A 130,636-nucleotide genomic window follows, 5' to 3' on the forward strand; every position below is an offset into this window, starting at 1 on the left:
GTAAGTGCCAAGCACTGTGCTAAAGACTGGGGACAGAAATACAAAAGCAAAGACGATCTGAGCCGTCATGAGCTTGCGCTTGTGTTCTAACAGAGGGAGGCAAGCCCCAATGAGAGCGGTGGACAAGGAGGGGAATTTTGGTTCTGAAAGTTACAGGGATGGGTTGGTGTATTGTAAAATACAAAAACCTTAGCCTGGCTTCTGATCCACCTTTCCGGCTTTATTTCATAATATTCCCTTTGCCCTCTCCAGGAGCATTACTTATCCTTTCATCTATCCCTTTCCACCCTGAACAGTGGTCTGTCCTCAGCTTGGCCTGGTGACGCCTTCTTCCCAAAAGGTCCAGCTCAAGGGCCGCTTTCTCCAGGAAGCCTTCCCCAGTCCTAACCCAGCTGAAAGTTTCAGGCCTGCCCAACCAAAGAAGCATTTTGTCTGTTGACCTGAAAGTTTGGTTAAAAGAGGCAAATAGGCTAGGCAGTATGTAAATTCATATTGTTCATCCCCTTAAAGGTAGCTAATACATGTATGAGCCAGAACTTAAATTCTGGCTGACAAAAGAATGAGAAGTCTTTTATTCATTTTAGAACAATCCCAATTCACGATGTCTACATCACTCAAATTTATGATCTCCATATATGTTTAACCACAGCATGAGAAAAGGACTTTTCTTAATTGAATAGGTTGTAAATACAATAAGATAAGAGAGTTGATAAGGTTCAATTGAAATTACAACCCAGGATATCTGTGTTTCCTTTACCATTTACATGCTATAACATAGTATATGTCCATGGAATAGAAAGTTAAGAAAAGTTTCATTATTCAAGATAGTGCCTTGGGTTAAGGCACCTCATCCTTAATGGCCATTAACAGAGGAATGCTCTTTGCTTCTTCTGGTCCTATAGTTGCAGACAGGCTTTGCACATAGTAAGCACTTCGTAAATGTTTGTTAAGGAGAGTAGTACTGAGCAGTTATTAGAGGTTCCTAGTTTTCAGAAGTCGTCCTGGCCAATCTCCATATTTTACAGATGGGGAAATTGAGGCTCAGAGAAGGGAAGAAGACTTGGTCAAGGTCACACAGGTAGAGGTCATCGGAGGACCACGGATCTAGAGTTGGAGGAGATCTCAGAGGCCAACCCTTTCACTTTGCAGATGGGGGAACCGAGGCCTGGAAAGGCCTACAAGGTGTAAACAGTAAAGCTGGTCCTTGGACTCCAGACTTATCCATGTCCTTGTCACAGAATCCCTTCTTTTCTAAGCCTCCCATCTAGGGCGTCATTCTGGGCTGGGGAGGGGTGGGGAATGTTTTGTGGATCCTCTAAGGAGGATGTTCCTGAAGCCAGGGCGTAGCTACTGACCCCAGGGCTCATAGCTGGGGATAGAGCCAGGTGGGGAGGAGAGGAGGGCTTATGGTGGGGGCGGGGTTCTGTGCTTGCTCTGGGGATACCTAGGTGGGTCTAAAAAGTGTTGGGGGAGGGAAGCTCCCCCATTGCCTCTACGGGGAAGTTGGTCCTTCAGGTTTATCAGGTCACAGTGGGGACGTTGGGGCTCCATTCCTTGGGTATCTGTGCGGGGGGAGGGGGACGTCGAGGACTCGGTCCCTTGAGTATTTGTGCAGAGATGGGGCGTCGGGGGCTCTGTCCCTTAGGCACGTTTGCAGAGAGGAGACATCGGGGGCTCCATCCCTTGGGGCGGGAGGAGGCCGTCGGGGGCTCAGTCGCTTGGGTATCTGTGCGGGGAGGGGGGGTGACGTAGGGGGCTCTGTCCTTTGGGTATCTGTGCAGGGGAGAGACTTAGGGGACTCCCTCCCTTAGGCATGTGTGCGAGGCGGGGAGACATGGGGGGGCTCCATTCCTTGGGGCGGGGGGAGGACGTAGGGGGCTCCTCTGTGGGGCATCTCTCTGCAGTGGGGTGGCCCAGGGTGGGAGAGCCCAGGCGATGTCTATCTCTGTGGCCCCGGGGGAATCCCTCGGGCACGCGCGCCTCGGGGGTTCGGGGGGGGGTTCCCCGGAAAGGTGGAGGGGGACCCCATTGGGCGTCCGCGGGGCTGGAAGGAGGGGTGGGAGGGTCTGCGGTCCCCTTGCAGTGGGGGAGGTGGGCCCGGGGGCAAGCCCCCCTGCCCCGCCCCGCCTAATGAGCCCAGCCTGGCTGGGCAGCTGGGTGAGTAAGCGCCGTGCGGGGCCGGGCCGGGCGGGTCCGGGCGGGGCGGGGCGGGGCCGGACAGGTCTGAGCAGGGCCGGGGGGGAGGGGCAGGAGGAGGAGGAGGAGGAGGGGGAGGAGGAGGAGGAGGAGGAGGAAGGGGAGGAGGAGCCCGAGCCCGAGCGGAGCCGAGCTGAGCCGGAGCGAGCCCAGCCCAAGCCTGGAGCCGGAGCGGCCAGAGTCGGGCTCCCCGCGGGTTCCAGGCGGAGGCGGAGGCGGAGGCGGCTGCCGTGCCATGGCCGGTCCCCGGGCCGCGCTCCTGGCCTGGTGCCGCCAGCAGTGCCGCGGCTACCCCGGCGTGGAGATCCGGGACCTGAGCGGCTCCTTCCGGGACGGCCTGGCCTTCTGCGCGCTGCTGCACCGGCACCGGCCCGAGCTGCTGTGAGTGCGGGGGCTGGGGGGAGTGGAGGGGGGGGAGGGGAGCCGGACAGCCCCCCCCCCCTCCCCCCGCCCCGGCCCGAGCTGCTGTGAGTGCGGGCCGGGAGGGGAGGGGGGACAGAGGAGGGAGGGGGACCCGGACAGCCTCCCCCAGCCGAGCCAGAGACAGGAAGGGGGGGACCCTGCCTGTCGCGGGGAGGGGGGGGGGGCTCCGGAGCTTGGGCTGGGGGAAGAAATCCGTCAGTTTCACTTCTTCTGGAGATCTTGGGGTCAGAGGGCACGGAACCCGCGTGTCGTCCCCCCCATCTGGACCTGGCTCCTGGCTGTAGGGGCAGTGACCAGGGAGCTGGGCAGTGGGCAGCGCCCTCCGATGTCCCGTCTGGGAAATGGGACCCCTCCTCCTGCCTTTGGGAGGGCATGTGAGAGAGAGAGAGAGAGAGAGAGAGAGGTGTGTGTGTGTGTGTGTGTGTGTGTGTATGTGGTGGGTGTGTGTGTGTGTGGCATGGTATGTGTGTAGTATGTGAGTATGAGTGTGTGTGACTCACACTGTGTATAGTGTATGAGTGAGTGTGAATAGGTAGTGTATGTTTGAGTGTGAGTTTGTGGGTGTAGTGTGTGAGTTGCGTGTCAGTGTGAGACTGTAGTGAGTGTATGTGTGTGTGTGAGAATGTGTGTAATGTGAGTGTAGTGTGTGAGTATGTTTGTGTGTGATGAGTGTGTGTAGTGTGGATGTGTGTGAGACAGACACACAGACACCTGAGCACACATCCAGATTCCTGTACGTGCTGCTCCCAGTCCCTGGGCGGTCACCTCCATGTCGGCTCTGCTCTTGCTCACTCTCCCTAGGCAGGTCAGCAGATGGGATCCGATCCAGAGACACAAACAGTCTGAGCTCGAATCGGGGCTTCAGAAGTCTGGTCCAAGCCCTGTATTTACAGATGGGAGACCTGGGCCCCACGGCAGAGGCCACTGGGATCAAACTCCATCAGAATCCCTTTAAAAATCTAATGCTATCTATGATTTATTGTAATTTTTTTTGTTAAATATTTCCCCAATTAGATTTTAATCTGGCTTGGCTGCGCTCTGGAATGTTTTAGGTAGTGTGTTTGGCACCTCTGATGTAGAAGACAGAGTTTAAGATTTGGATTCATTGGCTGGAGGGGCCTCAGAGGCCCCCAGCCCATCCCCTGCATTTGATGGAGGAGGAAACAGGCCTGATGAGTCTGAATGGGTCTCTGAGGGTCCTCTGAGTGTCCAGAAATAGCTTTTGAACCCAGGTACTCTGAGGGAGTTGGGCTGCATGGCCTCAGGGCCTTGCTGGCTGGTACCTGGATGGGTGTGATTACCTGTTTCCTTAACTGTAAAACTTCCAGGGTTGGGTTAGATGGCCTAGGAGGGCCTCTGAGCCTAAGTCTGTGTCCAAAGTTATACCCCCAGTTAGGGGGCAAGCTGAGACTAGAGCCTGGTGCCCTGAACTAGCCCTTAGTTCTTTTCACTAGGGACCAGTCAGTCTGGTACAGAGAAAGAACTCTGATGGGGGGTCAGGAACTCAGGGCCCTGCTATTAGCTTGCTGAGTGACCTTGGGCAAGTCACTGCCCTTTCTGGCCTGGACCATCTCTAAGATTCTGAGATCAGTGGCAGACTTGGGCCAGAGAGGCTGGCTCTTTGGTCATCCTCATTTGCTTGGACAAGGGCGAGGATCTGTGAGTGAGGATAAAAAACCTAGAATTCTGCGAGAGTAGGCAAGTTGTTTCATCTGGGCCTTCGTTTCTCCATATGTAAAACAAGAGAGTTGGTCTCTGAGGTCCTTTCCAGCTTGATGTCTACATCCTGCAAAGCCCAGGTTGCTGCTTATGAGATCTCAGCTCCCGATCTAGACACCAGCGACGAGAAGTACCCAAGGGACCAGAGCACTGGAGTTAGGACTTGAACTCAGGACTTTCTCCCCACTGGCCTCCTCTTGTCTGAGATCCCAGGAAGCATCAGAGCCAGGATGGTGCCTGGGATCTCCTGGTGCTGTGCCAGGCCACACCAGGCTGTGTGTCAGAGGTGCCAATGTTGATGGTCCCTGATGGTCTTCTGGCTGTCTGATTCTCTCATGACTTCCTTTCCCCCAGCGGCCACGTGTGTGTGTGTGTGTGTGTGTGTGTGTGTGTGTGTGTGTGTGTGAGAGAGAGAGAGAGAGAGAGAGAAGAAATCATTGGTTTCACGACATCTACTTAATTCTGTGATTCTGTGACATCACAGGGCACAGAGCCCAGGTGTTCATCCAGATATCTCTTCTCCCTCCCTGACCAGCCCTGGCATCCTCACCCCTGAACAATGGGACCGTTCAGGAAAGGAGAGGTTCCTCTGGGGTCTAGGCCTTTCCTTGTCATAGGCTGGGTCTGGGAGAGCATTGAGTGAGGCTTGGGAGGACATTGAGGGCCCTCTTCCTGGCCCCTGTGGGCGAGGAGGAAACTGTTAGGCCAATATTGTCTTGGAGAGAATAGTGAGGTGCAGTTTTATAGGAGAGATGCTCCAGGTCTGGAAAGGGGATGGATGAGAGTGGTCTGTGGACAGGGGGCTTGCTCTGGTCACAGACTGGTGTGTGGGGGTCATTGCTGGACAGCGCCTTGGGGATGTAGCTGATGGGGAGGAGTCTGTGCAGCCAGGCCTTCTACGGTGCCTGGCACATACGTGTTTGTAGACTGGCTCAATTTCAGAGTGGGGCTGGCAGCCGGGGCCTCCTGCATCCAAATCCCCAGTGTACCTCTCACTACCCCATACTGGGTTTTTTTTTTAACCTGGGTGTACATTTTGGGGACAAGCACCTTGCACAGTGACCTTGGCATCAGAAAGGACTGGGTTCAAGTGCCACCCCTGATACATATTGGCTGTGGGAGGATGAGAAAATGTCTCACTGCCCCCAGGAATTTAGAGTCAAAGACAATATTTGCAATTGTTGCTGTTGGGTCATGTCCGACTCTTGGTGACCACATTTGGGGTCTTCTTGGCAAAGATGCTAAAGAGGTTTGCCTTTCCCTGCTCATTTTACAAATGACGAAAATGAGGCAAACAGGGTTCAGCGACTTGCCCAGGGTCGCACAGCTAGTAAGTGTCTGAGGCCAGATTTGAATTCAGGAAGAGGAGTCTTTCTGACTCTGGGCACCTGTCCTCTATCTGCTGTGCCAGTCTGTATCAGTGGAGGGAGATTCCATACTGGGATGAGTTCCCTATATTGATGAAGTTACAGATGGGAAACAAAACAAAAAACAAACAAGCCCGAATCTCACCAGTTTAGGAAAGGAAGCCAGCCCCGCTGGTGATGGATGGAGCTGCCCAGGGGCTTGGCGCGGCGCCCATCTGTGTGCAGCCTGGTCAGGCTCCCAGGCCCCCCACACCAGGCCCTTACAAGGGCATTGCCCGAAGTGGGGAGGCAGGGCTGCCTGGCCCCACATCCAGAGAAGGGGGGAGGGGGAGCTGGGCCGGGGGAAGGAGGGGACTCTAGGGGAATGAGACTCCTGGTCTCAGCTGGAAAAACAGGCTTGGAAGAGGAGGTGTTTATGGCCCCTCCCAAGGCTGGCAGAAACATTCTCGGAATTCTGGATCTGTTCACTTGGAAGGGACCTGAGGGGGCTTTGGGTGCCAGATGCTCCCTGTACATGTGGGGAAACTGAGGCTCCTTGAGCTGAAGCGAGTGGCCCCAAGGCCACAGGAGGTGGTAGAGGAGGACAAACAGGCTGGGCAACCAGCTGCATTTGGGAGCAGGGGTGGCTGCTGGGTGGGTGGCACTTTAGACATATTGGCTGGGAGGAGGGGAAGTCCTAGAAGGCCTCTTTGGGCCTCAGTGTCTCCACCTGTAAAATGTGGTTGGAAAGGATTCTCTCTAAGCTCCCTCCCAAGTCTGACATCCCCTGTTCTCAGGCCCCTCCCAGCTCTGACATACCCTTTTCTGAGGCCCCTTCCACCCCTGACATTCCCTGTTCTCAGGCCCCTCCCAGCCCTGACATCCCCTGTTCTCAGGCCCCTCCCAGCCCTGACATCCCCTGTTCTCAGGCCCCTCCCAGCCCTGACATCCCCTGTTCTCAGGCCCCTCCCAGCCCTGACATCCACTGTTCTGAGGTCCCTCCCAGCTCTGACATCCCCTGTTCTCTGGCCCCTCCCAGCCCTGACATCCCCTGTTCTCAGGCCCCTCCCAGCCCTGACATCCCCTGTTCTCAGGCCCCCCCCAGCCCTGACATCCCCTGTTCTGAGGTCCCTCCCAGCTCTGACATCCCCTGTTCTCAGGCCCCTCCCAGCCCTGACATCCCCTGTTCTGAGGTCCCTCCCAGCTCTGACATCCCCTGTTCTCAGGCCCCTCCCAGCCCTGACATCCCCTGTTCTGAGGTCCCTCCCAGCTCTGACATCCCCTGTTCTCAGGCCCCTCCCAGCCCTGACATCCCCTGTTCTGAGGCCCCTTCCACCCCTGACATTCCCTGTTCTCAGGCCCCTCCCAGCCCTGACATCCCCTGTTCTGAGGTCCCTCCCAGCTCTGACATCCCCTGTTCTCAGGCCCCTCCCAGCTCTGACATACCCTTTTCTGAGGCCCCTTCCACCCCTGACATTCCCTGTTCTCAGGCCCCTCCCAGCCCTGACATCCCCTGTTCTCAGGCCCCTCCCAGCCCTGACATCCCCTGTTCTCAGGCCCCTCCCAGCTCTGACATCCCCTGTTCTCAGGCCCCTCCCAGCCCTGACATTCCCTGTTCTGAGGTCCCTCCCAGCTCTGACATCCCCTGTTCTCTGGCCCCTCCCAGCTCTGACATCCCCTGTTCTCTGGCCCCTCCCAGCCCTGACATCCCCTGTTCTCAGGCCCCGCCCCAGCCCTGACATCCCCTGTTCTGAGGTCCCTCCCAGCTCTGACATCCCCTGTTCTCAGGCCCCTCCCAGCCCTGACATCCCCTGTTCTGAGGTCCCTCCCAGCTCTGACATCCCCTGTTCTCAGGCCCCTCCCAGCCCTGACATCCCCTGTTCTGAGGTCCCTCCCAGCTCTGACATCCCCTGTTCTCAGGCCCCTCCCAGCCCTGACATCCCCTGTTCTGAGGCCCCTCCCAGCTCTGACATCCCCTGTTCTCAGGCCCCTCCCAGCCCTGACATTCCCTGTTCTGAGGTCCCTCCCAGCTCTGACATCCCCTGTTCTCTGGCCCCTCCCAGCTCTGACATCCCCTGTTCTCTGGCCCCTCCCAGCCCTGACATCCCCTGTTCTCAGGCCCCGCCCCAGCCCTGACATCCCCTGTTCTGAGGTCCCTCCCAGCTCTGACATCCCCTGTTCTCAGGCCCCCCCCAGCCCTGACATCCCCTGTTCTCAGGCCCCCCCCAGCCCTGACATCCCCTGTTCTGAGGTCCCTCCCAGCTCTGACATCCCCTGTTGTCAGGCCCCTCCCAGCCCTGACATCCCCTGTTCTGAGGCCCCTCCCAGCTCTGACATCCCCTGTTCTCAGGCCCCTCCCAGCCCTGACATCCCCTGTTCTGAGGCCCCTCCCAGCTCTGACATCTCCTGTTCTCTGGCCCCTTCCAGCTCTGACATGCCCTGTTCTCAGGCCCCTCCTTCCTAGCCCTTATATCCAACTGTACTAAGGGTCCCATAGTGCAGTGTTTAGGGTACTAGACTTGGACTTCAGAAGACTTGGGTTCAAATCTCCCCTTAGACACTAATTGTGTGACCATGGCCAAATCACTTAACCTCTATGTGCCTCGATTTCCTTCATCTGTAAAATGAAAAGGTCTCTAAAGGTCCCTACCGCCTCTAGACCTAGGACCCTAGGTTTTTAGCGGCACCCTGCAGGGTCTTGATTCCTGAGTTCTTGGGGGCCAGGCTGGCAGGAGTCTGGGATCTCACAGTACCACCTGGGCCCAGGAGTGTTCTCCTGGGGGGCCTCTCTGACTGGGTAAGAGCTAGGGGTGGCCACATTGGTGTTTCCTGTCATCACTGATGCCAGGGGAGTACTTGGTCATCTTTTGAGTGAGGTTTCTCTGATATTAATGACTTTTAATGGCTGGAAGGAAAGCCAGGAGCCACAGACAATCTCCCATCCGCTCAGCCCAGCCAACGCTCCGTGGCTGTCTGGCCCTGAAAATGCCCTATGAGCCTTCGGTGTTGGCCAGGAGAGTCAGGACCAGGCGTCCCACCCCAGGAAAACGGCGGCTCCTCTGCCCCGCCCTTATCCTTTACCCCCTTAATCTTGCTCATGCCTGCTCGGGGAGGGCCTGGTGATCGGAGGTAGCCTTCGCCTCCAGACCCATACGCCCCAGCAGCAAAGCGCCGACGCAGCCCCCTGCCCGCCAGACCAACTCACAGTCTGGAGAGGGAGGATGAGACACACACAATTAAGTCAGAAAATGATGCAGTACATAGGAAGGCCAGACTGAGGGGCCTGAGCATTCAAGTTCAGGCGGCTGCTGGGGCGGCAGGGGATTACTGGCGCAGGAGCCTGGGCTGGCAGCCTGCCTGGGGGGGCCAGCCCAAGGCACTGATGCCTCAGTTTCTCCCGTGTAAGATCAGGTGCCTTGGCCTAGATGTCCGGCCCTTGGGATGCCTTCCAGCCCTAGGTCTCGGGTCAGAAGTCACCTTGGCTCCCTGAGCCTCAGAGTAAATGGTGCCCACAGCCCCTTCTCAGCCCTGCCCGTCCCATGATGGTGGAACTGCGGCAAGTAACCCATCTAACTGCTCTCAGTTTAGTGATAGTGGAAGAAAGAAACCACTCCCTTTGTTTCCCGCCCAAGCTAGCAGGGCCGTGGCTGAACCAGGTCTGTGATTGTCTGACCCTCTGACTAAGTGAGGTCTGTTCTGGCTCCAAGTCCTGTGAAAACCAGCTTTCTTCAAGGCTTGGCTTAGCTTCCCCTTCTTCCTTGAAGCCTTCCTGGATTACCCCCCCCCACCCCCACCCCCCACCCCCAGCTAAAAGGGGCCTGCCCCTCCTCCTGAATCCGGAACCAACTTAGTGCGGTAGCCCCCTAGACGGAGCTCCTAGAGACCATCAGGTCCAAGCAGAACCACACTTACAGGGTTAGGGAGCAAGGCGGGAAGAGAATAAGCATTTATTAAGCACCTGCTGGGTGACAGCCGCTTCTGAATGTTTTACAAGGGTCACATTTGGTCCTTGTTTTTGTTTCCTCTTTATAGATGAGGAAACTGAGGCAAACAGGGCTAAGTGACTTGCCCAGGGTCACGAAGCTAGGAAGTGTCTGAGGCTGGATTTGAACTCAGGGCTTTCTGACTCTAGGCCCAGCACTCTTTCCTAGGATCATAGATGAACCTAGGGTTGGAAGGGGCCTTAGAGGCCATTGAGGCCCAGGAAGGGGGAGAAATGACTTGTCCAGGGTCACGAAATTTGAATTCAGTTTTTCTGAATCTCTATATCAAGCTCCTTAAGAGAAGGGGCCGGCCCTTGTTTATCTCAGGATCTCCCACGCCCAAGCCAGTGCCATGCAGCCTTAGGTGCCCAACCAAGGTTCTCCCAGGAGAACCCACCTTCTTGTGGTAAAGAGCCGCAGCCTTGCCCTGACTGCAGGGTCGGGGTGGGGGGATGACTAATCTGGAAAAGGTGTGTAGGGAAGGTCGAGGGCCCCCCCACAGCCGCCAAAGGGAGACAGGAGAGCAAGTGGTGGTGTTGGGCAGAGCAGGAGCCAGGACACCGGGTTTGTGTCCCGGGCTACTCTGGACTCAGGGTCAGAGCGTAGATGCGCTGACTCCCCATTCGCACATCCCTCTGGGGTGGAATGAGATCATGGATGTCTCCAGAGTGCTAGAATGATTGTCCATGTTCATGGAAGCCCTGACATCCCCTGTTCTCAGGCCCCTCCCAGCCCTGACATCCCCTGTTCTCAGGCCCCTCCCAGCCGTGACCTCTTCTGCCCTAAGCTCCCACCCAGCCCTGACATCCCCTGTTCTCAGGCCCCTCCCAGCCCTGACATCCCCTGTTCTCAGGCCCCTCCCAGCCCTGACATCCCCTGTTCTCAGGCCCCTCCCAGCCCTGACATCCCCTGTTCTAATGCCCCTCCCAGCCCTGACATCCCCTGTTCTAATGCCCCTCCCAGCCCTGACATCCCCTGTTCTCAGGCCCCCCCAGCCCTGACATCCCCTGTTCTCAGGCCCCTCCCAGCCCTGACATCCCCTGTTCTCAGGTCCCACCCAGCCCTGACATCCCCTGTTCTGAGGTCCCTCCCAGCCCTGACATCCCCTGTTCTCAGGCCCCTCCCAGCTCTGACATCCCCTGTTCTCAGGCCCCTCCCAGCCCTGACATCCCCTGTTCTCAGGCCCCTCCCAGCCCTGACATCCCCTGTTCTCAGGTCCCACCCAGCCCTGACATCCCCTGTTCTCAGGTCCCTCCCAGCCCTGACATCCCCTGTTCTCAGGCCCCTCCCAGCCCTGACATCCCCTGTTCTCAGGCCCCTCCCAGCCCTGACATCCCCTGTTCTCAGGCCCCTCCCAGCCCTGACATCCCCTATTCTCAGGCCCCTCCCAGCCCTGACCTCCTCTGCCCTAAGCTCCCACCCAGCCCTGACATCCCCTGTTCTCAGGCCCCTCCCAGCCCTGACATCCCCTATTCTCAGGCCCCTCCCAGCCCTGACCTCCTCTGCCCTAAGCTCCCACCCAGCCCTGACATCCCCTGTTCTCAGGCCCCTCCCAGCCCTGACATCCCTTGTTCTCAGGCCCCTCCTAGCTTTGACCTTTTGTGTTCTAAGGTCTTCTGTGGTCTAATATTCTATGTTCTAAGGACTCTTCTAACCCTAAAGTTCCATGTTTAGAATACTCAAGGTTTCTTCCCCTAGGCATTGTAGAAATGGGAAGGGGTCAGGTCAGGAAGTGCCAGGTGCACCACACTGCAGCTGGCAGGTCCCTGACCCCCCTCCCCCACTAAACCTGCCGAGCCCTGTCTGGCCTATCCCTTACTTTCTTGCCTTTGTCTGTTCCAGAGATTTCGACTCTCTCTCCAAGGACAATGTCTATGAAAATAACCGCCTGGTGAGTCCCAGACAGATGGGGCCTAGAACAAAAGTGGGAAAGAAGGCGGGTGCCTGGGAGCCTTGTGGGATCGGGAAGACAATGGGGCAGGCCATCCCTGCCTCCGTGATGGTCCAGCGTGCCCTTCAGCCTGGCTCTGGGGCTCTGGATGTCGGTGGAGAGCCGAAGGGGTTCCCTGGCCCTACTCCCCACTGCTCTTCCTTTCTCCCCTCACCCCCTCTTGGCCTGTTGCTATCCGGTGTCCAGGAAGCCAGGCTGTCCTGTCCCTCCCAGAAGCCATGCTCCCCATCCCCTCACTGCTGGGGCAGGGATCAGCACCAGGGTGGGGGGCCCATCTTCACTCCCCACCAGGCCCGAGGGCCTGCTGCCCTGTGCCCAGGACACCGATGTTTCAGACCGTCTCCTGTCTCCCTCCAGGCCTTTGAGGTGGCGGAGCGGGAGCTGGGTATCCCGGCCCTGCTGGATCCCAACGATATGGTCTCCATGAGTGTTCCTGACTGCCTTAGCATCATGACCTATGTGTCTCAGTATTACAACCATTTTACCAACTCCGGCCAAAGTGAGTCCCCAGACTGCTCCTGGGCCCCCTCCTCCTGGGCTGGAGCCTGCTCTGACCGGGGTCCCTCACTACCCATCTGTCCTCAGCGTGGGCCCCCTCCTGCCCATTTCCTGCTTACAGATGCTTCCCTTGATCCCCCATCCCCCCTTTGGAATGTGGAAGTGCGGGGGTGCGGTGGAGGTGGGAGAGGATTTCCTGGGGCAGTATCCAGGTGGAGGATCTGATCTGGGAGCTGGGAGTCTTGTCAGTCAGAAGGCCCTTATTAAGGACCCACTATGTGCCAGGCTCTGTGCTAATCACTTGGGGGAGAAAGAAAGGCCAGAAAGGCACCAAGGCCATGGTGGGGGGGGAGGGTTGATTCTTTGCTGAGTTGAGGGCAGAGCCTTCGTCGTCACCATCCCTCCCCCCAAATCAAGACAGCGTGGCAGCCCACTGGGGTCGTCAGAGGTTGTCTTGTCCAGTCCCCTGTCTGAAGCATGAATCCCCCTACCCACATCCAGACAAAATGTCCATCACTTGAAGTTCTTTGTTCATTTTGGGTTTTGTCTCCTTTTCCCACCTCGGGAAGTATCATGGGAAGAACGCTGTCTCTGTTGTCGTGGGGCCTGGGTTCAGATCTCATCTCTGGTGCTCACTCCCAGTGTGACTCTGGCCCAGTCACTTGGCCTCCCTAGGCCTGTTTCCTCATCTGTAAAGAGCAGCCTTAAAGGGCCTCTGAAGTCCCTTCTATCTGTGTGGCTTCACCCTGTTCTCTTCAATGCACCCCCTCCCTGGGGACCCCCCTCCCCAGGCGTGAGAGGCCCCTGGCCTTCATTGCTGTGCTTCCCTGAGGGTGGAGGGAGAGGGAGGGAGAGGAGGGGGTGCATCTGGACTTCCAGACTTGGGGCCCCTGGCCCCCCACCATGAGCAGGAGTCTGAGGTCCCTGCCAGCAGCTGGTTCCCTCTCTCCGTCTTTCCCCAGCCAGTGCCTCTCCACCCAGGAAATACCCAGCAGCTCCTCCCTCTCCCTCCCCTGAAGCAGCTCCCAAGACCGACGCTGAAGGTAGCAGGGTCCAGGTGGGTCATGGGTGCCCTCTCCTCGGGGCCATCTAGGGGCTTGGGAGGGAGGGAATCTTGAAGGAGGCTCCCTGGGGATGGGGGGAGATCATTGAGGGTGAGGGAGGCCATCCGCCTCACTTCCCCTATTCCAAATGGGCCAGGGAGCTCAGTACATGACATTCACAGGGGAATCCCACTTCTTGGGCAAAAGCAGGCTTGGCAAAGGGCACAGTCAGTCAGGGCCAGGAGCGCCCGCCCACAACCAGCACTTCTGTGTCCTGGACCCAGTGGCAGGCTGGCCAAGCCCTGGGCCCTTCTCAGGGCAGTGTTTTTAAATACACAGATGGGAATCGGAAAGGCAGCGATCCCCCTGAAATCCAGCTAGGACAGTTCCGATGAGTTCCCAGACCCGCAGGCTGAGCTTTTGCTGGGGGGAGCCGTTGCGGGGGCTTACTTTGCTCCCATCCCTTCTTGGGGGGGCCTCCCGCTGCCACGTTAGCGCCACGTCCCTCCAGTTCAGGGGTCCCCTGCCAGCTGCAGACCCATCCCATCTGTTCCTCCCAGCCTCGTTCTCACGGGAGGCCCTATGTGGTGCAGCCACCTTAGAGGCAGGAAGAGCCGCCTCTGGCATAGGCTGGCTTTGGGATGCCGCTTCCTTTGTCTGGGCCTCAGTTTCCTCATCTGTAAAGTGAGAGGGCTGGACTTTCCAGCTGTGGACATAGCATTCTCACTTCACTCCTTGGTGCCCTAGGCAGTTCCCTGGGTCTGCAGCGGTAGTGGGGCCCTGCCCCTCCGCAAGCACGGGCCCAGGGGCCCTTACTTCCCCACCCAGAGATGCCCGTAGCACCGTGTGAGTTATCTGGTGGTGTCTCATCCCCTCACCAGACTGCACCCTAGGAGGACAGACACTGTCTGTACACCTCCCTGTCTGCCCCCAGGAGGAGGGCCATGCATGTTTGTTGAATGACTGAACTTTGAATGTGAGGGGGCATGACCCCAAAAGGGCTGGAGGTGGGTGAAGGGGCTCTGACATGAGCCCTGCGGGGCTGGAGGCAGGCGAGGGGGCTCTGACCTGAGCCTTGGGGGGCTGGGGGTGGGTGAGGGAGCTCTGACCTGGGCGGGGCTGGCTCTTTCCCCCAGGAGGAGCAGGGGGCAGCCCCAGAAAGCCTGGCAGAGCAGGGCTCCCGTGGCATCCCCAGCAGCTCCTGTACGGCCTGTCAACAGCATGTCCACCTGGTGCAGCGGTACCTGGTGGAGGGCAAGCTTTATCATCGCCAGTGCTTCAGGTGAGTGGGGTGGGGGGGAGCAGTGGGCTGGACAGCACACATGCTTGGGTGGTCTCCTGGCTGTCTGTCCTGGAACCACCCCAGAGGTTCTAGGCTACATGTGACTTGTCTAAGGGTGGAGGCTTTGGCACAAGGCCTGACTCTGCCCCAGACTAGCTGTGTGATATCAGTCAAGTCACTTCACTTCCCTGTGCCTTGGTTTCCCTGTCTATAAAATGAGGGGGTTGGGCCTCATCTCTGAGGCTCCTCCTAGCTCTAAGCTTGTATCTCCCTGTGCCTCAGTTTCCATATCTGTAAAATGAGGGGGTTGGGCCCAATCTCCTCTGAGGCTCCCTCCAGCTCTGGGTCTGAGATCCCAGGCTCTACTAAATGAAGACCTCCATGACCTTGGAAGCCCCTTCAAACTTTGGATTGCTGATCCTGATCGGGGCCCTTGCTCCTCAGCTCCTGGGGCAGGGACACTCCCCTGGCTCACTGGGGTCTCTCTCCCACAGATGTAAGGAGTGCTCCAGCACCCTGCTTCCTGGAGCCTACAAGAATGGGCCGGAGGCAGGCACGTTTGTGTGCACCCAGCACCGGGGCAGATTGGGTCCCCTGGGGCGGACAGAGAGCAGGCCCAGAGCAGCCCCGCATTACCCAAAGGTGGCAGACGGGCCAGAGGCCGCTGGCGTGGATGAAGATGGAGATCCTGCTGTCTCCAGGAGGGACCCAGGGGATCTGAAGCCTAGCTCTGAGTCCTTGCCTCAGTCCAAACCCCCGCTCCCCAGCAAGCCGCAGGAGCTGGCTTCTCCGCCGGCGGGCCGGCCAACCCCCGCCCCGAGGAAAGCCTCGGAGACATCGGCCTCATCTGCCAGCCCCCAGCCTGTCCCTCGGCCCCGCTCCAGTGTGCAGGGGGAAAGCCCTGGAGAGCAGGGCGGCTACCTGGTAAACGGTGAGTGGATGCCATCTGGGCATGTGCCCAGTGACCTTTATGCAAAGCATCTTACAGACCTCTGTCTAGCCTCTGGTCTCTACAGCAGTGTGAGGACAGGAGGGTCCACTCCACTGACTGAGAAACCGAGGAAGGGGTTTGTCCAGAGCCATGGGGTCAGATTGTGTGCCTCGTGGCACTGGGCTCTTCAGAGTGCTGGTTGGTTGGTTAGGGTTCTGGGCCGTGGGAGTCTCCTCAGGATCTAGGTGTCACATGGGGGGTTGGAGGGCAGGGGGACGGGCCAAGACCCTCGGGCTCATTGACGAGGGCAGCAGCTCAGCTCCAGCCTGGGGTCCCGGACGGTTGTGCGAAGGCCAGACAGGGAGCCAATGGGGCCTCAGGTCGGTCTGATGCGGGCTGGCTCTCCTCCCTTCCCCTCCCCTCTCTCTCCACTGCTCCTCCCCCATTCCCTCTCTCCTTCCTCCCTGCCCCCATCTCTCTCTTCCTTTCTTTTCCTCTTCCCTTGTCTCTCGTTTTGCCTTTCTCTTCCCCTCTTCTCTCCTCTGTCTCTCCTCCTTCCTTCTTTCTCTCTCCTCCATCTCCCCTCCTTTCTGGCCTCCAGTCTCCTCTGGGGAGAAACACCATATGCGCATGGTCAGCCCTGCCTGCCATGGCCCTGCCGCCATGGGCGGCTTTGGCACCCCCTGGTGGACTCTTGGGTGATGGCTGGTCTATGGCCGGATGGCCCTGTCTGTTTCCAAGTTGGAGGTCAAAGCCAGTGGCCACCTGAGTGGGCCCAGGTCTAGGGCTGGAAGAAACCTCCGATGCCTTCTAGGCCCCCTTCTTTATGAGGCTGGGGAGGTTCCGTGACATAGAGAGAGGGCCAGAAGGGGCCTCAGGCTCCATAGTCCAGCCCTGAGGCAGACAGGCCCTGGGTCATAGCTAGTGAGTGTCAGAGACAGGATTTGAACTCGGGTCTTCCAGAAGCCAGGCCCAGATGCCTTCAGTTAACCCTTCCCCTGAATTATTCTGTATCACTTTGCACACAGCCTGTATTTACTTGTGTGTACACTGGCTGTATCTCCCTGGAGAATGTTATGCTCTGTTTCCCTGGGTCTCGGTATTCCCAGTGGGCTGCTCAGAGTAGCTCCTAAATAAATAAAGGTTTGTTGAATGAATGAGCCAATCCCCTCCACCCCCATCTTACAGATAGGGAAACTGAGGCACAGGGAGATTAAAAGCTTAGAGCTAGAAGGAGCCTCAGAGACTAGGCCCAACCCCCTCATTTTGTAGATAGGGAAACCAAGGTGCAGGGAAATGAAACGCAAGTCCAAGAGCTGTGATTTGCCCCAGGTCGCCCAGGGAGGCTCACAGGCTCATAGATTTCGGACTGGAAAGGCCACCTCATCCAGCCCCTTCCTCTGCCACGAGGACCCTGAGAGTGGGCGGTGGCGGGGTGGCTCCTGGCCCCCAGCTCACTCCCCCTCGACCATCTTTGTGGACAGGCCAGCACAGACCCCCTCTCCCTGCTCTTCTCCAGCCCTCCCCCTGGGCCAGGACTAGGAGTGACGGCCAAGAGCCAGGGGCTTGACAAGCTCAGAAAGCCTGGGCATCCACCCTCTTCTGTGTTTTTAGCAGCTGGCCTCCGATCCCGTCGCTCCCCGGCCATGATTCCGATAACGCCTTTTCTTTGGGGTTGCTGGGAGCTAACACCCTGCCCCTGGCTGGTCTTTTTCTTTTTCTTGGAGGCCTTTGATTTCATTGATGTTGGGAGATCACAGCTGCCCTCGGGCACCTGCCCTGTGATGGGTAGACACAGGAGGGTGCTGGGGAGACTGAGATGTTAATTAACATGTCTAGGGCCCCTGAGTCAGTGTGACAAGAGACAGGACTTGAACCCAGGGCTCTGGCCTTGGTCCACTGGGTCATAGCGTCGGCAGATGTGGTGGTGGAAAGAGCCGGACTTGTCCTGAAGTGCCTGAGTTCTCATGCTGGCTCCATGTGACCTGGGGTCGCTTGCCTCTCTTCCATCTCCAGAGTAAGGGGGTTGCACCGGATGTTCAGTCTCGGAGCCTGGGCTCGTTCCCCTGGGCACGGTACTTCCTCTGACCTCCCTGCCCCCTAGCAGTTGCAGGCCTTCTGCCTTAGCGGTGTTATGGGATCTTGGCTGATGGAGCTCTTTCCCATGTCCTTCCCACTGATGCAGGCCAGCCAGTCCGCTCTGGTGGCCAGAGTGGGGGAGCATCGTAGCTGGTACCCTCCTCTTCCGAGGCAGGGGAGCTGGAGTGCAGCACACTCAGTCGGCCTCCCTCCCTCCTCTGGGAGCTGAACTGGGACACCAAATCCCCAGTGCTTCTGTTTAGACCTGGGAGGGGAGAGGGTGGGCTAAAAGCGGATGCCTCTGGGTGCCTGGGACCTAGATTTCATTTCTCATGTGCAGTGTAGATGAGGTTTGCAGGTATCCCCAGTCTCTGGGTGACATATCTTCATTTCAGCTTCCAGTGGAAAGGTGGCTTATCCAGTCATGCTGTAACTTGGGCGGGGGGTGGGGCTTCCATCCTTATCAGACTGGGAAGTTGCTATAGGGATAGAAGCCTGTGACCTCACAGGGGAGAGAGTCCCTCACTCCAGGAAATACAGGCTTCTTGGCCACTGGGGTGGGGGGCCACTCACTACTACCAATGAACACCTGTCTTTTTCTTACTTTCCACCTAGGAAGGGTGCATGAATCCGGCCCCCCGGTCCCCAAACCAAGAGGGACACCCAAGGCCTCAGAGCGGTATGTTCTCCAGCCCACCCCCCCCAAGCGATTGACCGATGAGGGGGACCAGTCCCTTAGCGGGCTGCCCTGAGCCCTTCACCCCTTCAGAACTGGGGGACTGGAAGAGATAGAGCATGGCTACCAAGGAACATCTTACATCTTTAAGAGAGTCAAGAAAGGAGAAAGGAGCCTGGGAGCATTTCCTTCTCATGTCTCTTCAAGAGACAGGCTTATTGGGGAAGAAACCAGGCTGGGAAGGGCCTCCTTTGCTGCACCCCGGTGCCCTGCTGCTGGGCCTGACTGGTGACCCCTGCTCCAGCATCCAGGTACAAGCTCTAGCCAGCAGATTTTAGGAGACCAGAAGGGCTCGGGGTAGGGGCACAGTGGTGGACCCTGCTGGCCGAGGACCAGTGGGACTCGACCTGAATGAGGCTCATCCCTGGAAGGTTGGCCCCCAGCACCACCTGAAAATATGGAGGGGTTTCAGGCTGTGTCAGCAGGGAGGGGTGGGTGTGCCCATGCTGATGAAACAAGAGGGTTATTGACTGGCCAGGGTCAGAGATGTGAAAAGGGAGGAAGGACCAGCTGGTGACGGGGCCTCCTTGAAAGGCTTCCCCAGTGGGACAGGGTCCAGCGGAGGCTGGCCTGGGGTGGAGCTGGGCACTATGGTCCAAGGGACTGGTGGGGCTTAGACTCAGGAAGGACTTGGGACAGCTGCCTTTGAGCATGTGAAGGGACGTCCTGAGGAGGTGGCATTCCACTGGTTCTGCGAGGCCCAGAGGAGGGAGCCAGGGCAATGGGTGGAAGGTACAAAGGGCCCGATTTCCATTTTGGTTAGGAAAAGCTTCCTGCCAGTGAGAAGTCCACGCATCCCCAGACCAAGGCTGGCCAGCTGTTTGTCAGGGAGAACTCCTCCTTTGGTCCTGGTTGGGCCAGCTGCCCCCGGAGGCCTCTGGGAGGCTGCTAGGAGAGCCTCCTCCCTTCCTTCTTCCTCCCCTTAGTTGCCTCATTGTTCCTGTACTTCTGCCTCCCTGCCTCTGTTTGGCCCCGTCTGGCTTGCCGTCCTCCCTGGACATTGCTCCTCTTCAGGCCAGGCTGGCCTCCTCAGTCTTCCTCACTCATACGCTTATCTCCCACTGCCCATGCCTTTGCCAAGTCTGGCCCCCAGGCTCTCCTTCCTCCCTCTACCTCATATTCCTTGGTTTCCTTCGAGACGCAGATCCACAGCTTTCCTGATCCCCTCATCATCACCCAGGCTACTAATTAGCACCCATCCTTTCAAAACCAGCCTGTATTCATTTTGTGTCTGTTCTAGATGGGGTAAGGGCTGGGTCTGTGTTGCCTTTGGTATCCCAGGTGAGAAGCTCCATTGTGTCAAAGCAAGTCGGTGCCTTCTTATGATGTAATAGTCTTAGAGAGTTGTCTAGAGTGAGGAGTTAAGTGACTTGCCCAGGGTCACACAGCCTGTGTATGGCAGAGGTGGAACTTGTACCCAGGTCTTTGTGGATCAACCCCGTGATGCCACTTGTAGACTCTGTGTGTATTTATTGACGTGTCTCCAAACAGAATGTAAGCTCCTGAGGGGCAGAGACCATATCTCTTGTTTTGGTCTTTGTAGTTCTAGTGGCTGGCACATAGTAGGTCTTTTGTTGGTTGATGGATGGATGGATTTCTGCTTCCCACCAGAGCTGCCACCCCCAAGAAGAAGGACCCGCCATGGATCACCCTGGTGCAGACGGAGCCCAAGAAGAAGCCAGCCCCGCTCCCACCTGGCAGCCGCCCAGAGACGCCCTCACGGTCTGCCGAGGAAGATGAGAGCCGAGCAGAGTCAAGCTCAGCTGTGGAGCCGGAGAGCCGGCCAGCCACGCGAGAGCCCAAGTCCTACAACCCTTTTGAGGATGAGGAGGAGGACGAAGAAGCGGCAGCCCCGCCTGCCCCAGCCTCCGTGGAGCAGACCCCCAAGACTCTGCATCCCTGGTATGGCATCACCCCCACCAGTAGCCCCCGCACCAAGAAGCGGCCGGCTCCAAGAGCACCCAGCTCCTCCCCCCTCGGTGAGTCCCTCCCCTTCTCTCTGCCCTGGGCCCTCCTGCTTTCCGTTGGTTGTGGCCTTCTGGGCTCTGTCTCCTGAGCTGGCTGGAAGTGAGAGCTTGAGCCTTGGCAGGTCCTGGGGTTTGTGAGCCAGGCCCTGTTCCCTTCCCTTGTCTGGGGCTCTGTCCTCGTGGTCCCCTGGCTTGGCTGGTCTGGAACTCCTTCCTTGTGGCTGCCCGGTGTGGCTGATCTGGGGCTCCATCCCTGTGGCCACTCGGCATGGCTGGTCTGGGGCTCTGTCCCTGTGGTCACCTGGCTTGGCTGGTCTGGGGCTCTGTCCCCTTGGTTGCTCAGAGTAGCTGGTCTGGGGCTCCTTCCTTGTGGCTTCCTGTCATGGCCAATTTGGGGCTCTGTTCCCCCTGGCTGCCCAGTGTGGCCAGTCTATGACTCAGTCCCTGTGGTCACCTGCTGTGGCCAGTCCAGGGCTCCATCTCCATGGTTCCCTGGTGTAGTCAGTCCAGGGCTCCATCCCCCTGGATGCCCAGTGTGGCCAGTCTGGGGCTCCATCGCCATGGCCCCTCAGTGTGGCCAGTCCACGGCTCCATTCTGTGGCTGCCCGTTGTGACCAGTGTGCTTCTGAGTAGTCTGGGGAGATCCTTCCCCCAGGGGAGTCCTCAGCAGCTTCTCCTTGCTGCCTTAGGTGACACTTATCTAATAGAGCATGGTCCAGTCATTCACACCTCCCCTCCTGTCCATCCTGGTGAGAGAAAGCAGCTGGGTAGCGTGCGTCATCTCCAAGCCCAGCTCCTTCAAAGCTCATTTGGTTTGGGAACGGTTCATTTCTTCCTACAGCAGAGTCACTAAAAGACAAAGGGCTTAGTCCAGAGGGCCAGACTGGGGGCAGTGAGGGAAAGCTGCATGAGGGCAGGCTCGAAGTCAATGGAAGGGGAAGAAATCCTTGTAACCGGAGCTGTGAGAGTGCAGGGCACTGTTCTGGGAAAGGTATTGAGGTTCCCCATCACTAGGTGCCTCCAAGCAGAGACTGAGTGGTCCATGGCAGAAGGAATTCAATACATTCTGCCCCGTACATTGGCCTTGAGGCCCTGTGAGGCCTTGTCGAGAATGCCCCTCCCCGGGCCCCCATCTCTTAGTGTTGTTATGTAGATGTTTTCATATACTTCCCTCCCTTCCTCCTGTCTCTATCTCCGTTTCTGTGGATTTCCCTCTTATCCACCTGAGTTCAAATCCGGCCTCAGACACTTACTAGCTGTGTGACCCTGGGCAAGTCACTTAGCCCTGTTTGCCTCAGTTTCCTCATCTGTAAAATGAGCTGGAGAAGGAAATGGCAAAAACCACTCCAGTATCTTTACCAAGAAAATTCCCAAATGGGGTCATGAAGAGTCAGACACGACTGAACAAGGACTGACCAGCAAAACATCTCTTTCCCTTCGTCCTCCACCCCCCGCCCCCGTCTCTGTCTCTGTCTTGTCTCTGTCTCTCTGTCTTGTCTCTCTCTCTCTCTCTCTCTCTCTCTCTCTCACACACACACACACACACACACACACACACACACACACCCCACACCCCTCCCTGGAGTTGACCTGGCCCTTTCCTCCCCACAGTGATGGCTCTGTCCATTTTCCACATGAGGAGGCTCAGTCTCTGGGCTCTGACACACTTTGCCCTCGGTCCCACAGCTAGGCAGAGTCAGAGCCGTTTCCCCCACTGGCCCCTCCCTGTCCTTTCCCAACAAAGACATGGGCCTTGTATTTCCTTGGTGTCTGCTCACACCGTGGAGAAAGGTTGCCTCTGCCCAGAGGATCAAAGCTCGCCAGGGCAGGGATGATTTTATTTTTCTGTCTCTGTACCCTCAGGGTCTAGCCCAGCGCTTGGCACATAGTGAGCCCTTAATAAATGCTTACTTATTAGTCACTGATTGGTAGAACTGAATCTAAAAGTCAGTCCATAGCACTGAGTACCAGGCACTGGGCTATACACTGAAGGTACAGAGACAGAAGTGAAACTGCCCCTGCCCTCAGGGAGCTGCCATTCTGTTCTAGTCCAAGCTCTTCCTACACCACCACTCTCTTTGCCAAAGCTTGTACCAGTGGAGGGGAGGGGGAGGGAGACACAGTTTGTTGTGGTGGGGGGATGGAAGAATTTTTAAAGCCGAGGTTTTTAAAAAATTATATCCAGTAACAGATGAAATGTTGACAAACCTGGAGCAAGACGTGGGCAGTCTGGTGAGGCTTCCTGCCTCTGTCCTGGAGGGTTAAGGCCCCCAGGCCCAGCCCTCCCTTAGTCTTCTGGGGCCTTCCAGAGATGAGGCCGTCTGCCGGCAGGCTGGACCTTCTGCACCCGTCTTTGTATAGAGCCTAGAGCTGGAAGGGACCTCAGAGGCCAGGGAGGACACCCCCCCCCACTTTATGGATGAGGAAACTGAGGCACAAGGAAGTGATTGCCCAAGGTTGCATGAGGAGAGGTAGGATTTGAACCCAGGTCCTCTGGCCCCTGATCCAGGACTCTTGGCACTCTGTTAGGCTGCCTTCCAAAGGTTGTGGGCCTTACTTGCCCCCAAACCCAAACTTCTCACCCTCTTCATGCCCCTCTCCTTGTCTCCACAGCTCTGCACCCTGCTGGCCTCCCTGGGCCTCGACTCTCGCACTCAGAGCCGCCCTCTTCGACCCCGTCGCCGGCCCTCAGCGTGGAGAGCCTTTCCTCAGAGGGCTCTGTTCCGGCCCCTGGGGAGCTGGAGCCCCCCTCAGTGCCCAAGAGCTCCTCCGAGCCCACCGTCCACGCCCCCGGGGCCCCCCCCAGCCTCTCGGCCACCTCTTCCCTCTCCTTCTCTGGAGAGATAACCCAGCCCTGCCTGGACCAAGCCCCGCCCAGCCCCTGCACCAGCCGTACCAAGGGCGTGCCAGGCCCACAGCCTGCCAAGCCCTGCATCGGGGCCGCCCCCACCCCGCTCCTGTTGGTCGGAGAGAGAAGCCCCCCATCCCCGCAGCTGCAGGTGAAGGTGAGTCTGGCTCTGGTCCCCTCCCACCCCCGGGCAGCTGCTGGCCTGAAGGCAGCCAGGACTCTGGACCAGGCTCTGACCAAGGAGCCTCATGGTGAAGACCTGGCCCTGCCACTTACTGTGTGACCATGAGAAAATCACCCCCACCCCCCATGCCTCAGTTTTCTCATCTACGAAATGAAGATGGTGATAGCTCCCACCTCTCCTGCTTGTGGGGGCCAGTGAGACCCTGCAAAGCACTTTGTCAGCCCTCAAGTATTGTAAGCTTAGACATTGTGGGCCTTGGCTCTGCTGGCTGGGGGCCCCTAAGGAAGCTGGTGCTGAGACCGAGCACAGGGAACGTGATTCCCGTTCTGTGAGGAGGGAGCAGAGGCTCTGAGGTCCTCTGAACACGTGCATGGCAAGGCTGCACCAGCACCCCCGAGTCTGACCAAGGTGGGGCCAGGGGTCAGAAAGCTGGGCTCAGTGTCTAGTCCTGCTGGCACCAAACTGGCTGTCAGACCCTGGGCCAGTCACTTTACCTCCCAGTGCCCCCGGCAAATCTCAGACACTAGCCATTACTGAAGAGCTGCTATCTGCATCAGTGGAGGGAGCTTCCCTATACTAGAGATGGGGTCGGGTGTTCACAGCTTGGGATCTGGGGCCTTAGGGCCCTGGAGGGTGGTCAGTCAGCGCTGCATTTTACAGATGAGGAGACCGAAGCCCACGCTGCTTATATGATTTAGTGCTCAGTTCAGGACCCAGCTTTCCATCAACTACACCATTTATTCTCTCCCCTCTGTCTCTGTCTCTCTGATTCTCTGTCTCTTCCTTCCTCTTTTTCTCCCTACCCCTTCTTCTCTCCCCTCCCCCTCCCCATCTCCCTATCTCCCCTTCCCTTCCCTAGCCTGGAGGGAACATGGAACAAGGCCTGATCCTTAGTCCTGGTTGAACGGCCTTGGAAAGGGCTCAGACAGTATTGACACAGCCAGCGTCGACTCTGTCCCTAGACAGCCGCCAGGGGACTGGGTGGGGCAGGAGGTGACCCTGGCCCCGGCGGGGCCTTTCTCCTTCCCCAGGGGTCAGACTCACTGCTTGGCGGCTGGACGGGGCCTTGCGGGCCAGAGTCCACCCCCCTTATACTGCGGAGGAGGCCGAGTGACCCCAAGAGAGCGGCCACCCTGGCAGTAATGACGGGAGTATAGAGAGAGTGGCCTGCAGGGTAGGGGAGAGATAAGATTTGAACCCAGGGCCTCTGACCCAAGTCCCTTGTTCCACAGGCCAGGCCTGGGTTTCTATAGTCCTGTGTGTGGAACCTTCTCCAGTATGGGTTAGGTTGTTTACCCACAGTTTTGGCTTTAGGAAGGAGGGAAGAGAAGGAGGGAGGGAGGGAAGGAAGAGAAGGAGGGGAGGGAAGGAAGGAAGGAGGGAAGGAAGGAAGGAGGGAGGGAAGGAAGGAAGGAGGGAGGGAAAGAAGGAGAGGAGGGAGGGAAGGAAGGAGGAAGGGAAGGAGGAGGAGGGAGGGAAGGAAGGAAGGAGGGAAGGAAGGAAGGAGAGGAGGGAGGGAAGGAGGTAGAGGAGGGAGGGAAGGAAGGAGGGAGAGAAGGAAGGAGAGGAGGGAAGGAAGGAAGGAGGAAGGGAAGGAGGAGGAGGGAGGGAAGGAAGGAAGGAGGGAAGAAAGGAAGGAGAGGAGGGAGGGAAGGAAGGAGGGAGAGAAGGAAGGAGAGGAGGGAAGGAAGGAAGGAAGAAGGGAAGGAGGAGGAGGGAGGGAAGGAAGGAAGGAGGGAAGGAAGGGAAAGAAGGAAAGATTAATTTAAACACCTACTATGTGCTAGGCCCTATACTGAGAGCTCTACACACACTGTCTAATTTGATCCTCCAAACACCCCTGGAAGGCAGGTCCTGGTATTACATCATTTCACAGTTGAGGAAACTGAGTGAGGAATGGGTTAAAGGGCTTTTCCTGGGGCCCAGAGCAGCTAGTTGTTGAGTCCCAGAGGCCTGCATCAGCCACAGAGCCCCTCCTCCCAGCCAGGCCAGGCACCCTCCCAGAAAAGGGGTGTGTCGGGAGAGGTCCCCGAGAGCGCTCACTTTGAAGCCTCGGCCTGGAAAACCTCAGACAGCCCAGGTCAGCGGTAAACGAGGCCAGGCGTGTCTCCAGGTGGGAGAATTATAGTTTGGGACAAGGTGCTGCCGGAGGGGAGGGGAGAAGGGGGTTCTAGGCTGGAGTCAGGGGACCAGCAGGAGGGCCTTAGTAGCCCTGGGTGCCCAGAACAGCTGAGGTACAGAAAGGGGTGGGGTGAGGCAGAGCAGGGAGCAGGGATGCCTAGAAACTGCTGAGGTATGTGTGTGGGGGGGTCTTCTTGGGGGTACCTAGAAACTGCTGGTCAGAGCAGGGCAGGGGCCCAGGGGCTCCCAGAGAGTGACCAAAGACCAGATTCGAATTCTGCCTTTCCTACTTTCTCCTCCTCCTCCTTCTCCTTCAGCTCTCCTACCTGTGTGACCTTGAGCAGTCGCTCTGTGCATTTATTAATTGCCTCCTGTGTGCCAAGTTCTGTGTTAGGTGCTGGAGATACAAAGACCACATCAAACAGTCGCTGCCCGTTCTCTTTAAATAGATGAATGAAAGTTACCTTTGGGGGGAAGGTGCTGGCAGCTTGGGGGGAGTCAGTGGACACTGAGCTGAGCTTAGGAGGTGAGGTGAGGGCGGTCAGCCCGGGCAGAGGCAGAGGTGGGAGACAGGGTCCTGGGTGAGTCACAGCAGAAGGGCAGGATGGCTGGCCTGGGCTGGGGGGACAGGGCTGGGTCTGGTAGTGAAGGGCAGACTGCCATTGGCCTTGAGGTGATAGGGAGCCGCTGCAGCTTCTGGAGCTGGGGAGTGACCTGGTCAGAAAAACACCAGCAGCTCTGTCCAGAAATCAAAGTCTGAATTAGCTGGTCGGTCGTCCACGCCTGTCTCCCCTTCACTCCAAGCCACTCTTCTCTCTCTGGTTGCTTTCAGTCCTCCTGTAAAGAGAACCCCTTTAATCGGAAGGCGTCCCCCATGTCCTCCCCAACCACGAGGAAGACCCAGAAGGGAAGCAAGCCTGTGCGACCGCCTGCCCCTGGACACGGCTTCCCCCTCATCAAACGAAAGGTACCAGGTGGGCTCCCCACAGGCCTTCGGCTCTTCCCCAGCCCCCCATCTTAGCAGGGTCTTCTGTGAATGTGCATTGTAGCCACAGGCCTGGAGTTTGGCCTTAGGGTGCGTCCAGCCAAGCCTTGCCTGATATAAGGATGGATGAATGAAAGAGCACTTATGAAACACCTACTGTGTGCCTGACACCATGCTGTGATTTGTGAGGGAGACAACAACCCCGTAGCTGGCTGATACACGGGTACACGGGTCTCATGGCAGCCAGCTATGAAATGTGCTGGAAACTAGATTCGAACTCTGGTCTTCCTGACTCAGAGGCCAGCTCTCTCTCCGTTGGCCCATGCCACCTCTCACTTAGTCTCCTCTCTTCTTCCTCCTTTCATTAAAGATGCTTTTGTTCCAGAGTGTTCTAGAGCAGGCTGGTCACAGGTGCTAGGCTTGCCCTGCCCTTGTCAAGTTTTCTCAGGCCTGTGGCTGGCTCCCAGGGCTCAGGGACCAGAGAGATGGTGGGCTGACCAGAGAAGAGGGCATTTCCCTTCCCCTTCCCCCTCCCCTTCCCCCACCGGAGGCAGACAGGCCCCTGCTGGGGTCCTCACCCAGGGGCCTTTTGGGCAGGTCCAAGCTGACCAGTACATTCCAGAGGAGGATCTCTATGGGGAGATGGATGTCATTGAGCGGCAGCTGGACCAGCTAGAGCATCGTGGGGTGGCCCTGGAGGAGAAACTCCGCAGTGGGCAGAACGGTATGTGGGGCTTAAAGGAGGAAGGGGGGCTGGGCAGTGGGCTGTGATGGAGGGGAAGCCAGAGCCCATCCCTGGGAGCTCCATCCAGCACCAGGGAAGGAGGCTCGCCTGCAGCATAGAATTCCCTTTCCTTAGCTCCTGCCCAGCCCATTGGGGTGGGGTTATCTCCTGAAACTAGCCAGGCCTGTTAGGGCTGCTTCCAGAGGCTCCCCACCCCTTCAGAATCCATAGGCCTCTCAAGGCTAGCCCATCAACACCTGCGCAGATCCCTGGCCCGGGAGCTGCTTTCCAGCGTCAGCCTCCGTGAGAGGGTCCCTCCCCAACGGGCAGCGTCCCTGAGCCTTTGAGGCTGGATCCTGGGCTCAGGCCGAGTGTTTCCCTTTGCAGAGGGCCATGAGGATGACCTTCTGGTGGACTGGTTCAAGCTTATTCATGAGAAGCACATGCTGGTCCGGCGGGAGTCGGAGCTCATCTACGTGTGAGTTCACCAATGGTGGCAGCTGCTTCCCGCTCCCTTGGGTCGTCCCCTGAGCTCCAGGTCCAGGAGGGAGCAGGATGGGGGGGCTTCCAGGCCAGAAACACCTTGAGACCCAGAGGGAGACAGAGGTAGCGAGCACAGAGATCTCTCTATCTCTGTATTTGTGCTGCAGCCGTACACGTGGAGAGCAGCCCTTGGTCATTTTTCTTTGCCTGCTGTTACATCCTCTTCACTTGCTTCCCGGAGAGCCAGACCCCCTATAGGGATGGGGCCTGGATTATGCTGTTTTTGGTCTAGGGAACTCCCGGGGAGGACTACTCTGCAACGTCTAGCCTTAGACTGCCTAGAGCACTGACGAGCCAGAGGCAGAATTCAAACCCAGAACTTCCTGGCTTGCCTCTCATTCCTTGTAACAAAGAATAAGAAGAAAGGTGGGACAAACTGTGTCAACAGGGGTAGCCAGGGTGTGGCCCCAGCCTGATAGTGTGTGTGTGCAGCCCCCCATCCTTGTCAGGAAGGACAGCTGCTAGATTCTTGTCCTGGTCAGGTCTTGCTGCCAGGAGTGCCCTCCAGCTCTCGGCCTCTTCTCTCTCTTCCCGGCAGCTTCAAGCAGCAGAATCTGGAGCAGCGCCAGGCCGATGTGGAGTATGAGCTTCGGTGCCTTCTCAACAAGCCAGGTACGCTGAGCCCCTGGCCTGGCGCCAATCTCCTGCTGGACAGAGACCAGACTGTGGCCGGGCAGGCAGGGGCTGGGCTGGAAAGGGCACTTGGGCAGATAAAGGATGGACGGAAGTAAAGAAGGCATTGGGCTCGGTAGCCAGGAAAACCTGGGTGCAAATTTTGCCTCAGATCCTTATTCGTGGTGTGACCCTAACCTCTTGGCTCAGCATCCTCACTAGTGAAATGAGGGGGTTGGGATCCGAGGAGATGTAGTTTGTCAGTCAGGCAGTTTTGTCCAGTCGCACAGCCTACAAGTGGCCAGAGCTAGGGCCCAGGCATGGCCTCCCAGCCTCCCCCAAGTCCCATGCCCATGGTATTTGCCCCTAAGGACACACTGCTTAGGGAGATAGTGAGCTCTCCCTTGCTAGAAGTGTCCAAGGGCAGGCCCAGAGAGACTGCCTGTGGGAGGTGTTGCTGGAGGGATCCCTGTTTCCCTCCAGTGTGGGTTAGGTGGATGGTCTTGGAGACGTCTCTTCCTGGTTTGAGCTTCTGTGGTTCTCTCCTCCCTCTGTGGGCAGATAAAGACTGGACAGAGGAAGATCGAGGAAGGGAGAAGGTGCTCATGCAGGAGCTGGTGACCCTCATCGAGCAGCGTAACGCCATAGTGAACTGCTTGGACGAAGACCGGCAGAGGTGTGGCGGCTGGGGAGGGAGAGCAGACCTTGGCTTCCATTCCCAGTGATTTTTGGCGGGGAGGTTAGCCCCTCTCCCCGCAGATACTTGCACCTGCAGGTTGGGTCCCCCTGGGGATGGCTACTCCATGCTAAAGAAATTCTCTGGGTCCACAGTCCTGAGCCCCCACCAGTGTATACCTTGCCTCTAGTTAGTCAGAGGTGACAAAAGGCTCGGTGCAAAGGCATTTACTGAAAGGCATAGACAGACCCTAATGACAAAACATCTTCTTGTTTCCCTCCTGGTCCCAGGGAACCAGGGTGATTGGCGCCTGGAATCTTTTGACCTTTTGCTCATATATTCTGGCCACGGTTTCTTGAGGAATGTAGTCGATGGTGCAAACAGAGAGGGAAAACATCCTTCCTCTCATTGCTCACAGGGAGTAAAGGGCTGAGTGACAGAGACCAGTAAGGCATCACTGCTCCTGATTCCCAGGAGCCTCCTGGAATTTTCTCAAAGGCCCCCAACTCACCGGCAAGGGCACTTCCGGGTAGTCTTGAGACGCTAGGACCAGCCAACGCCACCACAGGCTCTTCATACTGGGCACTGTTCCTCAGCTTCCTGATCTGTGAAATAAAGGGGTCGTACTCATATATGACCTCGAACGTTCATGTTGAGTTCTAAATCCTGGGATTTAATAGCTTAAAATTGCCCTCAGACTTTTGGGCCAGTTTGTATTTGTTGAAAGGCCGCTAGATGGCACCGTAGTGCACAGAGCGCTAGACCCGAAAGTCCGTAAGACTCCTCACCCTGAATTCAAATGTGCCCTCAGACGCTTCCCAGCCGCATGACCCTGGGCTGGTCACTTACCCCCTTTTGCCTGTTTCCTCATCTGTACAGTGAGCTGGAGAAGGAGATGGCAAACTGCGCCAAGTGGGGTCACGAAGAATCAGACACGACTGAAAACAGCTAAACTACAAAAAATATATTTTGAATGAGTAACCATGTGACCTTGGGCAAGCCATAGATCACCTTCATAGGACTCAGTTCCTTGCTCTGTAAAACGAGGGGGTTGGACCAGATCAGGGGCTCCTCATCTTTGGAGCGTCCCAGGCTCCTCTGGCAAACAGGCCACGTACGTCCCCCTTCTGAGTCAGGCTTTCAAATTCATTCCATGGGACTACAAGGGAAAGCGATCATACTGAAAGTTCTCTGTCTCTTCCTGTCTCTCTCTTTGTCTCTGTCTCTGTATCCATCCATCCTTAAAAAGGTCATGGGCCCCAGGTTAAAGGTCCCTGTCAGGGCCCTCTTGGCTCCAACACTGTGCTCCACTTTCTAGCTGGGCAGCTGGCCCTGAGCCTGCTTCCCCCTCCCTAAGTCATCGGCATGGCCCCTGCTTGCTCCCTCAGCCAGTGCTGCTGAGGAGGCGCAGCCGAGACTTTGTCTCTAAAGGCCCTTTGCGTGTGGAAGAGGCCCCGGCAGGTTTTATTCTACCTCCTTTTCTCCCTCGCTGACTTCCTCTCACCCCGTCTTGTTCTTATTGATCTCAGGGAAGAAGAGGAAGACAAAATGTTGGAAGCCATGATCAGGAAGAAAGGTGAGTGGGTCTTGGGGGCTCCCATCGTCCGGTCAGGACCCCTGGGGTCCTCGCTCCCCATCCTCGGTGGGGAAGCTGGTGCCTGGCCTCCCACTGGCCCTTGAGTAGTCAAGGGCCCTGGGTTTGGTGGCCGTGCGTGTGTGTGTCTGCGTCTGTACACCCACATATGTACATACATCTATCGTGAATGCATGGGGACAACTGAGTGAGAACACTGCATCTGGAATCAGGAAGACCGGAGTTCAAATCTGGCTTCAGGCACTTACCTGGGCAAAGCATTTAACCTCTGTCTCCCTCAGGCTCCTTATCTACAAGATGGAGGTTGTAACAGTACCCACCCTGCAGGGTTGCACTAGCACAGTGCCTGGCATGGTGCATAGTAGGTGCTGTCTTGGTGCCTTCCCCCCTACCCCTCATATCTAGGCACATGAGTCTATACAGAATGAGCACAGATAGAATCACCTAATTATGGGGATGGGGTCTGTGGTGCCCTCTGGGCCCACTGAGCTGGCAGAGAAGCTGTGTGCGTCCACACCACTGGTAGCAGCTGCCCCCTCTTTACCCTCCCTCCCACAGAGTTTCACAAGGAGGCAGAAACTGGGATGAAGAAGAAAGGCAAATTTAAGACCATGAAGGTGCTGAAGCTGTTGGGAAACAAGCACGATTCCAAGAGCAAGTCCCCCAAGGACAAGAGCTAAGAGCAGCATGGAGACGTATGCGCAGCTGCCTGCTGCCCGCCTCCCCGCGCCAGGCCGGGTTCAGGCCCAGAGCTGCCCTCCCTCCGATGATGGCGGAAGCTGCGGCTCTTCCTTTCCCCGGGGAGCTTCCAAGACCAGTGAGAGGACTTGGGAAGGGGGTCCCCAAGCAACGCCTTCTCCTTTGTCTCCATCCTCAGGCTGAGTTGGGCCAGAGAGCTCCCCCCTTTCCCATGGCTGTGAGTGTCCGGGAGCACAGCAGCGGGAAAGCAGACTCTATTTATTCAGTGGTGTTTTTATGGTTGTTGTTAACTGTTATTATTTGTTATTGACTAACTGAGCAGTCAGAGATCTGGGGGATGCACCCCGTTCCCCTTCTTTACTCTGCCCCACCCCTGCCTCCCTACTTCTAGAAAGGGTCAGTACTTCCCAAGCTTCTCATGACCGAGGCAGTCGGTAGCAGTGGCTCAGCGCCTCCATGGTGGCAGAAGTGTCCGTGTCCCTCCCCCACGCAATACAACACACATGCACGCACCTCCCCCCCCACCTCCTCCCCTGCAGGAGCCATTTATTCAATGATCAGATGGGTTGAAGTTCAGTCCTGACCTGCAGATGGGGACTGCCTCATTGGTCTCACAGCAGAGGGAGGGATAGGAGGGACTATCAGGAGATTCCTTCCCACTATCTTGGCAGACAACAGGAAATGGTTCTTCACAGTCAGTACCAGAAGCTCTCTTCCCTCTCCCTTCTCTTGATGCCTTTTCACGTGTTCCTGTCCCACAGAGAGTTCCTGGCCGGAGCCCGGCTCTCACCAGTCCCTGTCAGTTGGGTCCTAATTAAGGACCTGTCTCCATGTGTCACAGGTGTAGCAGTGTTCATTCCACTTTGTTATAGGGAGGGGAGCTCCCTAGAACCGGTCCTTTGCGGAAGGGGAAGGGTCTCCTATACTCTCAAGTTCTCATCTTGTCCTGCTCAGCTCCTCCAGAGCCACCGTCTTCACTCAACAGCTGGGCTGGCCCAGTGACCTCTAGGGCCCTGCTGGCGCGGCCATAGAGCTCAGTGAAAGGTCACGCTGTATTATCTTGGGGATGTCTTTTCCCCAAAATAAATGGAACCCAATTAAATTTGCCACCCAGTTGAATCCCCCTGGTGATCTGTCCATCAGGCTGCTTTGACCTCTGGCCTCCACTCCCCATCACACCATTGGGCAGCTGTGGTTGAGGGAGCTCAGTGGTGCTCAGTCCCCTCCCCCCCATCCCGAGCTGAGATGGCTGTACTGACTGTGCCACCCTTCCAAGTGCCTGGCATGCCCCAATGCCACATCAACTAGACGTGCATTCCTGTTGGCTACCATTTCCTCTTTTTACCTGAGGCCAACCCTTGTTGGCCAGAGGCTCAGACTGGCACGATTTGGAGGAAACTGGAGTCAGGGGCGAGGAGGTACCCCTGAGATCGTTCAAACACAAGATTTTAGGATATCAGAATTGGAAGGGAATTTGGAGGCTGTCTGATCCTATCCAAACCTGATGGAGAATCCCTGACGCGTGCTGCTCCAGCCTCCGCTGGCAGACCTCGGCAGGAGGAAGGGCTTCCTGACATCCAGCTTAAACCTACCCCTTGCACCACTGTCTGGTGTCTGACCCCTTCAGATGCCAGTCTCTTAGTCCTGGAAGATGGCATTCATACCCCACTGCCACTCTGCCCCCATCTTCCCATTTCCTTCAGCCAGTTGAGAGGAAAAGCTGATGCTCCGTAGAACATGACTTGCTCCAGGTTCATATGCCCCCAGGACGTGAACCGAGGTCTGCAGATGCCACCTCCAGAGCCTGTCCTGCCATGCCCACCTGGTCTGGACGGACAGCTGTGCCTTCTCTGTGGCATCCTGCTGGAGGTGTGCCAGCAGGACGCTCTTTGGACTGCCACAGCTAGGAATCCCTGGCTGGTGTCCTAGCTCCCTGCTCAGCTGTGTGCAGTGGCTATCAAAAGAGCCATGGTAATCTTGGGCTGCTTGAGAAAGGCCAGGCTTCTTGGGAAGAGGGGCTGAGCCCTGGGTAGGCCACCTTGAGAGCACGGGGGTGCTCTGGTTGGAGCGTGTCCTGAGGAGGCAGCTTCGAGGGGGAAGAGCCCAGAGTCTGAGGCAGAGGCAAATCCCTTGAGGAAGCTGGTTAGGCTGATTACTCAGGGCAAGGGCTGCCTTATGGAGGTACAGTGAGACCCATCTTGTTTGGCCCCAGAGGACAGAGCCAGGAGCTCCGGGTGCTGTGCTGTTGGCTGGCTTTGGGAAGCTGCCCCAAAGTGTAAGCAGCTGCTTTGGGGTGGTCTTCAAGCTGACTAAATGACTCTGCTTCTGTGATCATGGGGTAGGGAAGATGTTTGCAAACCTTTAAAGCTCTGACAAAGGTCAGCTATTAGTTCCTAGCTCCCAGGCAGCTGGGGTTCTAAAATTCTAACCCACTAACATGAGGCTTGCCCCCTTCAGAAACCAAGCTGCTGTTTCCCCAAGACTCAGACCAAGACAGTTTTATTGGTCTTCCACTCTTGTGGCTACAGTGACCCCAGCCCACAGCTTGTAGATGTCAGATGTAGGGCCTGAAGTAGGGGAGACAAAGGAGTTGGTTCCCAAGCTTCCGGCAGGAAGAATGGGCCTACTAAGCTTCTCTATAGCATAGGGCCAATGGGATGAGACCTCCCTGCCACCACGGTCTCCTCCCCCACAGGCAGTGGTGGGTTTGGGCTGGGCAATGTCTTGGGCTCTGGCCAGCCATTGGGGAGTGGGGCCTCTCCAACAAGAGGGGATCTCTGCCCTCACCAGTTGCATGTTTGGAGGACGCAGCAGGCAAGGTGACCAACGCAGAACCTCAGCTTCAAAGGGGCAAGTTGATGATGACTGGCATCTGGGCTGCCGTTACTGCCCTGGGGATGGGGTCAGTTCCTTAAGGAGAGGCTTTGGGCAGCGCCTTCTGAAGCTCCTCGTTTCTCTTTTGGTCGATATCCTCCATCTCCCGAAGTTTCTGTGGAGGGCAGGACACAAAGGAGAGTCAGGGGAGAGGAGCTGGAGCAGCTGCCTTCGCCCCTAGGCTTTGGGATCCCTAGTGGGCCCTACCTGTGAGATCTCAGTAAGGATGATTCCTCGGTACTGCTTGCCTTGTCCGAGGGCCTGCATCTCCGCCAGGAACTCTTGCCTCTCACGGACTTCCTTCACCACTGAAGGGAAGGGAAGACTCATTCACACACAGGAAGATGGGGCTGGAGTCCTGTCCACCTCTTGGGGGTCTGTAAGGCCCTGCCCTGGATTGATTGGAGGGAGAGGAATAACCCTCCTGGGAGAGGAAAGGCTGCGTTCTCTGGAGCCTTTGGACTTCCCAGGCCCAAGAGTCCCTCAAAGGTGAGTGAGGATCTGGGCTGTGACACTGCAGTAGGCCAAAGGTGCATGAGGCTCAGAGCAGGAAGGGACCTCAGAAGCCACTTGTGTGAGAGATGGGCTGTGCCTTGCTGGAGGTGGCCCAGGAGGAAGGTGGGGATCCCCTCATGGGCCCTGGGCACACTCGTAGTGCCTTACATTCTTCAAATCTATCTGGCTCTGGATCCGAGGGCAGAGGCTCGGCCTGCCGAACAGACTGCTTTCTTTTCTTCTTCTCAGTGCCTTCCTTCCCGTTGGCAAATATGTCTTGGAGCCGCTCTTTCTCCTTCTCTATGTCTCCTGCAGGATCCCGAGAAGAACCCAAGTGTGGGGGAGGGATGGGAGGACAGTACACATCCTTGGGCTAAGTGGGCACACCTGTGCCCAGGCTCCCTTGGGGCTTTTCACTCTCAAGGGCATCTTTCTCTCTGGGAAGGAGAGAGAGGGAAATGGAAGGGCTCTGTGACCTGGGCACAGATAGGGCAGCGAGCAGTGCCAAATTGCTGGGTGATGCTTTGGTGATGGAGACAGGAGGAGGTCATTTTGTGGACAGAGCAGAACTTGGAATGGGAGGCCCACTCTCAGGAGCAGGCTCAGGGAGGGAGGGGGGAAGGACGATGGGCACCCTCTGTCCCTGCTGAGGCAGGGTGGGGAGAGAGGAGAGCTTCGGAGCCCTGGCACTGCCCTCAGGCCCTGCTCAGTTCACCACTGTCTCTCCCAATAAATCTCCTTCAGACACGTGAGTTTTGTGGATTTTGTGTTTTCCCCTTTCCCCTCCTGCTTTGCTGCCCACGTTGGGTTGGGTAGGAAACCTTGCCCGGGTCTCTGGTTCATTTTCTAAGGAGAATTTTGCAAGTTCAAGGAAATGCCCTGCGTTGGTATCTGTCCTCACTCGTGCCCTGTGGCTGGGGCAGAGGCTGGCGGCGCCTCAGCTCCTCATTCTGGGCCCACTTCCCCCAGGCCCACAGCTTCGTCACTTACGACAAGGCCTTGGCTTGAACTGCTCTCGAGCGTAGGCCTCGCTGGCCTGGCAGACTTCAGCAGGACGGAGGTGGGGTCTTGGGGCCAAGATAGGCGGGAGACAAAAGCTGTTGACTCGCTTGGGTGTTGGCTTCTGGCTGGATGCTGGGTTGCAGTGAGAGGGTAGGGCATCGCCTCCTGGGGAGAGACCGGAATGGAAAGAAGGCCGATGCCCAGGTACCAGGAGCCCTACCTTTGGCAGGCTACTTCCTAGCCTCTGCCCTGAGCCTCAGTTTCCCTGTCTGTCCAACAGGGATGATTGACCTCCAGTGGCAGATCTCCACGAGTGCAGAGTACTGTGCAGGTCAGCAGAGGGGTATGTGAAGGAAGGTCTAGGGAGCGCAAGGAATGACATCTACTAAGGGCTTAGGAAGGGAGAATATCCACCCAAATGGGAAGAAATGCCGGAATGCCTCCCTGCCCCTGGGCCTTTGCTGTATCCCAGAGCCTCCAGAGAGGGGAGCTCCAAGATATGCCTAACAAAGTCACCGGTGCTTCCATGGAGTTCCTGGAAGTAACACCCTCTCGCTTTGCAGTATTCACCAAACTATGCAACTCCGTAATGCACTTAACCTGATGTCTGTCCTGTTTAATTGTGGCCCTCTACTAGATTGGAAGCTCCCAGAGAGCAGGGCTATGTAGACATCTTTGTGTCTTGCTTCTAGCACTTAGGTCAGGGTGTTGCATCTAGCAGGGCCTCTGTAAATGTGGGCTGGAAGAATGAGTGACTCAGTGTCCCTGAGTTCGAGTGGAGGGAAGGAGCAGATCCACAGATACCAAAGATGGACATCTCTCATGACAAGACCATGAAGGAGGCTGTCATATGAGGGCTAAGAAGGAAGAAAGGATGCTGGGAGTAGCAGCTTTGGAGACAGGCCTCTGGCTCAGATCCTGGTTTCTTACTGGGAAGGGGTTGGAATGAATGATCCCAGAGCTCTATATCTGTAACCCCAAGAGTGGTGGGTAGAGAGCTAGCCTCTAACATCCTGGCTGGATGACTCCATGATTTCAGCAGCTCTCTAAGGCTGCGGAGAAGATAGTGGGAGTGTCCTCACGTGGGAAATTTATCAAAGAAATTACAGGTCCAGCCCCTGTACCTAGCCTTAGGAATGGCCCACAGGTGTTTGAAGGGGGAGAAGAGAGACCAAGGCTATGGCCTAGGCTGGAAATACTTTACTGAAAAGGTGGGATATGTATGGAGTCTTAGAAGATGGGCAAGATTTGGATAAGGGGAGTGGGACAAAGGCTTGGGGGTGAAGAGGAATGTCCATGGAATGTAAGGACAGCCTATGGAGGAGGATTCCCCAGAGGATGGCAGTGAGAAAAGGGTCTGGAGAGCCAGGTTTGGGCCAGATTCTGGAGAACTGCCTTGGAATGGAATATTTCCCACAGAATTCCAGAGTTGGACAGCTTCTCTGGTCCAGGTCTCGCTTTACTTCTCACTCTTTTCAAGTTAAGGCTCCAGCCCAATCCTGCAACATTCAACAGATGAACCATCTCCCACTTTACTGAGAAAGTTAAGGCCAACGGAAGTGAGCTCCCTTGATTCCTCTCCCAAATGTTCCCGTCAAACTAGGCCAGTGATTTCTCTGGAAGGAAGTTGAAGTCTGCGCCGCCCTCCCCAAAAGACTAAGACTAGTTTATAGCTAGAGGAAATGAGCCATATACAGATGACACATTATATAATGGTGCCAAACAACCCATCCCAAAGGAATCTCTAGGCAGTAAAGGAGAAGTGCCCAGTCAGCCAATGCTGTGCCATTATAGTGAAGGGGTGGGGAGGGTGGTGAAAGGGCAGGAGGAGGATCAGGGCTTCAAATTACTTTTCACTGAATCCATGAGCTGCCGCTGCTGGAAGTTGGTGAGTCTGGATTCCTCCATCATCACTGCAAAACAGACAGGTGAAATGAGAGTAGCTGGGCTTCCGGCCCTGTTCTCATCAGCCCTTCCTTCAGTGCTGACCCCCCACTGACCTTTCAGCAGCTGACAGGTTTCTGGGGTGTAGCTGGGTTGGGGTGAGTGCCAGAAGCCGGTACCTTTGGCCACAGCTCCTGATTTCCCCTTTGCTGCCATGGCAAAACCCTAGGGGTGGGAAAGAAAGGTTTTCAGGACTAGCCTTCCCAGAATGTTAGGAGCTAGGGGAGATCTAGGAAGCAGGCCTGGGGGGCGGGGCACGCAACATTTCAGGTCTGGTGATGGTTGGAGGTCTTGGGAGAGGGAAATGCCAGCTGTCCTTAGGGTCATTCTACTGATGGGTGTCTGGCTCTGTTCAGCCCCAAAGGGCAGTCTGACCACTAGGAGTTATGGGTGCAGATTTATGCTTGATGTCAGGACATACCCCCTAATGATTAGAGGTATTCCGAAATGGAAGAGGTTCCCTCTAACTGGAAATTGGAGGCTGGATGATCACTTATCACGGAATCGGGTTGGAGGAGATCATAATGTCATAGATCTAGAATGGGAAGAAATCTCCCCAACGTTTGGAACAAGCAGTCATTCAGACTTTCTGAAGACCTCCAGTAACAGGGGGCTCACCACTTCCTAGGGCAGCCCTTACATCAAGCAGAGATCAGCCTGAGCTGGATGTAGGGGTGGGAGATTCCTAGTCGGGGGTGGCCTGAGGTCCCTTGCAGCTCTGGGCTTCTGACCCCTAGCAGTCCAGCTTCAGCTCTTCCCAAGCCAGGCCTGATAGGAAGCATCTCCTGCTCTTCAGAGATGCCCGGAGCTCGGGGCACAGGCTGCACTTGCTGCGACAAGGACCACAGCAGACCAGGCGCGACACAAAGGACGGAACTTCCTGCTTATGATGTCAGAACTATCGCGACAGGCCGACCTTGTCGGGGCGGTGCCACAGGACAAGCTCCCCACGGCCACCCGCCCGGGGCTTCCCCTTTCCCCCAGGGACCGGCTCCTGACAGCTCCAGTCCTCCCACCCGGTCCATGGGGCTCAGACCAGCAGGCGCCTCCAGCTACCATGGCAACGGCTGCTTGAGGCCCCGCCCACACTGCCATGGCAACTGCCCAGGCTCTAGGCTCCCTTCCCGAGCACTCGACTCCGCCTCCGGTACCATGGCGACGGCGGAGTCAGGCCCCGCCCCTTCACCAACATTCTGGGCCCCGCCTTTGGCATCTCCTTAGCTGCCCACCATCCAGACCCCTCCCTTAAGCCCCTCCCCTTCCACCAGCGCTTCCGTATCCGCCTCCGACCCCGTGCCACCAGGTGCCATGGCAACGCCCGCCCCTCCCCTCCAGGTCCTCTCCTCCGGTTCTCCCTCCCCTTCGTAACTCCTGGCTCCGCCTCCGCTGCAAAGGCTGCGCACCGGGCTCTGCCACTGCACCGGATCGGTTTCAGCCCCCTCTTCCCAAGCGCTCCAGGCTCTGCTTCCGCCTCCGCCTCCGGCTGCCGAGGACACCGCCGCGCGCCCCGCTCAGAGCTATCCGGCTCCTCTTTGCTAAGACAACAGCATCCCCACGCCCCCTCTGGGCACCAGGCTCCACCCCCCCCCCCCCCCGGCCTCTCTCCGCCCTTCCTCTCCCCGTGAGCTAGAGGTTCCGCCCCCTAGCCTCTTACCGGAAATGGCGTAACGCTAGGGTCACTGCGCAAGCGCGGGGAGTTTTGGGAGGGCCGGCCCAGAGGTGGGCGCCGGAAGTCGCGAGTTTGGTCGCAGCGGCGCGAGCCCGAGCTGTGCGTGAGGCCAGGCACGGGGCTGTGGCTCGTCGGAATCAGTGAAGAAGACTCCGCTCGGAGACAGCTCTTCCTGGCCGAAGCGGCCATTGGGCCCGAGCCCGAGGGTCCGCAGGCATGTCTGACAACGAGGACAAGTGAGTGCGGGGAAGGGGCAAAGGAGGGGGGGAGGGGCTGGAGGATGGAGGGAAGGGGGGGTTAAAGGGGAGGGGGGCTGAAGGGGAGCGTCGGGGGCCTCGGCGTTAGGACGTCCGGTGAGCAGTGGTACAGTCAGAGAGGCATTGTGGTGTAGGGTCGGAAAAGCCCGGGTTCAGATCTTGTCCCTGATACTGACACCCTGGACAAGTCTTTGGCCTCACTTGCGTCCTGTGTAAAATGAGGGGGCGGGACTCGGACCTTGCAGCTGTCTGTGCACGAGTCTCCTCTTGTAGAGCGGAAGGTCCCAGAGGTCAGGGGCTGTTTGGTCTCGGTGTCTGGCATGTAGTAGGTGCTCAATAAATGCTGTGGACTTGGGCTGTGAGCCTAGCACCTTGAGGATCCTGAGCACTGGGGCCAGAGATGTCAGAGAAAGTCGGGCCTGGGGCTCACTCCATCCAGCTTCCTCCAGCTACTGAGTGACCGGGCTAGGGTTCGAGCCCAGCTTCTCCAGCTCCAAACGCAGCCCTCTTTTCCGTCGCTCCATCGGCTCCAGGCTGCAATTGGGGGAGGTGGGTGAGGGCGTTCAGGCCCCTCTGAGCACCAGGTTCACAGGCGCTTTCTTCCTGTACAGTTATGACGGCGATGACTTCGATGATGTGGAGGAAGATGAGGGTCTAGATGACTTGGAGAACCCCGAGGAGGTCTGTACTTCTCCCATGGGCTAAGGCTAGGGCTGGGTGCCAGTCACCCCAGTGCACAGCGTGGTATCGCTCTGGTTCATGGCTCTTCTCCCGGAACCATAGAGAAGGCCACTGAACATTGAGTGGAACAGCCACTCCTGTGAATCAGCCAAAATGGGTCTGGCAGCCAAAATCTTTTAAACTTTTCTTCCTTCAGACTAACTCTGCCAGACACTTGTCACCTTGGTGGCTGTTTACTCCACTTGGAAAATGGGAAGCACGTACCTAGCTCTCTGTTGGGAGGATTTGTAGTCTTACTTTTCCACGATCTCTGGTTGAAGTTGCCAGGAGCCTCTAGGTTTGAGCCGTTGACTTTTTGCATCCACAAGAAAACTTCCCACTCTCCTTTCCCTCTCTTTCTAGGAGGGCCAGGAGAATGTGGAGATCCTTCCCTCTGGGGAGCGGCAGCAGGCAAACCAGAAGAGGATCACGACCCCCTACATGACCAAGTATGAGCGAGCCCGGGTCCTGGGCACCCGGGCCCTGCAGATCGCGTAAGTGGGAATCCCCCTCTTCTTTACTCATTCACCTCCACCTCTGTCCCATCTACATCTCAATTAAATAGGCATTTATTAAGTGCTCTCTCTTATCTGACATAGGAAGTAAAATGATGAGTTTGAGAGTTAGGATGACTTGGGCTTGAATGCCATCCTCGTGACTCTTATCCAGCCCTGTCGCTTCTAGCTGTCTTATCGTCTCGATGACAATTGCCTAAGACCTCATCCACTGAGTTGTTAATGGGTTGCAATCTGCCTTTGTGAAAGGATTTCCTACACTAAGGAAATCTTAGGAAATTGATACAGAGTTGAAGTCAAAGGTTTTGTTGTGGTTCAGTTGTTTCAGTCATGAGGAAACTGAAGCAGAGTGAAGTGACTTGCCCGTGGTCACACAGCTAGTAAGTGTCTAAGGCTGGATTTGAACTCAGGTCCTCCTGCCTCCAGGCCCTGGGCTCTAGCTACTGCTCCACGAGTCACTAGAGTCACCTAGAAGTTGAAGGCCCAGGGCTCAGATTGACTTGAGGTAAGTCATCTCATTTCATCTGTAAAATGGGACTGGATTAGATGGCTTCAAAGGTCCCTCCCAGCTTGGAGTCTCTGATCCAGGGCCGTTTGCGCTTCATGTCTCTGGTGCCCCTCACAGTGCTTTCTATCTACCAGGTGTTTAACAAGTGGTTATTGAGTGATGAATTAAGGAATAAAAAAAGCTTGTGGTCTGAGTAGAGCAAGTTTACCAAGAACTGGTATAAAGCATATTAGCACATAGTGGAGATGCAGGGAAAAGCCAGGAGGATAAAGAGATCACTGGGAAACGCCTGGAGGGTTTGATTGAGGCCTGGAAGGAAAGGACTTCCCAAGGCAGGGGCCGAGACGAGAATGGTCTGTCTTTGCCAGCTCCTAAGTGGTAGGAATGAATGAATGAATGAATGAATGAGGCATTTATTAAGCTTTTGCTTTGTACCAATCACTGCTGAACCCGGGGGACACATAGAAAAATCAGCCCTGCCCTCAAGGAGCTCACATTGTCATGGGGTTCCAGCTGCCCATCACATGGATGTTTCCTATGGTTCTTAGGGGGCAGTGGCAGAGCAGATGTCGGGCCTCTTTCGTGTCATGGGCTCTGACAGAATCATCAGTTGTAGACGTAGAATGGTTTGACAGCCCCAAGACTTGCATTTCTGTGCCTCCTGGACGTTCCTGGGAGTCTGCTCAGCCTTTCTGTCAGCGGTTTGGATGAAGGTGCGATTGTCAGAGTGTAGGTGACATGGATCTGGGAGGGATGACAGACATGTAGGCTGAGTCTGACGAGACGAGATTGAGAGAAATGAATGTTAACCCGTGCGCCTAGGTTCAGAATGTCAGCCCAAGGCCTTCAGACCAAGGAGGGTGTGGCTAGACCACGTCCTTAGAAAAGATTGGGGGCAGCGGGTTAGTCATTTCATGTGTGCTGATGTCATTAGCGTTATCAGTGTGTTGATGCAACAGCCAGAAGAGCCCAGAGGATTCGAAGCTTCATCAAGGGGGCGTAGCAGCCAGCCCAGGAGAGCAGAGAGTCAGCCCTTACAGCCTCTGCCCAGGGCCGGCCACATCTGTAGTGTTGACTTCCTTCTGAGGCTTTGTCTTAGGAAGGATTTGACATACTAGGGCTGACCAAGTGGTCAGCCAGTGCAGGACGGCCTGGTTGAAGGAACAGGAGCAAGGAAAACTTGGCATAGAGGGAGGTATGTGATACCTGTCCTCCCAATATCTGAAGAATGGCATGGGCAGGAGGGACCAGCTGTGCTTTGCTGGCCTCAGAGGGCAGAAGGAAGAGAAAAATGAGGTAGAGACGCAGATTTTGGTTTGACGGTATATGGTGGGAGGAGCGCTGGGGAGGGAGGCGTGGGGCTGGAGAGCACCTATCCCAGCTCACCCTTGTCCTCGATGGGGCTCTGAGCTGGTCCTGCCACCTCGGGGGCTCTTTGCACATCTGTCAGATCAAGGGTTGGACAAGGGTCAGACTCCAAGGAACTTCAGGGGCTGGTTGCTCTGAGGAGGAAGCCAGCTGGATTAGGTAGGTTAGGCAGGATTCATACCCAAGTCCTCTGACTCATGAGCCCATAAAGTCAGCCTTGGCACTCACGAGGTCTCCATCATTGAGGTCCTCAGAGGCCGGAGGAGAACCCACTCAGGTTGGGCTGGAGGACTTGCGTTTCCTTCCATCTCTGAGATTGTCTGAAATGCATGCTGGGAAGGCAGGGCAGGCTTTAAGGCATTCCTGTCATTCAGTGCTCTTCATTTCTGGGCTGCTTGAAGCCCGGACTTGTGTTTTAGACGTCTCTGTGTCCTGTCAAGCGTCCAGCGTGGGCCTTCCTCAGAGGGATAGTTCGTATCAATCGATGGGTTGATCAATTCTTGTCCGTGGGCTGAGCACGCGCAGCTTAAACCGACGTTTAACTTTGGAATCAAAGTAGAAATGGAAGAATTATCCGTGGGTTTGCACCTTAGCCCTTCTTGAGGTTAACAGCTGCCTTGGAGGGGGTGGGCCAGGTCTGCGCCGTCTCCAGCCTCACCACCTGGCAGTCACTGCCATGTAGGACAAGTGGCCTACTTCTCTAGCCGTGTGGTGCGCCACCTTCTGGTCACCGCCCCATACTGCAGGCGCTGCCCCTGGTCCTTTTAGGCCTCAGAGCTGGAAGAAAGTGAGCTTAGACTTCATTTCAGTGTACATACAACATTGCAGAGTATGTACGTTCTCAAGTACGAGGGATATTTTTAAAATAAACAGAAATTCACAGATGGTAGATGTTATCCTATGGGCCCCGGAGTGCCTCTGAATGAATTTTTATTTCATGAATCCCCAGGTTCAAGGCCTTTTTAAACAGTCTCCAGAGCATACCGTGTGCTCGTTTGTTAGACTAAATCATCTGCTGAGAGGTGGCTGGCGCTGATTTTTAGGAATCTGATTCTGGTTGAAATGCTGGCTTCAACTCTAGATCTGAGACTGAAAGGACAGAAACAGTTTGGGGTTTTTTTCCTGTTAAACACCACTCATAGAAAAGCATCATCATAAACCTCATTAGCCACACTTCATTTTGTTGGATCTTAACAAAGCCCAGAGTGAGAGGGGTGGGTACGAATATGAAGATGTGAGCCCCCTCCCCCCCAGTCTAGGAACCCTAGATCTTGCCCAATCACCTGCTGTCATGGGGAAACCAAGGCCTGTGGAGGTGTCATGATTTGCCTGAGGTGTCTGAGGCAGAGTCTTACAGAATAGGGTGTCAGAGCTAGCAGAGACCTTGGTGTCTGGCTCAACCCCCCATTTCACAGAAGAGGAGACTGAGGCCCATGGGGAAATGGCATTTCAAAGGTCACAAAGTTCATTAGTAACAATCAGGATTGGAGGTGAGATCATCTGAGATGAAATGAAAAAACATTTTGTAAAGTGCTTCCCTAATCATCACTTGCTGGATTAAGTGTCAGGCATTATCATCCTTCTTGCTGAGATTGCTCCTGGGCCAGGCTGCTTCATGCTGTAACCTGCTTAGGCCAGAAAGGCTCAGCCCCTGCCCTGCTGGGCAGTCTGGCCAGTAGAGACAGCGAGGAGCATCTTCTTTCTCAGCTGAGCCTGAGTCTTTCATCAGTCTCTCTCGGGGGTCCAGAGGCCCCTGCAGAGTTGGGTTGCCTCCTCTTTTCTCCTTCCATCATCAGCTCTACTGAGTTAATTGCACTGTCCGACAGAGGGAGTCATTTTCCTCTTGCTCCCTTAGGTTCTGAAGGTTGGTGGTCCCTCCAGCCACAGAGTACAAGGATATAGTCCAGTCAGAGCCGCTCTCAGAGATGCCTCCTAGCTTATCAGCCCTGGAAGGAACCCTGCAGAGCATTTAGCCAAATCCCCCTGTATTACTCAGGAGAAGTAGGGCCCAGACCTGGGGAGTGCTTACCTCGGGCCACACGGCCTCCTGGGCTTGCTCTCCGGCGTCCCCTGCTGTCTCCTGGGGTTCCTTCCAGCTGAGGTTTCCTCTGATCTTGTGAAATGAGAGAAGAGGTGAGGATGTCCACAGCCCACCCCTCCCCTGGGGCCAAGTGAAGGAGCTCTGGAAGCAACGGGCCGCTTGGACAAGGGCTGATTGTGGCATCGAGGCAACCAGACTCCCCGGGTGACCACAGGCAGGTGACTTCCTCCCTCCGGCCCAGGCTTCCTCTCTGGTAAATGAAGAGGCCGGGACTAGATGATTCCGATGGCTCCTCCAGCTCCGTGGCCTCTCATGTTGGTGGCGTGAGTCTTCTTTGTTCAGCTCAAGATTGTGCCTCAGCACCCAGCAAGGGAGGTAGCCCAAGTGCCATTCCCCCATTTTATAGATGACAAAACTGACGCTCAGGGTGGGATTCCTGCAGAGCCCTCTCCCAGCACCAAGAATAGCCCTTCTCCCATGAGGCCGTATTGCTTCTCTTCTGAGTTGCTAATGGTATGAGCTTTAACATTCAGGTTGAATGTCCATTTTGAATTTGTTGTGGAATAGGATATAAGGTGTGGGTCTGAGGCTCGTTTTTCACATTGGGATTCAGGGGGAAAGAGAAGATTGTTGGGAAGATAAGACATGCCTCAGTCCAAAACACAAGTGGGGCCTTGTGGTGACTCCTGAGAAGGGCAATGAGATGCATGTGGGCAGCAGCAGCCCTTGGGAAGACTTCCTGGAGGAGGTGGGCTGTCTAGGTGTGGGAAGGGTGGTGGGACTAGGAGAGACCTAAGTGCGGCTTTTTAGGCAGGAGAAAGAGCAGGAACAAAAGCCCTGGAGGGGCTGCGCAGGTCCCACCTCACTGGTAGTCTTGAGGCAGTGGCCAGATGGCCATTTCTGACAGCTCAGTCACTCAGTGAACGAGCATTTGTTAATCGTGTGCTGATATGTGTTGGGCGCTGTGCTTGGTGCTGGGAATCAGCTAGGCCCTGGGCATTTCTCCTGGGCAGGGTGTCACCCCCTCATTGTGCAGGGGGAGAAACAGGCCTATTGAGGCGTGGAGACTGGAGGCAGCTGTGACCCTGGGAAAATCCCTCTCCCTGGTTGGGGCTCAGCCTCCTCCTGTGTGAAATGGACACGATCAGGCTTGTGTTCCTCATCTCAGAGTGGGAACCCTGTGGAAGAGGTGCTGTGGAAGCGTGAGTTGTTATTGTCCCGTGCCCAGATCGTCCTTCCCAAATCCTGTCTTTCCTGTGACGTCTTCCTCATCTGCAGTTACAGGATGTCAAAGCTGGGAGAGAGAACACAGGGTACCGGGGCTAGGAAGGACCTTAGAAATGACACTTAGTACAGAGAACAGAGTCTCTGGGCTGGGAGGGTTAACCCAGACCCTCAGAATTAGAATTCAGACCTGAGAGTGGGGAAGGACCTTAGAACATCCAAGGGCCTGGCTGGGAGAGGCTCGAGTGCTGGTTTGCTCCTCGTTCCCCAACCAGCCAGTGGCACCAGCTCAGAGCTCTGTCCAGGGCCGTTTCTGCACGCTTCCTCTTGAAATCTCTCCTTCCAGACCCATGCCGTTCTTCTTTCCCCCATCTCTTTCCTCCCTCTACGGGAGTGTGCCCATGCTGTCCCTTTGTCCCCTTCAGAATGTGCGCCCCTGTGATGGTGGAGCTGGAAGGGGAGACTGACCCACTGCTCATCGCCATGAAAGAACTCAAGTGAGTTTTCTGAGAGCCCCGAAATTCCCCTCCCTGCTCTTGCCTCTTGCCCTCGTCCCCCTCTGGGCCTCCTGTCTCCCTCTGGGCCTCCTGTCTCCCTCTGGGCCTCCTCGGCTCTTCGGCAGTCCTACGTACATGCCCCGTACAGGGTGAGACTGGCTCAAAAGAAGGAGTTTTCTAGCTCCTTCTCCCCTGGAGCCTCGTAGGCCTTTGGCCTCCCCCTCTTCACTTTGGCATTCTGTGCCCCTTCTGCTCCTGCCTTTGCCCAGGGATCTGGGGGAGCTTACTGTCTCTCAAGCCTCTCCTTCCGCCCACAGGGCTCGGAAAATCCCCATCATCATCCGCCGCTACCTGCCCGATGGGAGCTATGAAGACTGGGGAGTGGACGAGCTCATCATCACGGACTGAGCCCCGGCCCCGGCCCTGGCCCAGCCCGGCCCCTGTCTCCCAGCAGTTTTTGTGTTCTGTTTGTTTTTCTATATGGATAATAAAGCCTATTCACCGTCTCCTGCTCTTCTTCCTCCAGCTGTCTCTCCCCTTGGGTGCCACTGCCCGGCTCCTGGGAGCTGGTGCCAGGCTCTGTGTTAGCCCCCAGCCCACTGGTCCTGTCACCCATCAGCTCTTTCAGAACCTCTCCGGCCCCCTGCATGCACCGCCCCCCCCCCCCCCCCAGCTCCTTCTCCCCCAGCCGCACTCACAGGAGACACTTCAGCTGCCTCCCCAGCAGACAGACCAGCCTTTGTGCCCAGGGAGCTGGTTTCCATGGAAACCTCCAATTTCCTCCGATGGGGACTGACTTCGGGGGCTTCTCAGGAGTATCACAGAGCAGGTCTCATCAAGCCACCCATTGTTTCCTGAGGACCTGCCCCAAGCCCCTTATCACCCATCGGGATCCCCTTTCAGGAGCAATGTCCCAGCAGGAAGCACAGGACTGGAGTCGGCCTTTCCCCCCTCCTCCCCTGGCCCCTTACCTGGCCCTCTTGGGAACCCTCTGGACAAATCAGCTGACCAACAGAGGGTCTGACACCCACTTTCCCCCTTGGTACACCCCTCTGGGCCCTGGCCCTCCCCTTTTCCTTTGGACCTTCTCAGGGCAGGCAGCAAGTAGAAGCCAGGTTCTGGCTTTGCTCCTGACTCAGAAGGGAGCCTGCCTCTCTCTAATGTGTGATGGGGCTTCCCCTCTCCACCCCCTAGAGCCAGGTACATGTTCTGCTCCCCCCCAGAGGTAAGATGGGGTGACTGAGCCCACTTTCTCCCTGCCTCAGAGGAGTAGGAAGGTTCCCTGGGATCCCTTGGACCTTTCTGTTGTCCTATGCACTTTGCCTTGCCCCAAGAATTGGAAGGACCCCAGCCTGCTTTGGCCAGCATGGGGAGGGAAGGGATGAGCCGTCTTGAGTTATTGGCAGCCCTGTTTGGGGTAAGGGTGCTGAGCCCCAGGGCGGAGGGGGCAGCTGATGGCTGTCCAGGTGGGAGAGGGTTAATCTGTGGAGCTGAGCTGTGGCCTTTCTGGCCCTTCCCCTCCATCACCCACCCTCCACCCCCGCCCCGAGCTCATGGAATCCTTTAATCACATCGGGCGCTGAAATTTCAGTCCTGAAATGCCGCCTTTGTGCAGGCATCCCGGGCCGCCGCCCCGGAGTGCGGGGGTCACTTTCTCGGCCCCATTTCTGTAAATGGCCTCTTTGTTCCCTGTTGGGCTGCTCAGTATCAGATGTGATTAAAGGGAGGTGGGGTTGGGGTGGCAGGGGGGTGGTATGGTTGGAGAAGATGGGGGGGGGAGGTTAACCCTCAGGGGGCCAGCAGAGAGTTGGGACTGGTCTCTGCTGCCCTCCCTCCACAACTTTCTGGGGGGAGCCTTGTTTCTCTGATGGCCTGGCTTGGGTTTTGTCCCTTCCCGGGTGTCATTCAGAAATAAGGGATCTCGTGCTACCATCAACATGCCTCGTTCCACATCCTCTGTGGTTTGGCCCACGGTCCCATCACCCTCTCACCTGAAATTCACCCAGCTCTTCTCTCTTGTGTGAAACTAGCTGGAGCTCCTTCTCCATCCCCACCCTCCACCCTCCTCATCCCTGGGGACACTTGTCTTTACATGGTGCCTGACTTCTTGGCTTCATTCTTGTCCCCTCTCTTCTACCCATTTCCCCCTCCTTCAACTGGTGTCTTCAGCCACCTCCAATCTCTTCCAGGTCAGCTAACTGAGACGTCATCCTTGGGCTGCTGGCTACCTCATCCCACTCACCTCACTGGATGAGAAACAATTTAATTTAGATGAGATCCAAGAATCTTTGTCAGCAATTTTTTTCTTTTAACAGATTTTAAACAAAATGTTTAAATTGCTACATTTTGTTTTGTTGTTTAAATTTGCTACATCATGGGGTACTTCCCAACAAACACCCAACTTCCTTTAATAAATGCTTGTTTACTTAACTTGTTGATTTATAAAGTGCTCTCCCTGAAAACTTAAGCAAGATGGCATAATGCCATGTTCAAGACTGAAAATACAATTGTCAATAATTAAGAAATCACGGAGCCCGAGAGAGATGCCAAAACACTCAGGATGGATAGCTGTTCTAATTTTTGAGAAGGGGAAAAAAATGAATTGCAGGAAGTACAGACCACCAAGCTTAATACTGATCACTCAGGAAGCTTCTAGTTTATATTCATGAACTGATGGTTTCTGGACACTTAGAAAAGAAAGCAGTGATTATGAGGAGCCAGCATGGATTCACTATGAACATAGCATGCTTAGTGGAGTCCCCTTTCCTGTTCTGTTAGGCCGGCAGATCATCAGAATGCTGGTGCCATAGCGTATCTTAGGTTCATCACGATTTCCATGTGGATAAATGTGGGTTAGGTGATAGTACATTTAGCTGGTGCCCCAGTGCAGCCCAACAGGTGTGAGACTTAAGGGAAGGTTGCACCAAAGAATCAGAAAGGTCAGTAATTAGTAAAGTGATAATCCTTTCGTGTGGCAGAGTTTAATCCACTCAAGGGAAAAGCCAGTGTCTAAAATTAATGAATCTTGTAGGAGGCAGGAGCATGGGGAAGTGGGCTCAGTGGAAGGTCAGGGCAGAGGAGACATCGGGCTCTCAGTTGCCAGAAGGGGAGGTCGAGGCCTCAGCAGGAAGAAGGTGGGGATGGTCGGTGAGAATGCTTGGGAGAAGCTGCCCTCCAACATGGCGGGCCTACATGCTCTCACCTCCCTGATCAATTTGTGCATCACCCGAGTCCTTCATCTTTTGCCAGGGCAGCTTGCTCTGGTGCTGAAAGCCAGGGGTTCACTCTGAAATGGGGGAAGGTTCTCTGCCATCGCGCCTTTATGTGTATTAGCTCCTCATGAAAACACTGAGACCAGCACTATTATTATCCCAATTTTATAGTTGAGAAAGTTTGAAGTAAAGTGACTCGCCCAGGGTCCCACAGCCAGTAAGCATCTGAGGTTGGGTTTGAGTTCAGGTCTTCCTGACTGCAAACTTGAGGCTCTGGCTACCACACCACCAACTCCTTCCGTTTTCTGTAGTTTGCTGCGGGCCCCAGTGTCAGAACTGGATCAAACTTAGAGTAGGGGGTGAGGACGTTAGACCTCAGGAGGCAGCGTGGAACAGGGTGTGTGGGGGGGAGGAACACCCTGGGCCTCGATCCAGCCTTCCTTGGTTTGAGTGGCAGGTGGGCAGACAGGCTCACTGAGCCTCCCCTGCAAGGTGGCGATAGCAATATTTGGAGTTCTCATCTCAGGGGTTCTTGTGAGCAGAGATTCTGTAAACTACAAAGCGTTAGGCAAGTGGGAGCCGTTATTGCTACGAGGAGCAATTGGGATGGTTTATCCCAAAGAAGAGACGAGTTGGGAGTGAGTGCAATGGCATCGCCATCTTCATGGCTTTGAAGGGCCCTCCTGTGGAAGAGGGAGCCGATTTAACGTCCTTTGCCCTGCATAGACTACCTGCCTATCCAATGGATATTTTCTTGGTTTTGAAGCGACGGACCCTTCCCAACCTGCACCCAAACCAACCTGTTTGCAAAATAAATTCCAGGAGAAAGTAGTTCTATTGGTTGTTAAGAAGCAAGGCATGAATGGTTCAGTGGATAGAGGACTGGCCCTGGAGTCAGGAGGACTTGGGTTCAAATCGGGCCTCAGACATTTACTAACTGTGTGACCCTGGGCAAGTCACTTAACCCCATGGCCTCCAGAAAAGAAAGAAAGAAAATGGAAAGAAGGATGTGTCCTTTAATTTGGAGTTCTGAATGAACGCTGACTATTGAATTCAGACTTTCCCTGTCTTTCAACATCAGTGTCCTTGTCAAATGGTTCAGAAACTGGCATGATTTTTATCGGTGACGAGGACACGAAAGAAGAGGACTGACTGTTTGTTCTGCCACTACCCCTTAAAGACTGTGAGTTGAGTATGTCAGACTTGGGGCTGAAACCTTCCCTCTGCTGTCTCCTCTATTAGAATGGAAGCTCCTTGAGGGCAGGGACTGACTTGTCTATTTGTGCATAGTGCTCTGCACCTAGTAAGCACTTAATAAATGCTTCATTCATTCATTCATTCATTCATTTCTATCCTTACCTAAGCTGTTTTTTAAAAATTTCCCAATCTTCCCTTTGCATGGGTTCATACAAGTCTTCCAGCCTTGTCCAGGGTCCCATAGCTATGTATCTGAGACTAGAGTTCTTCATGGTCATCATTCCTCATGGCAGACTAATATTCCATTACCTTTGTGGGCTATAATGCCCCTCCCCAATCCATAGATACATTTTATTTTTGTTATCACAAATAATGCTGCTGTGAACATCTTTATACCCGTGGGTCTTTACTTGCAGTCAGCAATCTCCTGGCATACAGTCCCAGTGGTGGGGTGGAAGAGCATGACTGATTTAGTCACTGGTCTTGCGTAATTCCAAATTGTTTTCCAGAGCAGCTGTACCAAATTCCCACATACTTACTAAATACTCTAATGACCCAAGACTGGAAAGGCAAGGAGGGAGGGGGCTAGCTGATAGATTAAATTACAGCCCCAGGATCCCAAAAGGCTTTGACTGGCATTTAATAAATGTCCATTGATTTGACTTGGAAAGATGTGTTTGCTTCTGCCCAATGGCGATTTAACAGGCATAAATGTCAACTCTTACAATTAGGTCCAAAAAGTCAGCAACTAGAAGGAGACGGGGTTATATGGTCTAGATGTGGTTTGTGTGAACAATGAGATTTGGGGGGTTTTAGTTGACAGCAGGCTTGACTGTAGTAATAATGGTGTTAGTTGCCATTTACTTCATGGTGCCTTCCTCGCAGCAACCGTGTACGGTGGGTAGTATGGGTAATCATTACCCCCATTTTATAAATCAGGAAAATAGACCTCAGAGAAGTGACTTATGAAGCCTTTCCTGATTCCCCTCCCCCGCCATCTTCTAGGGCCTCCAGATCGCCTCTTACTTAGTAAATATTTGTTTTTACTTCCATGTGTTACCGCTGTTTCCGCCAGTAGAATACAAGCCCATTGAGGGCAGGGCCTATTATGTTGGTCATACAGCTAGCGAGTGGCATGGCCGGGACTTGAACCCAGGACTTCCTGAGCCCAAATCCGTGACACTGCCCACCACACCATACTGTCATCTGTCATCGGCTCACCGGCTTTGTATTTATTTTACTTCTGGCCTGACTGGCAAACTTTTCAGGCCCTTTTGACCCAAGGGATTCTTTTCTGTGCTTTTCCATAAATTCACTGTTTACCCCACAAGCTGGAGGCCTTCCTCTGGTTCTTGGTTTTGTGTGCACCGGAGCTAAATTCTGGGCTGTCCTGCTTTCCTGCTCCCTACAATGTGGCTGACCACCATCTTGAGACATTGAGCTTGGAGACCTTGGGGGCCACGACCATTGCCTTCAAGTCATGGAAGGAATGTCTCGTGAAAGCAGAGTCAGGTTAATTCTACTTGGCGCCAAAGAGCAGAACTGGAAGCTTGGGGTGAAGACCTCCTTCCTAGCAACGAGATCTACCCCGCTATGGTGCAGGCCACTTTTTAGGCACTAAGCTGCTTGTCACTGGAGGTACTCAAGTTGGATGAGCACTGGTCAGGGTTGTAGTAAAAGGAATTCTTGCATTGGTATGCGGTTGGACCAAATGGTGAGAACCAGCATTTCTCTAGCATCTTCTTTGTGCCAGGAGCTATGCTGTCTCTTCTAAATCTCAGTCTGTGCCTGGAAAATGTCAGATTCCACCCTAAACCAAGCTTAGAGGAAGGCAGTGTGTCCCAGTAGACTAAGCGTCAGGAGGACCTGGGTTCAAATCCCACCTCAGACCCTTACTAACTATGGAATTTCTCTGAGCCTCATTTTCCTCATCTGTGAGGGGGGCAGGGGGGATTCAGTGACTTTGAGGGTCTCTTGTCTCTAAGTCTCTGCTCCTGTGAATCTGGGAGTCAGTGGTTTATGAATTGGGACGTTTGTCCTCCAATCTTGTGTTTCTGCTCTCCTAGCACTAACAATAGGTCAGTAATCACATCTTCCATTTCCTCCCACCTGAGGATGTCATTCGTCTGGGCCAGGTGGTTTGCAGTCCAGGGCAGCTGGGTGCTGGGTTTCCGAGGACCCAGAGCTCTGTGAATAGGCTCGGAGACTTCCGGGCCCTTTGAACCTCCAGCCCCTCACCTCCTGGTAGTCTTTGCAGCATGCCTGCCCCTCCCCCACCAAGCTGCCCCTCTGTCATCTCCCCCAGGAAGTAGGAGCTGGGGTCCTCCTAATCCTGAGATTATGTAATGGGCAGGGTTGAGAGAAGGGGATCTATGGTGGGTGGGGTGGAGGGGAGAACCCTTTCTGACCTCACCCATAGCTGGAGAGGTGAGTGTGTGTGTGTGTGTGCATATGTGAACATGCGTGTGTGAACATGTGTGCATGAGAGATAGCGTGTGCATGAGTGTATGCGTGCACGTGTGTACGTGTATGTGTGTATGCATGTGTGTGAGTGTGAGCATGTACGTGTGAGCATTTGTGTGCATGAGTGTGACTGTATGTGAGTGTGTGCACGTGTCCATCTCTGCCCTTAGAGGACAGCTCAGTTATCACTTCCTGGTCCCTACCCCAAAGTTGGTTGCTTTGGCATCCCGCCTGTGACAGATACCCTGCGCCTTCCCTGCAGCCCAGGAAGAGGGGCTCCCAAAGACCTCTGAGCTTTCTTCTAGATCTAAGGGCTGCCTATTGTCCCTCCCTACCCTCAACAGACAGACTAAGGCCAGGCCCGAGAGGCCAGTAACTGAAACCTTTAATTTTATTATTCTGGATCGCTTAATGCAGTTAATAGGGACTGGGCAGGGGAGTAGGCAAGGGGCTACTGAGATAAATAGGGGGAGGGGAGCAATAATGTGTTATACGTGGATGGGGGCTGGGGACCTGGGCACAGGGGGACAGACATAGCTACATACTTTCTTCAAACACCATGGGTTGGGGTCAGGGCTAGGGTGCCGGGGGGATAGGGCCAATGCACGAGGGAGGAGAATGTACACATCGATATTTTGGTGTCTTCAGGGAGGTCCTGGCTGCCCGACCACAGGGGCCTTGGCCTTCCCCTGGGACTGGGAGCCAAAGTCTGCGGGCAGGTTGGCCCGACCTCTCCAGTCTGGGAGTCCAGAGGTCTGGGACCTGGGCAGGGAAGTGGGGACTATTGTGGGGATGTGGGATGGGCAGCTTAGTTGGGCAGGTGTGGAAGGAGGGGCAGGGGTGACCAATTAGCAAGGCCCCCATCAGTTGTTTCTAAATCCTCTCCCCACCTTCCTGGCGGCTTCTTTCCCATCGCTGCTTGGGGTGAAGCCCCCAGTTAATTTAGCAAAGAAAGTCTAAGGAAGGCAGATAGGAGTCTTGTCCTTGCTTAGCCAGGCAGCGAGGGTATTGGTCCTGAATCTATCCCAAGAGGGCCCTCTCCACTGCCTCCTCCATGTATAATCAGTTTGGGGGGGAAGGGGGAGGCTCCATGATCCTTCCCTCTGTCCCCTTGCACACATGGCCAACCCACAAGGCCCTCAGAAGGTCTCTACCTCCCCCACAGCCATGTGTGGTCAGGTTCTCAGGTCCTTGGGCAGCCCTGAGTATTGGGCTGGTACCGCAGGGCTATGTGGGGTCCAGGACAGGCATCCTCCCTCCCCGATGGAGATAAGCAAAGTCTGTAGTCCAGAAGGAAGGAAGAAGGACTGTCTCAAAAGGAGCTGGGCTACAGATATGACAGGCCAAAAGAAGAGTGTCCCACCGAGGTCCTGAGTGGACAGGCCTCGTCTAGACCAGGGGAGACGAGTGGGGACAGCATTCGAGGGGAGAGGGATGGAGAGAGCCTCCCTTAGAAGGAAGGTGCCTCCACAGCCCCCTCCAGTTCTGTGGCTGATGGCTGAGAGGGTCGAGGGCTGCAGCCTCCTGAAGGGCCTCGCAGTGGGGTCCCAGCACCCCTCTAGGGTCTGGAGAGCGTCGTATACACAGGCTGCTCCCAGTGCGTGGGGCTGTGGGACTGAGGCCCTGAGGGACTGGGGTCAGAGATGGCCGTGTAGAGTGGCCGCTGAGAGGGCCCCATGTAGGAGAAGGCTGAGTAGAGGCCAGAGGCCTGGCCCGAGTGGCCGTAGTACGGTCCTGAGGGCTGGTGGTCAGAGTAGTCGAACTGGGGGCGAGAGATGGAAGGGAAGGCAGAGCCATAGTGGGGCAGGCTGAGGGAGGTGTAAGCGATCTGGGAGGTGGATGGCTGGTCTGCATAGTGTGGGGGACCCGGGGGGCCCGAGGCCTCCGTCTTCACCTGGGCCTTGGCATCCACACCAGGAGGCGAGGTGGCAGGCAGGGTCACACCGGGCGGCTTGGAGATCCAAGCCGAGTGTCCGCTGGCCACTGCCAGAGCACTGCCTAGCCCGTAACCGGCCGTGGCATAGCCCCCCACATGACCGGGGTGGCCGGCGTGTCCATTGGGTGGCAGATATTGGTCAAATTCGGCCACGTCGAAGGTCTCCATGTTGGACATCACCTCGTGGCTGATCTCACCAATGTCCATGGTTCCGAAGTCGATGTGGGGCTTCCCGCTCTCCCCCAGAGAGCGCCCATCTCGCTTTGAGTCTGCCTTGCCTGACTGCAGCTCTGTCTTTGGGGTGGTCGGAGGGGTGGGAGGGCCATGGCTCTGGCCTAAGATTGGGGATAGATGGAGAAGAGAGAAAATAGGAACACTGAGTCACATAGTTTGTGGGTTCAGGAGCCTGGGATTACAGACAAACTCCTCTGACATCACAAGCCTTCAACAACCTGCCCCCAAGCTCCGCTTCTCGTTACACATCCCTCCCTCCACGAATACTGTGGGACAGCCAAACTGGCCTTCTTACTATTTTCCATACAAGGCCCTCCATCTACCACCTCCACACCTTTGCCCTGGCTGTCCCCCAGGCCTGGAATGTCATCTCTCCTTATCTTGAATTCAGAGAATCCTTCTCTTTCCTCAAGATATAGCTCTTCTACCTGAAGGTTTTCCTGATCCTCCAAGGTGCTAGATCCTTCCTCTTCAGTCACCTTGTATTTCTCTGGCCTGTATTTTGAATCTAATGATACTATGTCCACGTCACCTTCCTTGGCTAGATGGTAAGAGGGCAGAGACGATTTTTTTTTAGTCTTAGTATCCCTGGCCCCTAGCTCAGTGCCTGTCAAACAGTTGGTGATTAATAAATGCCTGTTGATTGACAGACTGGTGGATTCCTCACCCTGACACTCACAGGTCACTTTCCTGTGTGCCTCAGTGACCTCACGGGATGGTCACTGTGCTGTGGACATGTGTTCCCTGCTTTGCCTCTAGGCATGGTCCTCCGCAATGACCTCCTAACTGACCTCCCTGCCTCCAGTCTCTCCCCTGTCCCATCCATCCTTCTGTGCTTGAATGACCTTCCTAAGACACCACTCTTTCCATGGCTCCTCATGGCCGATGGGACCGACCGTAAATGCCGAGGCCCATCTCCAACCAGCCTTATCTCCTGTACCCTCCCTTTGTGAGGCCGAAGGCATACAGGAAGCACTTAATAAATGCTTGACAGACTACTCTCCACCCTCCATTCACCCTGATCTTCTGCTCACATCAACCCCCAGTCAAGCAAGCAAGCAATTAATAAGCATTTATTAAGCACCTACTATGCTAACCCTTTGAATGCAAAGAAGTAAGTGTGACAATCCCTGCTCTCAAAGAGCTTATACCCTAATGGGAGAGGATAGTGGGCTCTTCCCCACTTCCCCGACCTGTCCTTCCACATTAAAATGGCAGATCATTGAGCGCAGGGATTTTTGTTTTTGTAGTCCCAGGCCCTGGATACAGTAGGTATTTAATAAATGCTCCTTGGCTGATTGGCTCCTGGTTCTGTTGCTGTCATCTCCCTCTGCGGAGCTATGGAAGCTTCCACCTGCACTAAGACTTCTGGGACGTCAGGCCAGGGGCTGTAGCCGATCCGTCTTCATATCCTGGTGCTCGTCACATTGCCTGGCAAACAGCTGGTGTTTAATAAAGGCTCATTGCATTCTACTGAATTTTGAGTCTGGTGGCTTATTTTCTCGGTAGAATGAAGGCTTCCCCCAAGAAGCCCATAAGTCCATGAACTCTCAGAGGATCGTTGCTCTAGAGCCAGAAGGGGCCTGTCCTGTGTTACAGATGGGGAAACTGAGACTCGGTGGCTCACCCAAAGCAGAGCCACACGTGATTCACCCGCTATCTGGTAAAATGCTGCTTGTGCCCTGCCGGACCTCGGGCCTCTCACTTCGCCTCTGGGTCTCGGTTTCCACACCTGAACTATAAGCAATGATTCCTTGGACCATATTCCAGGGATCGTTCTTATTGAAGTTTGGTTTCCTTTGAAGGCCCTGCATACAGTGGGTGCTCAATAAATGTTTATTGATTGGTCTGTAAAATGAGGGAGTTGGACAAAATAACCTCAGAGGTTCCTTCGTCATCACTAGTGACCACCAGGAGTGTGCTGGAGTCGGTTTGAATGGCAAGCTGATTGTTAAACCTTCACAGGAACATTTACACACCAGAAGTCCACAAATACTCCACATTAGGGCTCACTTTATTGTTTTGTGGATTATCTAGACTTAAGAAAGTGATGGAGAATATGCTAATTTTGCAGACTAAATTTAAGCGTGTGCCCTATAAGTTTATTTTTCCCCAGAGAGCCGGTCATTAAACATTTACCAGCATCTTACATTCCATTACTGAACAGAACTCGTGGCTCAGGAAGGAATATATGGACTTGAAGTCTCCATGACTTTCCTGGCTGGAAATTCAGTCAGTCAATAAACTGACTGACTTCCTGACTGACTGGGACTTCCCTGTCCACAAAGTGCGGCCTCCTTCCTCTGGTCTTCCTAGAGCACCGTGTCTGGATCTCTCCTATGTTCTTCTCACACCCCTACCTGGTGTTAGAGACGTATCTGTTTACACACTTGTCCCTCTCCCCAAGCAGATTAAAAGCTTCCCGAGCGCTGGCCCGGGGGTTGTGGGGTTTTTCCACTTTCGAATCTCTAGAAGGGAGCAAAGAGCCCTGCACACAGTCAGTGTTCAATAAATGCTCACTGCATTCTACCCATTGATTCTTTATGTCCTCCAAAGTCCTCTGGCCTGGCCCCAGTGGACTCTGAGATTTTCTTCTCCTCCACTCAGGCCGCCCTGCTCCTGGTAGACACCTTGGCTTAAACAATTCCCTTTTCTGCCTTCCCCATCCCGCTTTGTCCCTGAGCTACATCCTTCCCATCCTTCCCATCCTTCCAGCCCTGCTCAGAACTGCCTCCTCCAGGAAGTATGTCAAGCTCACAAGGTGCGCCAGTCTTCTAAGGAAGGTCCTAGGAGAGTCCACCCCATCGCATAACCAGATGCTTGGTTGTAGATTGTCTCCAGGTGTTTTATGTGCTCGAAGGCCCCGGGGCCAGCCCTGTCTCTGTCTCTGTCTGTCTCTGTCTCTTTCTCTTTCTCCTCTCTCTGTCTTTGTCTCTCCTTTCTGTTTCTGTCTCTCTCTGTTTCACGCTCTCTGTCTCAGTCTCTCTCTTTCTCTTTCTCTGTCTCTCTCCATCTCTGTCTCTTTCTCTCTGTTTCTCTGTCTCTCCTCTCTCTGTCTTAGTCTCTCTTTTTCTCTCTCTCTCTGTCTCTCTCCATCTCCATCTCTGTCTCTCTCTGTTTCTCTGTCTCTCTCTGTCTCTCCTCTCTCTGTCTTTGTCTCTCTTTTTCTCTCTCTCTCTGTCTCTCTCCATCTCCATCTCTGTCTCTCTCTGTTTCTCTGTCTCTCTCTGTCTCTCCTCTCTCTGTCTTTGTCTCTCTTTTTCTCTCTCTCTCTGTCTCTCTCCATCTCCATCTCTGTCTCTCTCTATCTCTGTCTGTCTCTTTCTGTCTCTCTCTCCCTCTCTCTCTTTCTCTCATTCTCTGTCTCTCCTCTTTCTGTCTCTCCTCTCTCTCTCCTCTGTCTCTTTCTCTCTCTGTCTCTCTTTGTCTCTCTCTCTCTCTCTCTGTCTCTCCCCATCTCTGTCTCTGTATCTCTCCATCCCTGTCTGTCTCTTTCTGTCTGTCTCTCCTCTCTCTGTCTCTCTGTTTTTATCTCTCTCAGTCTCTCTCTTTCTCTTTCTCTGTCTCTCTCCATCTCTGTCTCTCTCTGTCTTTCTCAGTCTCTCTCTCTCTCTCTGTCTCTTTCCATCTCTGTCTCTCTCTCTGTCTCTCTCTCTCTCTCTTTCTCTGTCTCTCTCTGTCTCTCCTCTCTCTGTCTTTGTCTCTCTTTTTCTCTCTCTCTCTGTCTCTCTCCATCTCCATCTCTGTCTCTGTATCTCTCCATCCCTGTCTGTCTCTTTCTGTCTGTCTCTCCTCTCTCTGTCTCTGTCTCTCTTTCTCTCTGTCTCTCCTATCTCTGTCTCTCTCTCTCTTTCTCTGTCTCTGTCTCTCTCTGTCTCTCCTCTCTCTGTCTTTGTCTCTCTTTTTCTCTCTCTCTCTCTGTCTCTCTCCATCTCCATCTCTGTCTCTGTATCTCTCCATCCCTGTCTGTTTCTATCTGTCTGTCTCTCCTCTCTCTGTCTCTCCTTTCTGTTTTTGTCTCTCTCTGTCTCTCTCTGTCTCACTCTCTCTGTTTCTCTCTCCCCTTCTGAGTGGGTCTAACCCCACATCTTCTCTCCTTGAACATAGGTCTGCCTTTTGTTGGCACAGCCTTGTTTATTGTCTTATGAATGTCTCTGGCTCAGCCACTGTGCCCACCTCTCTTAACAGCGCTCAGGGAGGTTCCCAAGCCAGGATGGAAGGATGCAGGGTATAAGGAGTTTGCTCTGCTCCTAATTACTTGTGTGGCCTTGCATACAATGCGTCCCCACTTTGGGGATCATTTTCTCATCTGTAAAGTGGGTTGGGAGTAGGTGGTCCCCAAGCAAGGAACCTTCAAGCTGTCAATTCCATGCCACTTGGGGAGCCCATCAGAGAGAGACACAAGAGCAGAAGAATCCTGAGGGGATTTTTAAAGGCAGGAGCATCCTGCGGCTCCTTTATTGGAATGGGGGCAGCCTGCCTTTCCTAGCTGGCTGGGGATACCCTGAGGGGCTCCCTCAGTGTGGGCATGTGTCTCAGCCTTCTGGGATAGGCCTGTGTGTCTCCCTTTGTCTCGGATCCCATTAGAACCTCCTGCTGAGGAGGAGGGCCCGAATACAGATGACGGCCCGTTTGGGTTGTCCAAGAGGCTGAGAAGCTGTGGGATGGGCCAGGGGCAGCGCCTTCCTGACGCTGGTCTCCCTCATCAGACCTAGGCTCTCCAGGGGCACGGAATGTGTCCCTTCTTCATACCGAGAACTCCCTAAGGGGGATGTTTCCCCAGCAAATCTGGGGTTCAAGATCAGAAACAACGTCCTCCTGTCCGACGCGCTGCCCCATCCTTCGGTCCCTGCCTTGGCTTTCTGGCCACGCCTTACAGATCGCATCTTCCCCTCCAACTCTGTGTCGGCCACCCCCGGCCGCTCCTTCCCCAGAAGAATGCTGGCGCCGCCGAGCTCCCCAAGGAGCCCGGTGTATCTGAGCAGATTGGCACCCCTCTGGAAGCCAGGCCAGGGGAGCGCAGGACCTCGCCCCTTACTCCTCTCTTCTATCACCATCCGCGCCCCAAAAGGCCAATCAGAGCACGCCCTTCTGGCTCCTGGGCCCGGCCTCTCTGTCTTGGGGGCTCATTCTCGTCCTCACCACATCTCCAGCCCCCAACCCTCACGGCGCCCCCTTCCCCCGTGGTGTCCCACCCCTCCCCATGGAGCTCATCACCCGCCCTCCCGTCCAGTTCTCACCTGAGGAGTGCTCTGGGTTGCCGTCGGACATCGGGGAGCCCTCGCCGGGGTGCCGGTGGTCCAGGTGGGAGTTCTTGTAGTGCGCCTGGATGGCGGCCGCCCCACCAGGCTCTCCCTCGCCAGGAGCCTCCCCCTCCCCCGAGGCCGCCTTCCCATTCTTCCTGCGCCGGGGCTGGTATTTGTAGTCGGGATGGTCCTTCTTGTGCTGCATCCTCAGGCGCTCAGCCTCCTCGATAAAGGGTCTCTTGTCGCTCTCATTCAGCAACCTGCGTGTCCCGGAGAAAGAAGGGAAGGTGGGGTGGGGGAGCAGGAGGAAGAGGAGAGGAAGGGAAGAGAGAAGAGGAGAGGAAGGGAAGAGAGAAGAGGAGAGAAAGACGGGGTGGGGGATCAGGAAGAAGGGAAGGGAGGAGAGGAGGGTGGAGGGGGAGTAGGAGAAAGGGAGGAGAGGAGAGGAGGGTGGGGTGGGGGAGCAGGAGGAAGAGGGGAGGAAGGGAAGAGAGAAGAGGAGAGAAAGACGGGGTGGGGGAGCAGGAAGAAGGGAAGGGAGGAGGGGAGGGTGGGGTGGGGGAGCAGGAGGAAGAGGAGAGGAAGGGAAGAGAGAAGAGGAGAGAAAGACGGGGTGGGGGAGCAGGAAGAAGGGAAGGGAGGAGAGGAGGGGGGGAGGGGAGGAGAGTAGAGGAGGGTGGAGTGGGGGAGCAGGAGGAAGAGGGGAGGAATCGAAGAGAGAAGAGGAGAGAAAGACCGGGTGGGGGAGCAGGAAGAAGGGAAGGGAGGAGAGGAGGGTGGAGGGGGAGTAGGAGAAAGGGAGGAGAGGAGAGGAGGGTGGGGTGGGGGAGCAGGAAGAAGAGGAGAGGAGGGTGGAGTGGGGGAGCAGGAGGAAGAGGAGAGGATAGGAGGGTGGGGTGGGGGAGCAGGAGGAAGAGGAGAGGAAGGGAAGAGAGAAGAGGAGAGAAAGAAGGGGTGGGGAAGTAGGAGGAAGGGAGGAGAGGAGGGTGGGTGGGGGAGCAGGAGGAAGAGGAGAGGAACATGGGGGTGGGAGAACAGGGGGTGAGTTGTTGAATTTTGCAGGCCCTGCCTCAAAGGGTTGTTGTGGGGATGAACAGAAGGGTACCCTACAGTAGGGTGCCCTACAGTAGCAGAAGCCATTGGGAACCTGGGTTCGAATCCTGCCTATGTCACCTGCTACCGTGTCCTCTTGGGCAAATCTCTTAGCCTCTTTTCCTCAGTTTCCTCACCTGCCAAGTGAGAAGGTTAAACTAGACGGTCCCTAGGTCTAAAAGCCCACGTCAGGATCTTTGTAAACTTTGGAGCGCTATAGGGATGCCAGCTTTTATGATTATTGATAGTTATCATTATCATGGCCACTGCTAAGGGTCTGGCCCTTGGTTCTGTGCCTTGGAATCCGAAGGTGTCAGGCTTTCAGAGGTTATGTCCCTCAAGCCTTTTCTTGTCGTCTTTTCTCTCCCCTTCCTCCCCCCCCCCCCCCCGCCCCCGCTGGAATGTTAGGAGGGATGGGAACTGAGGGGAAGTGGGATGGACTGACAAGAAACCTCGGAGCAGCTTTGAGCCACCCCAGGATTGAGAGCACCTGGGTACTCAGTCATCTTCCCAGCTTCCAGAGCTTGGGCTCAGTCAGCTCTGAGGACCCATCCTGCCTCAGTTTCTCTCGTTTGGAAGGGCAGACAGAAGGGCATGAGCCTGGGGACCAGGGCAGGGATTCTCCGGGGTCACTGATACTCTCAAGGTACAGCCTCATCCTCTGTGAAAGGATGGGGTTCCTTGAGCTCTCAGATCCTGTGATTCTCAGGGGCCCTCCCCTCCTCCTCCCCATCTCCCTGCCGCTCTCAAACATTGTTCCCCTCCCCACAAGGCCCCACCTTGGACCCAGGTTGCTGAAGTCTCTCTTCCCACCTGCCTGCCTGCCTGTCTGTTACTTCCTGACCCCAGTTTGGGCCAGATTGATTCCCTCTCTCCTGCCTCCCCCCTCCCCAGGCTGTCCCCCCACCTCCATACTGCCTCTGAGGACAGGCCAGGGCTTCCCAGAACTCCTCACACCTCTGGAGACCCCCATAGGCCTTTTAGCCCATCTTTCAGTTGCCAGGAAGGAAATAACCATGAGAGCAGGGCTGCTTGTCAGAGATTTGGTGAGGGCCAAGGATGGAGCTGGTTTTGTTTCCTGGATCCAATGCACTCCATCCCAAGTGAGACCGCTTTAGTCAGGGTGTGTTTGCCTCTGTAAGCGAGAGCCAATATTTGCATGCACACAGTGGGAAAATCCCACCGAATTTGGAGTCAAAGGACCTGGGTTCAAATCTTGGTTCTGCTGTTTCATGAGCCTGGTCAAGTCATTTCACTCCTTGGGCCTCAGTTTTTCCATCTGTGAAATGAGGGCATGACTAGATGATGTCTGAGGGTTCTTTCCAGCTCTGGCAGGGAGGGGTAGGAGAGGGGGATGAATTAGGAAGAAAAAGCCTTTCTTCATGTTATAGGAGGGGACTGGGCAAGGAGGAGCTGAACATCAGGGAATAAGGAACTCGGGTGTCCCCAGTGTCCTCCGGCCCTGGCCCATGTTGGTGGTCTAACCATCGTCCCACACTGCTCACCTCAAGACTGGGGGCTAGCATGGGCTGAGGCAGAGAGAGCCAAGGGAAACTCACTAGAGGACTCTTTCCCTTCATTTCCTTCCCAAAGCCTTCAGAGTGGGGGAAGGGAGGGATCCCTGTGTGGAAGTGACCCTCCCCTAACTAACCCTGGGGGCAGAGACTGGGGGCTGGGGCACAAAGATACAAGCCAGTAGAGAAAAGGCCCCACGTGTTCATTGCTGTGTTAATCTCTCCTGGGAGGGACTCACTGGGCAGCGGTACCCCCACTTCCTTTTCTTTCTAGGAGGTGCCCCCTCTCCCACTAGCTTTCTGTCTTCCCCCTTCTCCCCCTCCCCCACTAGCCTTGTGCTTCCAACCTCCCCCCTCTTCTCCCTCCCCCACTGGCTTTATGCCTCCCCCCTTCTCCCCCTCCCCCACTAGCCTTGTGCCTCCTCCCCTCCCCGCTGCCTGGGTGTGAGGGAGTGGTCATGCCAGGCATCCCCGTCTGGCTAGCATTCCTAGGAGACTTTCATTCCTGAGCCTTAAACCTCTGAGCTGCCAGGAGCTGGCCCAGAGACCAGCTGCTCCTCCCTCCCCACCCCCACCCTCCGGGCTCGAGTCCCATCCGTGTCCAACCTCGGACAAATCACCTCTCTCCGGGACTCAGTCTGCCCCTCTATAGAATGAGGGCAGTGGACTAAGAGATCTCTAAGGCCCAGCCCAGCTGTAAATCCTACACTGTTCCCCCTCGCTGCCCCCATCCCTGAGATCTGCAGCCCAGCAAAGCCGGGGACTTTGCCACTCTCTTCTGGGCTGAGACCCACGAGCTAAGTGCCATCAGGACACATGGAGCGTGTGCAGAGCCCACAGAGAAAAGTAATGGACGTAGCCTGGGCACCCTGAGCTAAAAGACAGAGCTCTGGCCTTGGAGTCAGGAAGACCTGGGTTGGAAGCCTTCCTCAGCCACTCCCTAGCTGTGTGATCCTGGTCAAGTCACTTAGCGTTTTGAGCCTCAGTTTCCCCATCGGTAAAATAGGAATGACAGACTCGTCAAGAGGAAAAACAAGATAGCCAAGTGTTCTGGAAATGTCAGCTATCATCATCACCATTATTATCTGAGAGTCTTTAACCTCCAGTATCTCGTTCTGACCCCATGCCATAACAGGGGAATAGGTTATGGTGGTGACGGATAATAATAGCAGCTAGCATTTATATACACTTTGAAGTTTACATACATGAGAACATTTGGTCCTCTCGACACCCCTGGGAGGTAGGGGCTGTTATTATCCACATTTTACTGATGTGGAAACTGAGGCAGACCTAAGGGACTTGCCCAGAATCACACAGCTAGTCAGTATCTGAGGCAGGATTTGAACTCAGTTCTTCCTGACTCCAGGTCCAGTGCTCTATCCCCTACACTGCCTGGCTGTAGAATTTGGGGGTGTTTGGATAGGAATGTCACAGTCCCAGCATTAAGTAGGGAGAGTAGAGCCCCCTCTCACTAGGGACCTAAAGCTTGTGATTCCTCTGGCAGGGTTGGGTGGGGATAGATGGGGAAATGAGGCACCCAGATCTGTCCTTAGTCTTGGGATCTGAGTTCAGGGTCATTTGAATGGAATGGGGCCAGGCGATCGGGAGCTGGAAGAGATGGTTGAAGCATTGCACCCCCTTCCCCATACACCCCAACCATAATCGGACCCCACTTCAACACTGGCCTTAAGCACAACCCCAAACCTCAACCTCAACCTCACCCTGCCTGAACCCCAGTCCCCAGCCTAAATCTGACTGGTGTCTGCCTGGGGATTTCAGCCCCTTGGCCTCAGGCTGCTGTCCTAGTGGTTTCAGAAGGCTCCCGGAATCATAGAGCAGGAAGGGACCGTCTAGGACATTTAGTCTAACTGTCCTGATCTTATAGGTGGGGAAACTGAGGCCCACGTTCACACAGGGAGCAAGTGGCAGAGCTGGGGTTTGAATTGGGGAACCTTGCCAGATCCAGGCTTCCTTCTGCTGAACGGGCATAAGGTTTGGAGTCAGGGGACCAGGGTTCGAATCTCTGCTTCATCGCTCATTCCCTGTGTGACCCTGAGCAAATCGTTTAAGGGGCCTTCTTTGTGAACGGATGGAGTTGGGCTAAGGTCCTTCCCAGCTCTAGGTCACCACTCCTAATGGGTGCCAACCCTGGCTTCTAAGCAGCTGGTATCAGAAAATCGGGGATCCAGAAGCAAAGACTACATCTGAGATGTCCTGGTGGGGTGGGGATGGGGAGGGAGGTGATCTCCTTTCACGGAAACTCCCTCAGCCTCGCCCCCTAACGCCGGCTCCCCGAGGCAGCCATCGTAGTGCTCTCCCCAGCTCCTGATGCGCCTATCCCATATTTCGGGGCAAAGGTACAAGTCGTATGCGAGATAAGTGGGTTGGGGCTATCGAGGAGGTTGGAGACTCTCTCCTCCTAATCCCCCTCACTTCTAGAGAGCTCCAGGAAGGAAGTCTGGGTTGGGGAAGCAGAGTCCTTGCGGGGCACCGACACCGTCAGCTGTTTCTCTCTCACTAGCAGCCTGGACACCTTCCGCCAGACCAAGGACTGCTCACCCTTTCTGCGTGTGCCCCAGCGGCGGGAAAATGGAGGTATTCTTAGTGTCTCAGTACTGCCGGTCTGGAAGCCTTGGTCCCCCGGGGTCCTGAGCAAGCAAGCCTCTGAAAATGCCGGGGGCTTCCAGGAGCTCCGGGGGAGCTGGTCGGCTTAGTTTTCCGATCTCCCCTGAGGTTTAGTGGGCTGGCCGTCGGACTCCACACGCACCCAGAGCCTCCGACTCCCAACCTGCTATCCCGAAGCACCAAGTAAACTGACTTCCCCGAGTGTCTGCCCCACAAAGCCTGCCGGGCAGCCCCGGCCCTGCCCCGGGGCTGCAGCCACACTTAGCGTTCTCTCCTTCCTCATTCCCTGCCCTGGCATACTCCAACCCATCCTCTGAGTCTGGTTAGCACATGCCGGGCAGTAGACTGGGGAGGTGAGAACACGTCTTGTTTCCAAACGGGGGACTGGGTCTTCCTCATTCGGTCAGATTCTGGGTGGGGGAATCTCGCATGGGAAGGGCAGGGAGGGTCGAGACTTGGAGTTGGTGGGCGAATCCTCAGCCTGCAAGGCTATGGTAAGGCTAACTTCACACGCCTGGTTTCCTTCTGTGCTCAGCTCAAGGAACACTCTGTGCACGAAGCCTCCCTGATCCCCCGCCCTTCTTCCCCCTACCCCTAATATCTTCCTTAAGTTACACTTAAGCCTTTGGAGGGGCAGGGACTGGTATATCCAGCTGTGTATCCCTCGTGCTTAGCACAAAGCTTGGCACACAGTAGGCGCTAAATAAATGTTGATTATCTGCAGTGCCTGGTACACAGGAAGTGCTTAATAAACATTTGTCAATTGTATCCTCTGTGTCTAGCATATAGTAAGTGCTTAATAAATGTTCGTTGAGTGATAGGGTGAGCTATAAGTCCCAGTGGTTTAGAAAGTCTTTTCCTTCCAACCATCTGGTGAAGTTGGTAGTAGGTGGTGCAAGTAGCATCGTAGGATTATAGGTGGGAGCTAAAGGGACCTCCAAGACCATCCAGTCCTCTCATTTTACAGAGAAGGAAACTGAGGAAACTAAATGACCTACCCAAAGTCGCACAGGCAGCAAGAAGCAGAGGTAGGTTTTGAAGCCAAGCCCCTGACCCCAGAGCCGGTGCTCTGTATCACGCTGCCTTGCTTATAGATGAAGAGGCTCAGAGGTTAGTTCCTCGGCTTGCTCAGGGTCTCACAGACAGCTGTGTCATTCTGCTTTCCCCTCCTCAGCACTGCCCACCCCCCACCCCCAAGGCTGGCCTGCCCGTTCTCTTTCTCTTGCTCTCATACCCTTTCCTGACCTGGACTGGGGGCCCGCATCCTCCCAGACTCAGAGGAGCAAGACCAAGATCCCCTGGCTCCCCATCTAGGCTCTGCTGTTCATCCCCAGGTTGTCCCAAGAGACCTTGGGGCCACGAAGCCTGTGCCCTCTCACACACCAGAGTTTGCGAAGACCCTAGAATACAGAATGTCTGAGTCGGGAGGAGCCGTAGAACAGGGAACGTCAGAGCCAGTTCAGCGCCTTGGTTTTACAAATGGGAAAGTATGGCCCAGAAGGAAGGTGAGTCGCTTATGTCCTCACCACCATGGGCCTGGGAGTTAGGACCCCAGTTTTCAACTCCAGTCTCCTCGCTTGACCTACTACCACACTGAAAGCCCAGGTACATGGTTTCAGGGCTGGAATGAAGGGAACCGAGGTGGGGAATTGTGGGACAGGGAAGAGCGCCAGCAGGGACCCGCCCAGGTCCCCTGATCTGAAGACCTGCCCTTTTCCAGATACAGATTGGGGGATGGGGCAGCAGGGGGGGAGGTGATGCAGTCTCCCTTCTGGGCTGAAGTCCTATGTTTGAGGGAGGTTGTCTGTTGGGGTGGTGGGATGAGGAGGCATTTGACCATCCTGGGCAATGCTCTCTCTGCCCCAGCCTTTGGGTGGATGTGGAGCTTGCCAGGGAGAGAAGGAGGGAATTGGTAATCTCTGGGTAGGGTCCCAAGAGGGAAGAGGACCCCAGGAGGGAGAATGACCTGAGAGTGTCCTAGGGGCAGGCTGGCTAGCAGGAGGGCACCAGGGCAGGGGGAGAGCGGCAGACAGACTGTAAAACTGCATTAGGAGACAGTCTCTATTGCTACTATAGGAATGGGTGCCTGGCTCTTCTTTTTGGGGCTTCTTTTGGGCTTAAGAAAGAGAAGCCTAGGAATACTGGAGAGTACAAACAAGGATGGGGCATGATGGGAGATCAGGAAGACAGGCCTGGGGGAGCCAACTGGTGCCATGATGGAATTGGGACTGGCCTTTCTGAGGCCAAGCATGGCGGGCATGCCCAGGGGTGGGGGTAGCAAAATGAAGGGAGAGCCAGTGTGCAGGGATGGATATGACATCCTATTTTTCCTTACTGATTTTTCTCTCCTTCCCCTCTTTTCTCATCTTTTAAACTACTTGGTTGCCTGGAATTGTCCTAGGCTCGGAGGACTCAGATGGGGGGAAAGTTCACCATCCTTCCTTCCCCCTTTCTCTAGTATCTATACGCACGAAGACACACAGGCACACACACACACATACACACACACAGACACACACAGACACACACACAGACACAAACACACACACACACACACACAGACACAAACACACACACACACATACACACACCCATCCCCATCCCCATCCCTGTCCTTATTTGGTCATCAAAACACAGTCTGTCAAAACTGGAAGGGTTCCTAAGAGTTCTAGCCCAACCTCCCCCCAATTTACAGATGAGGAAACTGATACCCAAAAGGTTAAGGTTAAGCTGCTTGTCCAATGTCTCACAACTAGTAAAATGGCGGAGCTGGGCTATGGGCCCAATTCTCCTCAGAGGTTCTGTCCATTTTACGGCACTTGTTGTCCAACTCTGCCCTGGCCCCCAGCCCTATTCTGTTCTCAGGGTTGGAAAGTATGGCAGACTCAGCTGTTAGAAAAGGCCGTTTCATGGGGGAACATCTGGTATGAGGACTCAGTTTCCTCTTCTGTAAAATGAGATGGTTGGGCTAGATGGTTGCTTTCTAAGGGCCCTGCCAAGCTTGAAGTTCTAGGACCTGTAATCTTTTGAATCCACCCATGCTCCCCAACCCAACCCAAGCTCCTTGTCCCCTCCCTCCCTCCCCCAATAGAATACCAACCACCAGAGGGCACTGGTGGCTCCCCTGACTAGCCTTGGGGGGAGAAGCTACCAGAGAGCTTGGGTTCAAATATTCTGGGGGCAGGCGAACTTAGTGTGTACATGGGAGAATGAGACAAAGAAGGCCCCCTGGGATGGGGGATGGTTACGTGGCCCAGCAGAAAGCGAATTGGATTTGGAGTCAGAGGAGCAGGGTTCAAATTTGGGCTCTGCCAACCTAGTACCAGAGTGACCTTGGACAAGTCCTTTTCTTTCTCCAGGCCTCAGTTTCCCTCCCTGTCAACAACACGATTTCCAAAGTTCTGTCCGAGCTCTAGAGCCTTTGAACCTGTGAAGGAGGAGCCAAGAATGGAATGGGACCCCAGGCACAGGGGCTGCCCCCTTCCCCCTGCTGGCATCCCCTTCAGAGGGCTGAGCCCCTGCTTCTTCCAGGTCTACTCCCCCCCCCTTAGACACTCACCTCCACAGCTTCCCCAGGGTTTTGCTGAGCTCTGCGTTGTGGAGGTGCGGGTACTGGTCGGCCAGTTTCCTCCGGGCAGCCTGTGCCCACACCATGAAGGCGTTCATGGGCCGCTTCACATGAGGCTTGCTCTTGCTGCTCCCGTTGACTCTGACGGGCATGGGCACCAGGGTCCAGTCGTAGCCACTGAGCACCTGGCTGACAGCCTCCCGGATGCATACGGGAAATTTGTCGTCGTCCACCTCGGGATCCTGCTGCTCCTTCTTCACCTTGCCCAGCTCCCCGGGCCCAGGGCTGGCATGGAGGGCCGAGCCATCCGGCCCCATGGAGGGACCTCCGGGGGACAGGCATCTGGGGTCTTCGGAGCCCACTGGGCTCAACTCGACCTCTGAAAGGTCCTGCTCCTCGCTCATTGTGCTTCCTTCTTCCTCCTCCTCCTCTTCCTCTTGGTCCTCTTCCTCTGGGCCCCTCTGCCAAGGAGACCTTTTGCTTCTGGACTAGAAAGGGAAGAGAGAGATGGAGCAGGAGTGCCTCCCGATCTCCTGCTCCTGGGGAGCACCCACAGGTCCTCCCTTCCCCCAGCCTTGGCTCCCAGCCCAACTGGGTGGCAGAGGGGAGAGAGAGAGAGACAGGGCCAGAGCCCCAGGCCAGCCCCCCAGGTCCCCACCTTGGCAGAGAGTGAACTCCAGCCCTAGTGGCCCAGGGGATCTGACTCCAACCCTGCAAGTCCCTCCCAGACAGGGAAAGACCTCCTCCCCCTTCCCCTCCCCCCAACCTTGTCCCAACCGTTTCTTGGTGTGGGTGGATTGGAGGATTTTTTTTTGTTTGTTTCTGATTTCAGGTGGTGGTTTGTGGAGAGAAAGAGAGAAAAACGGACTCCCTAAAGAATATAATCTCTCTGGGAATTTCCCATTTTCTCACCTTCTTCCCCCTTGCCTCTCAGCGGTGCCCCATCTGGGCAGAGGAGATGGGGGTGAGGGGAAGCAGGACAGGGACCGAGGCTCCCATCAGCCTTCCCTTATCCCCCACCAAGATTCTGAGACAAGAGCAGGGGCACCAGGCAGGTGGCAGAGAGGGAAAGGGTCAGACAGCTCCCCACTTCCTCCTGTACTCTCCCTCTCACCCTGGTGCCCATCTAGGTGAAGGGGATCAGGCAACAGAAGGGATGGGAGACCCCCCCTTGGCCTCCACCAGACTCCCCTTGCTGGTGCAGGCAGAAGAAGGAGCCGGGTGGGAGGTGGGTCCAGAGAGGCACGGGGCAGGGAGGGAGCTCACCTCGGTCGGCCTCCGGGTCCCGTCTGGAGCAGCGAGTCCCAAGGTGGGGCGATGAAGAGAGGACCCCAGGGCTCGGGGTCCAGCTCCAGGCTGAGGAGGATGGGGTCCCTCTGGGTTCTGAGGGAGAGAGCTGGGGGGCCCAGGGGGCCTCAGGCCGCTGCCATGCAGCAGAGAAACCAGCTCGCTCTGCTCACCACCACTGCGGCTGGACGCCACTGACTGACTGTGGCTGCTGAGGGCTGGGGAAGGAGGGAGGGGGGAGGGAGGGAAGGAAGGGCAGAAGGTGGAGTCATTTGCTCTTTTGCTATCCCCAGCCCATGGGGTTCCTACAGGTCCCCCCAGGCCCTTCACACCCTCAGCCCGCCCTGCCTCCCCTGGTCTTCTCTTCCTTTTTCATTTTGGGGAGACAGCAGTTGGGGTGCCAGGGTTGCACATAGGTTGTGGCCTGGGGACAGGAAGACATTCCACTGGGAAGCAGGGCCCTGTGGCTTAGGGGATTTCAAAGGGCCTTGCTGGGGTCCATTTACCCTGCTCCCCCCTCCCCCCAGTGAAGGCCCCTTGGGGTATGGGAGCCATCGTGAAGAAGCAGTGGGGGTGGGGAGGGAGGCAAATTGGGGGAATCGATGCCTCAAGAAGCAATTGGGCTAAGTGATCACAGACCTAGAGGGTGTTGGAGTTGGAAAGGACTTAGAACCCAGAATGTTAGAACCGAGACTATTAGAACACAGAATGTTAGTGCTAGAAGAGACCTTAGAACAGGGAAGGTCAGAGCTGGGAGAGGCCTTAGAACATGAGATATCAGAGCTGGGAGGGAGTTTAGAACAGAGAAGGTCAGAGCTGGCAGGGAGCTTGGAACAGGGGATGTCAGAGCTGGGAGAAGGCTTTGAGATGGACCATCTGATCCAACTCCATCATTTAACAGGAAAGGAAACTGAGGCCCACAGAGGAAAGATCTTGGACACTATCTTGTTTTAAGGACTAGGACAGCAGAAGCCAAGTGTGGAGAGCTTCTGACTACCTTCCTCCTAGGTTAAAGGGCCCTCCCGAGATCCCTGGGGATGTGATGTGGACTACAACTCCCAGGATCCCCTAGGACTAGAGGTGAAGATGGAGGTTTGGCTGGGGGGGTTTCCCTTCATCTGTGGTGGGGTGTCTAATGGCCCCTTAAGTAGCTGCCACCCCAGAGCCTGTGTGAAACGGGGTGACCCATGCCAAGCCTGAGGCGTACTGTTGTGGGGGAGGGAGGAGGAAGAGAAGGACCAAGGGGTCATTGAGGTGTAGTGTATGTGGAGTGATGGACACTTCTAGATCAAAGGTTAGAGGGCCTGGGGTCAAATCTTGGACATTTACCATGTTCTAATCTTCCTCTCCAGATCTGATGTTCTTTGTTCTAAGGTTCTTCTCAGCTTTGATATTCTGTGTTCTAAAGTTCTGACAAGTTCTGAGCTTTTTCTGAGGGCCCTCCCAGCTCTGCTATTCCCTGTTCTAAGCTCCCTCCCAGCCATGACATTCCCTGTTCTAAGGACTCTCCCAGCCCTGATATTATTCCCTGTTCTAAGGTTGCTCCCAGCCCTGACATCCTCTGTTCTAAAGACCCTCCCAGCCATGACATTCCCTGTTCTAAGGACCCTCCCAGCTCTGACATCCTATGGATCTGGGTCTCCTATGCTCATGTCCTGGGCAAGAGATGGAGGGGAGGATATTGGGGGTGGAGATAGCCCAGGATGGGGGAGCCTGTGTGAGAGCTGCTTCCCAGCCCTTGAGGAGGTGGTCTGGGAACACTGAGCTGATTGTTTCCTCTCCTTCCCAGCTACTCTCCCTGCTCTGGGTTCACTAGTGGAGCTAACCTGGGGGAAGGGGGAAGGGGGAAGGGATGAGTAGGATAGGGTGGGGGAGAGGGGTGTGGCCAGTGTGTCACCATCACATGCCTCCTCTCTGGTCCAGCTAGGGAATTAAGATGGGGGGGAGGGACGGTTGCTAATAGGCATGAATTGGGGGGAGGGGAGTGAGGGATGGAATTTTCACTCTTTAAAGTCAGTGGTCCTCCCCCCCCCCCAACAGAATTTCTGGTGCCTGGGCCTTGGAGGCAAGGATCTCTGTGGGCTCTGGAAGAGGGAGGGGAGGGAAGAGACAGCATGCACCCCATTCCCTGCTTCTGGCTCCCCAAGCCCCAACTTCCCACAGGGATGGGAGGAATATGGGTACAAGGTGAGGGAGACACTTGAGCAGCTAGCTAAGGGAACCTCAGACCCACTCAGACTCTGTGGTCCATAGGACATCGTAGACAGCTCTGGCCCAAGCCCTGGTACTGAGTCACTGCAATTTTGGTCATTAGAACACGAGCATGGCTCAGGGGTCCTGAAATCCAGGATCCAGATTCTCCGTCCCTTCCACTTCCCCAGGGTTCTAACAGCCATCCCCGTCTGCTCTTCACTCGGCCCTCTACTTGTCTCTTCCCGTTTCTACTTTCCCAGGACCACCCACCGTCCTTCCACGCCACCTTTCTGTCTCTTTGCTCTTTCTTCTCATCCTGTCTCCGTTTGCTGTCCCTCATTATACCCCCCTCCCCCATAGGATCCTAGGAACCTGGAAGGGACTTCGGAGATCATTTAGTCCAAAATCCTTTAGGTGAGAAACTGAGGCCCTGAGAGGCTGAGTTGCTTAGCACAGGTAGTACCAGAAGAGGACTAGAACCCTAGTCTGGTGACCCACAGTTCTGCCAAATTACCCGTCCTTCTTCTTCCTAATTTGTCTATATGGTCCCTGGTCTCTTCTGGGTTTCTGAAGGTGGACCTTTGGGACTTTACCCTGGGGCTCTCCCAAAGCCTATCTTACTCTGGTGTTCTGTCTCAGTCCTTGAATGTCCTTTCCAGTGGCCCTCAGGCTTGGGGTGGGGGAAGAAGGGGGAGGAGGAGGAAGGAAAGGTGGGGAGGCCCCTTTAAGCTGGAGCCCTGGACACCTGAGTGCCTCACCAGCTGCTGGCTGAGTCCAGATAGCTCTCTGTCCTGGGGTCCTGTCTGGGGCAGGGGGCATAGGCCGATCCATGCCCAGGGAAGGCCAGATTAAGGGGGGCTGGATCACAATGAAAGAGTCACATACAGAGAAGGCCAGGGGGTGTGTAAGTGGGGGGATGGACACTGTAAAACCCCATACACACACACACACAGACACACACACACACAACGGACCAGACAATCAGACCAGTGTGTCAGGGCTCAGGAGCCCAATGAATTAGGAGTTTGATAAGGGTTTTCTCTTTCTCTCCCTCGCTGGACTCTGACAATCCCCCCCCAGTTTTCCTCGACACCACCCCCAGTACAGCCAACCCCCACCCCTTCTACCCGCCCTTCTTCCCTGTGCCTGGGCTCGGGTTTGGGGCCTTTAAACAGTGAGCCGTCTTTGTTCGAAATACAGGTGAACGGCAATCATGTGATGTACACCACACACACTCACTCACACACACACACTCTCACATAAAAAGCTTTTTGAGAGCAGCCGGCGGGCCAGCCTCAGAACCGATGGGACAGGCGCCCCAGCCAGAGGCAGCCTCCTGGCTTGGCCTCCCTTTCTCCCTCCTTCCATCCCTCTGCTGCTGACAGCCTCCAGTCCTGGCTTCTTGCTCCCGGTGGGTCCCCCTGTTTTCCATTTCTTTTTCCCCTTAGCTCTTGGGGCCCTCAGTCCCAGGGCCTTGGGGCAGGGCAGGAATAGAGAGATCCCTGTTTGGGGAAAGCTGAGGAAGGAGGGTGCATCTGACCTCTCCCCCTTTGGGGCACCCCTCCTTCCCTCTCCTGGGGTGGATGGTGGATATTATGGCTCATGAGGTTCCAGAGCTGGGGGGAGCCCCTACCCCTGACCATCAGATTGAGGTCATGCACTGCCAAAGGTTGGTCTTTCTGTTCTCAAAAGAATTGTTGGTCTGTGGAGGTGAGGTAGGGGTGTGTGTGTGTGTGTGTGTGTGTGTGTGTGTGTGTGTGTGTGTGTAGACTGGGCATAGGGAATGAAAATCTCACTAGAATGACTAGAGGTGGGGAGAAGAGACTTCTTTCTAACCTGCCCACAACCCCCCATTCCTAGGCTGCCTTCTCTGCCTCCACATATTTTGTCTCTAGAGTTAGAGGACCTGGGTTCAAATCCTACCTATAGATGTGACTTTGGGCAAGTCACTTAACTTCCCTGGCCTCAGTTTCCCTATCTGTACAGCAAGGGGATTGAACTAGGTGTCCTCAGAGGTTTTTCTGGCTCTAGATCTAAGATTCTATGATCTTGAAGTTCTCTGCAGCCCCTCTCTTACTCCCTTTCCCCCCGAAATCCCCCGGGGCCAATCAGTCTTTTTTGGGAGGAAGAAGGGATGGAAATTCGTATTTCTCTTAGAGGGCTGAGTTTGAGGGGTACAAGTTTGGCCCTGTTCTGGGGGTCAGAGTCAAACCATGCATCTGCCCCTGCATAGGTTTGGGGTACAGAGGGAAGAGGAGTGTACCCCAAAAGGACATATCTCCAGGGAGGGCTAAAAACTGAATCATAACCTTCCCCACCCCTATTTCCAGCAGGCCTTCAGTTCCCTCCTCTTGAATCTGCCCAGCCACAGCACCTGCCCTCAGAACAGGGTCTGACACATTCATTCAGACAGGTGTCAATGGCCCATAAGAGCCCAAGGCTCTCTCTCCCACCATTAACAGAGCACAGAATCGTAAGCCAAAGGGATCAGTCCCTAAAGATGGGCTTTTGGTCATCATGAGGTGCCTGAAATATCCCTGTCATCAAACAGGGGAGTTCTAGGGGATGGAGGTGAGAGGAGGCCTCCAGGACCCTCGAGGAAGGCTCCAACCCAGCTGGCTACTCATTCACTCCCATTTCAGAGTCTGGAAAATAAAGGTGTGAAGCCAGCTGGTCTCTGCGGTCTCTTGGTCCAACAGCTGATGTTCTGTGGTCCTTCTAGGCTCTGACAGTCAATGTTCTAAGTCTCTTCTTAAGTCTGTTGTTCTGCTTTCTAAAGTTCCTCCCAGCTCTACAATTCCTTGTTCTAAGGTCCCTCCCAGCTCTGCCATTCCATGTTGTAAGGCCCTTCCAAGTATTGACATTCCGTGTTCTAAGGTTCTTCCCAGTTCTGCCATCCCCTGTTCTAAGGTCTCTTGCAGTCCTGATTTTTTTTGTGTGTCTTTCTATGATTCTGCTTCATTTGCTAATAAGGTTGGCCCCAGATGCCCAAAATGGCCTACTGTACTCTTGAGAGATTGTAGGTAAATCAAATATATGTGAATTGCCTCTTACTCCAGGGCTGCTTTCTGTCCTCATTCCTTTAGGGTCCTTGACTCTTAACCCTGTAGTTCCCAGCATCTCTCTCCTCCTCTTTCTCCCCTCCCCTCTATCTTTCCTGGTCAGTGAAGGAGCCTTTTGTAACTGGAGGATTAGCAAGCAATTGGTCCCCTCCCCTCTAATTTGTTTTTGCTGGGCTTGGCTTGCTTAAAGGGAACCCCACCCTGATCCCCATGGGCTCCCATGGGTGTGTCCCGAGGCTGTGAATGACCACCCTTCCCATCCCCCACTCTTAGAGCACGAGCATCCCCCCAACCCAGCCAGGGCCAGTTCAGGGGAGAGACATAGTGGGAGTGGGGAATAACAAGAGTCAGAATGAATTTACTGGGGCTGGGGGCTCCAAGACCAAGTCAGAGAATGGGAGGGTTTTCCCGGAGTTAGAGGAAAAGTCAATGTTCTGGGGATGGTGTCTGTTTCAAGGGATATGTATGGCAGGGATGGGGTTGGGGGAGGGGGGAAGCTTGTCGGTTTGAACCTGGATGGGCTTGACAGCCTTGGAGTTATTGAATTTGGGATTATTGGGAAGTGGGGAGGCAGCATTGTGGGCTGTGGCAGTGGTATATTTGTGTGTTGTTAGCCCTAGCTGGGGATGTGCATCTAGGAGTATATTGTGTGTTCTATTGGCATGTACTGGGGCTTGGACATGAGACAGCTAGGTGGCAGAATGAAGAGATTCTGGGGCTCAAATCCTGCCTTAGACACTAGCTTTGTGACCCTGGGCCGGTCACTTCAGCTCTCCGCCTGTTCCCAGAGGTGGTGTGAGGACCAGACGAGATAAGGCATGTAAGATGCTTGGCAAGCTTTAAAGCTCTGTAGAAATGCTAGCTCTTATTACAGTTATTATTATTAATTATTACTGCAGGTTTGAGATCAGTCAGTGTTTGTAGGGAGTGCTGGAGGGCAGAGCCTCGGGGATGTTAGCACTGGAGGGACTCCCCTCCACCCCAGCCCCATGCATACATCTGGCGATAGCAGAGACAAAAGAGGAGCCTGGCACGACACCTTTTTTAAGGAGGAAGCAGCAATGAGGGGTCCCTCCCACTGCTTCTGGGCACCATCATGCCTTCCGTAAAGCGGAGAAGGGGCTTCTCAATTCAAGTGAACTTAATCCGGTTCTATTCGGTCCCTGCTTTGGGGGCATCCCATCCTGGGCCCTGTGAGGGAGGGAGGAGAAGCTGTGGGTCCTGAGAGTGCTTACAGCCTTTCAGGGAAGGCCAGGTGCCAGATATGGGGTAAACACAACTCCCATTTCCATTGAGATCTCAAAGCACTTTCGTCACAAACAGCCAGTGTGAATATTACCTCCTTTTACAGATGAAGAAAATGGAAATGACTTCCCCAGGGTCATACCACTAGTAAGTGGTTAAGCTGGGACTTGAACCATTGTTTCCAAATCCAGCTTTGGGGCTCAGAGAGACCACAGGATTCTAGATTTAGAGTTAGAAGGGGCATTAGGGTTCATCGAGTTCAGCCCCCTCTCTTTACCGACAGGAATCTGAGGTCCATAAAAGGCAGGTGCTAGGGAGTGTCTGAGGCAGGATTCCCGCCCTGGGAATAGCTCCCTCCCTCCCAATCTAGCATTGCTCCTCTTTGAGAATGAAGGGTGAACAACAATCTGTGAGTCTATCCACAGAGATCAGCCAAGGGAACTTCCTGGAGGAAGTTCACGCAGGCATGAGGCTGTTGTCCTCAGTCCAAGGTGCTCCCTTTCCCTGGCTCCCTGCTCGACCAGAGCGGGACAACCAGGTGGAACCCTCTGTGGGTCTGCCCCTGGGCCAGGGGGATGCTGGGGGATCATAAGAGTCAGAGCAGGTTGGCACCACTGGTGTCCTGGGATTGGGGCAGAGCAACCTTCATGCCACTCTGGCTGAGCAGTGGGAGGGAACGAGGGAGGAGGGCTGATGTCTGCTTGCTTCTTGGAAATCTGAGAACACATTGCCACCTTCCTGGATCACACAGCCCTCTCTGTCTCACCTTCCTGTTGTCCCAACAGAAACCCCTTCGCCATAATGTTGGGCTATCCCTCCATGTACTTCATTGGGGTGGCGGAAGGGATGGAAAATGGATTCCTTCTATCATTCGTAACTCTAGACTTGGAGTCAGACAACCCTGATACCAATCTCAGCCCTGCCACTTATTAGTTGGATAGCTGTGAACCACTCATGACCTCTCTGAGCCTCTTCTGAACTTACTTCAGTCAACTCACGTTTATTAAGTGCCTACTGTGTGTTGGGCACAATGCTAGAAGCTAAGGATATACAAAATTAAATATATTTTTTTCAATTATTGAATTTTTTCCCCTCGCTCTCGCCCCATCACTCCCAAACTGGAAATAAAAAAAAAAAAACCTTTCGAAGAAACATAGTCAAACAATACAAACTCCCATATTGGTTATTTTCGAAAATGTGTGTCTCATCCTTCATATTAATCCATCTCCTCTCTGTCAGGAGATGATTTCAGGTTCACTTTGGATAGACCAGAGTTCTTAAATCTTTCCAAACTGTTTATCTTTAGCACATTATTGTCCTTGTATAAAGCGTTCTCCTGGTTGTACTCACTTTGCTCTGCATCAGTTTATACAAGTCTTCCCAGGTTTCTCTGAAAGTCTCTCTCCATTTCCTAGAGCCTGGAAGTAGTCACTACATTCAGATACCCCAGCTCCCCAGTGGATGGGCACCGCTGTAGTTTCCAGTTCTGGACCATCACGTTCTCTTTGTACATATAGGATCTTCATCATTCCTTGGTTTCTTGGCACAGTGCCTGGCACATAGTAACACTTAATGTTTATTGAATTGAGTTGAATTGGGTATAGTTCTGTTCATGATATTGCTGGGAAAACAGGGATATAGATGAAAGAAAAACAAAAACAAGCCAGTCTCTGCCTGCTTCACATTCTACTAGGGGAACAACACAGGGTCAAGCTCTGAATGTCGTCTCGTCTGGGGGCTCCTCACCTTTTTTGTGACCTGGACCTCTCAGCAGTCAGTCTGGCAAAGCTTATGGACCTCTTCTCCAAAGTCATATTTTTAAATACATAGGATTACAAAGGAAACTAATTACATTAAAATACAACAATCAAAATATTTTTGAAAACAAGATCACAGACACCATGTTGAGAGCCCCTGATTTAGTCCAGTCCCTTCATTTTACAGATAAGGAAACTGAGGCCCAGAGACAATGACTTTGCCAAGGTCATAGAGGTCATAAGTGGCCAAGCTGAGATTTGAATTTAGGCCCGGTGATATCCTTTTCCTGCTCTGCTACACTACCTCTTCTATGTATACACACATGTGCAAAATATATGCAAAGTAAGTATAAAGTAGGTTTTTTTTGGGGGGGGGGAGGCACAAACAGCTAGCAGGGATGGATCGGAATCATGTAGAAGATAGCATTGGAACTGAATTTTGAGGAAAACTGGAGATTGTAAGCAGTGGAAATGAGGAGGGATGGTGCTTCAGGCATGGAGGACTGTCAGTGCAAAGTCAGGGAGGTAGGAGATGGAGTGTTATCTTAGAGGAATGACGAAATGGTCACTTTGGTCGGTTTGTAGGGAATATGAAAAAGGAAAATATATAATAAGGCTGCAAAAAGAAACTGGAGCCAGGTTGTGAAGAGTTGTAAATGCCAAACAGAGTTTGTATCTGCTCCTATATCAAGGGTTTCTTGAGCAGAGGACTGACATGTGCTTTGTGCATCACCTTTTTCAGGACATCCGGAATCTTGGATTTCCTGCCCATCCAGATCCCAATGTCTCCCCACTTTGGTGCGTGTTCTGCAGGGGCCGCCATGCTTAAACAAACTCATTGCTCAATGGCCAAGCTTCTGGTCACGAGCCTCTCCACACTTGGCTAGGCTCAGCTTGTCTGCAGGCTTGGAGAGCTGGACCTGTCAACTTGACATCTTTCCAGTCTCAGTAGGAGTGACCACCATTTGTATTCCCTTGGCCTTTGAGAGCCTCCATACCATGGAGACAGACTTGAGTGGAGATCCTCACCACTCAGTGAAGTCGGTGCATGGCTCCCAATTTTTCTCTCCTCCCCAACTCCTGTCCTCATTCTAGGGGATATCAGTACACATATTGCCTCTCCCTCAAACACCCTAACCATTCAGTGCCTCAGCCTACTCACTTCCTATGAGCCACTACTCATCCACTCCACCTCAGCCATACACAAGGATGGCCAAACCCTCGATCTTGCCATCACACAAATGTACCATGTCTGTGTTCAAGAACTTGAGATTCTTTTATCCAGCCATAATTTATTATAATTCTACTCTTCATCTGCACCAGAAACTCCCATCCCTTGACTGCTCACCTCTCTCCCAGGCCATCTCCTCTTCATTAGCCATTCTCTCCTCTTCTCCCCCTCTTGACTCCTTGGTGAACCAATTCAACTCTACACTATCCTCCTCTCTTGAATCCCTTGCCTCCTTATTATTTCACCAATTGGGTTGTCACCCTTGGATCACCTGAATTGCTTGTTTCAACCTGTGTGCAGCTGAATGAGGATGGAGAAAATCCCACTACTGTTCTGGCTGGGTCAACTTCAACAGGGCCCTCACTGCTGCCAGGCAATCCTACTTTACCTCCCTCATCTACTCACGCTGCCACTCTCCACAGTGGCTCTTCCAAGTGTTTTCATCATTCTTCAAACCTCCCATGGCTTCCCCTCCCCCTAGTCTCTCAGCTGAGACCCTTGCCTCCTATTTTTATTGGAATGGAGGCCATTGGCCACGAGCTCCCTCTTCCTCATCTCCTGTCACTCAGGTGCTCTTTGTCACCCGCCTCATCCCTGTCTCTCATGATGGGGTAACTTTACTCCTTACTAACAAGGAGCAGGTTAACCCTTCTACTTATAATTGTCCCCTCTGTCATCCCCACGATTTCACTTACTTTCAGTCATTCTTCCCAGCTTCTCTGCTGGCTCCTTCCCTACTGCCTACAAACCTGCCCATGTCTCCCTCATCCTGAAAACCCTCACTCGATCCTTCCATCCACAATAACTCTGGTCCTCTCTTTCTTCTGCCCTTTGGGGCTAAATCCCTTGGAAAGTCCATCTACAAGAGGTGCCTCCTCTTTCTCTCCTCTTCTCTTTCTCTCCTGACCCCTTACAATTTGTCTTCAGACCTCATCATTCCACTGAAACTCCTTTCTCTCAAGTGACCAGCAATCTATTAGTGGCCAAATCCAATGGCCTTTTCTCCATCCTCATCCTCCTTGTCCTCTGTGCAGCCTTCCACACTGTTGATCATTCTCTCCTCCTGGATACTCTCTTCTCTCTAGGTTTTCAGGACACCCCCTCATCTCCCCACTGCCCTCTCCTGGTCCTCCTCCTCCCTATCTGACCTCCCCTCCTTAGTCTCCTCTGCTGGATCCTCCTCCACATTGGGCCCTCTAGCCTTCTCTGCCCCCTCTATACTACTTCAGTGGGTGATCTAATCAGCTTCCACGAATTTAATTACTGTCCCTCTGCTGACGATACTTAAATCTTTGTATCCTGCCTCAGACTCTCTGCTGAACTCCGGTCTCACATTTCCAATGGTCTTTGAGACATCTCGAACTGGGTGTCCAGTAGACATCTTAAATTCAACATGTCTAAAACAAAACTCATTATCTTTCCCCATAAACCACCCCTTCCTTCCCCCCACCCCAGCCTTCCTTACTACTGTAGAGGGCAACACCGTCCTCCCAGCCCCTCGGGCTTGGAACCTAGGAGTTAGCCTGGATTCCTCATTATCTCTCACATGCCATATCCAAGCTGTTGGCAAGACCTACTGATTTCACCTTTATAAATTCTCTTGAATATGTCCCCTTCTATCTTCCAACACTGCCCCCACCCTGGTGCAGACCTTCATCACTTCCCACCCGGCCTGCTGCAATGGCCTCCTGGGAGGTCTGGCTGCCTCATTTCTCCCCATTCCACTCCATCCTTCATTCAGCCACTAAAGTGATTTTCCTAAAACACAGCTCTGGTGATGTTACTCCCATACTCAATGAACTCCAATGGCTCCCTATCACCTCCAGGAGCAAAAATCTCATCTTTTACAGGAAGCTTTCCCTAACCCCTCTTAATTCTACTGCCTTCCCTCTCTTGAGTATTTAAGTACTTCTATTCTGCATGTAACTTTTTGGTATGTGTTTATTTGCTTGTTGTCTCCCCCATTAGACTAAGATTCTTCAGGGCAAGGACTGTCTTTTGGCCTGTCTGCTTTGGTGCAGGGCATACCCGTGCAAACCAAGTCACAGATTCTCGATGTATTATAGTTCATTTATCACTTCTTAATAAGATTTTTGCTGATTGTTTTTGTTTCGAGAAGACCCGGATTCTCCTCTTGTGTCCCTCCTACCTTAATCCAAGAGATCCATCCCTTATAGTAAAGACTTAAAACAGTGGAAGAGAAATAAATCTGCAAAACCGATCCATGTAATGAAAAAATCTGATATTGTATGTGATGTCCTGCACCTGTGGGCCCCCACCTCTGCAAAGGAGCTAGGAAAGGTATCATTTCCTATTTTTTCTTTCTCTACACTTTTGTGGTGTCCTCATTATTAATGAATATGAATCGCATGTACCAGGGAACATAGTTGTGGCCTCAGTGTGCCTGACCAGGCAGCTCTGCCATTCACCGGGTGACCCTGGACGAGCCACTTACCCCCATGGGCTCTGCTTTTTCCTATGTGAAATGAGGCGATTGGATTCAATGATTGCAGAGGTTCTTTCCAGCCCTCCGTCTGTGTGATTATGTGAGTCCTCACGTCTGTATTTATAACTGTTAATGTTAACAGCAGGTTAATGTCTGTCATTAGCCAGAGGGGTTGGCTAACATTCAAGAGTCAATGTAAATGCAAATGGAAGAAAATCTTTCTCCTTTCAAGTGTGAGGAGTTGAATGCAAAGAGTCAAAAATACAAACACAAAGTTGGAGATAGACTCATGGCCTGAGTGCTGGAAGGAGTCTTGGGAGCATCTGGTCCAGGGGCTCTTCACCTTTCTGTGTGTGTCCTGGATGCCTCGGGCAGTCAGTCTGGTGAACTGAGCCCTTCTCAGAATCCCGTTTTTAAATGCATAAACTATAAGACAAACAATTACAAAGAAAACCAATTCTGTTGAAAAAAGGTGTAACTATCTTCCCATCCCAGTTCACAGACCCCTCGGTCAGTCGGTGGCTCCTGGGTAAAACCTCCGATCTGGTCCTTTCAATAGATCTCGGTAATGTGATTGGCTGAGGTTGTGGGCAATGCTCAGTTCTCTGGATACCCCCCTTAAAGGATCCAAGATCAATACCTGATAGAAGCTTGCCTTAATTTTTAGACGATGAAGAGGAGTTGGTAGACAGGGTTCTGGACCGAGAATCAGAAGACCTGGTTTTGAGTCCCAGCTTTGCGGCTAACTTGTTCTGATGTCTGGGAAGCCCTTTTCTCTTTGTGTGCCTCAGTTTCTCATCTTTGAAATAAGGGGTAGGATTAGATGATTTCAGAGATCCTTGGTGCATGGCCCAGCACCTGGAACAGCGGGTGCTCAATGCAAGCTGCCTGGTTCACTGACTCCTTCCAGGGGCCTGGAGAATGTACACCTGTTTTAAAACATGATGCTCTACAGGGGGCTGAGTCTAGCGGGGGAGATGAGAGAAAAACCCATGAAGAAGAATCTGGGACGTAAAGCAGAAATATAGAAACAAGGGCGTTTTTGGGGCGAGGGACAAAGGAACCATCACTGGGTGGTCCAATCAGGAGGGCTTCCTGGAGGAGGCAACAAGGAGCACTCCCCTGAGGCTTTTTCAACAGAGGAGGGAAGAGGTGAAGCAGAGACAAGGGTTCGGAAGAGCGGCCCTGAGTTAGACCCAGGAACGCTCGGGGTTTGGGCTCTGTGTTCTCTCTGTCTCTATCTGAGGCAGAGTCTCCAGGCTGGGAAGCCTCCTCCTACCACATGGAGTCAACGGAGTCTCAGGGCCAGGAGCACTTGGTGTTAGTCAGGGGCTCAAATGCATTTAACAAATTAATGAGTCGAGGAACATCACATCTGGGAGGGAGCTTAGAACTGGAATGGCAGAGCCTTAGAACAGGGGATGTCAGAGCTGGGAGGGGCCTCAGAACAGGGAATGTCAGGGCTGGGAGGGGCCTGAGAACAGGGGATGTCAGAGCTGGGAGGGTCCTTAGAACAGGGGATGTCAGGGCTGGGAGGGGCCTGAGAACAGGGGATGTCAGAGCTGGGAGGGGCCTGAGAACAGGGGATGTCAGAGCTGGGAGGGGCCTGAGAACAGGGAATGTCAGGGGTGGGAGGGGCCTTAGGACAGGGGTTGTCAGAGCTAAGAAAGGCCTTAGAAAGTCAGAGCTGGGATGGAACCTTAGAACATGGAATGTTAGGACTGGGAGGGAGCTTAGAATAGGGAATGGCAGAACTGGGAGAGACTTTAGAACAGAGAAGTTTGTAGTTACTGGTGAATTTAGAGGTGATCTTGTCTGGCCTTTTATTTTACGTATGAGAAAACTGAGGTCTCGGTTAGTGGCAGAGGTGGGCCTGGAACTCAGTTCCCCTGTGTGTGGGGCGGATCTAACCTTGGGTTGGGAAACATGAGGGTCCTGGAAGGTCCCAAGCACCAGGAATGCTGGTGCCAAACCAAGGAATGACAGTGACAATGTTTGTGGATCCAGGCTTGTTCCGGGCTCGACTCTCCCCACCTCGAGCCGACAGATGTTTCTACTTCAGACACCAGAGCCCAGGGGGGACCCAACCCTGAGCACCCAGTGGGACCCAGCAGACAGGAAGCACCCCGGCCCCTCCTCCCTACCTCCTCGCCCCACCCTCCACCCCCACCTCTGGCTCGGAACGTGAAGCCCTGGGGCCTTGGCTCAGACTTCTCCACATCAGCCGGAAGGTTAAGGGAAGAACATCAGGTGGGGGTAGTTGGGGGTGGGGGCAGGAGAGACAGAAATCTTGCCCCCGGCTCCCGACCTGGGCGTCAAGCCCTGATGTAGCTATTCCTCAAGCAGCCCCTGAATTTTGGGGGGCACCTGAGTAAAGCCCCCCCCCCCAAGATCAAAACATGGTCTGGATCGCTTGGGCTGAACTACGTGCGCCGTTCACTATTTGGGTGACCTCACAGAGCTGTCAGAGTGAAGTCTGTGCCAAAATGCTTCATAAAGTTCTGTAGAAATGGGAGGTCTCTCTGCCTTCAGGATCCGCTCCCCTCCTCTTCCCCTTCACCACCCCTGGGTATTTCCTGCTCCTCCTGCTGCCGTCCCCCACTCCAGAAGAAGGACCCCAGCTTTATAGCTGGGAGGGACCGCAGGGGCCACCCTCTCCAACTTCCTCATCCTACAGATGAGGAAACAGGCAGAGGAGAGTGACCTACCCAAAGTCACCTGTCAGCGACAGGATTGGAACCCAGGTCCTTTGGCTCCTCACCCATCCATTACTCTCTCCACTGCACTCTCTTCTTCACCTACCATTCTCTTCACTTCTCAGTCTGTCAGTCTGTGTCTTCTTAGATCAGTTGAGATGTTTGTAAAGAGCTTAGCTCAGCGTCTGGCCCCTGCGTTGAACAGAATGAAAGAGGTCATCATCACATTATTAATTCCCAGCCTCTCCTGGGGACCTCGCTCCCTCCAGGCGGATGCACAGTCTCCCATTCTCAAGGTCTTTACGTTGTACTGCAGCTGCTCACGCTGGCTGAAGGGGGCTTTTTCCTGGGGGCCTGAGTCTGTCCAGGGAAAGTGTCAAAGGGAAAATGAGTTCGAGTCGGGACACGGCCTGGGCTAGGCACAGCCTCCTCCTCTCTCCATGGTGGGGCATCCTGCTCTCAGGAGGCGTTGCGCGTTTCCAAGGGACTGGAGAACTCTGGGCTCCTCGAGGGAAAAGAGATCAGGGTACCTTGAGGATACTTCCTTGGGATGCCACGGGTCTAACATCAGCCATGCCTTTCAGTCAGTTTCTTTGATCAGTCAATCAGCAAGCATTCACTAGAGCTCACTGTGTGCAAAGTGCTGGAGCCACAAAGAAAAAGTGAAAGCAGTTCCTGCCCTCAAGCGGCTTACATTCTAATGAGGAGATGGTTTGTAAATAGAAGGAAAATAACCTCTTCGAGGAAGGCCAGAGTGGCTGGGGAGGGTCGAGTGGGAAGGCGATCACGGATTAAAGGAGGCTGGTGTAGGGGTTGGCCCAGGCACAGGGGTGTCCAAGCTAAGGAATTTCATATTTATTATGGGAACCCAATGAAGTCACTTGTCAGCTGAATTCAACAGATGCCAACCAATGTGTTGGGTATTTATGGAGTACCTACTGTATGCCAGTCTCAAATCTCATGGAACTAGCTCAGTCTAGTTAGGGAGATAAGACACATCTGGAAAGATCATGATTAAGGCTAAGGGGTCAGAGAGGGCCCCAGAGACCCCAGGCTACAGGAGGGGAGGGAAGGGAAGGAAAAAGGGAGGAATCTCTGGGTAGAGGGGCGGACAGGAGCTGGGCCAAGAAGATGAAGAGAACATTCCAGGGCAGATCAGAGCTGGATCAAAAGGGTCTAGTTTAGCTCAGGCAGAGTAGCTGGGGTTGCTAATATCGCTGCCCTCCAGGGTACTGAGGTGTTCGGGAATACGTGTGTGTGTGTGTGGGGGGGGGGTGGAGCAGGGGTCTCCTTTGCATGGACCCCAGAAGAGAACTGGTGTTTGGGAAACAGCGATGGCACCATCGTGCCTAGAGCCAAGGGTGTTCCTGTGTGAATGGAAGGTGTGAACTTTGCCCTGTAGACAAGGGTGACCCATTGAAAGGTTTGATCTTCAGGACAATGTTGAGAGTTCAGCATGACTCATGGTAATCTTCATTTTATAAAGAAACTGAGGCTCAGGGATCAGAGGATTATAGAGAATTATATAAACTGAGAGAGGCTTAGAACAGGGAATGTCAGGGCTGGGAGGGGCCTGAGAATAGAGGATGTCAGGGCTGGGAGGGAGCTTAGAACAGGGAATGTCAGAGCTGAGAGAGAGCTTAGAACAGGGAATGTCAAGGCTGGGAGAGAGCTTAGAACAGGGAATGTCAAGGCTGGGAGAGAGCTTAGAACAGGGAATGTCAGGGCTGGGAGAGAGCTTAGAACAGGGAATGTCAGGGCTAGAGGGGTCCTTAGAACAGGGAACATCAGAGCTGGGAGGGCACTTAGAATCCAGAATGTCAGAGCTGAGAGGGCCTTAGAACAGGGAATGTCAAGGCTGGGAGAGCCCTTAGAACAGGGAATGTCAGGGCTGGGAGAGAGCTTAGAACAGGGAATGTCAGGGCTAGAGGGGTCCTTAGAACAGGGAACATCAGAGCTGGGAGGGCACTTAGAATCCAGAATGTCGGAGCTGAGAGGGTCTTAGAACAGGGAATGTCAGAGCTGGGAGAGAGCTTAGAACAGGGAATGTCAAGGCTGGGAGAGAGCTTAGAACAGGGAATGTCAGGGCTAGAGGGGTCCTTAGAACAGGGAACATCAGAGCTGGGAGGGCACTTAAAATCCAGAATGTCAGAGCTGAGAGGGCCTTAGAACAGAGAATGTCAGGGCTGGGAGGGGCCTGAGAATAGAGGATGTCAGAGCTGGGAGAGAGCTTAGAACAGGGAATGTCAGGGCTAGAGGGGTCCTTAGAACAGGGAATGTCAGAGCTGGGAGGGAGCTTAGAACAGAGAACGTCAGATCTAGGAGGGCGCTTAGAATCCAGAATGTCAGGGCTAGGGGAGTCCTTAGAACAGGGAATGTCAGGGCTGGGAGGGCACTTAGAATCCAGAATGTCAGGGCTGGGAGGGGCCCTAGAATAGAGAACATCAGCCCTAGGAAGGGCCATAGTGAGCATCTAGTGTCCCCATCCAGTAAGTGAGAAAGCCGAATGTCAAAGATGAAATAACCAGCCCAAGGTCTCTCCTAGAAAGCCGTTGGCATCCAGCTCTTCCCCTATGGCCAGCGCAGGCTTATCAGGCTGTGGGAGAGGGCTGCCCAGTGGAGCTCCAGTACCTGCGGGGCTGAGCCAGGCAAAGGCGGAAGTGGGCAGGGCAGGGGCCGTTCCCCTGAACCAGGTCCAGTTCCAGTCAGATGGCTTGGCCCTGGTCCCCATGACACTGTCCTCTAGGTCTCTGGGAGGTGGTGGAAGGTCAGGGAAAGGAGGGGAGAGTCCATCCTGGACAGACCCATCTCCTCTCCATTGAGACCTTGGAGGGGTCACAGACCGCCTACTGCCAAGACTGGGTAGAATACCAGGAGAGCCAGGGGTGGGCCTGGCTGGGCCCTGGGGGTGGGGGCAGGTCGGGGAGGAAAGGTTTCCTTTATAAGGGAGACAGCAGCACATCATAGAAAGAACACTGATCCTGAGCAAGGCAACTGAGTCTCGTGTCCATCTAGCCACTACTGTGTGACCTTGGGAAAGTCATCTTCCTTCTCTGGGTCTCAGTTGTTGCATCTGTAAAATGGGCAGACTATCCTGACTCCAGATCCAGCCCCCACTCAGCTGGCTCACACCGGCTCTCCAACACTGTATGCTGAGGTTCCTTCCTGCTCTGACTGTCTATATTGTGTGGTTCTGCCTCCCTCTGGGCAAGGTAGAGATGGAGGAGGTGGTGGGGTGGGGCAGGGTTACAGAATTGAAAGGAAGGGGAATTTTTTTTTGTGCTAAATTGAGCAATTTCTCCTCTGTTCTTGGGGGCCTTGGAGGATCCAAAGGAGTCACTGGGCCCCAGTGTTTCTCCTCAGGTACCTGCCCTGGCAGGTGGTGTCCTGCCTCTGTCTGCTTTTAACCCCCTCTTGTATGAGATCAAGAGTATAAGACTGAGTTCAGGGAATGCCAGTCCCCCACCTCTAGGGGACATACTGTGGGCCAGAGAGTCCTGGAGGGACTTGGCTGAGGCCCTAGTATGCTAGGGGGTCATCAGTCTGGGGCAATGGCCCTGACTCCCCGACAGACCTCCCTGAGGGTCTATAGGTCCCCTCGAAGGGAAGAATGGGGTATCCCTGGTTCTTTTCTCTGTGGGAGCTTGGCTTCTGATGGAGTCCGGGGAGACCCTGGTTGGTGAGAGCTCCCTATGATGCCCTGAAGTCCCTACAGACCTCCGCTCCGCTCTGGGGGCTCCTACCACCCTCATCAGCCTTGGTGAAGGCGCCGGGGAAGCCGGGAGAAGGGTTAACTCTTGGGTTGGTGCTGGCCATTCTTCTCCAAGTGTAGGAACTGGAGAACAAGGGACCCATTCTGTCTGTGGGAATTAATAGTGAAGACTCATCTGGGGTGTCATTCAAGCCCTGATCAGCTCCCGGAGGAATGTGAGGAAGAGAGAGACAGACGGGGGCGGGGTGGGGGGGAAGAGAGGCCCAGAGTCCGGCTAGTAATCAGAGCCTTCCATGGCTGATGGGCCACAAGGACTTTAGGCATTCCTACTTTTTCAGGCCAAACACCTCCCTGCCCGACCCCACCCCCCCTCACCCTGCCCCTCCCCCCTGGGTGGGGATGCTCACCAGGGCCTCATCTCTACCGCTGTACTGGGCCCTTGCCCAGTGATCACTCAGCACTCTGCCTTCTGGATCCTGTGTCTCTGTCTTGTCAGTTTGATGACTCCCTTTCCATCAACTGATGAATCAACAATTATTAAGCACCTACTGAGAGCAGAACAGTTCTTGTGTTAGCCTTGCTCGGCACAGGTCACTTTTACTCGATAATTATTCCCCAGGGGATTTCCTGCAAGCTCACTGATTCCCTCCTCAATCTACCCGTCAGTCCACACTTATTAAGTACCCATTGTGTGCAGAACACAGTGCAAACCTCAGCAATCCTCCCGTATACTCCCTTTCTGCTCACTGATTTCCCTCTGAGCTGGCCCTGTGGGTTCATCCATTGCCCCATCAATTAATCAGTGTTTATTAAACATCTGTGCTAGCTACAGTGGGCATTCTGTCTGTCTCTTCCTTCCATCCTTCTCCCTAGAGCTCAGCCCTCTGCCCCTGTCAGCAGTGGGTGGGAAATCTTAAACCTGGCTGCCTTGGGGTCTGTTAGAGGACTGCATACTCCTGGACTGCAATTCCCTTACCTTCTGAGACTGTGTTCTAGGTATTTAGAAGCTTAACACCTCTCCTCTGTCCTTAGCATGGAAACCTGGAGGCCAGAGGAGAAATCATATGCCTAATTAGGGTCACATAGCTAGTAAGTCAGTCGATATGAGTCAATGGCGTGAGATGTCAGGAAGAAGAAAACCCAAACAGCTATTGTGATTTTAGGTTTTGTTAAGAGAGTTTTTAGCGTCTAGAGCCTGGAAGCGGATACAATGCTTTCTTCTGCTCTGGTTGGATACATTTTGGAGACTGCATTCAACTCTAGCCAGCTTAATTTAGGAAGAATATTGCCAAAATGGAGTGTATCTAGGTGACCAGGACACACACCCAGGACAACGAGAAAGCTGGCTGAAGGAGTTAGGGATTTTTAACCTGTAGAAGAGAAAGCCTGGGGCACGTGATCCCTGTCCAAGTATTTGAAAGGTTGGCTGTCCCATGGAATATAATTCAATTCAGTGAATATTCCTTATGCCCAAGTGGGATACAAAGGAAAAAAAAATAACCCGTGTCCTCGAAGAGGGACGAGGGACCAGCTTTGTTCTGCTTGGCCTCAGAGCTAAGAGCTGGGGAGCCTTTGCAGAGAGGCAGATTTAATGTGAATGAAGGGAGTAAGCTCACCATCCCTGGAGGTAGGATGGCAGCTAGATGACCAATGATTGAGGAAGTTGTAGAAAATACATCTGTTCAGGTAGGGGTTGGGCCCATGAAGTGGCAAAGCCCGGACTGAAACCCAGCTCTTCTTCCTCCAAGCCCTGTTTTCTTTCCATCACTCTGTTCTTTTAAAAAAATTATTGATTTTTAAAAAAACATCACCTCCATTCCCTAGTTGTTCATTGTGACCGACTCTTCATGACCCCGTTTGGGGCTTTTCTTGACAAAGATCCTGGAGTGGTTTACCATTTCCTTCTCTAGCTTATTTTACAGATGAAGAAACTGAGGCAAACATGGTTAAGTGACTTGTCCAGGATCATACAGCTAGTAACTGTCTGAGGCCAAATTTGAACTCAGGAAGAGGAGCCTTCCTGACTCCAGACCCACTGTGTCACCTAGCTGCCCCCATTTCCAAGAGGGGAAAAAAAAGATGGGGAAAAACAGTTCATTTAGTCAAAGTAATTGACACTTCATCAGAGTTTGATTAAATAAGCACCATTCCATGTCCATTGGCCTTCACCTCCAAGAATCAGAAAGGATGTGCACTGCATTCTCAGGCCTGTTCTGGGGACCAGTGTGAATCCTTCTCACTTCAGTGCAAACCGCTTCCTTTCTCTCTTCTCTTCTCTCCTCTCCTGTCCTTTTTCTCATTCTCCCCTTCACCCCAAGGGTTACCAAAGGCTTCCCTAGGGAGACGACATATTCCTTGGATATCTCTGAGAACAGCATCAATGCATCCCACCCCCTCTAGTTTGTAAAAACTTAGCCTGGCAGTTCTCAAGTCTAGTTCAGGGTCACCACAGGGGTTAGCCAGAGAGGGGTGAGATCCTTATAAAATTCTCAAAGAGAAAATAATTTCAGTGGATTTCCTTTGAAAACAGACAAAGGCCAGACAGCACATTTAGGTGTCAGGAGGCTGGGAATCGATGCTCGGGAGAAGGCTTGCCTGAAGGCAGGGCCAGGTCAACTCTGAGCTCGGGAGAGACTGAAGATCCCAGGCTGAGGGAGGAAACATGGGGAACAGGAGAGAGGGAGAAAGACCGAAAACAGATACATAGATGAGCAAATAAGTACCTAGCAGATGATAGAGATAGCAGAGGTGGGTGATACAGAGGTGGATGAGAAGTGAGGCCCATGGGCTGTGAGTCTGTTCTCCAACAACCAAACTTGGCTGGGCGGGGGCCTGGAGAGCGGGGGTAGGGAGGAATTGTTTGGCCACAGTTCTTCTTGAAGACCATCTAAGTTACGCAGAGGTTGTAAATGATGGGTACAGCAACCCTTGAAAGGGGGACAGAGACCGAGAGACAGAAGGAGAAGAAGACAGACCAAAGAGAGGAGAGAGAGGAAGGAAGAGACCAAAGCACAGAGGAGAAACGGGCAGATGAGGAGCCTCCTGGGATTAATTTGTTGGTCTGATTAGATTATTGACTTGAGTTCATAGTGCTCTGTTCTCTGCCCCTGAGGCCCAGAGCCTGGTCTTGCTCCCGGGACCACCTTGGAGCTAGGGACAGCAGAGCTCTCTCTTCACCGTCACCCTGTGCAGAGCTGGGTGGATAGATGCTAGAGAGATGGATAGATAGTTGGATGAATCTATGGATGGATGGATAGCTAGATAGATAAATGGATGAGTAGATAAATGAATAGATGGATACGTAGGTAGATAGATGAATAAATAGCTGGATGACTATGAACAGATAGATGGATAGATAGACGGATGGATGGATGGATGGATAGATAGACAGACAGAGGGATGGATGGTTGGATGGACGGACGGACAGATGGAAGGATGGATGGATGGATAACCTACAGACACTCTGGGCTTACAGAAACCAGGTTCAATCCTGGGTCTATGTGTATGAGTGTGTTTGCATTATGTCTGAGCATGTGTGTATGAAATATTTATAAACTCTCTGTGTTCTACATGTATGCCTGAGTGTGCATGTGCTTTTGTGTATTCTTCATGGTACAGTGGGAAGAGCTCTAGTTTTAGAATCCAAGGCCTGTGGTTCAAATCCCAGGTCTGACACTTACTACCTCAGTGACCTTGGACAAGTCACTGCCACTCTCTGAATCTCAGTTTCCCCATCTGTAATGGGTACTGGACTAGATAATTTCTAAGGTTAAGTCAACAAGCATTTATTAAGCACCTCCTCTGTGCCAGGCACTGTGCTAAGTGATGGGGATAGGAAGGCAAAAGACAATCTCTGCCCTCAGGGAGCTCATAGTCTAATGGGGAGACATCATTAGTGACCCACACAAATGTGCAGAATAAATTGGAGATAATGTTAGAGAGATGGCATTGGATTGTAAGCTCCCTTGAGGGCACAGACAGTTTTTTGTCTTTTTCTTTTGTATCCTTAGCACTTAGCACGGTGCCTGGCCCACAGTAGGTGCTTAATAAGTGCTTGTTGCTCTAGATGCTCTGGTGTCATGATTCACAGTCGAGGGCCTTTTTCCTTGATCAGTGACTTTTTTTTTCTAGTGACCTCAACGTCCACTGAGGCTTAGACTGGTTAAATGACTTAACTTTGATCACACAATGAGTAAGTGTGAGAGGCAGGATTCAAATTCAGGTCTCTCTTGCTTCCAGGTTCAGCGTTCTTTTCACTGTGCTCTGCTGACACCATAGACATGGTGACACATAGACATGGCTCCTGCCCTCAAGGAGCTTACTTTCTAGGAGAGGAAGCAGGACAAGGGCCCAGAGGATTGCTTATACCAAAAGGCAGGTTATGAAAAGGTCAGAAGATTAGAAAGGACTTTAAAAGCTCCAGGAATTCAGAAAAGGGGGAAATCTCTGAAGCCTGAGTGCTCAAGGAGAGAACGCATGAGCTGAGCCTTGAAGGTGGGGAGAAGATATAGCAGGAAGAGGGAGGGAGGCGTCATGAGCCAAGCCACAAACGTGGCATGTTGGACAGTCCAAGATGGCAGGAGTGAGATGTTGGGAGTTTTATGAAAGGCCTTGACTCTCGGCCTGAAGAACTGGGATGCTGTAGATACCATAGGGAGCCACTGGATATTGCTGAGCTGGGAAATAAGGTATTCAGTAGGAACAGCTGTATGGTTGGGTGTGTAGATTGGATGAGAAAGGAGAAAGTGGAAGCAGAGACTAGTAGAAAGTTATTGGATGGATGAATGAGTGGATTTGCTCACTGATTCATGGAGGCCAGACTCCAACTTAAGACCACTCCATCACCCCCACCCCCACCCCATAAGAACCTAACCATTGGCTTTCTTTCCTTATCAGCCTAAGTGGTGAGAGGGATGGGATGCTGTGAGGACCCGAGGCAGACCTGTTCTGGGAACCTGCTTGATATATGTTGGAGCCTGGTTCCCTGGCTGTCAGAGGTGCTGACTCAGTCTGCTGTCGCCTTACCTTTCCAGACTCATATCATATTAGGGAGCAAGATGGTGGGGACAGATGTAAGAGACATTGTAAAGGAAGAATCAGCAAGACCTGGCAGCTGAGTCAAAGGATGAGGAAAGAGCTTGGGAGTCAGAGGATCTGGGTTCAGATCTCACCTCTGAAACTTACCACCTGTCTGATCTTGGACAAGTCCCTTCATCTTCCTGGGCCTCAGTTTCTTCATCTGTGAAATGAGGGGGTTAGAATAGATGGCCTCCGAGACCCCTTTCAGCTCCAGCTCTAAAATTCTAAAGGGAAGGGGAAGATGACTCAGACTTTGAGCCTGGGTGATTGGGAAGATGGGGGTGCTTCACAGGAAGAAGCTATTTCAAATGGTTGGGAAATGATGAGCCAAGCTTTAGACACGGTCTGAGTGAGTGCATGTCTGAGGGTGTCTGGATGGCTCTAAATAGGGCATTCTTGGAATAGCAGTGGCTTGAAGTCACCTTCTCTAGCCTCATCTCTTCCGAGGTGACTGGAGTGGCCAAGTCTCAACTTGGGAGAAAGTCTCTCTCTATTCTTTGGAATTTATTTCAGTTTAGCCAATAGAATTATAGGATATCAAAATCTCAGACTTGAAAGAGATCTTGTAGCTAAAACCAATATAGAAACCCCTCTGCAATATTTCTGATACGTGGTCATCCAGCTTTTGCTTGAAGACCTCCAGTGATGGAGAACTCTCTACCTATTGAGGCCCCTTATTCCAACTTTTGGAAAACTCTGACTGTTAGAAAGGAAGGAAGGAAGGAAGGAAGAAAGAAAGAAAGAAAGAAAGAAAGAAAGAAAGAAAGAAAGAAAGAAAGAAAGAAAGAAAGAAAGAAAGAAAGAAAGAAGAAAAAATAAAGAAAGAAAAAAGAAAAATCTTCCTATCTTAAATTTAAGAAGACCAAATCTTCCAATGGTAACCCTTCAAAGACAAGTCGCATCTACCCCCTGAGTCTACTCTTTTCTAGGCTGAAAATCTCCAGTTCCTTCAACTCATTGATCCTCACATTGATCATAGGATTTAGGGTCAGAAGGAACTTCAAGGATCATCCTGGTCTCCAGTCCCTTCAGCATTCTAGTTGCCTTTCTCCCATTTGCCAGGATCCTTCCTAAAATGTTGTGCCCAGACCTGAACACAATCCTTCAGGTGGGACCTGACCTAGGGCACTCAGACTCTGTGGATCCTGCTTCTCTTAATGTAGCCTATGTTTGCATCAGCTTTTGAGACCATTTTGTTGCATTATTTATAAATATTAAACTTATAGTCCACAAAGACCCTCAGATCTTTTCACAGGTGTTATTGTCTAGCCATACCTCTACCACCATTCTTTGCTTATGTAATTGATTTTTTGAATCCCAGGACTTGACATTTATCCCTCTCAAATGTTCTCTTCTTAGACTGGGCCCATCATTTCCACCCACCAAACTCTTTTGGGACCCTACTTTTCTTTCTTTTTTCCCCCAGTTTTCTTAGTCAATTCAATAGAATGGGGGTACAAATATAAACTCTTGGTTTATCACTAGAGGGAGGGAGGGAGCAGAACTTTCTTCCCGTATGGTCTCTAGACCAATATTAGTCATCCCCTCTTTGGCTCAGTGGCTGCTAACAAGACTAAGCCATACTGAGTGGGAGGGATGCAGAGACTGGGGTGGGGGACAGAGGAGGGAGAAATAAGGGACAGAGGAAGAGAGGAGAGGAAAAGGAAGAGAGGAGGAAAAGAGAAAGAGAGAGAGAATGGGAGAGACAAAGAAGAGCAAGAGGAAGGAAATCAGTAAGAATATACTGGGAGCACATTCTGTCTACAATCCTGGGCTAGCCACTGTGTGATAAACACAGACCTTGGCACCAAGAAGACCTAGGTTCCAATCCTGCCTCAGACACATGGGATTATGAGAACATTCCAGACTTTGAGCTAGAAGTGACCTCAGAGGTCATCTAGTCCAGTCCCCCTCATTTTACAGATGAGGAAACCGAGGTCCAGAGGGGTGGTGATTTGTCTGAGATCACAAGGTAGTTAGAGACAAAAACTGGATTTGCCTTGTGCCTCCAAATGTCTTTTGCTCTCTTCCCATTGCACCATCACTTCCTCCCTTGGTTCTGTCTCTTACTACACTGTGATCTTGGGATTTTCTGTGCCTCAGTTTCTTCATCTGTAAAACGAGCGGATTGGACTAGATCTCTAAGGCTATGATCTAAGCCCTATGATCCCTCCTAGACTATAAGCTCTCTGAGGACGGAAATCATGTCTTATTACTCTTGTTATCCCCCTCTAGCCCTGCACGTGTCAGTAATGCGTAATGGATGAATGAATTTGCCCACTTGAGGCCAGACTCCAGCCGATGTCCCAGCCCTTGGCTTTTTGTTTGTTTGTTTGCTTGTTTCCTTAGCACAAGTGGTCAGAGGCGGGGGCTGCCATGAAGACCTGGAGCAAGCTGTGAACCTTTTGGGGTATGCTGGAGCCCCATTGCCTGGAGTGTTAAACACCTGATTTAATTTATTCTCCTCAGCGTTTCCAGCCTTATCTTATCTCATACATTCTATTGGACGACTTGGATGACTCTGTCCCCGAACCGTTCTGTTTTCTCCAGCTCCCATGCTTTTGCTTATGGCATACCCTAGGCCTGGAATGCCTTCCCTTCCCTTCTTTACCAGCTGAATTCCTACCCATTCTTTAAAGCCCACCTCTAATGCCATCTCTTCCAGCAAGGTTTCCCTGCTTTCCTCAGTCAGTAGTGAATCTTCCTCTTGGACCTCATATGCAGAACTCTGTAGCTTTCTAATGCTCTTATTAAATAATCTTGCTATCACAGACATTTACGTTTGTGTCTTTTCTCCCTATCGGACTGTTAGCTCCAGGAATTGCATTTTATCTAAATTTTTGTATCTCTCCCAGCACTCAGCAATGCCCAGAATACATTAGATGCTTAATAAATGATCGATAAGCATTTAACGACTTAATAAATATTAAAAACATTGAACAATACTGGTAAACTACCTACTATGTGCAGGGCACTAGTGCTGGGAAACATTCATCCTTCCAACCTGGAATGCCCTTCTGTCCTCTGAGTACTGGGGAAAGAAAGAAAGGTAATTCCCTTCCCTCACCTTCCCTGCCTTCCCTTCCCCACTATGACATACCCAAGGAGAGATGCAAACAAAAGGAACCATGTCTAGCCCCCACCCCAACTTTGTGAAAGTTTTGCCAACTTAACCAACCCCTTCTCTGATTATCTGCTACACCAACTGTTTGGAACCCTTCCCTGGCCCTTACCTCTGATGTCTGGTGTTGTTGGTGACAGAACGGAAGCTTCTGGAGGGCAGAGACTGTTTTGTCCCTTTGCATTCCCAGCCTAGCACAGTGCCGGGTGCACTACAGCTGCTCAATCAGTGCTTCTTGAATGAATTTCCTCAGGAGATCTCTGCAGTAGGGATACGTACCTGGGATGGGAGATTGGACTAAATAGCTCAAATTTTAAAAATTGGTATCTTTGGTTTTTATATCACCTTCATTTGGGAGCATATTACTCCCTCCCCACAAAGTCCTTCCTTTTAACAGAGAGAGAGAGAGAGAGAGAGAGAGAGAGAGAGAGAGAGAGAAACTGAGAGAAAAAGAGAGAGAATGAGAGAGAGAAAATGAGAGAGAAGAAGAAGGAGGAGGAGGAGGGAAGAGAAGAGAAGACAAAAGGAAGGAAAAGGAGAGGAAAGGAGGAAAGAGGGAGAGGAGAGGGGGTAGGGAGAGAGAGAAAATCAGATCAGCCAAACTAACCTGCACATCAACCCCATCTGATGGTATGTGCAGTGTTCAATACCCATCATCCCCCAAGTCTGCAAAGAAGAGAGGGAGGTGCTTTCTTATGTCCGTTCTTTCTGCCCAATTCTATCATGATAATTACAGAGCACTCAGTAGGGACTTTGTGGGCATGTTCTTTCTGTTTACATCGTTGACTTTGTGCCTGGTGTTTTCCTGGCTCTTCTTTCACTTTGCATCATCTAAATCTTCCAGGCTTCCCTTCATTTATCACGTTCTTTGTTTCTTTCAGCACCATAATATTCCATTCCGTTATACGCATGTTTCACAACTTGTTTAACAATAGCATTTATATTGCACTTACTGTGTACCAGGTGCTGTGCTGAGCTCTTTACAATTATGGTCTTATTTGACTACTGTTATCACCCCCATTTTACAGATGAGGAAACTGAGGAAAAGAGAGGTAAAGTGACTTGCTCGGGGTCACGCATCTTTCTGACTCTCTCTAGGCTTGGGGTTCTGTCCACTGACCCTGGGAGGGAAGGAACCGTGAATCTATTGGTAGAGGGGATTCCCTGGTGGAAGAAGTTGCCTCTATCAACACGGATGGGCATTTGCTCTGCAACCAGAGCTTTAAAAAAATTGCCTAGAGCGCTGACTAGTCAGGTGATTTGGCCAGGATTCCATGGCTAGTGTGCGTCAGAAGTGGGAATTGAACCCAGGTTCCCTGGCTCTGAGGGCAGCTCTAAATGCTGTGCCCCTCTATGCTGGAATAAATGCAACGGAGTGTGATATAACATGGCATGACAGATAATTATTAGTATATTATTATAATACAATGAAGCCATATATGATATATGATATGATATGATATGCTGTGCTGTATAACATATATATATACAATATGACATGACACAATAGAATGCAATATTAAACATGTAATTGCTATAAATGATACAACATAATATAGTTATATAACACATCAAAGATGATATAATGGGATATGTAATTATGTAGCATGGTAGGGTTAATATAGAACATAATAACTATGTAATACAATGTGTAACAATGTAACATGTAATGTACAACGTAATGTACGACGTAACACATAGTATGCACCTTAACGATGTAACGTACTGTTTAACTGTCTGACACACACGAGGCTTTAAGGCACTTTACACACGAAATTCCACTTGAAACTCACGATAGCCCTTTGGGGTAAGTGCTTACAGGAGAAGCTGATCCTATTTTGCAGGTGAAGAAACTGAGATTGAGAGACTCGTCCTGGGATTACACAGCTAGGATTTTGAGGGAAGATTTGAATTCAGGCCACTCCTGAGTTCCCAGGCCAGCCGTACTACTAACACTTAATCCTTCTCAGCCTCAGCTTTCTTGTCTGCAAAATGGGGATAGTGCCACCTCACCTATTATCACAGGATAATATGAGCCTCACAGAGCTGTTCTAAGGATGGTCAAATGAGGAAATAGATATATGTGAAGTGCTTTGCAAACCTTAAATGTCTCAGATATAATTTGTCTTTGTTCCTCCCCCTCCCCCCATCCTACCGTTTCAGGGTCCAGCACGATACTGGGTACGTGCTTTAGCTGTCAGTGGGAGCTATGCCCATATGTGTCCTACATTCTTCCTGGATGTCATGAACTCCAGTAGAACGTGCGATCCTTATAGACAGGAAATTGGTTCCTTTTGTTTGTTACTCCTTGGGTAATGGGGAAGGGAAGGCAGGGGAGGTCAGGGAAGGGAATTATCTTTCTTTGTATTCCCAGCACTTAGCACGGTGCCTGGCACACAGTAGGCACTTAATAAATGTTTATTGCCTGCCTGGTGACCCAGTGTGTTAGAAGGGATCCTTGTGCTTTGTGAGGTTATGGGATGGTTGGTTTTCCCTTCGTTACGGGAGGAGCAGGAGGTGGCAGCCCCGACAGGACAAACCTGGACATCAGCAATCAAGAAGTAATATGCATGGAGTACAAGCGAAATGTTTCCTGATTGGCTGAGAGGGAGCTCAGGATTCTAGAATAAGCCAATGAGTTTGATCTGGAATGTCCAAATCCAAAGCGGGCTAGAGATCAGTACTGGAGAAGAACATGGGAATCACACGCAGAGCTGGGTTCAAATCCTACTCTGCTCTTTCCTAGGGTAGAGAGTCAGCACGTGGTCCACAGCACTCCCTCCATTAGCCTGAACCAGATTTGAATGTAGCTCCTCGCTGATTATAGTGTGTTGATGTATTAATACAAAAAGGAAATATATAAACATGTGTGGTTTGCTAAGTCAATATGTGGCCCACAGGGATCCTTTTAATGGCTCCTGTTTCTATTTAAATTTGACACTACTGGCCTAGAGCATGATGGTTTGGTGAAAGGTTTGACGTTCGAAGCCTTTTAGGACCTGGCCCCAACCTCCCTTTCCAGCTTTATTATGCATTCCCTACCCATCCCTTCACTCACTCTACAATCCAGCCCAACTGGCCTCCTTTACTCTGTCTCCACATCAGCCTTTAGCTGTATTCTGGGCCTAGAGTGCACTCCTTTGGCTTCCTTAGGGCCCCCCACCCACCCTTGGTTTTCTTCAAAGCTTGGCTCAAACATTGTCTCCTACATGAAGCCTTCCTTGATGCCCCCTGCTGTTGCTCCCTTTCCCTGCCTCTGATCGCCTTATGCTCATTTTATACATGGTTACATATTATCTCTTCATTATAATGTAAACTTGAGGGCAGGAACTATGTCTTCATCTTCCTTTGTATCCCCAGAGCTTAGCGCAGTGCCTGGTACACAGTAGGTCTTTAATTAATGTTTGTTGACTGCTTGCTTGTACCACCTATTATATTAACTATATATTAATATAGTGGAAAATTCTGAGGAACTCTAAACTCTGCCTGTCACGGTAGCTACTGAGCAGTAGAGCAGATGGAGGGCCAGCCTTGGAGTCAGGATGCACATTTTGTCTGATGCATCCTGGCTGTGTGACCCTGGTCAAGTCATATCACCTAGGGAGCTCTCTAAGGCTATTATAGGTTGAAGACCAGGTGCTCAATGCTTTGACTGAGGACCTTTCCTCACATAGAGTTCCTTATGCCAGTGAAGTCACACGGAGGGCGGGGGCCGGGAGTGGGGGAGCAGGTGGGCGGGTTCTTTTCAGCTAAACACTCACATACCTTGCTCACTGTTAGAACAAGTCTGTAAAAACCAAAAACAAACCACATTATCATTCCTGTTGTTTTCTGGGGTGAGAGCTTGAATCAGGATGGTCTAAGTCAGGCCCTAGAAACTGCTAAAAAAACAAACCAAAACTTAGCACATCTCAGTCTAGGAATTCACGTGGCACAGTGGAAAGTGTCCCGGCTCAGGAATCACAGAACCTGGATTCAAATCCTGTGGGACCTGAAGCCTCAATTTCACATCTGTAAAGTGGATAGGTTGTGCTGCATGGCCTCTCCGGCCCCTTTCAGCTCTAGGCTTGATCTTCCTATGTTTGTAATTTCCTACATGGGTGACCTTGGACAAGTCACCTAATTTCTCTGTGGACCAGTAAAATAAGGGGGTTGGACAAGGTACCCTCTGAAGTCCCTCCATGCTATAGTTGTGGTTCTAGAATCCTACCTGCATACTTCCCCTCCCTGGAGCCTTGGTTTCTCCGTCTGTAAAATGAGAGATTTGGACTCAGATGGCCTCTGAAATCCCTTCCCCCTCTGGGTCTCTGTTCCTGGGCTCTGCACTCTGAATGGCCTCATCTCAGTGGGTTCTGTGGTTTTCCCAGGGGATGTGCTTGTGGATACAGGAGTCAGCCCATCCGTGCCTTTAGGGACCTTTAGGGATGGTTTGACGAGCTGCTGTGTCCCCAACATACCATCCCCTGGTGGCAGGCCCCTGGAGCCGGGCTTCTCTGAAGCCAGCCAGCCTGACCCTCAGGTGCCAGAGGCAGGCCTGCATTTGTCAGGCTATGGTAGCTAGAAGCCTTTTCAGCCGCTTGGGACCAGCTGGAGCTCACGTCCCATGGGTCTGGCCTTTAGGAGCTCTCTGGGCATTGAAGGATGCTCCAAAGGTGCGTGGAGGAAGGCAGAAAGGACCTCAGAAGCCAGGTAGGCCAACCCCTTCATTTTACAGATGAGTAAACTGAGGCCCATGGAGGTGCCCAGTGTCAGCGAGTCAGTAAGCCCAGATAGGCTCATAGAATCACAGCTCCAGAGCTGGAAAGGACCTCAGAGGCCATCTAGTCCAACCCCAGTCCCATGATCCAGAGTGTGTGGTGGTGAGGGAAAGGGGCCAGCAGAAGCTGGGATTGGGTTCAGTGAGAGGGAAGAGGGGAGAGAATGAAGGACCAGAATGGCAGCTCTGTGAAACCAGGGAGTCAAGCGGGCTGGAGGCCTCAGGGGGCCCAGGGCAAGTGCAACGATGAAGGGAAGTTAGGAAAGGGTAGGATGACGTTAGGTAGCATTTATGTGACACTTTAGGTTTGCAAAGCGCTTTACCAGTATTGTCTAATTTTATTCTGACAGCCACCCTGGGAGGTAGGTGCTACTATTTTCCCCAATTTTCAAATGAGGATACTGAGATTGTAACTGGCCCAGGCCCACACAGACACATATTGACTTAGCAAACCACACACGTTTACATGTTTCTTGTGGCAAAGATACTGCCGTGGCTTGCCATTTCCTTCTCTAGCTCCTTTTACAGATGAGGAAATAGAGGTAAACAGTTAAGTGACTTGCCTAGGGTCACACAGCTAGGAAGTGTCTGAGGCCAGTTTTGAACTCACAAAGATGTCTTTCTGACTTCTGGCCTGTCACTGTATCCACTGTGCCACCTAGCTTCAGAGACAAAGGCCCTGAGTTCAAATCCTAGCTATCTCTTACTCCCTATGTGATCATGGGGAAATGACTTCCCCCCAGGCCTGTTTCATTATCTGTAAAGTGAGGGGTTTGGACCAGATGAGCTCTGAGGTCCATTCCAGCCCTGTATCTGGGCTCCCTTGGTCCCTCACATTACTATAAATCATCAGAGAGCCACAGAGCCAGGGAGAACTCCACCCTAAATGCTCCCGAACGTGCCTAGCATCTGGACTGCCCACCCAAGGGATATTGGAGCCAGCTCCTGGAGGCCTGAGAGTCAATAGTTAAATTGTCAGTGAGAGCATTTCCACCTCAGAAATTGGCAAACACCGGGGCTTCGGTTTATCGTTCTGGTGATTATTTTAAACTTAGGAAAGCTATAGAGAAAATGTGAATATCACAGGTTAAACTTCTAAGTGTGTTATGTGTCTTTTTTTTTTTCTCAAATTCATTGTTAAGCATTTACCAGCACACCCTTGCCCATCTCCTCACCCTTAAGGGCAGTGCCAGGCACTGGGCTGAATACTGGGCATGTAAAAATAAAAGTATTTGGCTCCTGCCTCCAAGGAGCTGACTTTTTTTTTCTTTTTTTTAAATTTTATTATTTTCTTATTAGATTTTTTATCCTTAGTTTGCAACACTCAGTTCCACAATTTTTTGAGTTCCAAATTTTCTTCCCCTCCCTCCCCTCCCCCCCCAGGCGGTATGGAATCTGATATATATTCTACATATACCTTCGCATTATATTTATTTACACAATAGTCATGTTGTAAAGAAAAATTATAACCAATGGAATGAATCATGAGAAAGAAGAAGCACAACCAAAAAAAAGGAGGGAAAAAAGAGAGAGAGAGAGCAAATAGTTTTCCTCAATTTGCATTCAGACTCCGTAGTTCTTTCTCTGGATGTAGATAGCTCTTTCTATCATGAGTCCTTTGGAGCTGTCTTTAACCTTGTATTGCTGAGAAGAGTGAAATCTATCAAAGTTAGTCATCACAGAAGCAATATGACTGTGGTTGTGTACAATGTTCTCCTGATTCTGAGAAGCTGACTTTCTATCAGGGATAGATATGCATGTGTATATATATATATATATATATATATATATATATATATATATATATATATATATATATATAATATAACTATATATTAGATTTATATTATAAATATAAATATTATATTTATATAAAATTGTATATTATATTATATATTCATGTATAGAACTATACTAATGATATCCCAAATAAATACAAGGCAATTTTTTGGGGGGAGGGGGTAGAAGACTCTAGCAGCTGGGGGAATACAGAAAGACAATGTAGAAAGTAGTAATTGAGGTGGGAATTGGAGACAAGGCAGAGGGGAGAAAGCAGTGCACTCCCAATGTAGGGGATGGCAGGGGCACAGGGGTCCCTGGGATGGCAAATGGAGCACTATATGTAGGGAGCAGTAAGAAGCTAGACTGGAGAGTACGCAAAGTGGGTGTTATATGCAATAAAATTGGAGAATGAGGAAGGGGCCAGGCTGTAAAGAGCTGTACATGTCTAAAGAAGTTTCTATTTGGGTCTACAGGTAATAGGGAACACCTGGAGTGTTCCTGAGAAAGGGGAGTGATGTGATCTGATCTGTGTTTTAGGAAAATCCCATTGGAGTAGGGGTAGAGGATGGTTTGAAGCGGGGAGAGACTTGGGGCAGAGAGATCTATTAGGAAGCTTTTGCAATAGTCCGGGAAAGAGGGGCCAAGGGTATATACGAAGGCCAGTGATGTAGCTGGAAAGAAGGGGTTAGATGCGCATTTGTGAAGGTAGAAATGGCAAGATTTGGCTCCTGATTAGATATGTGGGGTGAGGAAAATGGGGAGCTGAGGATGAAACACCAAGGTTTAGAACCTGGATGATTGAAAAAATGGTGGTGCTTTTGACAAAAACTGTAATGTGGAGGAGAGGTGGGTTTGACCGAAGGAGGGGGAAGAGAATAAATTCTGTTTTGGACATGTTGCATTTGAGGTGCCTATAGTCATCCAGTTTGAAATATCAAATAAGCAATTGGTGATGTAGAATTGGATGCAACTCATGAGAGAGATTTGAGCTGGATTTATAGATCTGAGAGTCATTTGCATAAAGATGACTGTTAAATCCATGGAAGCTGATGAGGTCGCTGAGTATATTTAGAGAAGAGAAAGCTCCAGCCAATAATAAAGTTTTGGTCACCATCTTTTATTAGGGACCGTGATCTGGTTGATGGGTTAGCAAAGGAGACTGAGAAGGTATGGTCAGTCACGTAGAAGGAGAACCAGGAAAGAGCGGTATCAAGAAGACTGAGATGGGGAGAGAATCCAGAAGGAGATGACTATGAGGCTGCAGAGAGATCAAGAGGGATGAGGACTGAGAAAATACCATTGGATTTGGCAAGTAAGAGATCACTGGTAATTTGGAGAGAGCAGTTCAGGTCAGGTGATGATCTCAGAAGCAAGATCACAAAAGGCAGAGAAATGAGTGGGAGGAGGAGTGGAGATCATGAAACTGGACAGCTTTAACTTGGAGTTTGGCTGAAGAATGGAGGAGAGGTATAGGATGGCAGCTTGAGGAGATGATAGGGTCTAGTGAAGGTTTTTTAAAGCTGGGGAGACAGACATGTTTCATAGGGAGCAGAGAAGGAAAGAGTAGATGGGGAGAGATGAAAGATAGTCAAGAGATGGAGATGGTTGTGGGGACAAACTGCTGCACAAGGCGGGAATGGACGGAGAGGATCAAGGACACATGAAGAGGGCAAAGAGAAGGACCACTTCATTAGATACTGATGGGGGAGGATGTCAAGTGGTTATGAGATGCAGAAAAAGCAAGATGAGGGATCTCAAGGAGAATGCTGTCTGTCTTCTCTATAAGGTATGAATCGAGATCCTCAGTTGTGAGGTTGAGTAAGGGTGGGGAGTGGCTTGGGGAGAGGAAAGAAGGTTTGGAACAGACACTGTGGAGAGTGGAACAGAGAGGCTCAGCTAGGGAAGAGGAAAGGGCTGTCTTGGTGCAGTGAGGGCTCAGTTGAGATGAGATAACATACATTTGTAGTGGACTGGATGTAGATGTTGGACAAGATGGCTTCTGAGGTTCCTTTCAGCTCTGAGATTCTATGCTTCCTCACTCCTATGTGGGTAGTATCAGTGATACACCTGCTGTGACATGCAAGCCTGATGCCACAGTGTCCCTTTGGCCCGATCCATGGGCAATGAACCTGGTCTCCTTGGTTTTCTTTTCTGAAATCACTTCCTCATTTGGCAGTTAGATTTTCTAGTCCTTGGTCACTGTTCCCATCAATGTTGGAGGGGGTCCTTGCCCAAATCCCAGTCGAAATTAATATCAGATTCATTGCTCTAGACCAAACCCGGACCAACATTGATTGATGCTGCAATCGTTACTGGTGGCCTTGCTCAGATCCCCCTGGATATCACCATTCTCATAACTGGCCTTGCCCATGGGTGTCACCACTAGTATTGTCTAGACTTCATTGATGTTCAAACCATCACTGACCTTATCTAGATATCCACTGATGTCACCACCATAATTACTAGCCTTGTCTAGATCCCATTGTTATCACCACCATCATCAATGGCTTTGTCTAGACACCCACTGACATCAACACCCTCTTTACCAGCCTTATCTAGGCGCCCACTAATGTCAACCCTCATGACCTTGGCCTTGTCCAGGCATAATGACATCATTACCATCGTCACTGGCCTTGTCTAGACTCCACTGTTATCATCACCACCGTCACAGGCCTGGCCTTGTCTAGACTCCACTGTTATCACCACCATCGTCACCGGCCTTGTCTAGACTCCACTGTTATCACCACCATCGTCACCGGCCTTGTCTAGACTCCACTGTTATCACCACCATCGTCACCGGCCTTGTCTAGACTCCACTGTTATCACCACCATCGTCACCGGCCTTGTCTAGACTACACTGTTATCATCACCATCGTCACCGTCCTTGTCTAGACTCCACTGTTATCATCACCACTGTCACAGGCCTTGTCTAGACTCCACTGTTATCACCACCATCGTCACCGGCCTTGTCTAGACTCCACTGTTATCATCACCATCGTCACCGTCCTTGTCTAGACTCCACTGTTATCATCACCATCGTCACTGGCCTTGTCTAGACTCCACTGTTATCACCACCACCGTCACAGGCCTGGCCTTGTCTAGACTCCACTGTTATCACCACCATCATCACCGGCCTTGTCTAGACTCCACTGTTATCACCACCATCGTCACCGGCCTTGTCTAGACTCCACTGTTATCACCACCATCGTCACCGGCCTTGTCTAGACTACACTGTTATCATCACCATCGTCACCGTCCTTGTCTAGACTCCACTGTTATCATCACCACCGTCACAGGCCTTGTCTAGACTCCACTGTTATCACCACCATCGTCACCGGCCTTGTCTAGACTCCACTGTTATCATCACCATCGTCACCGTCCTTGTCTAGACTCCACTGTTATCATCACCACCGTCACCGGCCTTGTCTAGACTCCACTGTTATCATCACCATCGTCACTGGCCTTGTCTAGACTCCACTGTTATCACCACCACCATCACAGGCCTGGCCTTGCCTCCCAGTGGTTACCATCGCCAGTGGCCACGTTTAGACCCCTATTGGCGATATTAACACAATTGTCACATAACCTCATTACTGTCAGTGCCGTCATCTCTGGCCTATCCCAGACCGCCGCTGCTGACGCCGTTACTCTTATCACTGTCTGTCTAACCATGCTCATTGAGACAGTCTTCCCTTGACTCTGGGACAGGAAGAGACCAGCCTTGGTGCGGCTCCCACCTCCGTGGAGATTCCTGGGGCCAGCTCCTCCCTTTGGGCTTGCAGTCCCTGCCTCCGCGCCATGCACCAGTGAGTCCCATGATCCTCCAGGAAGTACCATTCGTGCTATCCCTGCCTCTTTTCCCATCCCAAAGAAGGAGGCCATTGTCCCAGAAGGGTTAATAAGCAAAGCAAGGAAGGGGCCCCTTAAAATGTGATGCCCTCTGACCTTTCGTAAGTCACAGTGGCAGGGGGTTGGGAGTTGGGGGGGCTGGAGGAGAGATTGGTGAGCCTTTCGGGGGGGGGCAGTTGGCCCGAAGCAGCTGGGCCGACATTGACATTGCTTCCACCATCTATAAGGCCAACAAATCCCTCTATTGTGTTCCTGGTTTATCTGGTTCCTCTTGTTTATTAGCTGAGGTTGTTTGGCAGAGATTTCAGCCCTGGGCGGGTGGAAAAAATTCTGGCACGCACCATGGGGGGCGGGAGGAGGCAGCCAGAGGGGGGGCTCCCCCTCATCAATGCCTGTATTGTCCCATCCCTTTCTGTTTCTACTGTAATGATATGCTCCAGGGAAAAAAAGAGGGGGGTGGAATCAAAAGAAAGAGAATGGCGGAGGGGACTCGTTTGGGATTGTTGTCTGGGCCCTGAGCGGATGTGTCCGCAGCTGGGGAAGGACGGGCCTGAACGGAGCTGGGCCAGGGTGCCCCGAGGGACGGGGGCGGAGGGGAGCCAGCTCCTTTCCCAGCCTCACCTCCTGATGCCTGGCACCAGGTCCCCCCACCATCCCGCCACTGAGGCTGGGGACGTCTGCAGGGTCCCTGTCTCTCCGTGTGTCCCCTTACCCTAAATAAGGATGATACTGAATTGAATCATAGTTCATTAATGACAAATTACAAAGCACTTTTGTCACAAAACATCTGCTGAGGAAGGTAGCTTAAGATTGAGTATCCTCCCCCACCTTGGCAGATAAGGAAACTGAGGCATGAAATGAGGAGGTAACTGGGACAAAGTCATAGAGCCAAGTTTTGGACCCTGGTCCCCTGATTCCACATCCAACTTGCCCTCAGTGATACCCAGACTACTTTCAGGCCCCGGGAGGTCCTCCAAAGGAATCATGGGACAGAGGCCTGGGTGCTGTTGTGTTGCAAGGGATATTAGGCTGAGGTACAGTAGTTCTTGGTTATTCAGAAACTGATGCTTGGCTTGGGCAGCATTCAGAGAACCAGGAGACCTCCTTCCTCAGAGACCTTGGACAAGTCACGACCTTTCTCCTTTGTGATGTAAAGGGATTCGGATTGGATGATGTCCCAGGTCCCTTCCAGCTCTGATGCCCTGTTGGCCATCTAGAAAGGTAGCATGTGGCATTAATGGGCATTCTCTATCCAGTGTGGCCCAGTGAGTGACTTTGGGCAGGCTGCTTTAACCTCAGACCCTCAGCTTCCTCGTCTTTTAAGTGGGGACAATCACCGTCGCCCTACTGTGTGCACATCTCAACTGAAGGGGGCTGGACGCAGAAATTTTTAGAAAAGTTACAGGTATCTTAAAAAACAAATACAATGAAAAGAGCATTAGATTTAGGAGTCAGAGGACCTGGGTTCAACCTTGCGCGTCCCATCTCTAGCCCTCCTTAGCAGTGTGACCTTAGATATCATTTTACCTCTCTAGGGGAACCTTAGTTTCCTCATCTACAAAAGATTAGGCAGAAAGGCTTGGAGCCTCCAAGGTGGGTCCCTTCCAGCTCTGTCTCCTAGCTCAATTTGATGATTCACATTAAGGCTTCCGTGGCACTTTCCTTCTACCACCCAAGGAAGGTGTGCAGGTAGGAGGAACAGTCAAGGGACTCTGACCAAGGTCACGCAAAAACAGGAACCTGGACCCAGCTCCTCCTCCCCTCCCCCGCTTCCTTCGAATCCAAACTAAAATCCCACCAGCTGCAGGAATCCTTCCCCAGCTCCTCCTCATGCCAGTGCCCTGTCTCTGTTCGTCATTTCCCATTTATCATACCTAAAGTTTGCTTTGTATATAATTGCTTGCCTGTTGTCTCTCCCATTAGATTGTGAGCTCCTTGAAGGCAGGGACTGACTGTCTTTTGCCTCTTTTTGTATCCCCAGCATTTAGCACAGTGCCCTGGTATATAGTAGGTGCTTAACAAATGTTTAGTAAATTGAATTGGACCCCTGACTCTTCTTTCTGGGGCTAGGGTCCAGGGAGCTGGAGTCTCCTTCCCTCTCCTTAATACCTTTCTGCTGTGATCATCACTGGAGAATTGGTCAGCTCCAACAACGGGAAGTTGGGTCTTTGGCCAAAGCTGGATCTATCCTGGGGTGACTTGGTGGGGAGGGTGGGGAGGCTACAGTCCTCCCAGTTCACATTTCCTTGACCCCGTCTGTCTACTCCCTCACGTGGCCCTGGATTGAGGGTTCCGTCACCGTCATGTCCCCCTTCTCCTCAATACTAAACTGTACTTCTCTGGGGCAGATGCCACCTCCATCACACCCTGCCCACCAGGATGCCACAGATCAGCCATGGGACGCGTCAGCGATAGGAAGATGTGCATTGGCCTGGGACATCTCTGCCTCTGCCCCTTCCCCTGTCCCTATAAATGACTTTGCTGCAGGCAGTCGTTGCTAGTGCAGCTGCGTGGGCCAGGGTCATTCTTTCTGAAAGGATGCGCAAATCTAAATTTCCTCCTCCCACCCCCTGCCTGTGGGTCCAGGCCAGGGGGTTGTTAGCACCTCTGCCACAGACAAGGACTAGGGACAAGATGGTGATATCAGCTTCCATCAGTCCCCTCTGGCCCCTTGTCCTGGCTTGTTGGGAGGAGGAGTTTGTAGCTTTTGGCTGAAAGTGGATTCCGGAGCATGGTATCAGGGTGTGTCAGTAATCTGGTTCCCACCAGGCCCTAGTTAGGCTCCTGAGAGGTCACTAGTGAGTGGTCCAAAACCCCATGACCTTCATGTGCAAAGGAGGGTGTCCTGACACTTGTCTAAAGGACCCCTCATCAACTGAGATAATGTCTGTAAAGCACTTAGCCCAGTGCTGGGTATGTAGTAGGCACTTAATAAATGCTTGTTCCCTCCCTTCCTTCACATTTTCTCCCCCTTAACAGACATATCCAGGGTAGCTAGGTGGTCCAATGGATAGAGCACCAGGCCCGGAGTCAGGAAGACCTGAGTTCAAATCTAGCCTCAGACACTTACTAGCTGTGTGACCCTGGACAAGTCACTTCACCCTGTTTGCCTCAGTTTCCTCATCTGTAAAATGAGCTGGAGAAGGAAATGGCAAAACTATTCTAGTATCTTTGCCCCCAAAACCCCCAATGGGGTCACAGAGAGTCAACGACAACACAGACAGATCTAGTCTGAGGAGGGGGCTGCGTCGAGCCATCGACAGCCTCCTTGCTGGTTCTGCCTTATTGACCTAGGCCCAGATTTGAGGAGATAATTAGCCAGGATCAGAACTCAGTCTGTGGCTGGAGTTCAGTGTGCTTTGAGTCTGACAGAAGTGTGAGGGGACAGATCTGCAGATCGGGTGAGGAAGCGGTCCTTGACCAGGACAGTGGGTTTTGGGGAAATCTGAGTTACCTCCTTTAAGGTAGGGATGCTTTTTGGTGTTTGCACCTCTAGTATCGAGCCTGCTCAAAAGAGACTTCTGAAGAAATGCTTATTGATTGCGGAAGTGGGGGGCCAGGGATATGAAACGTTGCATATACGATCGGATTCGGAGTATGTCTCTTGTTAGTTTTAGCAAACTGATTTTTCTTCCCCTCTCTCTTTTATTATTTGTTGTAATGTTGAGAGCTCTCTTGGAGGGAGAGGATTATGTATTTGGAAATGATGGGGATATCAGCACAAAGGCTATCAGTGAGAAGTGCTTACTGAATTAAATTAAATGAAAGAATGGTCTGTGGCCAGCTTTTAGCCAGGACCAGGCAGCGAGGATCATTTGTTGTTCAGTTGTTTCAGCTGTGTCTAACTCTTCATGTCCCTATTTGGGGAGGGGTTGGCCAATTCCTTCTCCAGATCATTTTAGAGATAAGGAAATTGAGGCCAACAGGGTGAAGTGACTTGCCCAAGGTCACACAGCTCATAAGTGTCTGAGATTGGATTTGAACTCAGGTTTTCCTGACTCTAGGCCTGGTGCTCTGTCCACTGTGCCGCCTAGATGCCCATTAAGGATCATAGAACCATAACCTGTAGCGCTGGAAGGAACCTTAGAAGCCAGCTCCTCTAAACTTATCATTTTACAGATGGGGAAACTGAGCCTGACAAAGGTTAAGTAACTGCCTCCATTCTGTGGTGCAGTATTTTTGCGGGGGGGCAGGGAAGGGGTTAGATACCACTCTATGCATAGCCTGTTTTAGGAATCTGTTTGAGGTTGGGTGTCTGTCTATGGCCAAGATCAGATACAGTTTCTGACCCTGGTTAGGAGGGCCATCTGTGAAATGGAGTCAGTGTTAACTCACTAGGGAGGGATGGCCCCACAGTCATGGATTCTTTGAGCTCTAGCCACTGAACTCACCAATACGAGTGGGTCACTGGTGGCCTCCCTTTCCTGTCAGTGTCCAGAGAATTCCATCCCATGGTACCAGTTGAAACTCAGATGGGCCAATGAGCCTTCTTCCTGATGGGAGCGAGAAAGAGGCTCGGAGCCTATGCATGAAGGAAGGTGGAGAGGCATATCTGCTGTCTACTGAAAGGCATGGGAGGGGGATTTCCCAAGTGAGATTTTGCCCCTGTTGAAAGCATGAAGAGGAGGGGCTTGGGGATTAGGGATCCTAATTATTGGAAGAGGGATGCTTAAAACAGGGAATGTCAGGGCTAGTCCTCTGACTCCAAAACGAGCACTTTTTCCATGTCACCACCATTAACTTCTCTGAGCCTCGGCTTCCTCCATTTTTCTTTAAAATGGGCATAACATCGCCTATAATTGCTACGCCACATGGTTGTTGTAAAAATCACACCGGATCCCGAACGTAAAGGGCTGCCTGCGTTAAAGCCCCAAAGAGACGTCAGACACCGTTAGAACGGGACAAACCCTGCTCTGAAGCCTGAGCAAAAGGTGTTTAGAGACTGAGGGGATCAGGGAAGGGATGAGCAGAAAGCTCCAAACTCTGAACGCACCAGGGAGCCACTGCCAGGGTTCCACCGTGGGGCTGAGCTGGGCTCTGGGCTGCCATCATCACCTGTGTGGCTCAGTGCCCAGGGCGGTGGTGTGAGTGGGTGTGTCCTCCTGCACCTCCTGCGTCAAGCCAGCCGATGATGTGGGGAGGGGATGCTCTGATATTTATTTCCTGTGGCTTTGATTAATTTTGGTTGGATTTCAGTTGTTGGGCAATGCTAGCAGGCCTGGCGTCAACAGGAAACGCCACTAAGAACACCTAGACCTAGCAGCTCACTGGCATTAGACTGGGAGATTCTCGAGGGCAGGATCTGTCTCTATATCACTTAGCAGGGCCAGGCACACAGAGGTGCCTAATCAGTGCTTATTGCCAGACCCTCAGTGTCATTCTTGTGTACTTTCCTGCATGACCAACCCCCCTTTCAGCTTTACTGGTGGAGCAGTCCGTGTTTGGTTGGGAAGGCAAGAAGGGACTAGCCCGGGGATTCTTAACCTGGGGTCTGTCAGTTCTCATCTTCTGTCTGTTACATTTCCTCTCAGCTCTGACATTCCACGTTCTAAAGTCCCTCCCAGCTCCACCATTCTCTGTTCTATACGTTTAGTTATGTGGGTGGATCATTGGGATCTTGATGTGGGTATGTGTGTTTATTGGGAAAGGGCATGTTGGGAAATTGATGAGCATAGGGCAGAGAGAGATGTGACTGACTGTGTGCACATGTGAATATGTCCATGAACATGTGTCTAGGGGGAGTGATAGGTATATGTGTGTATGTGGAAGGCTGAAAAGATCTATCAGTGTTTTTGTATTAAGACCCAAATCAACTGCTATGTCCATGAATTCTCAAAGCTTCTAAGACCCTTTATTTAAATTCCTGAAGCTAGGGAAGGTGCTCTAGGAAGGGATCCTCCCTGGCCCTGATGCATTGGGGACCTAGACTGTCTATCACATGACTCGAGGCCTGGTGCCAAATGGAGGCTGACCTCTGGGGGATGCTTCATCAGCTGAGAGCCTGTGACCTACTCCTGCTTAGAGCTGGACAGTGTCCAAGAGTCCCTTGGGGAGAAATCACACGATCTCCTCACAGTCTGTTGAGAGATGGCTGGGGAAGGGAGAGGGGACCTCAAGATTACCAGTTATTGTCACCAAAACCACCTAGCAAGCTTCAAAACATTCATAGAATGTAAGAACTGGGAGAGACTTTACAATATGGAACATCAAAGCTAAGAAGGAAATTAAAGACCATGTAGTCCAATGTCCTCATTTCACAGATGGAGAAACTGAGATCAAGAGAGGGTCGAGGCTTGTTTCAGTCGCAAGCTGGTCTATTGACTTCCAAGTCCAGTGCTTGTTCCACTACAGACTCCCCAGCTTGGCGAAGGCCAATGTCTTCCAATCTAACTCAACCCCAGGGGTGACTTCCCAAATATTATAGGCTCATGAATGGAAAGAAGCCCGTCCAGAGGGAGTGACTGCAAGGTTTTAGAAAAGGTAGAGACTGAGGTGGTTAAACCTTCCACTGCAAAAGGCAACAGGATGGTCCTGGGTGAAGGACAAAGATGGCACCAATCTCAAGGTGAATGGCAACCCAGCCTGTCCCTTGCAGATGGTCTCTTCTCTGGCAGTACTTTCAGTTGACCTTAGAGTAGAGTATCCTTGATCTCGGCTAAATGAATGAGTGAATAAGCATTTATTAAGTGCTTAGTGTGTACCAGGCACTGTTTGAAGGATGAGGGATACAAATAGAAAACGTGAAGCTCACATTCTAACTGGGGGACTTAGCGCATATGAGAGAGTGAAGGTGTAGGGCCAATGGAAAGGGCCAGAAGCCCATGAAGTGGCAGAACAGATGGCAAGGCCCATGAGTCCTTAGGGTGGGTTGTCTTACCTTAAGTCTAACAACAAGATAATGATGTAAAAGTCACTGTTTGGTGCCTAGTCAGTCAATAAGCATTTATTAAGCACTCGCTATGTGCCAGACGCTACCGAAAGAGACAGAAGACAGTCTTTGCCCTCAAGAAGCTTACAATCTGACGGGGAGAGGAAAGAGACAGAAAGCAAACAAAAAGTACAACTCAATTCCATAAACATTTACTAACCTAATATATGCCAGGTATTATGCTAAGGCTGAGGATACAAAGAGAGGCAAAAGACAGAACCTGCCTTCAAGGGGCTTATGATCTAGTGGAGAGACAACATACAGACAAACATAAAACAAGCTCTTTACAGGATAAGTAGGAAATAATTAACAGAGGAAAGGCACTGGAATGAAGAGGGGTTGGGGAAGGCTTCCTGTAGAAGGTAGGATTTTAGTTAGGACTTAAAGGAAGCTGGAGAAGTCATTAGTTGGAGCAGAGGAGGGAGAATGTTCCAGGCATGAGGGACAGTCAGAGAGAATGCCCAGAGCCAAGAGGTGGATTGCCTTGTTCGTGGACCAGCCAGGAGGAGGGGAAGAGAAATAGGACCAGAGTTAGCAGGGATGGAAGGATCATGTGAGGGTTTTTTTTTCTGGATGGGGGAGACATGGACATATTTGTAGGTAGTAGGGAATGGTCCAGTAGAGAGGGAAAGACTGATAATAAGTGACACACTGAGGATGACAGAGGGGGCAATCTGTTGGAAGAGATGGGATGGAATGAATGAGTAGAGGAATAGCCTTGGAAAGGAGTAAGGCCACCTTATCACTTGGGTGAAGGAGAGAGGAGCAGAAGGCATCTGAGTGATAGGAAAACAAGAAGCTCATGGAGAATGGTTCAATTTTTTTCCTGTAAAATACGAGGCAAGATTCTCAGCTGAGGGACTGGAAGGTTTGAAGGGAAATGAAAATATTTGGAAGAGCCACGGTGGAGAGCAGGCTAGTGAGTCGATAAGGGAGGTATAACAGGATTGCCTGGCAGCAGTGAGAGCCCAGTTGAGGTTATGTAACGAAATTGTAATGGACCCAGTCAGAACAGTGGCATGATTTTCTCCATCTTCATTCCAACTTTACATGTGTAGGCAGTGAATGGTGGTGATCCAAGGCTGAGGCTTGGGCTAGGCATAACAAGTGATAAGGGGGTTAGGGATTCCAAGGGGGGCCATCTTCAGTCATCCTTATCTATATCTGGCCACTGGACCCAGATGACTCTGGAGGAGAAAGCGAGGCTGGTGACTTTGCACAACCCTGCCTCCATTAAATCCAATTCACTTGCAAGTCATGGCATCACCTTCGCGATGTCATGGTCCTCTTCAGAAACAAATGACATACAACAACAACAGGAGAAGAAAATAGTTTAGAGTTGAATTGGTTCACCAAGGAGTCAAGATGGGAGAAGGGGAGAGAGTGGCTAGTGTGAGTGAGATGGCTTGGGAGAGAAGAGACCTTGGGGGATTGGAATTGCTGGTGCAGATGAAGAGTAGGATTAGGGGAAGACAAGGGGAAAGATGACAAGCCAGTAGACTATGGTTGGATGAGGGAATTTCAGAATTCTTGAATATAGAAATGGCATATTTGTGTGATGGCAAGATCAAAGGTATGGCCATTTCTGTGTGTGGCTGAGATAGGGTGGAAGTATACCTCATGGGCGGTGAATAGGTTGAGGAGATGAGTGGTTAGGGTAGTTGAGGGAGAGCCAAATGTAAGTTAAATTCCCCTAGTATGAGAGCAGGAGTTGGGGAAGAGAAAAAAGGCTAGGTAATCAACTCATTGAGGATGGAAGGGGAATGAGCTGGGGGTCTGTAGACAATAGCTACCAGGATTCTGATTAGGTGGTAGAGATGAATAGCATGACCTCAAAGGAATATAAGTTACTGAATGAAGACTACAGAGAATCTGGAAGTAGCGTTGGGGTACAAGAAGTATTCCAACTCCCTTGCCTTGACCAGTGAACCAAGGAGAATGAGTAAAATTGCAGCCAGTATTGGAGAGGGCTCCTGGGTGGAGTCTTGAAAAAAGAGAAGGATTTTAACAAGCAGAGATGAGAAAGGGAGGGTGATCTAGGCAGAAGGGACTGCATGGGCTATTGCTTGGAGGCTGGAGCTCTGATGGGAGCATAGCTAATAGACAAGTCTGTCTAGAACACAGAGCTAGTGAGAGGAGGGAGACTGCAAAGGGAAGTTGAAGAGGATTTTAATGTCAGGGTGATAAATTTGCATTTTATCTCCCAAACAATAGGGAGCCACCCAAAGTTTTTGAAGGAAGGAGTGATCTGGTCAGACCTGGGAAATCCCATCTCTTACCTATCATTATGGTCCCAGCCCCACAGCCAGGGGATCCAAGTGTCAGGGAAGGGCATAGCTGGGAGGGAGCTTAGAATAGGGGATGTCAGGGCTGGGAGGGGCCTGGGAACAGGGGATGTCAGGGCTAGAAGGGAGCTTAGAACAGGGAAAGTCAGGGTGGGGAGGGAGCTTAGAACAGGGAATGGCAGAGCTGGGAGGGAGCTTAGAACAGGGAATGTCAGCCCTAGGACTGAGATCATAGAACATCAGAGCTGGAAGGAAGCTTGGAACACAGAATGCTAGAACTAGAAGAGACCTTTGAACAGAGAATGCCACATCCCAGGTGGAACCTTCGAACATCACATCTCTGCATTGGGGTGACCCTTAGCTAGAGGGTCCAGGAGCCCCTTTCCCTCCTACTTTGAATGAGACCCTGGGCTGTGCATGAAAAGGCTCGGGACACAACTTAAAAGAGAATCTCTGAGCTTCCCCGGCTGCCATTCACCGCATGTGTTTGACCTTGGGCAAGTCTCTTCCCCAGGCCGGCCTCTCCTCCCTCCTCCACAAAGGGAGGGGGTTGGAGCAGTGGCCTCTGAGCCGCCTCCAGCTCCTCAATTCCAGGATTGTCTGCTTCCCTAGAGGGAGGTGGGAAGATGAAATGGCCCCATTTCCAGCCCCCAGCCCCCATCACCCCAAAGCCACCCCCTCCCCTCTTCTCCCTGGAACTTCCCTGCAGCTGCAGGCCTGGGGAGACAATTGGGTGTTTTAGAGAAACCCATTTGGGGGCTAATTTACCATGCGTAAGTGTTTCTCTTACCCTTTCAAGCCTGGGAACAAAGATGGCATTCTTCGGCAGGGCGGCCCACTGGGGAGCAGGCCTGCAGCTGTACAGCACCAGGGCAGCCCGGCTCCTACCCTCCCTAGATCCCCTCCGTGCTGGTGGGGGCGAGATTTTCCCAGCCCCCGCTCCCCACCCCACCCCCTCCCTGAAGCCCTCTCATCTTCTCTATCCCCCCTCTATCCCTTGCCTGGCCAGCCAGCCCAGTCAGCCCCCGGGCCACCCCCTTCTCAAAGTTGGCCTCTCTGGGGAGCAGAGAACAGCCTTTGCTGTGGGGTGAGAGGGACCCAAGTCAGTCTGGGCAGGTCATGTGCCCAGATGGGGCTGCTATTGAGGTTTGCGTGGGTCATATGAGAAGTGTGTGAACAGAGTGGGCCATGGCCCCCCGTGTGAGGACGTGGCTGGGGGCTCGAGCGAGGGCAGTCATGAGATTGTGCATGGTGGGCTGGGAGGCGCCACTGAGGTCAGCACTTCGTTGCACAGAAGATGAAGATGAGGCTCAGATGGGGAAGCATCCTGCCCCATGTCAGTACGCCTAGGTTGACACAGTGGATAGAGTACTGGACCTGGAGTCAGGAAGACCCGAGTTTAAATCCAGCCTCAGATTCTTACTAGCTCTGTGACCCTGGGCAAGTCACTTACCCTCGGTCTGTCTCAGCTTCTTCATCTGTAAATGAGGTTAATAATGGTACCTGCTTCCCAAGGTTGTTGTGAGAATAAAGGAGATATTTGTAAAGGGCTCCTCCTCCTCCTCCTCTTCCTCCTCCTCTTCCTCCTCCTCTTCCTCCTTCTCCTCCTCCTTCTCCTCCTCCTCCTCTTCCTCCTCCTCCTCCTCCTCCTCCTCCTCCTCCTTCTTCTTCTTCTTCTTCTTCTTCTTCTTCTTCTTCTTCTTCTTCTTCTTCTTCTTCTTCTTCTTCTTCTTCTTCTTCTTCTTCTTCTTCTTCTTCTTCTTCTTCTTCTCCTCCTCCTCCTCCTTCTCTTCCTCCTCCTCCTCCTTCTCTTCCTCCTCCTCCTCCTCCTCTTCCTCCTCCTCCTCCTCCTCCTTCTCCATCTCCTTCTTCCTCCTCCTCCTCCTCCTCCTCTTCTTCCTCTTCCTCTTCCTCCTTCTCCTCCTCCTTCTCCTCCTCCTCCTTCTTCTCCTTCTCCTTCTCCTTCTCCGTCTGCTTCTTCATTGTCTTCTTCTTCTCCTTCTCTTTCTCCTTCTCCATCTCCTTCTTCATCGTCTTCTTCTTCTCCTTCTCCTTCTTCTCCTTCTTCTCTTCTTCTTCCTCCTCCTCCTCCTCCTTCTCCTTCTCCTCTGTCTCCTTCTTCTTCTCCTTCTCCTCCGTCGTCTTCTTCTCCTTCTCCTTCTTCTCCTCCTTCTCTTCCTCTTCCTCCTCCTCTTTCTTCTTCTAGGTGGTGCAGGAGTGAATTTGAATGCAGGCCTTCTGACTCCAATCACAGAGTTCTTACCACAAGGTTTTTCATAAGGGTTTACAAAATGGACTTTGCTATATAAAATTTTATTTTAGACTGTGGGGATGAAATATCCATCTCATTTTGATTCTGTCAGCCTTGTGAGGATTGTAATATGAACTAATATGAAATAAAGTTGTGGGTGGGGGGAGAAGGGGAAATGTGGGGCCAGATGGTGAAGGACCTTGGATTCCAGACAGAGCAGCCCAAATCCTTGGCATCAGTCAACAGTGATCCCCCATGGTGGGTAGGACCCTGTCCTGGGCACCTTACGAGAGGTGGCATTGAGTGAGTCACAGATCCCACTCTAGTGGGGCTGATAGTCTAGTAAGAGATGGGAGAGGGGAATGACAGCTAAGAGTCCTGGGGGCTCTGCTCAGCACCATGAGGGAAGACCAGTAAAGGCTACAGGAATCTAGAGAAGGGACAGAGATTTCCATGGCTTGGAGAAGTCAGAGAAGGCTTCACCCAGAGCCGGACCATGAATAATGGGAAGGAATTATAGAAGTAAGCAGGAGAAATGAGGCTCAATGGATAGAACGCCAGGTCAGGTGGCAGGAAGACCTGAATTCAAATCCAGCCTTAGACACTTCCTAGCTGTGTGACCCTGGGCAAGTCACTTCACTCTGTTTGCCTCACTTTCCTTATCTGTAAAATGAGCTGGAGAAGGAAATGACAAACCACTCTAGTATCTCTGCCAAGAAAATCCCCAGTGGGATCATGAAGCGTCAGACACAACTGAACGATGACAAAGAAGAAATGGAGATCTTTGGGTGAGGAGATGGTGTGAGTGAGGAGGAAGGCCCATGTCTATTCTGCATGTGAGAGGGGCTGCCTGGGTGGCCAGCGGGTCCCCCTTCCTTAGAGGCCTTTAAGCACAGACTGGATGACACTTCACGAGGTATGTCAGGGGCTCCTGTTGGGTACAGGTTGGACGAGGAGACCACTGAGGCTACAGCTTTGAGATTCTGTAAAAGGTAAAAGCAGTGCATGGGGGCCTAGGAGTGATTTCAGAATTAGCTCTGTGTGTTTGCACACATGATGTCAAGGGGGGTGGGGAAGAAAAAGAGCGAAGGGAAGGAGGGAAAGAGAGAGGAAGAGAGAGGGAGAGGGATTTGGAGAGACGATACTGGTTACCATCCTATAACATCACAGTTCATCCTAATCCTCTGCGTGGGCTGGGGAGAAACCAGCCACAATCTCCTCCCCTCTCCTCATCGGCACAGACAGTCCTCTTGTGGGTGAGGCCATTCCAGGGATAAGAAGGGGACATGGCAGTTTGGCCCCCAGGGGGCTGAGGGAGCAGGGGGCGGAGGATGACTGGAGAGAGGGAGCATCCTGTGTTAAGCAGAAAGGGGGGACCGAAGGGTGGCTAGGATACTTCCCAGAAAATCAGTGGGACCCCAGCCTCTCTCCAATATGGCTTCCCTGTAGCTGACTAGAGGGAACCCTGGAGGAGAAGAAGTCTAGCCTTGACCTCAAGCTGCTCATAGCTTGGGCCAGAGTGAGGGAAGGAGAGACAAACAAATGAAAAGATGACTAATGATCTAGCAGGAAGAGTGTGAGAAGGACCCAGTGAGTGGTATAGACAGTTAGGGTTCGCAACAAATAGATCAAACGGTGGGCTGGGCTGGGGGTGCACAGGAGAAAGGGGCCATGGAGAGATTGGAGGGGGCTTTGGGCTAGGTCTTCGTTAGATCATGGAGTTAGGAAGTAGTAGAATGGAGATTATTCACGATGGCGAGGGTGATGGGGGGTGGGGACTGCACTTAGAAGCCTAGTGTTAGCAGATATAGAATGTTGGGACCCTCCTAGAGCTGAGATTCTGTGACCCCACTCTTTTGGCCCCTTTCGGGCAAATCTGACCCTGGAGTTTCCTCTGCCTCCCCTTAGAATGGAAACTGTCAGTGGGCAGGCATGGCTTCACTTTTCTCTTTGTGTCACCAGCATAGCATAGCACAGAAAAAATCCTGGTCTTTCTTCCCCATGGTAGCCTTCCCAATGCTTAGAAGACAGCTCTCATGTCCCCTCTGAGACATCTCAAGGCTGATCATCTTTAGCTCCTTAGAGTGATCCTTGTATGCTATGATTCACATTCTGTTCATCAGCCTGGTCACCCTCCACTGGATGGGTTCTAGTTTGTCAAGGCCCTTCCTAAAACGTGATGCCTAGAACTTGGGTACAAGACTTCAGTTGTGGTAGGACCAGGGCAGCAAAAATCATGATTCTGCCCTGGGTGGGTATCACCCTCACTCTAGACCCCATTGAGTACATTGGTGCCTTTGTTGATTTGGGGGTCAAGTAGCAGGGTCTGCAAAGAGAGGGGGACAGGACAGGAAGTATAAGGTTACTGCTAATGGGGAAGGGTTAAGTGGAGAACCATATTGGGGGACCTGGGTAATGTGTATGTGTGTGTGTGTGTGTGTGTGTGTGTGTAAGGACTGACACAATGGCGAGAGGCCCCCAGGGAGAGCCTGAGGTCATTGAGGGCCGCTGGACAGATCTTACCTGGATGTCCAACTTAACCTGTGTCAAAAGTAGTGACCCGAGTGTCATCAGGCCAGGATCCTAGTCCCAGCTGCCCCTCTGACTGACTGTGACTTTACAGGCTGAGGTTTTGTGGGGAGGGTATACAATCATAGGAGCATCAGATCTGGAGCTAGAAAGGACCTCGGAGGCCACCTGGTAGTCTACTTCCCACCTCTCCTCCCATTTTACAGATGAGGAAAATAAGGTTTAGCACAGTGTCTGGCACATGCTTAATGTGCTTAATAAGGTGCTTAATAAATGGTTATTGATTGAGGTTCAAAGAATTTAAATGATAAGGTCACACAGGTAGTAAACAAGAGAGATTTGAACCCAGATCCCCTGAGTCCAGGACAAGTTCTTCCTTCTGATCACAAAGATTCCTGCCAGCTGTAAGATTCTAAGACTCCATGTACAAAACCAAAAAAGGCCTTGAGGAGCTCCCCCTCCCAGCCTTCCTGTTCCTGTCAATGGCACCACTGTTCCCTCAGTCACTCAGGCCCCAAACCTTGCAGTCATCTTTGACTCATCCCAATCCTTCATCTCCCGTAACCAGGCGGTCACCAAGTCTCATCCACTTTTCCTACAAAAGAACCCACTTCTCTTCCCTCTCCTCTCTATTCCAATGCCTGACGTCAACATGATAGCTCAAGCCACCGGCCCCCGCTTAGGCCTTTTGTTGGGCCAGGATGTGAGGGCCCACACATCTACTCCTAGGTCCGAGATGTCCACCATTAGTATCTCCTATGGGTTAAGGAATTGAAGGTTCCTATTTAAAGATGTGCTAAAGTGATCCCCTGGGGGAAGTGTATAAAACCCATTAACACCCACTAAACCCATCAGCAGGGTTAATTAGCTCAGCCAAGAGAGAGGAGAGCCTAGAGATTTTAGGGCACAAAACCTAAGGGTGAACAGTGATTTGGGTGGGATGGAAAGGTAGAGTCCTGTTGTGAAAACAACCTGGATTTGGCACCAGAGGGCCTGAGTTTGAAAGCTGATCCAGCTCATTGCACTCTATTTGTGTGACCCTGGGCTAGGTGGTATAACCTGGATTTGGGGTCAAGAAGACCGGAGTTCAAATCCAGTCTAAGACACTTACTACCAAGCTGAGTGAGCTTGGACAAGTGAAGTCAAACCCACAAGCATTTATTAAGCTCTTATTCTATGCCAGGGACTGCGTTAAGCACTGAGGATGAGAAGAAAAGGCAAAATCAAGTCCTTCAACAGGTAGAGCCAGGAAGGCAGAGGAGAGGCAGCCACCCAGCTGGAGTCTCCCAATATTCCCGTCCAAACAACTTTAAGATAATTCCTCAAATCAAATTTTGCAGCATTAGTGCCAATAAGAGCTCAGAGTGGAAGAGAAAGAGATTATAGGGGACCCTTTGCTGGCACTGGGTGAAGCTGGCACTGATTAGCAGCTCTATTGCCCATACGCAGTTCTGGGTCACAGTTCCAGGGCAGAGAGGAGCGCTAGTCTCTTCAGCTGCGAGGAACCAGGGGCCCTTCCTTGGTAAAGACTGAAGTGCAGACCAGGAGAGCAGTGACCATACCTCTCCTAGGATCACACCACCTTGGAAGCGCTGATAAATTGCAGAATCCCAGAACTAGCTGGGAAAACAGCAGCACAAAAAAGCCTGAAGCTTGGCATAGCGCCTCCTCACCCTCAGGTGAGCAGAGCCCAACTTTAACATAAAGTTCAAAGTCAAGAAACAGGCTGGAAAAATGAGCAAACAACAAAAGAATTTGACCATAAAAGCTACCATGGTGGAAGGGAAGACAAAAAAGTGAAAACACCTAAAACTAAAGCCTAAAAAAAATGCTGATTGTACCCAAGCACAAGAAGAATTCCTGAAAGGGTTAAAGAAAGAGATAAGAGTGGTAGAGGAAAAATTGGGGAAGAAATGAGAGTAATGCAAGAAAATTTGGAAAAGAAAATTAACAGCTTGGTAAAAAAAGACAAAAATACAGAAGAAAATAACACCTTAAAAAACAGCATCGTTAAAAGAGGCACAAAAATTCACTGAAGAAAAGAACTCCTTAAACAGAACAATTGAGCAAACAGGAAAAAAAAAGGTACAAAAGTTCACTAAAAATATAATTCCTTAAAAACTAAAATTGGGCAACTGAAAGCTAATGATTCCATGAGACACCAAGAAACAATAAAACAAAGTCAAATAGATAAAAAAAATTAGAAGAAAATGTGAACTACATCATCAAAAAAAAACCCAAAAATGACTTACCTGGAAAATAGATTGAGGAGAGATAATTTAAGTATTATTGGACTACCTGAAAGCCATAATCAAAAGAGTCTAGACATCATCTTTCAAGAAATTATAAAAGAAAACTGCCCTGATATCTTAGACCCAGAGGGTGAAACAAAAATTGAAAGAATCTCCTAAAAGAGATCCCAAAATGAAAACTCCCAAGAATGTTATAGCCAAATTCCAGAGCTCCCAGGTCAAGGAAAAAAATATTGCAAGCAGCCAGAAAGAAGCACTTCAAACATCATGGAGCTGCAGTCATGAGCACACAAATTTAACAGCTTCTGCATTAAAGGAGTGGAGGCTTAGAGTATGATATTCTAGAGGGCTAGGATTACAATCAACAATAACCTACCCAGCAAACCTGAGTATAATCTTTAAAGGGAAAAATGGATATTTAATGAAATAGAGGGTTTTCAAGCATTCCTGATGAAAAGACCAGAGCTGAATAGAAAATTTGACATTCAAACACAAGATTTAAGAGAGATATTAAAAATGCTCTGAATCACTATTGATTAGAGAAATGCAAATTAAAACAATTCTGAGGTGCCACTTCACACCTCTCAGAAATGACAAATGCTGAAGGGAATAAGGGAAAAGAGGTACATTAATTAATGAACTAGTGGAATAGTGAATTGGTCTAAGCATTCTGGAGAACAATTTGGAACTATGGCCAAAGGGCTATAAAACTGTGCATACCCTTTGACTCAGAAATACCATTACTAGGTCTGTGCCCCAAAGAGACAAAAGGAAAAGGAAAAGGACCCATACATACAAAAATATTTTTAGCAGCTCTTTTTGTGGTGGCCAAGAATTGGAAATCGAAGGCATGTCAATCCATTGGGCAAGTTGTGATATATGATTATGGTGGAGTACTGTTGTGCTATAAGAGATGATGAGGGGGGTGATTTCAGAAAAACATGACAAGAATTCTCTGAATTGATGTAGACTGAAGTGAGAAGAACCAGGAGATCCTTGTGCACAGTAACAGAAACATCGTAACAGTAACCAACTGGCAAAGGCTTGATTTCTCTGTTCAGTAGAGTGATCCACACAGTCCCAAAGGATTCATGATGAAAATTGCTATCCACCTCTAGAGAGAGAACTAATGAACTCTGAGTGTAAATAGAAGTAGAATTTTGTCCCTTTCTTTATTTTTATTTTGTTTGCGATATGGCTAACATGGAAATATGTTTTATATGATTTCACATGTATAATTTTTAATTAAATTTTTTTCATATGTGTAATTGATATCATATTCCTTTCTTTTTCAGTGAGTGGACAAGTGTCGGGGGAGAGAGAGAATTTGGAAATCAATTTTAAAATAAAAGAATGTTAAAAATAAATAATAAATTAAAAAAACCCCAAATTTCTCAAAAAGAGCAAGTCCTTCCCCTCTCTGGGCCTTGGTTTCCTCCTCTGTGAAATGAAAAGGTTAGACTCGATAGTCTGCAAGTTCCCTTCCAGCTCTCAACCTATGATTTCGTGAGCTCTCCAAGCCCGTTTTCCCATCTGCAAAATGGAGGTAATGATATTTGGCACTACCCACCTTACAGGGTTGTTGTGGGAGGAGTATTTTGTAACCATTAAAAATCCCCAGAAATGGGAGCTGTTACTGGTTTTTTTAATGAGTCCTTTCTGATAAGCAGTGCCCCCAGAGGAAGGTGGTATAATTGACCTGGGAGGTACAGTGGAAAGAGCTTTCTTTTAGGAGTTAGAGGAACTGGGTTCGAATGGGAAGTGGTTCAGCTGGTTAGTAAATCGAAGGTTAATAAATCAATATGTTTTTATTAAGTGCGAACTATATATCAGGCATCGTGCTAGGCACGTAATATCATTTACATAGTATAGCCTGAGTGGCCCAGGTAAAGTCTGGTGCCAGCAGGTCCTTGCCAACCCCCCCAAAAAGACAAAAATCAACGGGCCCTGCTCTCCAGATGCTTGAGCTCCCCGCTCTCCCATCCTCTGTCGAGGGTCCCTTCTGCTTCTGACATTCCATGTCTGTGTCCTGGGTCCCTCTCTCGATGAATCTGAAACCTACCCCTACGGCAAGAAAACGCTTGGGTGCTGATTCGGACTCTGCCTTCTCAAACTTTGTTCTGTTCACAAATGGTCCGGGGCCTGGGACAGAAACGTGGGACATCCAGCTGGTGGCGGAGTGATGAATGAGCCCTGAGAGTCCGAGAATATGGGTCTGAATCTAGGTTCTGTCACTTGGCACCTTGTGACGTTGGATAAGTCACTCCCCCCCGGGTCTCTGTTCTCTCTTCTCTATAACGAGGGGACTAGATTCCACGCCTTCCACGGCCATGATCCTATGGATCTTAACCACCTGGGGCTCAGTATCCTCGTGTGTAAATCTGCGCATGACCTTTGCAGTCCCTGTGACCCCTAGATCGATGACCCCGAGGCAGCTCTCCGATCTGCGGGGCTGGACCATCCCGAGCGTGAGGCTGCGGCTCGGAGAGAGTCGTGGTGATGATCAGAATGAGGTCGTGTACAGCCTGTTTCCCCGCGTTGTCACCCTTGGTCTTCACACGGGTGCTGAGAGATGGGTACTGTCACTATCTCCATTTTGGCGATGAGGAGACTGAAGCAGATGGGGGTTCAGTGACTCACCCAGGGTCACACAGCTAGCAAGTGTCTGACTCCTGGTCCAGCTCTCCATACATTGTGCCCCCTTGCCAGGCCGGGAGCGGGGGTGCCCGGTATGGGGGTTTCTTTATGGCTCTTCCCCAGCCTCAGGAAGGGATGGGCCAAGAAGAACACTTAGAATTGGGGGTTGGGGGGTTGTCAGATGGGCTGGGGGAGGGAGTTTAGGACACCTTGGGGAGCCTAGGCTAAGACCCTCCCCCCAGCCCAGGCCTGGCTCTAGAGGACCGCTTGGCATGGGTCTGGTTCTTCTGGATTCTGCCCTGGGGAAGCGGGCTAGCCGCCAGCCCCACATAGCCTGAGTGGCCCAGGTAAAGTCCGGTGCCAGCAGGTCCTTGCCAACCCAAACAGCCTGGAGCTGGGGGCTGGGCTGAGAGGCTGTGGAACACTACTGGGGTGTTTGCGGTTACAGCTACACCCCCCCAAACCAGGTACCCAACTCCAGGGAACGGGGGAATGAGCTAGGAAAGCCCCAGGGAAGGGGAGGGGGGCCAGCAGGTTTGTGTTTCCACATGATTTCCTTTCTTGTTTTTGAAGAACTGATGAAGGAAAAACAGGGATGGGGGGCAGGGGTGGAGCCGGGGGCACCACTCCCACCCCATGTGACTTCCCACTTGGCTGGCCTGGTTCTGGCATGGCTGGGGCACCATTGGATGCCAAGAGAAGCAAGACATTGTCCCCTGGCTCAAAGCTCCCAGAGCCCTCCTGGCAGCCTGGGCCTCCACTGCCTCATCTGTAAAATGGACGATGGGATTGTAGATTGAGAAGTGGAAGGAAGTAAGGGAGGGAGGTCCTCATGTCTGACCCTTTCATCTGACAGACTAAGGTGTGACAGGTCACTGTGTGACTTGGCCAAGGTCACACAGGTAAAGAACGTCATTTAGGATCAGAACTCAGGTCCATCAACCCAGTTTCTCTAATTCCACACTGTCTCAGGGCTCTCAGGAAGCAACTGCTGTGGGGATAGGACCTGTCCCTTCTCTGTATTACTGGGACAAAAAATGCAGGCCCTCCCTGCCCCCTCCAGAAACCAGTCTTTGGACAAGCCTCACTGCCGGAACCCAGGTCAGTCATGAGATCACACACACACACACACACACACACACACACATTCATGGCCTGGCCATGCTCAAAGCCTGCCTGCCTTCCTGCCTTCCTTCTGACAAGGTATTTCCTCCCTCCCTCCCTTCCTTCCTTCCTTCCTTCCTTCCTTCCTTCCTTCCTTCCTTCCTTCTTTTCCTTTCTTCTTTCTGTCCTTCTTTCCTTCCTTCCTTTCTTTCTGTCCTTCCTCTGTTCTTCCTTTCTTTCTGTCCTTCCTTCTTTCTCTCCTTCCTTCTTTCTGTCCTTTTTTCTTTTCTTTCTTCCTTCCTTTCCTTCTTTTCTTCCTTTCTTTCCTTCCTTCTTCTTTCCTTCCTTCCTTCCTTCCTTCCTTCCTTCCTGTCTGTTCTCCTTTCTGTCCTTCTTTCTTTCCTTCCTTTCTTTCTGTCCTTCCTTTCTTTCTGTCCTTTTTTCTTTTCTTCCTTCCTCTCCTTCGTTTCTTCCTTTCTTTCCTTCCTTCCTTCCTTCCTTCCTTCCTTCCTTCCTTCCTTCCTTCCTTCCTTCCTTCCTTCCTTCCTTCCTTCCTTCCTTCTTTCCATCCTTCCTTCCATCCTTCCCTCCATTACGGCCCCTCTTCCTCCCAACCAAGGAAATGACCAGAGAATCCAAGCTCCTCCTCCTCTCTCCTAATTAAGGTTTGTGGGGTTACTGAGCTGCCCCCTTGCCCCCACTGCTCCTAGTGCTGCTCTCTGGAGCCAAGCAGAGAAAGGCTAATGCCTCTTCCCAGAGAGGCTGGCAGCTTTCAAGTAACCCTGAGGCACCTCTGCCCCCTATCTTCTCTCCTTCTCTTCCCTTCAGGCTCCACAATCCTAGTTCCTTCCTAGTCTCAGTTTACCTCCCCTTCTGTCCATAAGCTGCTTTACAATGTGAGACACTTTCCTATATCTCCTTTAATTTGATTCTCATCCTAGCCCCCTTAATGTGGGCAGGCAAGTATCACACCCATTTTACAGATGAGAAACTGAGGGTCAGAGAAATAGAGTTCTAGCCTAGTGGTAGAGCTGGACTTGAAACTGGGATCCTTTGGTCCCCAGTTGAGGGTGCTGCCCAATGCGCTCACAAGCCTTTTTCAAGCAGCATCAAGGTCAGCACAGATTATGGACCCCACGACTGTGTGCAAGGCATATTCATGAAGCAAACTCCTGTGGAATAGGATTGTGGAAAATAGAAGGTGGAGGATGATAGGACTATGGGGTCTCAGGACTAGACGGGATCTCAGTGACCAGCCAGTTCAACCCACATCTGACCAAGGATCCCCCCAAACCCCACACTATATTTGATGAGCAGTCACCCAGATTTTGCTTGAATACCTCCAATAATGAGGGACTCCCTATCTGTCAAGGCAGCCCAGCTTACTCTTAGGTGACAGTCTGCACTGAAGAGATCTTTGTCACCTCAAGAGGACTTGAATCCCTGCCCTCCCTACCCTTCCAATCCAAACTCAAAGTAGATATGTCCAAACCAAGTGAGGCAGATCCCGAGCTCCAGCCGGTTATCATGATTCCCAAGTGCCAGTTAAGTAGAACTAGACAGGAAAGAAGCCTTGGGGGTTGATGAGGAGCTGGTGAACTTGGTGGGCAGAAGCCCAGCTTTGCCACTTGCAGCCTATGGCACTTTCCCTCTCAGTGACTCGGTTTCTTCATTTATAAAAAAAAGCATGGACTACATGGTCTTTCTCATCCACGTATCTTCCATAGACCAGACGGAAGGCTCCTTCCAGCTTCAAAGCTATGATCCCATGAATTGGAGAGAACACTAACTCTGGAGTGGGAGGACCTGATACTTCCTCCCTGAGTGATTTTGGGCAAGGTGCTTGACTTGCCTCAGCTTTAGCTTCCTTCTTTGTAAAATGAATGGATTGGACTAGATGGTTTCTGAGTTCCTTTCCCATCTAGAGCAGTTATTCTATGACCCTATTCAGTCATTCCAGTCATGTCTGACTCTCTGTGAACCCATCCGGTGATGTTTTGTTTTTGTTTTTGGCAGAGATACTGGAACTGTTGGCCATTTCCTTCTCCCGCTTATTTTACAGATGGGGAAACTGAGGCAAGCAGTGTTAAGTGACTTGCCTAGGGTCACACAGCTAGGAAGTATCTGAGATCAGATACAAACTCAGGAAGATGAGTTTTCCTGACTCCAACATGGCACCACCCAGCTGCCCTAAGGCTCTGCTTACACCATGTTTTCTTTTGGCCCTTTAGGGATCCAACACTTTGTTAGGTGAATCTTCTCATCTCCAGAATAGAGCCTCAACCTCTCTGCAGCTTAGTGACCAGTCGTTCTTGAGAGCTGCTGTGGCTGGGGTTGGTGTCGAGCCTCTGTCTGACCTTGGGCAGCCTCTGATCCTAGCTAACCTGGTCCTTGGACAGTAGACACACTCCACCGCTTCCTATCCTGCTAGGGATTTCCTGAGCTTGCATTGCTCTGGTAGAACCTTCTCCTCCAGTGTGACCTCCAGATGGTGGTGAAGAGGAGGAGGAGGGTGGTGAGGAGGATGTGGTTCTGTGTGATGTTAAAGGAAAGCTTTAGAGAGGGAGGGCAGGAAGTGGTCGAGGAAGGTTTTAAATGGGAATGGGGGGGTCCAAGGGGAGCTAGAAGGGCAACTCTCTGGTTTCCTGACCCATGACCTGCCCAGCCCTGCAAAGCCTTCCTGAAAGAGGCTGAATGACCCTTGATGGGGGAAGGGTCTCACCCTAATTCAGGCCTAGAACTGTCCCACTGTCTCCCTCAATCAATCAGCCTGTCACCTTTCTCTCAGTAGACCCATTTCCAGTCCCCTCTCCCTGTGCCCATGGGGTTAAGTCATCCAGCTTCTCTTCCTCCTCCTCATCCTCCTCGTCTTCCTCATCCTCCTTCTGTCTCCCTCTCCCTTCTCTTTCTCTCTTTTCCTCTCCTCTCCTCTCCTTTCCCCTTCTCTCTCTCTCTCTCTCTCTGTCTCTCTGTCTCTCTCTCTCTCCCCTTCTCTTTCTCTGTCTCTCTGTCTGTGTCTGTCTCTCTGTCTGTCTGTCTCTCCATCTCTGTCTCTGTCTCTCTCTGTCTCTCTCTTTGTCTCTGTCTGTCTCT

General features: G+C 52.4%; 4 protein-coding genes across 4 annotated transcripts; 2 read left to right on the forward strand and 2 right to left on the reverse strand.

Moving 5' to 3' along the window:
• Positions 1 to 2,294: 2,294 nt before the first annotated feature.
• On the forward strand, positions 2,295 to 35,256 carry MICALL1 (MICAL like 1). The gene is made up of 16 exons (XM_036759759.1): positions 2,295 to 2,577; positions 11,510 to 11,558; positions 11,976 to 12,117; positions 13,079 to 13,173; positions 14,296 to 14,441; positions 14,936 to 15,372; positions 18,067 to 18,130; positions 19,799 to 20,166; positions 22,768 to 23,159; positions 26,140 to 26,274; positions 26,890 to 27,016; positions 27,404 to 27,494; positions 28,098 to 28,171; positions 28,733 to 28,847; positions 30,377 to 30,423; positions 31,000 to 35,256. The coding sequence occupies exons 1-16, from the start codon at positions 2,432 to 2,434 to the stop codon at positions 31,119 to 31,121; spliced, it is 2,550 nt and encodes an 849-aa protein (XP_036615654.1). The 5' UTR covers positions 2,295 to 2,431; the 3' UTR covers positions 31,122 to 35,256.
• Positions 33,623 to 39,083, reverse strand: C5H22orf23 (chromosome 5 C22orf23 homolog). The gene is made up of 7 exons (XM_036759760.1): positions 38,859 to 39,083; positions 37,512 to 37,620; positions 37,362 to 37,424; positions 35,500 to 35,676; positions 34,678 to 34,818; positions 34,222 to 34,322; positions 33,623 to 34,129 (listed from the first exon to the last, which is right to left on the reverse strand). Exons 2-7 carry the CDS (start codon positions 37,609 to 37,611, stop codon positions 34,052 to 34,054), a joined length of 660 nt encoding a protein of 219 aa, XP_036615655.1. The 5' UTR covers positions 37,612 to 37,620; positions 38,859 to 39,083; the 3' UTR covers positions 33,623 to 34,051.
• A 72-nt stretch (positions 39,084 to 39,155) lies between these two features.
• POLR2F (RNA polymerase II, I and III subunit F) lies at positions 39,156 to 46,760 on the forward strand. Its single transcript, XM_036759761.1, has 5 exons — positions 39,156 to 39,360; positions 39,993 to 40,062; positions 40,465 to 40,595; positions 46,183 to 46,254; positions 46,572 to 46,760. The coding sequence occupies exons 1-5, from the start codon at positions 39,341 to 39,343 to the stop codon at positions 46,660 to 46,662; spliced, it is 384 nt and encodes a 127-aa protein (XP_036615656.1). The 5' UTR covers positions 39,156 to 39,340; the 3' UTR covers positions 46,663 to 46,760.
• Positions 46,761 to 53,492: 6,732 nt separating this feature from the next.
• Positions 53,493 to 69,823, reverse strand: SOX10 (SRY-box transcription factor 10). Its single transcript, XM_036761041.1, has 3 exons — positions 69,333 to 69,823; positions 60,537 to 60,802; positions 53,493 to 55,397 (listed from the first exon to the last, which is right to left on the reverse strand). The coding sequence occupies exons 1-3, from the start codon at positions 69,743 to 69,745 to the stop codon at positions 54,685 to 54,687; spliced, it is 1,392 nt and encodes a 463-aa protein (XP_036616936.1). The 5' UTR covers positions 69,746 to 69,823; the 3' UTR covers positions 53,493 to 54,684.
• Between the last annotated feature and the right edge of the window lie 60,813 nt (positions 69,824 to 130,636).

Source organism: Trichosurus vulpecula, chromosome 5, assembly GCF_011100635.1.
Source record: "Trichosurus vulpecula isolate mTriVul1 chromosome 5, mTriVul1.pri, whole genome shotgun sequence".
NCBI lineage: Eukaryota > Metazoa > Chordata > Mammalia > Diprotodontia > Phalangeridae > Trichosurus > Trichosurus vulpecula.

Coding starts and splice junctions, on each gene's coding strand:
- MICALL1 (XM_036759759.1), top strand. CDS start 2,432: ATGGCCGGTCCCCGGGCCGCGCTCCTGGCCTGGTGCCGCCAGCAGTGC. Junction 15,373..18,066: donor GGGCGGCTACCTGGTAAACG/GTGAGTGGATGC, acceptor CTTTCCACCTAG/GAAGGGTGCATGAATCCGGC. Junction 27,495..28,097: donor GAGTCGGAGCTCATCTACGT/GTGAGTTCACCA, acceptor TCTTCCCGGCAG/CTTCAAGCAGCAGAATCTGG.
- C5H22orf23 (XM_036759760.1), bottom strand. CDS start 37,611: ATGGCAGCAAAGGGGAAATCAGGAGCTGTGGCCAAAGGTACCGGCTTC. Junction 35,677..37,361: donor GCTCATGGATTCAGTGAAAA/GTAATTTGAAGC, acceptor GTCTCTCCCCAG/GAGGCGATGCCCTACCCTCT. Junction 34,819..35,499: donor GTTCAAGCCAAGGCCTTGTC/GTAAGTGACGAA, acceptor GGGATCCTGCAG/GAGACATAGAGAAGGAGAAA.
- POLR2F (XM_036759761.1), top strand. CDS start 39,341: ATGTCTGACAACGAGGACAA. Junction 39,361..39,992: donor ATGTCTGACAACGAGGACAA/GTGAGTGCGGGG, acceptor CTTCCTGTACAG/TTATGACGGCGATGACTTCG. Junction 40,596..46,182: donor ACCCGGGCCCTGCAGATCGC/GTAAGTGGGAAT, acceptor TGTCCCCTTCAG/AATGTGCGCCCCTGTGATGG.
- SOX10 (XM_036761041.1), bottom strand. CDS start 69,745: ATGAGCGAGGAGCAGGACCTTTCAGAGGTCGAGTTGAGCCCAGTGGGC. Junction 60,803..69,332: donor ACCCTGGGGAAGCTGTGGAG/GTGAGTGTCTAA, acceptor CGGGACACGCAG/GTTGCTGAATGAGAGCGACA. Junction 55,398..60,536: donor CAACCCAGAGCACTCCTCAG/GTGAGAACTGGA, acceptor CCCCAATCTTAG/GCCAGAGCCATGGCCCTCCC.